The following is a 144,179-nucleotide window of genomic DNA, read 5'->3' as shown; positions in this document are numbered from 1 at the left end:
ATTTATGATCAATTTACATGAAAAGTTAAATAAAAAAGAAAGAAAACTGGATATAATTAAGTAGTGAGCTTAATTAATGAAATTATGTAAAGGAAAGAGGGTACTGGGGATACTTTTATTTAAACACAGATTCAAAAGGCTATAGCTCTAATCTTTTTTATAAGTTTCAAAACAATTGTTTTATATTTACATAAAAGTAGGAACATAAATTTTGAAGCCTTTTCATAAGGAAATATCAAACATTTTAGCAGAGAAAAAAAGGGTTACAATGATTCATCCCTAACCTGGCACAGTAACACATGTCTACAATCTCAGGTATTCAGAAGGAGATAGAAGGATTCAGTTCCAGGCAAAAATACAAGGCCTTATGTGAGAAACAAACTGAAAGCAAAAAAGGGCTCTGAGTTCAAAGCTAGTAGCCAAAAAGAAGGGAAGAAGGAAGGAAAGAGAGAGAGAGAAGAAAGAAAAGAAAGAAAGGAAGGAAGGAAGGAAAGGGGGATGGAGGGAGGGGGGAGGAACAGAGGGAAGAAAATAAGGAAGGAAGGAGGAATGGCAGAGTCTTCTTTTCTTACTGTGTTGTATTTCTCTACATATTTTACTGTACTTTCATACACACAGTTGTTTCTAGTATCTTAACAACATAATACTTTTCCCCTTATCCACAGCTTTCTTCTTCACTTTTCATTTTACCATTTCCCCCCTTCTTTTTATTATTCAAGCATTAAAACCTAAAACTGTTGTACTCATGTATTAAAATAGAACAATGACACATATTGAAACTATTCTAAGAAGAGGAGAGGGGATAAAAGAGAATGATGGAAGGGATGAATCTAACTAAGATATATTGTAAGCACTTTTGTAAATGTCACAATGTACCCTCAATATAATAATAATATGCCAATAAAAATTAAAATTTTCAAAAAACCAAATTCACATGAAAAATAAATAAAAACAACTCCAAGATTATTTTATAATCCAGCTCATTTCCTTTATAAACTTATTTGGGGAAATAGTTGATACTTACAATGGTTTTTTTCTGCATTTAAATATCTGGTTTGTGTTTGAATTGTTCATGTTGTTATTATTGTCTGTTTCCTCTCCTCTTAATGGTAGTAAAAGAGATATCCAATGTAACAGATGCATAAATCACAATGTTAAAACACAAATAATATGAAAAAGCAAGTTAATTTAACTCCTTCAAAAGGTCAAAATATATCAATAATTGAAAAAAAAGTGGCCTCAAAGAAGATTCAAATGAACAAATAAAAGAAGTAATGAAATCCATTCAAGATCTGGATCAGAAATTCAGCAACATGTATGAGAAATTCGGCAAGGAAACAGATTCTGGGGGAAAAAAAAAGAAATGTTGATAAGCTTAATAAATCAAATAAAGTCAGGTGCTAGTGGCTCCTGACTACCTGTAATCCTCGGTATTCAGGAGGCAGAGATCAGAAGGATCTTAGTCCTAAGGCAGTTTATGAGACCCCCATCTAAAAAAAAATCTGTCATAAAAAATGACTGTTGGAGTGGCTCAAGGTGTAGGCTCTGAATTCAAGCCTTAGTATAATAAAAATAAATAAATACATAAAAATATAGTAGAAAGTATAATCAGTAAGCAAGATCAAGTAGAAAACAAGCTATCGGGGCTAGAAGATAAAGTCAAGGAAATATTATACTCAAACAGCTATATTTTAAAAAATAAACATGACCACAACTTTCCAGAACTCTGGGACATGATCAAAAGACTAAATGTAAGCAATCCTTGGGTTAGTAGAAGGAGCGGAGACATAAACAAAAGGCCTAGGAAAATACATTGAGAACAATATGGAAATCCAAGTTCAGGAGGCATCAAAATAGACATCACCAGAAGAGAACTTCCCACACCAAATTATGGTCAAAATGCCAAGACTATAGAAACAAGAAAGGATATTAAAAGCTAAATGTTAACTCACAAAGGCAAATACATCAGGTTTATCTCAGATACCTTAGAAACCTTAAAAACCAGGAAAGTGTGGAGTGATATATTTCAAGCCCAAAGAATAAGTAACTGCCAACCAAGGCTATTATATCCAGAAAAAATATTATTAGAACTTGCTGTTACTTTCAAGGTAAGCATAAGCTAAAGCAATTCATGGCAACAAGCCAGCATTGCAGCCAATATTTAAAGGAATACTAAATACAGAGGAAGAAGAAAGATAGTCACAAAAATGAGAGGATGGGAAAGAATAAATTTCATGAGAGGAATGGATGAACATACGAGAATTAGGAAAGAATCAAACATGTTCAACTCACAAACCAGCAAGACCATAAGATGAACAAGGGTGAAAGAACAAAGAACAACAAAATTAATCAGTAGCGTGTCCAACAAAATCATAGGAATCAGTAAATTCCTCTCAATAAAAACCCTAAATAAACTCTCCAGTCAAAATATAATCTAGCTAATTGAACTATAAAAAGATCTAACTTTTTGCTGTCTATGAAAAACACAACTCAAAGGCAAAGACACACACACAGGTAAAAATGAAAGAAAGGAAAACAATTTATCAAGCAAGCAGAAGTTGAATGCAAGAAAGAGTAGGTATATCTGATAAAGTAGACTTTAAGCCAAAATTAGTCACAAAATTAGTCACTTCATATTAATAAAGGGAACAATCCATAAAGAAGATATAATGATTCTAGATATGCACCAAATTTCAGTAGATACAATTTCATAAAACAACACTACTAGACATAAAGGGACAGATAGTTCAGATATGATAACAGTGGGTGACTTCAACATCCCACTCTCATCAATAGATAGATCATCCAGACAAAAAAATCAACAAAATAACTTCAGTGTTAACCAGAACCACAGATCAAATGGACCTAATAGACACATACAGAATAGTCCATCTAATTGCTGTACAATGCATTCTCTGGAGTCTATGGAACTTTCTTCAAAATAGGTCACACTTATGACCATAAAGCAAGTTTTAACAAATGCAAAAACCTGAAATAATTTATTGTATCTTATTAAATCATAAGGGAATTAAATTAGAAATTAATAGCAAGAGAAACTACACAAACTACACAAAAACATGGAGAATGAGCAGTACATTTTAGAATGATCAGCTAGTCATTGAAGAAATCAGGAAGGAAATTTTTTAAATTCCTAAAATTAAAAAAAATGAAGTTATAACATACCAAAACCTATGAGATGCAGCAAAGGCAACACTAATTGCAAAGGCAATTTAAAAAAATGAAGCTATAACATACCAAAACCTATGAGATGCAGCAAAGGCAACACTAAGAGAGAAGTGTGTGTCTTTGCCTTTGAGGTAAGGGGGAGAGAGAATCAAGGACTTCAGTGGATATAGAAATCACTGAGAATTATGACAGGAATAATTACACAAAGTGGCAACCAGCCAGGAGCTTCCACAGTTAGATAACAACTCAGGCTTCTATTGAAGACAGTACTAATAGGCAGAAGAGGTGGTGTTGTCAAATAATATGATATTCTGAGCTGTGGTGATTTTGGAATGAGAGAGTGGAGAATAGTGCTATAGTGGGAATGAGGAGCAAGTGGAAAGCTTTCCCTATCAGTTGTCTTCCTGGTGGTCCCTTAATTATAGAAAACTTACCCACCGCAGAAAGAATATTGCTTCCATAGGACATCAGCAGACAGTGGAGACATAATAAAAGCAGTAAACTTATGTAAGAGAGAAAAATTAAACAAAACAAACTGGTAGAGCTGTATTTATTTGGCAATTAGTTAATAATGTTAAGGATGATTTAAAAATATTTTGCCTCCATCTTGTCCTCCATTATTATCATTGACAATCCAAGTTGCATAACTCTCATTTTCTGTCTTCAAGAGAATGAACATGGAAGTTTGAGAGAATTAACACTGGAGCAGCCACCGTTGACCAGTGAGGTTGGAAATGCTTTTGTTTCCTATGCAAATAATTTTAACATACATTCTTAAGTTAATTCAGAACTGACCATAAGGTGTGGGGAATGGTAACCAGTTATTAAGGGTATCTTTGAACATCTTTCCTTCCTTGTCGGTTCTATGATGCTCATTTCTTGTTTATGTTCCCTGGTGCCATTTCCAAATAAAGTACCTGTCTGCAAGTCTTTAAAAGAAGTCAAGCTAAGTATGTGATTGTAATATCTTTTAGCCAGTGCACATACATTTTATATTTATGTGTGCATATACCTCTATGTATAGGTGGATATAGGTCTTATGTGTCAATTTATGTTTTATTTATGAATTTTTATAGGTTTCAAACACCTAAGATAATCTGATGCATTAGAATGCAGTTTCAAATGAACATTAGGAGAACTTGATTAAACATGTGTTATAGATTTATAAGATCAAGATTAAGCAATATGCCAAATTGGGGGTTCCTCTTTGGGAAGAAAGACCACCCCTGATCTGAGGTATTGAAAATTTTGCAACAATTCTAATCACTTTTATGTAATACTTCCTTGGGAACTTATAAAAAGCCTTGATAAACAGTCCAGGAAGCTCTGGATGGGGCTCTGGGACTCAAAGTATCACAAAAGCACATCCCAACACCTCAGAAATCCTGAGAAGTCATTCTTAATTAAGCTCGGTCTTTGGTATCCTATAACATGTACACACTTCAATTAATTCCTGTCCCTTTCTTAGTTTCTTAATAGCCTACAGTCTGCAATGCCCTGGAGCATTATCATTGAGTGTCAAACTTCAATCACACAATCATGTTGCTTATTTATTCCCCAAACTGGAATATTTCTCTATATTTAACTTGCTCTCCTTTATGCATTGAAGCTCAAAATAAAGATTCCAAAATCTATGTATATTTCTGAGAGATGATAGATAGTTAAGACAGTTAAAAGGTATTTTTCTTATTAATTCATAGTGGCAAAATAGCCAAAAAGATGGGCCAAATGGGGAAAAACTCATTAACCAATTAGTCAGCATACTCACTAGTCGACATTTTGTCATAGTTTATAAAGTTGTTTTTTGTTTTGTTTTGTTTTTATGTAGTACTGGGGCTTGAACTCAGGGCCTTCACTTTGAGACACTACATCAGATCAACTTTTTGTGATAAGGTTCTTTGAGATAGGGTCTTGCAAACTATTTCCCCAGGCTGGCTGAGCTGTGATCCTCCTAATCTCTGCCTCCTGAGTAGCTAGGATTACAGGTGTCAGCCACTGGCGCCTGGCTAAAGTTTTTATCTAAGAGAGATCACCAGATGTGAAATACTAAAGCAAAGTTAATTTTTAAAGAACGCACTCTGTTTCACACACACGAACAAATTGAACCCCTTAAGGTAATCACAGAAACCAATAAACATACTATTTTGCCTTCATTATAGCTAGCATTATTTTTTAAGGACTTTACTAAATAATGTGAAAAAACTGACCACAAAACCACTGGTATCCGCCCTTATACATTCTGCTTTTTGACAATGATATTCTGTAACTTTTTACCACAAGTGGAAACAGCCCATTGTTTGTATACAGTTCTCATTTGAAACAGAAATTAACATTTAATTATATCATCATCCATTGAGAATAGTCATATGAGCAATTTACAACTAGGGAGTCCTCACTATCTGTAAAATCCTAGTGTAATCAATTAAGCTAAATGCTTCACTGAAGCTGAAAGTATTGCCCCCTAAATACTTTTCCTGATTACCTGCCAAGAGTATATACAAAGCTAAGACCTAGGCATCAGAAAGATGGCCTTAAGCAAATCAGTCTCTATGGATTTTAGGATTAAGCAGTTAACAGTGGCCATGGCATTTAATTTGTGTCATCCATTATTTTTTTTAAATTTATTGTTTTATTATTCATATGTGCATACAATGCTTGGGTCATTTCTCCCCCCTGCCCCCACCCCCTCCCTTACCACCCACTCCACCCCCTCCCTCTCCCCCCCTTGATACCCGGCAGAAACTACTTTGCCCTTATTTCTAATTTTGTTGAAGAGAGAGTATAAGCAATAATAGGAAGGAACAAGGGTTTTTGCTGGTTGAGATAAGGATAGCTATACAGGGCATTGACTCACATTGATTTCCTGTGCGTGGGTGTTACCTTCTAGGTTAATTCTTTTTGATCTAACCTTTTCTCTAGTTCCTGGTCCCCTTCTCCTATTGGCCTTAGTTGCATTTAAGGTATCTGAGGGCAACAAATTCTAACTACTTTTTTAGGTATCTTACCTATCCTCATATCTCCCTTGTGTGCACTTGCTTTTATCTTGTGATCAAAGTCCAATCCCCTTGTTGTGTTTGCCCTTGATCTAATGTCTGCATATGAGGGAGAACATACGATTTTTGGTCTTTTGGGCCAGGCTAACCTCACTCAGAATGATGTTCTTCAATTCCATCCATTTACCAGCGAATGATAACATTTTGTTCTTTTACATGGCTGCATAAAATTCCATTGTGTATAGATACCACATTGTCTTGATCCATTCGTCAGTAGTGGGACATCTTGGCTGTTTCCATAAGTTGGCTATTGTGAATAATCCTGCAATAAATATGGGTGTGCAGGTGCCTCTGGAGTAACCTGTGTCACAGTCTTTTGGGTATATCCCCAAGAGTGGTATTGCTGGATCAAATGGTAGATCAATGTTTAGCTTTTTAAGTAGCCTCCATTTTTTGTACTAGTTTACATTCCCATCAGCAGCATAAGAGGGTTCCTTTTTCCCCACATCCTCACCAACACCTGTTGTTGGTGGTGTTGCTAATGATGGCTATTCTAACAGGGTGAGGTGGACTCTTAGTGTGGTTTTAATTTGCATTTCCTTTATTGCTAGAGATGGTGAGCATTTTTTCATGTGTTTTTTGGCCATTTGAATTTCTTCTTTTGAGAAAGTTCTGTTTAGTTCACTTGCCCATTTCTTTATTGGTTCATTAGTTTTGGGAGAATTTAGTTTTTTAAGTTCCCTATATATTCTGGTTATCAGTCCTTTGTCTGATGTATAGTTGGCAAATATTTTCTCCCACTCTGTGGGTGCTCTCTTCAGTTTAGAGACCATTTCTTTTGATGAACAGAAGCTTTTTAGTCTTATGAAGTCCCATTTATCTATGCTATCTCTTAGTTGCTTTGCTGCTGAGGTTCCATTAAAAAGTTCTTACCTATACCTACTAACTCCAGAGTATTTCCTACTCTTTCCTGTATCAACTTTAGAGTTTGTGGTCTGATATTAAGATCCTTGATCCATTTTGAGTTAATCTTGGTATAGGGTGATATACATGGATCTAGTTTCAGTTTTTTGCAGACTGCTAACCAGTTTTCCCAACAGTTTTTGTTGAAGAGGCTGCTATTTCTCCATCATATATTTTTAGCTCCTTTGTCAAAGACAAGTTGGTTATAATTGTGTGGCTTCATATCTGGGTCCTCTATTCTGTTCCACTGGTCTCTATGTCTCTTTTTGTGCCAATACCATGCTGTTTTTATCATTATTGCTTTGTAATATAGTTTGAAGTCAGGTATCGTGATACCTCCAGCATTATTCTTCTGACTGAGTATTGCCTTGGCTATTCGTGGCCTCTTGTGTTTCCATATAAATTTAATGGTAGATTCTTCAATCTCTTTAATGAATGTCATTGGAATTTTGATGGGAATTGCATTAAACATGTAGATTACTTTTGGGACTATAGACATTTTTACTATGTTGATTCTCCCAATCCATGAGCATGGGAGATCTCTCCACTTTCTATAGTCTTCCTCAATCTCTTTCTTCAGAAGTGTATAGTTTTCCTTGTAGCGGTCATTCACATCTTTTTTTAGGTTTACACTTAGGTATTTGATTTTTTTTGAGGCTATTGTAAATGGAATTGTTTTCATATATTCTTTCTCAGTTTGTTCATTGTTAGTGTATAGAAATGCTAATGATTTTTCTATGTTGATTTTATATCCTGCTACCTTGCTGTAGCTATTGATGATGTCTAGAAGCTTCTGAGTAGAGTTTTTTGGGTATTTAAGGTATAGGATCATGTCATCTGCAAATAGGGATATTTTGACAGTTTCTTTACCTATTTGTATTCCTTTTATTCCTTCTTCTTGCCTAATTGCTCTGGCTAGGAATTCCAGTACTATGTTGGACAGGAGTATAGATAGTGGGCATCCTTGTGTGATTCCTGATTTTAGAGGGAATGGTTTTAGTTTTTCTCCATTAAGTATAATGCTGGCTGTAGGTTTGTCATATATAGCTTTTATAATGTTGAGGTATTTTCCTTCTATTCCTAGTTTTCTTAGAGCTTTTATCATGAAATGGTGTTGGATCTTATCAAAGGGTTTTTCTGCATCTATTGAGATGATCAAGTGGTTTTTGTCTTTGCTTCTGTTAATGTGGTTCATTACGTTTATTGATTTTCATATGTTGAACCACCCCTGCATTCCTGGAATGAAGCCTACTTGGTCGTGGTGAATAATCTTTTTGATGTGTTGTTGAATTCATTTTGCCATTATTTTGTTGAGGATTTTTGCATCAATGTTCATTAAGGAGATTGGCCTATAGTTCTCCTTTTTGGAGGTGTCTTTGCCTCCAAAAAGATAAGTGTAATACTGGCTTCCTAAAAGGTGTTGGGCAGTTTTCCTTCCCTTTCTATTTCATGGAACAGTTTAAGGAGGGTTGGTATCAGTTCTTCTTTAAAGGTCTGATAGAATTCAGCAGAGAATCCATCAGGTCCTGGACTTTTCTTTTTGGGGAGACTCTTGATTGCTGCTTCAATTTCATTTTGTATTATAGAACTCTTCAGGTGATTAATTTCCTCTTTGTTCAGTTTTGGATGATCATATTTATCTAGAAATCTGTCCATTTTTTTAAGATTTTCAAATTTATGTAAGCATAGGTTCTCGAAGTAGTCTGATGATTTCCTGGACTTCCATGTTGTTTGTTGTTATCTCCCCTTTTGCATTCATGATTCTACTAATTTGTGTTTCCTCATTTTAGTCAGATTTGCCAGGGGTCTATCGATCTTAATGTTTTTTCAAAGAACCAACTTTTTGTCTCATTACTTCTTTGTATGGTGTTTTTGGCTTCTATTTCATTGATTTCAGCTCTTATTTTTATTATTTCTCTCCTTCTACTTGTTTTGGGATTTGCTTGTTCTTGTTTTTCTAGGAATTTGAGATGCATCATTAGGTAATTGATTTGAGATCTTTCAGTCTTTTTAATATATGCACTCATGGCTATAAACTTTCCTCTCAGGACTGCCTTAGCTGTGTCCCATAGGTTCCAGTAGGTTGTATTTTCATTTCATTGACTTCCAGGAACTTTTTAATTTACTCTTTCATTTCATCAATGACCCATTGTTCATTAAGTAATGAGTTATTCAGTTTCCAGCTGTTTGCATGTTTTTTGTCTTTACTTTTGTTGTTGAGTTCTCGTTTTATTGCATCATGATAAGATAGTATGCACGGTATAATTTCTATTTTCTTATATTTGCTGAGGCTTGCTTTGTGCCCTAGGACATGATCTATTTTGGAGAATGTTCCATGGGCTGCTGAGAAAAATGTATATTGTGTAGAGGTTGGATGAAATGTTCTGTAGACATCAGCTAGGTCCATTTGATCTATTGTATATTTTAGATCTTGAATTTCTTTATTGATTTTTTTGTTTGGATGACCTATCTATTGATGATAATGTGGTGTTAAAGTCTCCAACAACCACTGTGTTGGAGTTAATATATGCTTTTAGGTCTTTCAGGCTATGTTTGATGATTTTGGGTGCATTGACATTGGGTGCATATAGGTTGATAATTATTATTTCCTTTTGGTCTATTTCCCCTTTTATTAGTATGGAATGTCCTTCTTTATCTCATTTGATCAGTGTAGGTTTGAAGTCTACTTTGTCAGAGATAAGTATTGCTACTCCTGCCTGTTTTCGGGGACCATTGGCTAGGTAAATCTTCTTCTAACCTTTCATCCTAAGCCTTTGCTTATTTCTGTTGGTGAGATGGGTCTCCTGTAAGCAACAAATTGTTGGATCTTCCTTTTTAATCCATTTCATCAAACAGTGCCTTTTGATGGGTGAATTAAGTCTGTTAACATTAAGTATTAGTACTGATAGGTATGTGGTGATTCCTGTCATTCAGTTGTCTTAGTTGTTTGAAGGTTTGATTGTGTGTACCTAAGTTGAGGTTACTCTCTACTTTCTTGCTTTTTCTTTTCCTGTAGTTTGGTGCTGCCTTTCCTTTCATGGTTATGTTGGGTTTCACTTTCTGTGTGCAGAATCCCTTGAAAAATCTTTTGTAATGGTGGCTTTGTGTTCACATATTGTTTTAGTTTCTGCTTATCATGGAAGACTTTTATTGCTCCATCTATTTTGAATGATGGTTTTGCTGGGTAGAGTATCCTGGGGTTGAAGTTATTTTCATTCAGTGCCCGGAAGTTCTCACCCCATGCTCTTCTTGCTTTTAATGTTTCTGTTGAGAAGTCTGCTGTGATTTTGATGGGTTTACCTTTGTATGTATATGTTATTTGTTTTTTCTCTCTTACAGCCTTCAATATTCTTTCCCTACTTTCTGAACTTGTTGTTTTAATGATGATATGTCATGGCGTAGTTCTATTTTGATCTGGTCTGTTTGGTGTCCTGGAGGCCTCTTGCATCTGTATGGGAATATCTTTCTCTAGATTTGGGAAATTTTCTGTTATTATTTTGTTGGATATATTACACAATCCCTTTGCTTGCAGCTCTTCTCTTTCTTTGATGCTCATGATTCTCAAGTTTGGTCTTTTGATGGAGTCAGTGAGTTCTTGCATTTTATTTTCACAGGTCTTGCATTGTTTAATTAATAGTTCTTTGGTTTTTCCTTTAATTACCATTTCATCTTCGAGTTCTGAGATTCTGTCTGCTGTTCTATTCTGCTGGATTGGTCTTCCTTTTCGTTTTGCAATTCTGTTTCATTCTTTTTTCTGAGGTTTTCCATATCCTGGGTCGTTTCCTCTTTAATGTTGTATACATTTGTCCTGAGTCATTTATCTCTTTATTAATCATGTTCTCTGTTTCACTTTGGTGTTTATACAGTGCTTCTATGGTTTCTTTATTTCTTCTGTTGCTTTTTCAAATTCTCTATTTCTGTTGTCTTGGAATTGCTTAGTGTCTCCTGTACATTTTGGCTGACCATATCCAGTATCATCTCTATAAAATTCTCATTGAGTACCTGTAGTATTTCTTCTTTTAGATTATTCTTGTTTGCTTTATTGGGTTCTTTGGCATAGTTTATCTTCATTTTGTTGGAATCTGGATCTGTGTATCTGTTTTCTTCATTTCCCTCTGGTTCCTGTACTAATTTTTTGTTGTGGGGAAACTGGTTTCCCTGTTTTCTCTATCTACCCATCATTGCCCTCAGTGTTGTTATTGTCCCTGTACTGTGTCCAATTAAGTATTTTCTGGCTTGTAATAAAAGCACTAGTGATATTTAGAATGGAAGGGTGAGAGGGGATGGAAAGCAAAAAAGTTAAAGGAAAAGGGAAAAACAAACAAGTAGAAAAAAAAAACAAAGAAACAAACAAAAAAACTTTCATAGATATAAACAGGGAGAGACAGTGTACTAATCAACCATAAGCTGAAAAGTCATTAGAGAGACAGAGAGAGGATTGAAATTAAAAAATAAAAAGGATAAAGATAAGAATAAAAATCAAAAATAAGTAAATGAAAGAAAAACAATATATAAAAAATAATAAAATAAAAAATAAATAAAAATTTTTAAAAATCTCCAAGTTCAAATGCAATGAAGTTTCAGTCTTAATAATTTTGGTGTTCATTCCTCAGCCTCCAATCCTGGAGATGGTGCCTCAGATGTTGTTCTGTAGTTGTCTTATCAAAGGGGAAAAGTAAAATAAAATAAAACCACACAAACAAAACAAACAAAAAACCCCACAAAGTGTCCCGAGTTCAAATGCAATGTGGTTTCAGTAAGTTTTTCAGCATGCAGGTGTAGTTTGGTTGTTTTCTCATCAAAGGTAGGGAGAGAGAAAAAAAAAAAGAGTCTGGAGACAGTTCTGTGAATGGCTATCTGTGGCTGTGGCTTGCCTGCCTGCTGCTGTCAGCCTGCTGTTGCTGGAGGCTTTGTTTATGCAGATCTCAGGGGTGAGCTTAGCACTCACCTAACCCCTCAAGTTTTGTTTACTTAGAGTTTTCTAGGCACCACCACCACTGTTAAAAGCTTTCCCCTTTCCAAGCATACTGGGGGAGGTGGCACTACACCCACTTTCTCAGGCTGTTGTGTTTATTTATACTTCATGTGGGAAGTGGGACTTCCCCCCTCTCCTGTGGAGTTTTCCTCCCACCCCCACTTTTACAAGCTTTCCTGCTCCTGGTTGCTGGGTGGGTGCCACCGCTCCTGTCTTCTCCAGTTGGCTTGTTTATTCTGTCGTTGAATACTTGTTGATAATCCGGAATGTGCTATGTCAGTGCTTTACAGACTTTAGTGAATATCTGAATCACCTTAAATCTTGTTAAATAGTAATACTAATTCAGTAGTCCTTGAGAAGGGTCTGAGATTCTGCATTCTTAAAAAGATCCCATGTTGCAGGTCCAAAGACCATATGTTGAATAGTAAGATAGAAACAAATCTTCTAGGATCCATAGAAGGTAGTGACCCAAAGTTACTATCTTAAAGCAGCTTACATTATCGTGAATGGAAACAGAAAAATAAATGTCAGGGAAAAGAAGTACTACAAAAAAATAAAACAGTGTAAAGGTGCATAGTGTGAAGAGAAAAAAATGGGAGTGAGAGTTGAGCTATTTTATGAGGTGCTCAGGGTCAGTTTTTCTGATGAGGGACATTTGATCTGAGATACATAAGTGCGAGGCTGAGGTGTTTGGAAGTGCAAGATAGAATACCCCAGGCAGAAACTGTCTATTTGCTTCTCTCCAACTCTCCCACCAAAGCAGAAGTATCTTCATTACTAGTTTTCACCAGTGCTAAAGGTCCTCTTCCTCTTGTGCTTGTCTTTATCACAACTTCCACACCGTGTCCAGAATGATCATCCCTAAAACACAAGTTTGATCATGTTATTCTTCTTTTAAAAGTCCCCATTGGCTTGCATGTTTCTTGGTATAAAATATAATTAAGTCTCTCTTTGTTAGGAGTGCTCCATTAGGATTCCTAATATTATCTAATACTATCATATGATCTAAATAATGCCTGGTTACGCTTATTGTGTCATTACCATTTTTTCAGATTCCTACCAAGTTTTAAAATACTCAAAAATATCTAAACCATTTTTCCTTCACCAACTTTGGCTTTTACAAGGAAAATGTAGATTACTTCAACTCTGAAAGCTTGCAATAAAAAGAATGCAAAACATTTTTATATTTCAAATTTCATTTTCTCTGAGAACCAGGTAGACAGCAAATTTAAAACTTGGTCAAATGACTGTAAATTTCCAAGACCTCTGTTTGCTATGAGAAAAATATATTACTGAGTCCAGTTTTAATCATTTAGATACCTACATCCTGTAATAACACTTTCTCATCAAATTCTAAATTTTAAGGGCTGCCATTATATATTTCCTACTTTCCTTTAAAAAGGATAGCTTCTTTTATGCTCTGCTTTTTGTATTTTTATGCCTGTTTTACTCATACTTATAGCCCTACTAGACAAAATAAAACTGTAAATGCATACATTCTTAGAATCTCATTGAGAATGAGGTAACAGGCATGCCAAATCCTACATTGAGGTCTACTTATAAATCTATAGATGCTGATCCTCATATAGAATGAGTTATTCTGCATAAGAAGTATGTACAAAGACAAAAGCTTGGGACAATTAAGGAATTCTAAGTACAATTCTTCTCCTACTTAAGTCTAATCAAGTGCTATCCACAATCACTTTGTGTAGGATCCTGGCCAAGTCAAAACAAGTTAGATTTTGATGTTGTTTAGTTTTCATAATACTTTTTATTTGAATATATGACACTAAATAAACTTTAGTAAAGCACAGGAGTTGGAAATATCTGAATTGGAATCTCAATGCTGACATGAGTCAAGTGAATCTCTCTCCACAGGAAGCTCCCACAGAATACCAAAATAAAACAAGAACACAGTAAATTTCAACTTCAGACCCACAAATATCAGTGTTCTGGTCTTGTTCCCTTCCCAAATTTTACTTTTTCCTTCTCTTTCCAATTCAAATTCCCAGAAAATTCCTGACACTATAGTTTGAACAATCTCAGCTGTTTTAAAAAATTGAGTGACAAAAATTATTTATCAGTTCTTTTATATATATATTTTTATTGACTTGGATCTGCTGGATGGTTTTTCAGCTCCATGTGGGGCAAAGAGAATGATCTGACTGTTGGTAAGGAACTGTACATCCAGGATGGTCTCAGTTGACTGGTACCTCAAATGGGCTGGATGGAACTGATAGAAATTAATTAGTCCTTTCTTTCCAGCAGGACTCAGCTTCTTACAGGGATCCTGGCTTCCAAAACAAGAAAATGGAAGCTCTCAGGTCTTATATGCTCCAGTCCTGGAACTGACATGGTGTTACTTCTGTGCATTCCATATGTCAAAGCATGCCACAGGAGAAAACGTATTAAAGAGGGAATTGATGGGAGGAACAGCCTACATGTATTAGACTAAAAGGAATCACTAGTATCCACTTTTTGAGATGACTTACCAAAACATAATTATTTTCTCCATAGGTTTATACACTTTATGCTTTATCTCTTATTGTGAAAGAGAAATTCCAAAGTTCATTTAATTAGTAGAAAATTTATTAACAGCAGAGAGTGCTTCCTGGAACCATCTAATCCAGTAATAGATAAGACAGATCCTTCATCTAAAACTAACTCAGGAATTGTTATCTATTACTCTACTCTGCATTAGTCACATATAGAACCCATGTGACTTTTACTATTATCAATTTTTAGTTCCAGGTCGGGTCAGTTGAAATAATTTATTTAGGTAATAAAGCTTTGTGCTTTATTTAGTAACACTCAGATTTATATAACTAAAATAACCAAAAATAATGTCTTTGATTTATGCAGAATATTTTCTTGTTACAACAGAGCTATTATTTCTATGCTGTGTTTCACAAGAACAGCAACATTGATTCATTTTATAGCTCTATAGAGCAGCTCAGGCATCTCTACTTCAGGCTAGGGGTGGCCTATCCTGTGCTTTACACCTGGGACAACTCAAGAGATATTTTTATGAGATAAGCAGTTATACAGAATATATTCTTCTTTTTGACATATAACAAGAACATAAAAAAGCAGGCAGAATTACACAGTTTCCTAAAACCTCTTCAGAACTACCCATATTGAATTTGCCAAAGTCACTTGACCAAACATAACAAGGTGGGACAGAACAATAAACTATACACACTACAGTACATGGCAGAGGAATGAGGTAAAGAATGACAAATAAAATTCCCATTTTCCACAGTTTTGCCCAAATCTCTTTTAGACTTTCTAATTGGAGTGGTAAATATGGCTACTGATGTCAAGTAAGGTAATGAAAATTAATTCATAATAATGATTGTAAGTCATCTAGAAAACATTGCATAAAGTTCAAGAATCTAAGTTCTTTAACAAATCAAAATGTTTTAAAACCAACATAAAAATTTATTTCTACTGAACACATCTAATTACACAATCAAATAATCATATGTTACTGGATCTAATTAAATTTCCCTCTTCCAATAACCTATGTAAGCCTATCATTCCTGTTCTCCAAAATTATTGTTCATACTTATTTTTCTACATTCACAATAAAAAACTGTAGCAAAGGAGAAGTCTAAGAAAAGTTATTTTGTCTTGTTAATTTTATTTTTAAATAAGAAAATCCTAGAAAACAAAGCATAGGCCATCAAAACTGCTCAGTATTTCCACTCAAGACAAAACAAATTTTACCATACTGAAGCTGCATTTAGTATGTTTTCTGGCATAAGCTCTTTTTCTTCTGAATTTGTAACAGGACTCAATGTTTGAAAGCTTGAAAGGGCTCAGTGGTAGAGTGCTTACCTCCACATATCTGAGACCCTGCATTCCCCAGCAATGCAACAAAAGAAAAAAAATTGAAATACCCTGTTTCACTCCAATCATAATCAATTATGCATTTTATTAACATGACTACACAATTTCAGCCCTTGAAATTAAAGCACATAGATTGAGGATAAAACACTCAGTGTATTCTCTCTTGTGTTAGTATATGCTATTCTCTTGAACTGTGTTTCTTGACATGCTCAGATAAAATGCTTTTATGTCTATGTATTTAAAAACTAGAGAAAATTGTGTGAAAACCTCTGCTAATATTGTTTCAGTTATATACCCCTTATTTGAAAAGTTATTCTCCCTTGGAAGGGTAGAAGGAACACTTAGGTACTACATGAACTGTAGGCTTTTGTAGTCATTATGCAATCATTAGCTTTCCATAAAATGTATGTCTTGCAGGAATTATCCTTTATAAATTAGACACAAATTTGCATTGCAAGTAAAAACACTAATATATTTCTACTCAAGGATATATTAGCATATTCATATTAAAATGAAATGTAAAAAGATCTGAATACATATTCACATCAAAATCATTTGAGCTTTTCTTTCATCTGGAATGTTCTTTCTTAACCTTGCCAAACACGTGAATCCTACTGTTTATGAACAAGCAACTTCTCCACCTTTGAAACTGCTGTTAATAATAGAGAATGTAAATTTGATTAAACAATGATCTCTCTTTTCCATGAATTCCTTTAGCATTTGTTGACTGTGTCTTCTCTTTGGAACTTAGCTTAAATTGGTATATGTTAGTAATTATCTGCTTTAAGTGTATCATCTCTTCCCAAGGACTATAAACTCCTGGATATTCCAACTGTTTCTATCCTCTGGACCTAACGTGATATACTCTTGAAAATAATGGAAGTCAGAGGATTTCAGTATTTATTAGTAAATTTCAAGGCTTCATTAAATTGGAAAAATGATTAATAGGGAAAAATTGCAAACATACTAGATTATTATTGTACTTTTGCTCATGCAATTTCTTCATGTAAGTTAAAGGGATAAAGATAAATAAAATATGTATTTTGGAGGGTTAGCAAGCCTTTTTCATAAGGGCCAGATATTAAATATTTTCAACTTATGGACCATGCTATCTCTATCATAGTTGTTCAACTCAGCCTTTTATAGACAATATACAAATGAGCAGAGCTGTGTTCCAATAAAATTTTATTTGCCTATACATATGGCTAGTCAGATTTGCTGCCTAGAGAAAGTGTTTTTCTTAGTAGTATGTTGTTCTAGAGTGTTGACAAGTAAACATTAAGATAAAACATATATGTTTCATTTGTACTTAGATATACTGAGTAGGACAGCAATTATATACTCTGTAGAGTCTATTTTTTCTCACAAACTTCCTTATATTCAGCAATATAAGGACATAGCCTGGCAGGTGAGCTTAATACAGGCTTTAGTATTGCAAATTTAAAAAATGTTGTGCAGTACAGGGTATCTTTTTAAAAAATATGATATTGTACCATCTATGATTTCAGTAGTAAGATTAAAGATTTATTATTTATTAAAGATTTATCACTAGATGAAATGATAAAAATAAATGGTTGCTACTTTTTCTTCAAAATGGAAACAAAGAACTATCATTTATCAATGATTCTGAGTTCATGCTAAACAGGTTTGTCATTGAGCATAATTTTTTATGAATCATACATCTAGGAAACTTCTGAACAAATGCCACTCTCACAGTTATTCCAGGAACTGGCAACACTTTTCACAAATATTTACACCCATCCTATTTCTCCTGGAAGCACACTCTAAGCGTTCAGGGTGCTTCTTTATTTCTTCCAGTTTTCCAAAAACGATTATTTATCTTTCAACATCTCTGTACAATTTGTGAAAGTACTTGGGAATTAAACTTTGACTTTTTATGTACAAGTGCTGTTCAAGAAAAGTAAGAAAATTAGATTTGTCTTTGAGAAAAGCACATCTAAGTGATTTTTGTCTACCCTGTTTTAGATGTGTGACAGTGCCATCTGCCGGTGTATTTAACACAAATGTCAGTGTCATAAAAAAGCAGTATGCTGGATATGTTATACAAGTAGATGGTGTGGAGCTAGAAAATAATATTAAACACTATTCAAAGTACATAAAGCTAATTTAACTAATTTGAATTTTCTTTTTAAGTATTCACTTACAATGTAATAAATTTATATGAGCTAAAGTTAATTTACTGTGAGTTTTTATAATAGTAACATTTTCTAATGACAAGTTGACAATTTGAGATAAAAATTATTTTATTCAAAATTTGTTTGAATTTTTCTAAAATTTATTTCTTTTACTCAGTTTTCTTAGAATAGTCAGAGCATAAATTATTTGATGTACACTTATCAGCCATACACAGGCCTTTAATGAAGTTGCATTTTATTTCCTTAGTCTGCTGATGAATGACCAATACTATTGTGAGGCTTGTGAACTGAACCCAAAACTTCCTGCATGTGAGGCGATGCTCTCCCTCTTGAGCCACATGCTGGTCCCTTTGTTTTGTATTTTGTTTTTTGAGACAAAGTCTCACTAATTTTGCCCAAATGGCCTGAACTCAAGACTCTCCTGTCTTTGCCTCCTGAATAGCTGGGATTATATGCATAACCACCACTCCATTAATTTTCTTTTTCTGAAGTTTTGTATTACTGGAACCCACCTACATGATTAATGGAAATTTAAAACTTCTTTTAACGTAAAACTTAAAAATAATCATGATGGAAGTGTTAGTGTCAGCTTACAAAAGGCTTGTAATGTATGCTATTTATGCTATGTGTTTGTGAGAGAAATAAACAGCTGCCTTAGAAAGTTGGTCTTACAGGTTCCTAGCTGTCATTAACTGATTCTTTCATTTACTCATTCTTCCAAACATCTTTTGGAGATTTTGTCCAACTATTCACACTGTTTTTCCTGGGGCAGAAAAATTAAAAATTGCAAATCAAATTCACCCAAAGGTGAAAGTGCATAGCAGGCAAAATGTAGATAAAGTGAACTTTTTGAGCATTCCTAGAATCCCCTCTAGCAATCATCAGTGTGTCTATTACCACCTTTTCATGCTGTCCCCTTGACCCTGACCACCACGAAAGCACAGGATACTTGGAGTGTTTGCTGGTTCCTTTAATGAGGTCATCAAGGTGCTTTCTCTGCACTGAAGACCAAGGTACCCTTCTGCCTCTGCCTCGCACATGGGTTTTGATAATTTTTTGCAATTCACTTTAATTGTTTGATTTCAAGTACTGTTGCTATAAGGGCCCTTAAATTCCTTTTAAGACAGTCTGAATATAAAATATAAACTTATTCAGTAAAGAAATAACTGCTGTGGGTTTTTTCTCCTATAGACCTTTTTGTGAAAAGTGATTAATATGACCAGTGACTTACTGAACTCCTGTTTAAACTTTGTATAGCTAATCCTTTTCAAAACTTTGCTTAAATCAAAATGAGTAAAATAAATATGAGCATTTTATCCACATATATTAGTGCTAACTCTTGAAGAATGTGCAATTTTTTGTGTGCCCTGGAGGCTCATGAATTTTTAAATTGTGTTTTCTAACCCAAATCAGAGCTGACTTATGGGAATTTAAAAGAGAAATGTCTAGGACAACTCTCAACTTAGTTTCTATTTGTATCACAGCCCACAAAGAAACACAAATTTCTAATACTTTTGTAAGTTTTGCTAATGTAAAACATATTTAATGTGTTTCTATAGTAAAAATATTCAACCCATTATAAAGCTTACATAGTGTACTAAAATGTAGTATTTCATCACCTGTCTGTGAGGATAAATACCTAGAAATATATTATTGACCTGTGTATACTATATTGATACAAAGTATTAATTTCCTTTTGAGGCGAAAATTCATTTTGTCCTGTGTTTTTTTATTATCAGGTGTTGGCCAGTACTGAGCGATCTGCCTGAATGGGCAAGAGGAAAAGTGACTGACTCTGCATTTGAGTTGGGACAACATTGAAGAAGTATGCATCTATTTCTTAAAACAGTTTATCTCTTTATACATTTGCTAAATGTACCTATTTTATATTTAAATAATTGTTGCTAGAGATAGTTTCATCCTGACTCAAAGTATCACACGTAAAGTTCTGAGTTTATACTTGAAGATGGCTAGCACATTCTTGACATGCAATGTAGAATCTTTTAGTGAATAAACTATTTTTAGGAGTAAATTAGTACCCTTTGAAGATGCTAGGATTATCAAAAGCTAGAAGAATGAGATTTAGTAAAAATGCACACTTATTTAGTGAGACCTGTCTGCTCATATGACAGATTATCACCTATAAGAAGATGATAACGAATTTTCTCTTGATATGTTCCTTACATTTATTTTAATTAGTGGTCATAGACTAATTCAAAGACTGAAAGACATGCTTGTTATTCTCTTAAGTGTAGTAAGTCCTACAAGAGTAGTGAATGGGAATATCCTATAGATGACCTAATATCTGAATCATAAAAATTGAGACCTTGGAAAGCACAGTAAGCACTTCCCACATCATGAAGGTGCTAGGAAACACAGAAACTCTAGTATAGGTCCATTTGCCTACCTAAGCTGAGATTAGAGTATAATTTACCAATCTGGATATTTACTTAGTATAAAAATTTAAACAGCTGGTTATAGTACTTGCTATTGTGATTATAGTTATATTAAGACTCTATTAAACTTTAAAGCAGCTTATTATGTTGTGATAAACAACCCTTAACTTTGAAATGATTTAAGTGTTTTCTGATCAAGTTCTTTGCTGCTTGAAACTGCCAGATGACCTAGGTAAAAATGTACATTAAAAACAGAAAAAAGTATCCTTAATGTGAGAGGGAGCACTTAAATAATTTTGTCTTTATAGTCGCTTTTAAAATATATTGATATAATAATTTGCCAGAATTAGAAATGTGACCATGTTAATAGATTTGAGAAAAATAATAAATATGCATGCATTTTATAAATATTTTTATTCTCTGCATCTTCTGCAGCCACAAATTAGACATTTCCTAAATTACATTTGACGCACATATGCTTTCACAATATTTGCAACCTGAGAGGAAATTGCAAAAAAAAAAAGAGTTTCAAGTAAGCATGTAGATGGCTTGAGTCACACAGTTTATGAAAAGGGATTAAGTACTTACTACTTGCTTTGAAGAAAGTTTCATTCCTGACACTACATTAGTTGGATCAGGTTTTAGGATATCCTGACAACATTGGTAGCCTGGTATTATACTTCCAATTCTTTTTTTTATAGTAATATTTTGGCTTAAGTTTGTGTTGTCATGACTTATAGTCTTGTTCACTATAAAATGTGCAATTCTTCAGACTGAGAATCTATAAATTATTGTGATATAGACAGAGCCAGAAGTAATCATTTATATGATTATTTGGAATACAGCATAACCCATGTCAGTGTATAAATGCTGAAACCATTTACAGGCAGATCAGAGAGAATTCATTATCTCAAGGCAATAAAATTTGAGATTTATTTAATATTTTCAGCTTGTATGCCCAGTTTTGTGTTAATACTTGACTGATTTTATTTATAATTTTACCTTAAATTCTACTTTAAATTCTAAAATACAAAATATTTTTGGTGTAATTTCATGTGCTGTACATTTTCTGTGCATTTTACATCTTCTAGTTTTGGCTAATGATATTACAGGCAGCAAGGTATTTTTTTTATTGTTGTGCTGGGTGGGGGTACATTGTGGCATTTACAAAAGTTCTTATAATATATCAAATATATCATACTTGAAGTCTCCCTTTCCACCATTCTCCTTTATCCCCTCATTCCTGGAACAGTTTCAACAGGTACCATTTTTTAAATTTACATGCATGTGTACACAGAATTTGCTCTACATTCACCCTTCCACACCCTTTCATCTCCTCCTCCCCCTTCCCACTGTTAGAGGGTAAAAGAAGGAAGAAAGGCGTTTTTTAACGTTAAAAATGATATAGTTGCCTAATGAGCTTGAGCACTAATTGTCATTAATTTCTGTATCAGTCAGAATTTTCCTGAAAAACAGAACCACTAAAGTGTATAGAGAGGGGTTTATTTTTAAGGAATTAGCTCATGCAGTGTGTGAACTGGCAAGTCTGAATTCATAGGGCACGTTGACAAATTGGGAACTCCAGAGTTGACTTGAAGAATAATTCTCTAGTATTTGCTCTTAGAGCCTCCGGCTAATTGGTTGAGGTCCACCAACCCCTCTTAATCTTATCAGGGTCAACTGATGGCAGATGTTAACTACATCTATAAACATCCTTCCCAGTAGCAATTAATTGTGTGTGACTAAACAACTGCCTGGTCAAATTGAGATAGAAAACTATGATTTGCAGTAAAAAATAAAATTAATTTGTCGCTTATTGACATTTATTCCTCAAACACTTTTCCAAAACCTTAGGATGGAATGACAAAATGTTCCTCAAAAAGGTGGGACTATTTTTTAAAAGTTACTACAACTTTTCATTAAACTTATTAAATGAAAATACTTACCTTAAAGAATGAATTGTTTATTAGGTTTTTGTTTGACTCTTGGTTTGAGCAGGAGTGAGAAATAAAAAGGAGAAAATTCTCGAAAACGGATTAATTAGTACAAAAGACAGCATTGAAAAAAGGCTAAAAAATACATTTTAAACAAGAGCAAAAGTAAAAGCGTTAAGAGAACAATTATTCAAAAGATATGCAAAGGAACTTCGCTGGCAGTGATTTCTAATTACAACATTCCTTACTATTTTCTTCACTACATTTTTTGTCCTAGTGTGGCAGTAGGGATTTGGGAATATTTAGTTAGGCCAAATGAACATTTGAGACATAAACGAGTTCGTTTCACGTTCTAAATAAGACTAATTCCCACAGTGGGAGGTGAAGTTCTTTGAGCCGAGCTGCATTGTGAGGGTGCAGCGGCTGGACCGCCCCCTGCGCCTGTGCGCACGCCTCCCAAGCCTCGCAGAACAAATTCACCAGCTGATCGTCGCTCAGCAGCGGGTCAGGTGGGTTTACGGTTGTCAAACACTACCAGAATGTGTCTGCCACAACCCACAACCAAGGCAGCAAACCACCAGTCTCCACTCCCTCACCTCCACCTAGCCTGCCCTTGCCCGGAATTCATTTTTTCTTATTTTTCCTTTTTTCTTAACTCCCACTGCAGCCGCCAACTAATTGAAAACGTATACCTATATATCTTCTATGGATCCTATTAATGAAAAGAACCTTGGGACTAGCTTAAAAGACTCCTTCTGAAGTGCTTCTAGAATGGGTCATAACACATGGGTACATGAAAGCAATAGCAGGAATCTTTTCTGTGTAGCTACCCTTAACTCAACTAGCAAAAATGCTTTGTCTTTCCTATTATACGTATGTCTTTTCTTCAACAAAATCAGTGATAAGGGCAGAATGGGACCTGCCTGAAACTGAGGGGGAGGGGAAAGGTGGGGGAGGGGGAGAAGATGGGGGAGGGGGACAGGGTGGAGAAATGACCCAAACAATGGATGCACATGTGAATAAATGAACAACAACAACAAAAAAATTAGGAGTTAATCACTTAGGTAATTTCCCAAATCTACAGAAGTCTATATAACTTCAGAACAAAAAAAGTTAAGTATGTAAGGTGATGATATGTTAATTAGCTTGAATCAATCATTCCCTAATATATAATATATCAAAACACTGTGGTGTACACCATAAAAATTTTTTTCATTGTCCAACTTTGCTATTTACTTATTTATTTGGTTTTATGAGACAGGGTGTCATTGTGAGGCCCAGGCTGGCCTGGAATTCATGAGCCCCTGTCTCCACTTCCCAAATGCTGGGATTACAGGCGTGTACCACAAAGCCCAGTCCACTTACCATTTTTAAAAAGTCCTTTCTGGTATTAATATTCTTGTCTCAAATTTTTCATTTTTCTTTTTAATTGACATAATAATTGTACATACCCATGAGGTACAACTTAATTCAATATATGCATACAATGCGTAGTGATCAACTCAGAGTGATTATTGGCATCTCTCTCTCATTATCATTTCTTTATATCATTATATCATTTCTTTATATTTCCTTCTACTCCTTCATAGGTAGATACATATGTCTACCATCTATCTATCTGTCTATCATCTGTCATCTAATTAAGTTGTTATGAGCCAGAGTCAACACATCCTGCTGTAGAAACTGGAGCTTACTCTCTCTATATAGCTAGACTCCCCCCCCCACCCTCCTAGCATCTAGAAACCTCTATTTTACTCTCTTCTTTTTTGAGGTCAACTGTTTTTTTGCCTTCCACATAAGTGAAAGGTGAAAGAAAGCACTGTATTTATCTTTTTGCTCCTGGCTTATTTCACTTAAAGTAATATTGTTCAGTTCCATTTGCTTTGCTGTGAATGCGCGATTCACTCACTTTTATTGATGACTAAAATATTTCACTAAGTCTGATTTTAATATTCTTAAGCAATGATGGCATGTTTGTGACTGTCAATCATTTTCCATATTTTCTTCCTCAGTGACAGAGGAAACACTCTTGAAATTGCTTAAATAACATTGACAATGAGTTTGGTGTTCTTCCATATTATTCTACCCAGATAGAAAAACTAAGATAGGCCAAATAAAAGAATGAAATTGCTGAATGGCAAAAGCAAAAGAGTAGCCAATAAGCAAGTGAAGTAACCAATAAACCAATGATGAACCAAAAAATACCCTTGCTGATCATAAAAAAGGATCAAATTAGAAAACAATAATAAAATACCATATTCTTTTACCCATATGCTGTTTAGGGCTTCAAGGGTATATTGAAACCTTCACAACTCGCAAATAGTTGGTGAGAGTATAAATAAATAACAACCTTTACAGAGAGCAATTAGTAATAAGTATCTCAATTCTTAAAATGATCCTAGTTTTAAATAATTAATTTTAATTATAGCATTTCATTTTAGTAGTGTAGTCTATAAAAGTGATCACAGAGCAAATACTTATTTATATAGATTTTCATTATAGAAGTATGCATAATTAGTCAAATACTGAAATCTACTTGAATACTGAATAAATTAACATTATCAAATACGTATTTCTTACCGTGTTAGTTGTCTTTCCTATCTGAGTATTTCCTTTCTTACATGGGTAAATGGTATTTTGGAAATGAGGAGACTTTGAAATAGAGGAAAGTGCCACAACAATGATAAAAGAATTAAAACTAGACTTTCTGATTGTCAGAAAAGGGACCTCTGGTTACAATGATGGGAATAGCTTCCAACAAAGATAGACCTTATGCTTTGACCAAGTACCTGATTTTCTATTCCTTCAAAGAAAAGGAAAAAGAAACCCATGTGCAAAACATCATGTTAAATGGCTACATCAGATTACTACTACATATATAGTTGTAAAAATAATTATTAGTATTGTAATTCATTTATCCCTTATCTTCTTTTATACTTAAGATTTTTGTTTGCTAATTATATTTAGCCTTTTGTGAAGTACAAATATGCATCCCATTATTATAAAAATACAAAAATGTGTACTTAAGGTGAATGAGGTTTATTAAAATGAAGACTTCAATATTATTAGTTCCTTGAGGGCAGAACAGGTTCTGCCTGGAAGCTGTGGGTGAGGGGGGAAGGGAGGGGCGGCCCAAATGTATACACATGTAAGTAAATGTAAAAATGATAAGATAAAATTTAAAAAAATAAAGGTTAGAAATTTTTTGTGTGTAAAATATATATACATTATTGGTTACTTAATTTGACCAAATTTTTCTTCCCTGAGCTTTAGTAGCTTACCTGTAAATAAGAAGATGGATTAAATGACTGTTACTTGTCAAAAAAAAGTGTGTCATATACGTGATATGTAACACATTTTTATATATAGTCAAAGACAGCCAGATACAGGAAAACTAGTTAGAACAGGACAAAATGAGTCCAGCATGAACTGAGCTCAGCTTCAACTTGTACTTGGCATTTTAAAGGGAGGAGCAGGAGATGGGGAGTGTGAGCAGAGGCTTAATAGGATCAGGGAAGAGAAAATTACAAAAAGCAGAAGGGTGGGGTAGGTCCCTGGGAAACTGATTTGGATTTGCCAAACAATGCCTTTGAAAGTTCAGGTTCTACCCTCCTACAGAGGTTAGGAGCCAGGGACTGTACCTTCAGATGTTAGCTGGAACACAGAGTAAATTTTGGGGGAGCTTTGTGTTTTATCAGGCAGGAACTTTTTTAAAGGGAGTTAGGGCCATCTTAGGGGTATGAACTTGAGCTCTTAGAAACTATGGTAGTGTTTATTCAAATATTTGTAGACCACAGTTGAGGCGTTACTTGGTATAAGTTTTAATAGTGCTCACTTCCTTCTAAAGTTGTCCATATTTGGATGATAATTTATGTGGCCATGGTCACCCTAACCATAAGAGAAGAAAATTATTTTAATAAAAGGGTAGCTATTGGTAATTGTGTGATAAGGGTTTGTCAATTGAACCAATTATTAGGTTATCAGAATGGTGTATTCAGTTATATGTAAATAGATATTAGACTTCATATAAGAATAGTCCTACTACTGACAGTTTCAGAAGTGAAATTACTTTGTGTGTTATGATCAATTACTCATTCCGGTTTTGGTACTAAAGAAAACAGCTCTTCCAATGCTAATTTTCTCATCTGTTAACTATCTTTTGTACTGCTTACCAGAAATGGTTTGTGTAATTTAAAATAAATTATCAAATTCATTGGGAGAGAAACTATGTAACACTATTTTACAAAAATTTGTTTCTTTTTGTTCCATCTATCTTGGTTACTTCTAATTTGTAAATTAATATGTCTCATTTGTCTGTATTTACATAGAAATTAACATTTATTCTGTATAGTCTTAAAGAAAAATTGATTTCTTTCTAGACTAAAGAGTTAACTTTGATTTTTTGAACTCCCCATGAAATTATTCATTTCATTTTAAAATATAATCTTCTGGATTTTAATACTAAATATTAATTGAATAAGGTGTAGATGTTCTTTATCCAGGGTATGCTTGCAGTAAAGGAATAATGTAGCATCAAAAATAACTATTAGAACTCAACAGACAACCCTCCTCCATTCCGCCTCCAGCAGAACCTGCTCCTCCCTCCTGTTCTCTGTTTTTGTAGAAGGAAATATATAAAAGATAATCAAAAAAACATGGCATTTTTGCTAGTTTGAGGTAAAGACAGCTATACAGGAAGATTCCTTGTGTTGTTTCCATGCACTTGTGTATTACAGCCCAAAGTGGTTCATCTCTACCTGACCTCTTCACTACTCCCTAGTCCCCTTCCCATAGTGGCCATGGCCAGTTTAAGATTACTATATTTGTTCCTATAGATTGTACCCCACCCAGCACAACAATAATAAAAAATAAATAAAAATTCAAAATTCAAAAAAAATCAATAGATAAGCAAAATAGCTGTGTGTTTCCTGATTCAGCTCATGTTGATGAAGTGTCTAAAACCAGAAAGGAGGTGGTAACAGAAATGATTCTTATTTACTTCAAAGATGTAATTAGTAAGAAAAGCATAGTAAAAGAATCATTGTTCTGGAGAGATGTGCAAACATTTTAGCAAGATTATATGATATTGATATTCTGTTTGCTTTGAGAGAGGAATTATAATTTTTTCAACAAACTCCAGCTCACCCTCCACATCCTAGATTATTTGATTGGACAGTCATATTCAGATGTTTTAAAGAACCAATATTTGAAAATGTTAGTATCATTAGGATATGGCTCTCCTGGTCATGAAGACAGGCAGGAAGCTGCCCTGCCTGATAAATGCAGACCCAGCCCACTCTGCAGCCTTTCTGATCTGGTCTAAGTTGGACCACATGCTCTCTAAGGTGTTTTCCAACTCAGTGTTAAGTGATTCCAGCAGAGCTGAGAAAGAGTGAGATTGAAACTGGAATGGTTGTTTGAGCAGTGATTGAAAACTATTATTCTAGGCCTCCTAAGACTTGTCCAGTTTCCCCACAATAATGAAATAAACTTTCCCACATCAATGGAACGAAGAGCATTTCTTGTAAGAATGATTAAGTAAGATCTTAAACTCAAGCAAGGACTATATTCTGTAAATCATTGCATTACTCTCAAAACAATTTTTACATATATATTATATATGTTTAGTAAATAACTTTAAAAATTTAATTGTATTATTTTCATTTTTGAAAACATTTTTCTTGAGAGAGAAATGTTTTGAAGAACTGATCATTTATTTAATTGATTATAGAGTATGGTTGAAATATTGTTGGGATTCATTTGCAAAAGTTTTGGGTTTTGCCACATATATTTAGGCTTGCTATATGGATATTCTACTAAGGATATGTTGCAAGAATGAAACTATTGAATTCCTAGGATAACTATAATACTAGTTATTTTCAGGTTTTTATAATTGTCACTGCTATGGTTTGGATATGGAATTGTCCCTCAAAAAGGCTTATGTGTTAAGGGCTCAGTCCCCAACTAGTGGTGCTATTTTGGAAAGAAGTAGATCATGGCTCTCTCTCTCTCTCTCTCTCTCTCTCTCTCTCTCTCTCTCTCTCCCTCCCCCAATCTCTCTCTCTCTCTCCTTCTTGACTGCTATAAGATTAAGAGTTCTTCTATGCCACATGTTCCTGCCACCTTGATGCTCAGCTCAAGTGTGTAGGGCCAAGTGAACATGGATTGAACCCTCTGAAACCATGAGCAAAATGAACTTTTTCTCATTTAAGTTGTTTATGTTGGGTATTTTGTGACAGAGATGACAAGTTTAACTAATGTAATCATTAACTTTGAGTTGTGTTTATATATTTTAACTTAATGACATGTATAGTTTCATCCAGTACATGTTCCATTATTTTCCCTTTTTATTATTCCACAGTCACCCTTCCACATCCCAGTCCAGCCTGTCATCACACCGTATCTGAGTTTGCTATTCCTTTATTCTAACCATTCCTCTTCTAATCTTACAGTCGTATTTAAATGCCTCTTATAATTTCTCCCCAAGTCAAAGAGACCTTTTTAAGGATTCTCCATAAAAAAGAATCAAAATTGGTTTATAGTGCAATGGAATTATTTATGCTCAATATTCTGACATGAAGTGAATGGAGACTGAATTCTCCTTGTATAGACAATAAGCCAGATGACAGAACAAATAAACAAATAAAAATATGAACCCATTGATGAGGCTGTCTTGGATTATTTTCCTGTTTGTTTTGCATTCCAAGTAAGGGTATTTGGTAAATCCCAGTTTCTATATTAATATTAATATTCTAATTATCAGAGAACTGAAATATAATTCATGTGTATTAAACGGACAAAATTATTGAACTCTCATATCTATTTTATCAGCATTTTAAAAAGTAAAAAACAAACAGAAGTAGTGTCTTTACAAAGTTTCAAATCTATCATAATCGTGAAAAAGAATACTTGTTTTAAAATCTCTGTGGCATATATTCTTTATCCTGATTTGTGTTCTTTTAAATGATGAGATTTTTGCCTACTTTATTAAATATTCTTATAAAATATTATTTTTAAATGCTGCATGGTATTCTGCATAGAAAAATACAAGCTGAGTACCACTTATCTGAAATGGTTAGGCCAGAAGTATTTTTAGATTTCATATGTTTTGGAACTACAGAATAATCCCATTTAAATAATGAGAGGTCTTGGTAAAGAGACCTGAATGAAAAAACAAAGTTCATTTATTTTTCATATGCAGCTTCTACATAGAGCATTAAGGTAATTTTATACACTATTTTTAGTGCACTTGAGACCCATTACATGAGGCCAAGTATGGAAATTTCCACTTGTGGTGTCATGTTGATGTTCAAAACATTTGGGGTTTTGGAACATTTTATTTTTTTTTAAAGAGAAGCATGGAGTTTTTTGCAGTTTGAGATAAAGATGGTTACACAGGGAGTTTCCTTGTGTTGTGTACATGCATATATGTGTTTTGGATTTTCACCTTAGGGATACTCATTCATTACTATCACTTATTTAAATGCTCCTCTATCATCTGACATTTAGGTGTTTCCATTTCTTACTAATAAAACAATAACTTTATGAAATTCCTAATCAGAAACATTTGTTGGCATCTCTAAATATTAATGACAAATTCTCACAAGAAAAAAAAGATGATATTAAAAATATGAGGCTTTCATACATGACTGCTATTGCTCCAAGTTGACCTGTATAAATGTCAAGCAGGTTTGTATTTCTACACAGTTTTGAGAATACCTAGTTAAACATATTATCTTTTTATTCTTTCTATCTTATGACCAATCATGTCTTATTTTTACCTTTGTTTACATTCTTTCTAGTATTAGTGTAATATTTTATTCTCAGTGATGTCATATTTTAAATGTAGGGAACCCTGAGACACCACTTACCAGCCCCAGATTTAATAATTGCTGGCTTCCTGTTTCAGCTTTAGCTCTTCTTACATTCTTTCCACTTTCTAAACAAAATAGGCATGGGGGTTATATCTCAAGTAACATTTCCCTATCCATCTATTCTCTCCTTCATCTCCAGATGTAACCACTATGCAAAATTTAATAGGCGTCTTTATTTCATTTTCATTTTTAACTCTCTACATATGTAAGATGTAAGTAACATATAGCATTTTCTTAAGGACTTTAAAATTTTACATAGTGTCATAGCACATTTCTCCATTTCTAACAGTTTTTAACTTAGCAGTACACATCTGAGATTTAGCTATGTTTTTACACTTGTCCTTCAGAGTCTGCACAAGAGTGGTTCCAGGATCCTTCTCAGAGAATAAATCTACAGATGCTCAAGCCCCTTACATAAAATGGAATATTATGTACATATAATCTATACACATCCACCCATACCTTAAATATTGTCTAAAATCACACAAATACTATGTAAATCACTGCTGCACTGTATTGTTTAGGGAAAATAGGGTTAAGACAAAGGTCTGCATGTATTCAGTACAGACACAATTATGTTTCCAATATTTTTAGTCTACAATTGGTTGACTCCATGGATGCAGAATCTGTAGATACAGAGAAACGCTTCTAATTCAGAGTAATATTCTAGTGCAATTTAATTTTCAATCCCTTACTAGTAATTTCCACTTTTTAATCTATCATAAACAGTAGTCAAAGAATCAGCATCTTTAATACACCTCTAAGAGAAACTATGCCAGAAATCTTCTAAGATGTATCTAACAGAATTCTGCATCATAAACTGTATTTATCTTTGACTTTACTGTTATTATCTAAATCTATCCAAAGTGGTTTCAGCGATTTACAACAAACATATAAATTATATCTTTGAATTTTTTTCTATGAACTAGCATTTTCAGACTTTTGAAAAGAATATAACCAGGTGTGGTGGTTCATACCTATAATCCCAGCACTTGGAAGAAGGCTGAAACAAGAGGAACCCTGTCTCAAAAAAACCCTTACATTTCATATATAGAGAGAGAGAAAGAGAGAGAGAGAGACAGAGGCAGAGAGAGACAGAGACACAGACAGAGAGAATGAAATGTTACCATGGAATTTCATTTCATGCCTGCCAGTGAAAATGAGGAAGAACATCTTAATATTTATTTGTCCATTTGGATGTTCTCTTATGTGCTCTTTGCCCAGCTGACTCTGAATGCAAATTTTTTTCTTATTTCAATGATTTGCATTCCTTATTATTTTTCTCCTCAATTGGACTTAGCTTGCTATTCTTTTATTGGCTTCTTTACAGAAGGCTTAAACCTAAGCTTTTCTTCTTTTATGCAAGTATTTAAAGCACTAAATATCCCTACAAGCACTGTTTTAGCTTTATTCTAAAAATTTGCATTTGTTTTGTTTACATTAGTATTCAGTTTGAAGTATCTTCTAACTTCTGCTGTGATTCCTGCACAGGAAAGTATCTTGCTTAATTTCCAAATAACTTATAAATTTCTTATTTTAATAATTTCTAATATAATTCTATTTTGGTCAGAAAGCATATTTTTAAAAGTTATTTTAGCCATTTACCTTTTTATGAGGTTTCCTGGTCCATCATATGTGTCTGGAAAAAAATCTCTATATACTTCAGAGTGTAGCTCAGTGGTAGAGGGAGTGCTTTCTTAGGTTGCAAGAGGCCCTGAATTTGATCCTCACCATTGCACAAAGAAAAAAATAATGCATCCTGCCTATGGAGAATTGAATTTTATAAATGTTAATTGAGTCAAATTGGCTGATGAACTTATAATTCTCTGTACTCTTGCTAATATACTTTAGGTCTACTTTGTCAACTACCGGGCAACTGGTATAGAATTGTCCAAATGTAATTGTGATTTTTTTCTATTTTTTCTTTAGTTCTGTAAAATGTTTCTACATAGATTTTCAAACTCTGCAATTAGCTATTCATGCATTTGGTTTGTATGAATTCCTGATGAATTGACCTTTTTTTGTTTATTTTGCAAACAGTAGTATTTAATTCTAGTTTTCACTTGGAAAATTGTGTGAACTAAAACAGAATAATTTAAGACAAAAATATAATCAAAATATATACAAATTTTGCAATAGAATAGCTCTTTTAATTTAGTTCCTGTATCTTAATATCTTCATGGGATTAATTTGCAGGAAAATATTACTCTGGAGAAGGTTGTTGTAAATTATAAAGAAAACCAGGCCTTCACCTTCAGATATTCCTGGCTTTATGGCTCTCAATTTCTTCAGGAAACAACATTAAACAATGCCAGAGAGGGAGAACATATGATTTTTGGTATGTTCTCCCTCATATGCAGACATTAGATCAAGGGCAAACACAACAAGGGGATTGGAATTTGAGCACATGATAAAGCGAGAGCACACAAGGGAGGGGTGAGGATAGGTAAGACACCCAAAAAACTAGATAGCATTTGTTGCCCTCAAAGCAGAAAAACTAAAGCAGATACTTTAAAGCAACTGAGGCCAATAGGAGAAGGGGACCAGGAACTAGAGAAAAGATTAGATCAAGAAGAATTAACTTAGAAGGTAGCACACATATACAGGAAAGCAATGCAAGTCAACTCCCTGTATAGCTATCCTTATCTCAACTAGCGAAAATCCTTGGTCCTTCCTAATATTGCTTTGGGGGAGAAAAGACCCAAACATTGTATGCACATATGAATAAAATAAAAATTAAAAAAAAAAAAAAAAACAATGCCAGAGAAACATTCAGGTTTGGCTGTTGTGTACAAAGACTGGAAGAAGAGAAGCAAATGGAGAAACCTGGAGTCGTTGATAACTCTTGAGTTAAAAATCTTCAGAAGCTACTTCTCTCCTGAGTAAAGCAGCCCTAAGTAGAGAGCCAACCGCCTCTTGGTGACCAGGGCCTAACAGAGGCTGGATGGGTGTCTTCAGAGAGGCTATTGTACCTACTTCTTCTTTCAATTCCTCTCATCCCAAGCAGTTATGCAACCTCCTAGGTGCTGGTTTCCTCAATATTTTAATTTTCCCGTTGTTCTTTTCTCCTTCTTGCTGTTCCAAAAAGGTGTTTCTTTTCTCACTTCTTTTTGCTTAGAAAATTCTCTTTATCTAATTTTCTTTATTTTTTGAGACAGGGTCACACTCTAACTCACACAAGTCTTGACCTCATAATCCTCCTACTTCAGCCTTCTCAGTGCTGGGATTATAGGTGTGAACTATCACACTTGGTTCCTTTCATCTGTTCTTTTAGGGTAGGTCTGCAGGCAGCAAATCCTCTTAGCTTTCCTTCCTCTGAGGATGTTTTGATTTCTTTTATTCCTAGAGGATATTTTACTAGATATGATATTACTGATTTTTAGTTTTTCTTCCAGCAGTTGAAAACTGTTGAGTTACTTCTTCCTGGTCTCCATGGCTCTAGGAAAAAAAAAATTTATATATATATATATATATATATATATATACTGCCACTTGAATTGTGTTCCCTTAAAGATAAGGTGCTGCTTATCTCGTTGCTTTCAAGACCTTTTTCTCTAATTTTCAGAAACCTGATTAAGCTGAGTCTTGGAATAGATTTCTTCAGGTTTGCCTTGATTGGGCTTGTTCACTTCTTGTGTCTACATGTTTATTCTTTTTACTGAATTTTGAAAAATTTCAGGCATTATTTCTTGAGATATTTTTAAATTCCATCTTTTACCTCTTTTTCAGGCCCACCAGTGACAGCAATATTAAATCTTTTGTTATAGTACCACACACAAATGGCTGAGATCAGATTTAGAATTATTCAAATCTCTTTTGTCTCTGTTGTTTATAATTGTTTATATTGTGTAATTTTTCCAATTTCAAGTTTAAATTTTTTTTCTTGAGCCCTCAATTTTGTTGTCTTTGTCCATTGAAGTTCTGGGTTTTAGTTCTTCTGAAATATCTTTTCCATTTCTAAAATATTTGTATCTTCTATTTTTCACTCATTTCTACTGTGTTTGTGTGTTTTGAAGCACTGTTTCTTATTGTTGCTTTAAAATCATTGTCAGATAATCCCAAATCTGTCATCTCTGTAAAAACTTCTTGATTTTATTTTTTCATTCATGTTGAAATTTTCATGGTTCTTAATGTAAGTGATTTTTTATTATGTCCTAAATATTTGGGGATTATGTTAGTTATGAGATTCTGAATATTAAAGTTTTTGTGTTAGTTGACTACCTCTGTTGATACTGCGCTAGTCCAGGAAAGGAAGCCACTGCTTAATGATGTCAAATGCATAAAATTCAGGGTTCCCCTTTTGGCTATTTTTGAAACCCAGTAGGACAATTCATTGCTGGTGGAAGAAGGTAAGTTCAAGCTCTACTGGTATCCCTGACAGCTTGGGCTGGCACTGAGAGGAGTACCTCAGTTTTCCTTCCTATATGTGGCTTCTGCTGACATCAGGGTAAAGGGAAGGACTTATGACTGCTTTGTGAAGGTGAAAATCTGAAGATTTATGTTCCTCTGACACAACCACAGGAGTAGAGAGAATGGTTTTGGAAGTTTTCTGTCTTGCTAGGCTGCCCCTTCCTCGTTTGTCAGTTAAAGAGAGCAGAATTTTCTTAGAGTTTGTGTTGTCTGTACCCAATGATGTTTCTGGATTGCCAGCTTCTCCAAGCACCGAGCCTCCAATGTTTGAGGGAAAAAAACCCAACAAAACAGATTGCCACAAGTGTATGTTTGAAGAGTATTTTGTTCCTGGCCCCTTTTTGTCTGTCTCTTTCTGTTTCTTAGCTGCCATGAGGTGAGCAGTCTCTGACACACCCTCCTGTTGCCATAATATTCTGCCTCACTTCAGGCCCAAAGGAATGGATCCAGCCTACCTTGGACTGAAATCTTTGAAACCCTCAGCCCAAATAAGTCATTCCTTCCTTTAAATTGTTTGTCAGGTGTTTGTTACAGTAAAGAAAAATTGATCAACACTATTCCTGTATGTATTTTAAAAGTTACTCAGGTGTCACAGTACCATTTATTAAAAAAACACTTTCTTGCCAGATGCTGGTGACTCACCCTCTCATCCTAGATACTTGGGAAAATAGTTTGCAAGACCCCATCTCCAAAATAACCAGAGCAAAATGGACTGAAGGTATATACATTAAGCAGTAGAGCACCTGCTTTGTCAGTGAAAAGCCCAAAGTTCAAACCCCAGTCGCACAAAACAAAAATAAATAAATAGCTCTTTCTTTCCTACTGATTTTAAAAATGTCTCCATCAAAGCCTAAATGCTCACAAGGAGACTTGTATAAATGACTTTGAAATTACTAGAATTTGACAATTTTTTATAAATATGAAATATTAAAAATTAATTGAAAAAATCTCCATTATAATGTTTTAGGCTAAAATCTTGTCTTCTGTATTTTATGTCTCAAAAGTACTACAAGTGACCTTTAATGGGTGTTGAGCACTGATTTGAATATGTTGATGAAATCACTTGGCTTGCAAGATAGTTGATAGAAAAATGAAACCTTAAACTACCAACTGTGTTTAACAGATGATGTTTTTCTGCCTAATGCATCAATATTCATTAAATTGAAGTATGTGTTCAAAGTTCAGGTATGAATAAAAATGAAATTGATTTTCTGAGTGCTTACATGTTAATCTCCATTAGGTCATCATTTCTCAATACTATTTTGATTTCTACTTTGTTCTTTAATAAAAAGAAGTAATTGAAATATTACAAAGTCCCCTTGAACTCTAACGAACTTTTGTTCTCATTGCTAGTCATTTTTAAACTAGAATTCTGTAGTTGGCTTTACAAACTTGTGTAATTTGACTAATTCTAGGAACTTGTTCTACTCCTTCTATTTTCATCCCTCTTATCTCAATTTTTCTCTTTAGATTATGGGTGTTAAGAACAAATAGAATGGATACTAGGAAAAATCATTTAAGTGACACAAACAAAATTCTTTGTATCATTTTATTTTGTGTTTCTGTGTATTTTCCGTTTACATATGTCATCTGTGAATTATGAACAATATCTCCCTTCTATATATGTCCTGTGCACCTGTTCTTATCAACCATGCCACCAGATTCTTAATGGTCTTTTAGACTCACAGGGTATGATCAATCCTCTTCAGACTTTCCAGTTCCTTTCCTTTAGTTCCCCCTCTTTCCTTCTTCTCTTTCCCCCTCAGCCTTCCAATTCATTCAATCCCTTGGAAATGTGTACAATCAATGACAAATAAGGTACATGAAATGTGCTAATTGCCAGTTGTTACATGTGCTTATTAAGTATAAATGTATTGTGTGAAATAATTGCCACGTATATTTTGTAGTCTGTAAATAATATCAATATTTTAGTCATTCATCACTTAAAACTTCTGAACTTTAATTAGAAAAATAATTGTCATAATCAATATAACACACAATGTAGTTTAAAATTACCTTACTCAATAGAAGGAAGTTATTAGATGATTCTGGGAGATTCAATTTTACGCCTGACTCCATAAAAGCTTACTTTTGGGGGGGATACACAGTTCAGTGGTAGAACACTTACTTATCAGGCACAAGACCTCCGGTCCAATCCTTAGCACCTGCAGAAACAACAATAGTAAATGCTTAAATGTTCACTTACCTGTATCTTATGCATATAAATGCCATTGGCTTTGTTGATTTTATGCATTTAATTTTATGTCTACAGTATTTCCAGGTCAGTTAATTATCTTACATTAACTATTTATGACCACTTAAAATTCAGAATTTACTAACCTAGGTTTAAAGACTTCTGTCAAGGTACTTAGCTTATACTCTTATGTTCTCTGAGAACCGTGGGAAAAACAGCTTTAACCGTAGAGAGAGTTCCTTCCTGCAATGTACAACAGAGTGTTTTTTCATTTGCAGAATCAATGTAGTATCAGGCAGGTGTGTCAGTGAGAGAAATTCTAATTTTATTTACCTTTTATTGAATCCTTCAAATTGTCTTAATTAAATGTGCAGGCTCCTGACAAGAGTAATGTAATTATATTTGTTTTATTCAGAGCTCTAAGATCTAGGCAGCAATTAATCTCATACACATATAAATACAAATGGATACACATATACATCTATATTTCATTGTTGTTTGTTGCATAAGAAAGTATTTTCTTATAAATTGTCTTAGTCTCTTTGCTCCATTTTCTCCTGCACAAGCAAACACATTCTACCTGCTCAGCATGAAAGTTCAAGAATTAAACTTGGGTTAGTCTCCATCAATTCATTCAGTTACTGCTGAAATCATTCTTATATGTGGAGAGACTAATATTTTCAAAATAAGTATAAATAAGAGTTTTTGTATGTTTCTGTAATAGTAATAATGTAAGATGTATAAAATAACCATCTTATTTTTTAACCAAAGGGAAACCATATTATATTTTAATAATTAATATACTAACAGTGTTGTGAAAATATAATATAGGGATTAACATATCACTTGTAGATCACTGAAATTACAGGGAAGTAATGTGATACAATAACATATTTCAAAGCACTTCACAAAATGAGTCACAAAGTAGGTGTTCAATAAATACCATGTTACTTTGCCTCACTGTGACCAAATACTTGAGAAAACAACTTAAAGGGAGAAATTGTGATTTTGCTCATGGTTTCAAAGTGTTCACTTTATTGTCACTTGATCCATTCACTTGACCAGAACATCATGGCAGTGGAAGTATATGATGCAGAAGTTTCTCCACTTCATTCCAGATAGGAAGCAGAGATAGGGAAACACAAGAAAGGGCCAGAGAAAGGCACAGCCCAAAATATACTCCTCCAGTGACCTACTTTGTACAGTGAGGCCACCAATAATGCCATCATACTAGAAGTCCATCAAAGGACTAATTCCTTGATTAGGTGAGAGCCCTAGGGATCCAATCACTTCTCAAAGCCCAGCAGCTGACAACTAAGTCCCCAATACATCAAGGTATGGGGAACATTTCATATTCAAACCATAATAAATGCTAAATTAATCTGATGTTTAATTCAAAAAATGGTCCTGCCTAGGGGGGAGGGCTGGTACCAGTAGGAGGGATGGGGTGGTGGGGAAAGGGGGTAGGAGGTGAATATGGTGCAAAAAAGGTGTACACACAATGTAAATGCAATAATGATACACCTGTTGTACCTATTCCATGAATCGGGGGAGGTGGGAATAAAAGGCAGCAGTGGAGGGGGTGAATTCAAGTGTGATATATTTGACACATCGTAAGAACTTTTGTAAATGCCACAATGTAACCCCACCCAGCACAACAATAAATGAAAAATAATTTTTAAATGTCTTAAGGAAAAAATTCTTAATAATTGGTCACTGAAGGGTCCTGCATGCCTACATACAGTCCAGGAACAACCCTCAGCAATAGTTTTATATAACATACCCCTAGGAATTTTTAATACACTTAGTTATACTGCCATTTATTTATTTGATTTTATCAAACCATTCATTTTTTTCCTTTTGAAGCATAAATTGGCTTACTATTTAGCTCTCTCTCTTTTTTCTTAGTGATTCAGAATGATAAAGATTTATAAGAGTTTAAGTCACTGCATCTTTTTCTCAAAAGTAGGAACAGAAACTTACTTACAAATATTTCATCTTTCCATGGCATTCTTGCATGGGAATAGAAAAGCAAACAGCATTAATTATGTTTTTAAGCATGATAATAAAAACAAAACAAAGCAAAAAACAAACACAAGAATAACCACAAATGGTGTAGACTATTTTAGAATGCATAGTCCTAACACAGAACATGGTATGTATCTGTCATTTAAAGACTTCTAAATCTTCATCATGATTTGGATTTGTGATAAGTCTTTCTTACTTTCACTTTGATGTATTTTTAACCAAAGATTTTGAATTGCACAAAAATTTCTGAATCTCTTCCATGGGCAACTGAATTGTCTTACTTAACATAGCCCAGGCCCCCTCAAAAAGAAAACAAAACAATAGGACAATCCCAAATAATCAGATGCATCCTTTGATCTCCATCAGAGGAAATGAAACACCTTTTCTCCTCCCACTTTGCACCGCTGTTTACCTTGTCTCCTTTCCACAGCCCATATGTTACATTATCTTGTGTCATGAACTAAGCCATAGCCAGATGATTGTAATTAAATAATCTCATTGCAGTAACTAGGAAAGCATTCTGCTTCTTTCATCTTTAGAGATGCCTAAATGAAAAAAGGAGTCACACTCGTTCAGCACAATATCAATTAATTCTCTGTGTTCTGCGTCCATGTTTCATTACACCATATGATATCCTTGTGTCACCCAGTAAGACTACTAAAGAGCTAATCACATTTCCTTTTTTTCCCTACATCATAAGTATAAGGAATGAAAGCCTCACTTCTCATTCAAGCTAAATAGGAAACATACCTCCCGAGAAAGATTTATGCACTATAAAACATACTTCTATGCATCATCTATTAATGATTAGTAATGAAACACAACAAAGAGGCTTTCTAATAAAATTAACTCAGGCACAGCAGTATATTGTTTGGACAAGGCTGGATCTATGTAAATGAGTGAGACAAATGACAAATCTACTCGTGAGCTGTGGTACAACAGGGATATAGCCCTTCTGGGCAAACATTATTCCTAAGTCAGTGTCTCACCTTGACGTTTATTTTTCGTAAGTTACATGCTTACCCTTTAGACAGTATTATGAGAGTATCCATCTTCAACAAGGCTGCAAGCCTTTGATAGTATCTCTTCCTTGGGCAATAAAGAACCTTAATTTCTGGATCCGAAAGAATTTAAGCAAGAATGAACCACCTAATGAATATATTCACTGCTGCCTTCATAATCAAGAAACAGCCAAACATGGCATGCATGACTGATACGTGTTTCAAATAATGTGTGCCTCTACTGTGATAAAGTCCCTTTTAAGCCATATGGCTGTATAATCTTTTCCTTAAAAAACTGCTTTGAGAAAAATTCATCATCTTTTCAAAAGTTATGAGTTGTGGGAATACTACATTTTATTGCCACTTAAGCTAACGGAATAAATTAATTTAGATTCGTATTCACTTTCTTATCCAAATGGGAGTCCTCCATCTTAATTCCTTCCTCTTCATCAATTTTTTATATCTAAAATGTCCACGACTTGTAATTAGTTCAAAGTGACTTGAATTGCAACTTGGTAGAAAACAAAAGAATAATTATATCTCTAGAACGTATTATTGAAGAGGACTGAATTATTCTTTAATGACTGTCCCTTGCTCCACAAGAAATAATGCCATACCACTCATGTAATAAAGCTGGGACCCAGAGAGGATTATATACAGGGACAGGTGCTGAAAGATACAAGGACACGACATCTTTTACAGAATTAACTCTCTGTATTTTCTCTTCAAAACTATGCAACAAACAAAAAATTTACATAGAGGGACACTAACTAGATTTAGATAGGAATCAATATCAGTTTAGCTTTGCTATATATAATAAAAGGCCATAGAATGCAGCTTTCTCATGTTTTAAATGACTCGGACTTCTACACCAGTTCTACCACTTACTGAATTACCTTTGGTAAGAATTTAATCCATCTGTGCCTCATTTTCCCAGTCAGTAAAATGGTGTCCACCTCTCAGGCTAACGTGAGGAAAAAACTGAGATAATGCATATAAAGAACACAGACCAGAGCATAAACAATTAATATTATGAAGTTTTACACATTAGTAATTGCTGACATTTATTAAAAATTGGTTATATTCCAGGGATTATTCTAAGTAAACTGTCTTAGTTATCTCTGTTTGACAGATAAGATACCTTAAAACACTGAAAGGTAATATTACTTGTCCATCATTACATACCTATTGAGGTTTAATGCTTGGTTTTCAACCCAGACATTGTGGTCCTAGACACTATCTATATGCTAAGCATACCATAGTGCTCAGAACTCAGGCAAAAATGTTGAAAAACTAAGCCAGATGCAATGGCACGCTTCTGTAAACCTAGCTACTTAGGAAAGGCAGAAAGATTATAAGTTCAAGGACAGCTTGGGTCACATAGCAAGAAACCCCTTACAGAAAAAAAAGAAAAATTAGGAAATATAAATATGAAAAAAGCTTGTATATAGGTCAATAGATGTGCATTTGCATGCTATTTCTTAACAGCATTTTTTCTGGGCTTATATTTTTCTTTTCAAAATGTGATCCCAACTATATGGGAAGTATTGGTAGGAAGATTGCTGTCTGAGGCTGACCCCAGACAAAAGAGCAAGATCGTATCTGAAAAATAACTAAAAGTAAAAAGAACTGGAAACACAGATCAAGTGATAGAGTGCTTGCTCCAAGCACTGAATTCAAAATCTCAGTGTTATAAAGAAAAAAAAGATGAAAATTAACATACTTAGTATATTTGAAAATATTCAGAAACAATTAATGAAATGATAAACACAAATTGCTAATATCAATTTGAAAAAATAGCATATTAGTAATCAATTAAAGCAGACTGACTAAAATATTATGATCTTATCAGATGAATCAATTGTAAGTATTAAGACATTATCTTAGACATTGAAAAATGTAAGAAAATTCTCAAGTTTACACTAGTGGTGCTAGTGTAGATGATATAGTAGCATCAATCACATTTTGAGAGTGTCATCATTACTTGGAAATGCCTCCACTCCTCCAGGGTAAACCCATCAATTCACAGGTGTGGGCCACCAGGAGTCATGACTGTACTTCTGAACACACCAATAGCCATGGCCAGTAACAATATTTCTCTCATAAATGTAGTCTGAGAAGCTACAAGCTAGTCTCTATTCCAACTTGAAAGTATATGGTGTGATCTAGAGATTTGTGAAGTAGCCATGGGTAGAGAATCAGCTGAGGCTGTTCTATAGAGGGAGGGGAAAAGTGAGACAGAAAATAGTAGATAGGAAAGGCAGATGCTTTGCCAAACAGCTTCCCATTTCCTGCTGTCTTTCCCTATGACCTGACTTCCATTTTGAGTGTGTGAGTTTCAGTAAATCCCTGTCTCCTGATGATAAACAAATATTTTTGTCCAACTTTTACATGATATTTAAAAGCAAAATTATAATACTACAAATTATTTGAAGAAAATGGTTATTTTTCAAGATGTTAAAAAGTTCCTAAGACTAAATTTGGTAAGCCCAGTTCTTAGAATCCAGTTTAAGAAAGGACATTGAAAACAACCCTATGAGTTCATTATAAAATGCATTTTGTAAAAAATATTTTAGGCCAGACTTGGTAACTAATGCCTGTAATCCTAGCTACTCTGGAGGTGGAGATCAGAAGGAATACAATTTGAGGCCAGCCATGGAAAAAATTTAGCAAGTGGCCATCTTAACTAATGACTAGATGTGGGAGTATGTGCCTGTCATCCCAGCTACACAGAGAGGCAGGAATAGGAGGATCATGGCTCAGGCAAGCCTGGGTACAAAGAGAGACCTGTCTCAAAAAAGAAAAAGTGGGAGGGGGCTGGTGGAATGGCTCAAGTAGTAGAACACCTGAGTTCTTCTACTTGTCAGTAGTAGAACTGAGGCATGAGACCCTGAGTTTAACCCCAGTACTCCCACAAAAACATTGGAGCCCAAAATGTTAATTGTATTATTCTTTATTAAAGTGAAAGCCAGAAAGCAGTGCAAACACCAAACAATAAAGAAATGGTTAAATTTTAATAGCTCTACAAAATTGAAAACTGTGCAATTCTTAAAATTATTTACAAATTAACAGATAATAAAACTGGTAAATAAAGAGTTTACAGTATTAAGTGATAAGACTATAATAAAAACACTTATTTCCTAGTTTTATTACATTTAAACTGTATTGCTTAGGTTTATACTTCACAGGGTAGTTATTTTAATCGAACTATTTTGTCAAATAAATTCTAAGATTTCAGTTTTTTAATTTTAAATATGTTGCAAATTAGTAAGAACATCTGTTACATTTGCTAGACAGATTTTATGGTAGCCCTTCACTATCTTTCAGCTGATACACTTACAAACACATTCCAAAGACTCAATACAACAATAGTAAAAATTGTGAAGGGCAATTTTCAATTTTTCTCACTGTAAATATCATTTAGCTTAATCTTTTAAATAAGTCACTCCTAATAAAATAATTATTTGATTTTCTTAGCATAATCTCTTTATAAGCATACTGAAAAAACTCCTTTTTATGTATTCAATGTCTGAAAATTACCAGAATGCTAATAAATACTTTTATTACTTAAACATTCTCTCATTCAAAAAGACTTAATAAGGCTTCCAATTTAATGTGGAAAAATGTCATTTTTAGTATGTATCTTTTAGGCAATATGTAATGATTTAGACAATCTTATGTTTTGAATACAAAGTGCTCCCAAAGGCTCATATGCTGCAGGATGGGTCCTCACCTGGTGGTGCTATTTTAGGATGTTGTGAAAACTTCAGGAGGTAGGTCCTGGTTGAAGGAGGATGACTATGGGTATGCCTTTGAAGTGCATCTTGTCCTCGGTCCTCCATGTTTGTTTCTCTTTGCTTCCTGGCCACCATGAAGTGAGCAGCTTCTCACTTCCAAGATGTTCTGCCTCACTTCAGGCCCAAAGCAATAGAGCCAGCTGACCATGGACTCTGAAACCATGAGTCAAAATAAATTCTTCCTTCTTTAAATTTGGGTATTTGTCAAAGCAATAAAAAAAAATAATGAACACACTCATTTATGTATGGAAATCATGGTCATTAAAAAATCTTGGTGCTGGCATTTACGTTGAGTCAATTGTGGTGTTTTTTTTCATTCTCATGTTACATCAATATATTGAGTATGAAAAGTCTGTATCAATGCTACCATACTTACCATAAACTCTGCAGTGAAATGGCCAAGATTCCAGCCTCTGGTACAGTCTAGATAGTGACAATGACATGGTACTTTACTAAGAGGTGTTGTAAGATTTGCATAACAAAACCACAGAAAGTGCTATTGAATATTGTCAGAATCTAGCTTACTGTAAGATAGTGCTTGACGAATAAATTGAAATCAAGGGAAAGAAAATCACTCATGTTTAACTTTACATTTTACTATATTTTATTCAATGTTTTTCCATTTTCCATTTATAATATAGTAAAAATTAAATCAATCATCATATTTTTTCAAAAATGTGCACTGTTGAGTTTAGTAATTGGCAATATTCATTTTCATATTCAGTCTCAATATCAACTTTGATCATTTCTTTAAAGTATGTAGTAGGCATTTCTTTTATTTCATGTTGTTTTGCATATTTAATAATTTATCAAAAATATTATACTTATAAATTTGTAATTACATTAGTAACCAAAAAACACCTAATGTTTTTCAATTCATCACAGCATTATTTCTTTGAAAGACGAAAGACGTTTTCAACGTTCTTGCTTCCTCTCTAAAAGGCCTGAATTAGAGAAGATGAATAAAGTTTCAGATTTCTCCCTTCCCCTCAGTCTATACCCACAACCAGCTTCCTACTTGGATGTGAGTCTGTTTGGGTAAGTAAGGAAGACAGTTCAGATTGATAAAGCAATACTCCTGGGAAAAGACTATTAACATTCATAAAGGGATTTCCTGGCAGTATAAATACGAGCTCACGCCTCCTGGTGCCTCAGAGCCTTCCTGATGTATATATGCAGGTAGGAGAACTCAATCAGTCCTTTGACACAGTAATATAATAAAACTGATTTGAAGAACAGCAGTTCTTATTTTTCTACTCTCTTGTGGGAATGAGTTGCCAATCTTTTACTTCGGCTGACACCTTTATTCCTCTGAATTCTGACGCTTCTGCAACCCTGCCTCTGATAATGCATCACAGTGCTGCCGAGTGTCTACCAGTCTCCAACCATGCCACCAATGTGATGTCTACAGGTACTGACTCAGGAGAGTTTCCGTATTGCTGGGCCTAGAATTTCAGAATGGATGCATTGAATCTTGTTACCTAACAATATCTTTGCTTGTTTTATTTTTCCCCTTCAACCTAATTTGTTTTAATTAAATATTAAGGATATTTAAACAGCCAAATTGCATAAGACTCTTTCAAAGTAATGTTAGCAAGGGAAATCATTTATATGATTAGTGGGTTTATTATAATAAACATCTATTTTCTACATAAGCACGTACTGTTAATCTGAAGACTATTTAATAGAAATGCTTATGGATAAAGAGCAAAAGAAATAAATATTCTAAAATAATTTAATGTTTAATAGGTATTACTTCTAATTATTAAAGATTTATTTGGTTTTTGGCTATATTTGCTACAGTCTAAAAACCAGCCCTTAACCTTTTAGTAAATACAATGGAAAAATTCATAACATCAACAGTTTGTTTTAATGAATAAAATAAATGCTTTAATAAACTTATATTTTAGCATAATATTAAACTTAGAGATCAAAGCTATAAGTAACAGAATATTTAACTCAACATATAAACTTAGTTAAATTTTATCACAATTAGGTCCTGAAACCACTAACCTACAAAAAGTTTTTAAATTTGTTTCACCTAACATTTTGAAATAAAAAATTGAACTTGGGAATTAAAATCTGTCATCACGACACAACAAAATATGTATGTTTTGCTAATATATCACTCTTTATTCAATAACAAAGTGCTTCAAAGTTGATTTATAAATGGGCAAAGCCCAGATTTGACTAACTTTCTTCTATTAAAAAGTAGTATAGTGCTCACTCTGCACAGTTTTAAATGCAGTCAGCCTCAAATTTATAAATGAAATAAAATGTTATACATTTGGAAATCAAATTTTGAGATAATGCATTTATATTAAGATTTTAAAGATTTAAGCTTTATCCTTCATTATAATTAGTTTCCAAACATATATGCAAATTTGACATCAATCTTCAGCTGAATGTAGAGATTAGACATTTGGAGATTGGCAAATCATTAAGTGTACAGTTTTTTTTTTAATGTACAAAAGATTCCTATAATTTAGTTAAAAAAGTAATATTGAACATATTCTTAAAAATAGTTTTTGGAAAATATGTAATAAAGTGCTTTAATACAAATAAAATGCTATCATTGAATATAAACAATTGCAGCATAGTCATCCATTTTAAATAATAATTGTTTTCTAGAATGGAAATAATGAAAATGATGTGTTGTTTCTTTAATCTAATATATAAAAAAGAAAATTTAGCCAGCATGATAATGATATTTAGAATTGAAGTAATGATTAGGCAAAGTAATTTAGTTGTAAGCTCAAAACTCTATTCATTTATTTAAAAAATAAATAATAAAGCATTTATCAACTTACCCTATCATTTGTCCAATTTCCTAAAATTGGAACAAACAAAATTATTTAAACCATGGAAGTAAAAAGTTTCATAATCAGTAAAATAACCTTAAGCATTTTAAATTGATTTGTAAGTTTTCTATGAAATTTTATTTATGTATACCTAATATCTAAGTAATGAATTAGAAATACCAGTTTTAATGAAAATACCTGGGTATTAAATGTGCTTAATGTTCATTTGTTTAATTTTTGAATGTTTGGTGAGATTTTTATATGTAACCATTATATTGCAAAATGCTCTTTCCACATCAGTTATAAAATGGAAATTTATGCAAATATTTAAAAAATAAAGACTTCTCTACATTTAGAAAAAAATACATTTTGCTTTTCAAAGAAACCTCATGTCTTTACTTACTAAATTATATCCCAATATTCTCAAGGGATCTTGATTGAATGTTATATAATATTTCATTTATTCACGAAGGTATGTTTATGAAAATCCATCACTATACTCAGGATATGAGGAGAAATGAGAAAATTATATATATATATATATATATATATATATATATATATGTAAACATTGACAGGTAGTCAGTAGTCTCTGTGATTATTCAACTTAGTGATTTAAAACTTGATAGAAGTTTATTAACTCAATTTCTTTTCAGAATACACATTGGTTCCATGAAGCATGTAACTATGAATAAGATTAGGCTATGTATATCATTGCTTTATGTGTATTGTTGCTCAATAATAAATGACCTTTTTTTTAAAATCAACTTTATCATTAGAATTGTTGAATCAATCCTGTGCATGCAGAAAACCTATTTCATGGTTTCAGCATTAACATAAATACATCAGACATTGTTAGGTTTTTCATAACATCCTAAATGCAGTGGGATTGTTGTGAATGTATCCAACAAGAGAATAGATGTTCTGTCATTTCCTCTTCAATGAAAGAAATTTGTTAGGAAAATAATCAAAACAACAGACTATTTAAGAGTCAAGTTTGATATTCATTCTTTCAGAAGAAAATCTTAATGGTACCATGATATATAAGAATTAAGAGACTATTGTCTAGTCAGATTGTTGCAATATCTATCTTGGATGGAACCTACAAGAATTTTGCAACTTCCAAAGAGCCAAGATCCAAACTGCTCAGTCACCTTTGTGGGCACTCATAGTCATAGCAGAGACGATTAATGAAGGTTACAGTCTTCTTTGATGACTTATGATTTCATTACTTGAGACAGACTTTTATCTATAGTGTTATCTTCTCATTAAAAATCTGCCTCTTAATGAGAAAAAAATTGGTATATAAATTTATGAATCGCATATACATGTATCTTTGAAGTGAATTGAATGTATCTTGAATACTCATACATTTTCTTACCAGTCCCGTCTATTTTGTCTTTGATCCAAACTGCTAAATGTTTGCACACATATTTCTCGGGGATGACATCGGGAAACACAGCAGCAGGACTTCATTATTCTGTTCCTTCCTGTCATTATGGAAACCAGCCATCAACCTATGGCGTGATGGCAGGTAAGAAAAATTATCTTTACACATGATATTGAGTTTGGGGAAACTTTGATGGATTTCTTGAGCCTAAGGTAGTGGTGTCCAGAGCATTACACGCAATTCTGATCTCATAACTTTGGAAATTACTGGTAAAAGCCACCACTTATTGCAACCTTCCCACATTTGTGATGCCATCAGACACCATAGGGGCTATGGCTGATTGCTCTATTTTACAAACACTGAACAGATATTAAATTTAAGTAAAGTAAAATAAAAATTGAACTGCATTTTAAGTGCTCAATAACCTCATGTGTCTAGTGGGTACCATATTAGATATCATAAATTCATAGAACATCCCCTTCATCACAGTATTTCTTTTAGATACTTAAGATAAAGATAAATTTAAGATACTGATCAAAGGGTTCAGAGTGATTTGTAAGAACTTTGCCGTAGCTATTTCAAGTGTTGCCAGCCCTTTCTGGAATCTTTACTGAGATTGAAATAAATGAAGCTATATGTTCTTCTTTTCTGGATAACCAAAGCATCACTATTTCAAGTATAATAATTAGTTTACTGATACTTAAGTAAATACATTGATAGCACAGTTTTAAAGGAAAGGAAAAGTGTGGCCTATCAGATCCACTCATGAAAAAATTCCTTGTTTCATTTAAGGGCATGGCTGTGCACAAGATTTTAATAGCTTGATAAAGTAAACAGTTTGTTGTGCATATCTTATTTCTTCATTTTTCTTTAAAGAAATGCTTTAATTTTCTATATTTATTACTGAAGCAGGAAAAGAACTCTCATGAGAGACATTAAACCAAGACTGTGTGTGAGAATGCATGTGTGTATGGGTGTGTGTGAGAGAAATTGTGGATAAAGGGATCACACAATAGGGAAATCTTTGATTTACTTATTTTTTTGGTTGGACTGGGGTTTGTACTCAGGGCTTTGCACTTGTAAAACAGGTGCTCTACACTTGGGCCACATCTCCAGTCCATTTTGCTCTCGTTATTTTTGAGATGGGGTCTCATGAACTATTTGTCCAGGCTGGCTTCAAACTGTGATTCTTCTAATCTCAGGCTCCCAACTAGCTAGGATTGGTGGCATGAGCCACCAGAATCCAGCTAAGAAATATTTTCTAATTTTCTTATATTTTGTTGTCATTCAGATAAAAAATGAAAACAAGAAACATGATTCAAGCCTATAATTTTGAGATAAAATGGAACAAATAGCTTAATTCACTAATCTTTAATTTCTCAATTTAAGACTCAATAAAACAATAAAACTTTAAAATAAAATTCTTCAGGAAAACACTAGCTCCTCTTACATTTTCCAAGCAACATTTTTTATCATTTATTTATTTATTCATATGTGTATACATTGTTTGGACCATCTCTCCCCCCTGTCCTCCACCCTTCTCCCCTTCCTCTCCTACCCCTGTGCTTCCAGGCAGAACCTGTTCTGCCCTCTTCTCCAATTTTGTTGAAGAAAAAACATAAGAGATAATAAGAAAGACATAGTATTTTTGCTTGCTTGAGATAAATAAAGATAGCTATTCAGAGAGATTCCTAGCATTGCTTCCGTGCACATGTGTATTACAACTTGAATTGGTTCATTTCCACCAGACCTCTTCACTACTTCCCAGTCACCTTCCCATAGTTGCCTCTGTCAGTTTAAGATTACTTTATTAGCTCATCTACAGTGGGCACATCACTTTCAAGTTTTAGGTTTCCTTCCCTTACACTATTCCTCCTGTATGCATTCTCCACTTAGCATGTGATCTATGTCCAATAATATTACTGCATTTGTTTTGGGTCTATAATCTGCATATGAAGGAGAACATACAATTTTTGGACTTCTGAGCCTGGCTAACTTTGCTTAAGATGATGGTCTCCAGTTCCATCCATTTACTTGCAAAATTTCATTCTTTGTGGCTGAGTAAAATCACATTGTGAATAAATACCACATTATCTTAATCCATTTGTTGGTAGTGGGGCGTCTTGGCTGTTTCCATAGCTTGGCTATTGTGAATAACACTGCAATAAACATGGGTGTGCTGGTGCCTTTGGAATAATCTGAGTCATATTCCTTTCCCTAGGAGTGGTATTGCTGGATCATATGACAGATCTATGTTTAGTTTTCTAAGAAGCGTCCATATTGTTTTCCAAATTGGTTGTATTAGTTTACATTCCCACCAGCAGTGTATGAGGGTTCCTTTTTCTCCCGCATCCTCACCAACATTTGTTGGTGGTTATATTCTTCATGATAGCTATTCTAACAGGAGAGAGGTGGAATCTTAGTGTGGTTTTGATTTGCATTTCCTTTATAGCAAAGGATGGTGAGCATTTTTCATGTGTTTTTTGGCCATTTGGATTTCTACCTTTGAAAAAATTCTGTTTAGTTCAGTTGCACACTTCTTTATTGGTTCATTGATTTGGGGGGAGTTTAGTATATTTAGCTCCCTGTATATTTTGGTTATCAGTCTGATGGATAGCCAGTGAATTTTTTCCCACTTTGTGGGTGGTCTCTTCAGTTTAGAGACCATTCCTTTTGTTGTGCAGAAGCCTTTTAATTTTATGTAGTCCCCTTTGTCCATCCTTTCTCTTAGTTGCTGGACGGCTGGAGTTCTACAGAGGAATTCTTTGCCTATACTTATTGCTTCTAAAGTATTCCCTGCTCTTTCCTGTACTAACTTCAGAGTTTTGTGTCTGGTATTAGGACTTTAATGCACTTTCAGTTGATACTAGTACAGGGTGATAGGCATGGATGCAATTTCAGTCTAGTGCAGGCAGATAACCACGTTTCCCAGCAACATTTGTTGAAGAGGCTGTCTTTTCTCCATCATAGGTTTTTGGCGCCTTTGTCAAAAATGAGGTGGGCATAGCTGTGTCCTCTATCTGTCATTCATATCCCAGTCCTCTATTCTGTTCCACTGATCTTCATATCTGTTTTTGTGCCGGTACCATGCTGTTTTTATTGCTATTGCTTTGTAATATAGTTTGAAGTCCAGTATTGTGATACCTCCAGCATTGCTCTTATTGCTCAGTATTGCCTTGCTATTCACAGAGTCTTGTGTTTCCAAATGAACTTTAGGGTAGATTATTCAATCTCTGTGATGAATGTCATTTGGATTTTGATTGGAATTGCATTGAACATGTAGATTGCTTTTGGTAGTATAGCCATTATTACTATATTGATTCTACCAATCCATGAGCGTGGAAGATCCTTCTATAATCTTCCTCAATCTCTTTCTTCAGAGGTTTGCAGTTCTCCTTGTGGAGGTCATTTATATCTGCTGTTAAATTTGCTCGTAGGTATTTGATTTTTTTTTTTGAGGCTATTGTAAATGGAATTGTTTTCATATATTCTTTTCTCAATTTGTTCATTGTTGGTATATAGAAAGGCTACTGATTTTTGTAAATTGATTTTGTATCCTGCTACATTGCTGAAGCTGTTTATGGTGTCTAGGAGTTTTGGGGTAGAGTTTTTGGGTCTTTGAGGTATAGGATCATGTTGTGTTCAAATAAGGATACTTTGACAGTTTCTTTACCTATTTGTATTCATTTTATTACTTCTTCTTGCCTTATTGCTCTGGCTAGGAATTCAGGATTATGTTGAACAGGATTGGGAAGAGTGGGCACCCTTGTCTCATTCCTGATTTTAGGGGAAATGATTTCAGTTTTTCTCCATTAAGTATGATATTGGCTATAGGTTTGTCATATATAGCCTTTACAATGTTGAGGTATATTCCTTCTATTCTTAGTTTTCTTAATGCTTCTATCATGAAGTGATGTTGAGTCTTATCAAAAGCTTTTCTGCATCTATTGAGATGATCAAGTTGTTTTGTCTTTGTTTCTATTAATGTGCTCTATTATATTTATTGATTTGCGTATGTTGAACCACCCCTGTATCCCTGGGATGAAGCTGACTTGGTCATGGTGAATGATCTTTCTGATATGTTGTTGGATTCAGTTTGCCTTTATTTTATTGAGGATTTTTGCATCTATGTTCATTAAGGAGATTGGTCCGTAGTTTTCCTTTTTGGATGTGTCTTTGTCTGGTTTTCGGATGAGTGTAACACTGGCTTCATAGAATGAGTTAGGCAGTGCTCCTTCCCTTTCTATTTCATGGAAAAGTTTAAGGAGGGTAGGTATTATTTCTTTAAAGGTCTGATAGAATTCAGCACAGTATTCATCAAGTCCTGGACTTTTCTTTTTTGGAAGACTCTTCATTGCTGCTTCAATTTCATTTCATGTTATAGATCTGCTTAGGTGGTTAATATCCTCTTGGCTAAGTTTTGGATGTTCGTAAGTATCTAGAAATTTGTCCATTTCTTCAAGATTTTCAAATTTACTGAAATATAGGTTCTCAAAGTAGTCTCTGATGATTCCCTGGATTTCTTGGTGTTTGTTTTTATCTCTTCTTTTGTATTTCTGATTTTGATGATTTGGGTCTTTTCCCTCCTCATTTTATTCAGATTTACCTGGGGTTTGTCAATCTTCTTTATTTTTTCAAAGAATCAGCATTTTGTTTTGTTGACTCTTTGTATGGTTTTTTTGGTCTCTACTTCACTAATGTTTTCCCTTATTTTTATTATTTCTCTCCTGATTTATTTGGGTTTTGCCTATTCTTGTTTTTCTAGGAGTTTGAGATGTAGAATAGGTCATTTATTTGAGATCTTTCTGTCCTTTTAATATATGCACTCATGGCTATAAACTTTCCTCTGTGGACTGCCTTTGCTGTGTCCCATAGGTTCTGGTAGGTCATGTTTTCATTTTCATTAACTTCCAGAAACCTTTTATTTTCCACTTTTATTTCATCTATGACCCACTCATCATTGAGTAATGTGTTATTTGGCTTCCAATTATTTGCATATTTTTTGCTGTTGTTTTTGTTGTTGAGTTCTAGTTTTAATGCATTGTGATAAGATAGAATGCAGGGATTATTTCTTTTTTTTTTATATTTGCTGATGCTTGCTAAGCAACATTTTGAATGAACTAGAATCCTCACTTTTTATGGTAAAATAAAGACAGATGTTCTTAATGATTATCTATGTGTATATCATGGCTTGTATTTTTAGCACTTCTTAAGAAATAAGAAAAATCAAAGATATTCTTTCTCTTTGAAGTTGATCACTTATGACCCACATACTAAATCAGTATTCTTGGATGATGAGAATAGCCCTCAGTGATGAACCACCTTCATGATAAAATAGTAAAATGTGTATTTAGCTCCTGGATGTGCAGGTGGAATTCTTTCTTTAGCTTTCACTGTCTGTTGATTTTGTAGACAAGAAATGACAAGCACAAAGCCATGTGCTACCATCTCAGGGAGGAATATTCACTCACAGTGATTTCCAGGAGCTCAGGTATACCTTTAGTCTTTCTTACCAGCACAGAGGAATACCCTCCCCATTGATTGAGTTAGTGCAAAGATAAAATCAGTCAGAGACCAGAGACCAATAATCTCTTTCCTTAATTCCTTCAGTTGGTTTTTCCTATCACCCCTCTTCCCATAAAATCAGAGGTCCACTGCTTGCTGCTGGCCTCAGAATCCTAACATCCATCCTGCCCCATGACTGAAGTCAATGGGCCATGTTCATATTGAGAGTATGCAGGTAGCTCAGGGTTTACTGGTACAAGTTCTTACAAGCAGAAACTCATCAAACTCATTCATTAAACTCTTTCTCATCACAATTAAAAAGGAATGCTCCTGACAAAGACTTTTGACAAGATTCAAACCTGGCTTAGTACAATCGTGAGCAAAACCATCTACCAAGATTAGAAGTATCATTTTAGTTTTAAAATTAAATATATTTTGTCACTGAAAGAAAAACTTGCCAAAATAGAGATTGTATTTGAATATTCCTTCATTAAAATGTACTATGCTTTATAATATGTCAGAATGTCTGTATTTTCACATATGTCCAGCATTAGCATTTGCTTCATGCCAGATTAAATCTTACAGAATCTGAATTTTCCTGCCTTCATCCCCAGAGAAGCTTTACAAATTGAGTTATACAATATAGGAATTCAGAAATAAAAGAAAAAAGGAATAACATAGAAACCAGCTTATGTTATTTGAATTTTCTGAGAGGTCTCAAGGCATTAATCAAATCAGCCACTTCCACACAATCCACAGAAGCATCTTATCAACAACAAAGACAGGTTTAGTATCATCTACTCCATAGGAAAGCGAAGCTACAGAAAGAACTATATTTCAAAGCTTGTGAAATTACTGTTTTAATATGGTTACTTTATTACCCATTCTCTAATGCTGTACTTTGAGCATTTTGTTAAATTAATCCATAGGAAGGAAAGACTTGTAGCTAATATTTTATCAGGTTGGTAGGGAAGATTTTAACCATCGGTTGAATACACGGTATCTTATGGCCCAGCTACTGCCAGACTAAAAGAATGATTCATTGGGAACAAAGAATTAGTCACACCATTAACTGATTACTAACGCTGTTCAAGTCACTCAGCTCCTCTGGGTTTTGATCTCCTCCTTTGTTAGTTTCGGTGGGTACTACAACTGTCAGTTTGAGTGGTAGCAAATTTGGACCAACTCAACTTGCTCCTCTTTTGATCTGCTCTTCAGGTAGACTTGTGGTTAAGTTCTTTCTTCTGTCTTTTACTTTTGAGAATTTAGATAATTCAGCATCCTATGGTATAAATAACAGGGAACAGAATTACAAATGCTCTTTGAAATTTCTGCTTCACACACACAAAGCAAAACCAAATATCAACAAAAATCCTGAACTCTCTGATTCCTGGGTATCTGAAATCAGAAACATCTGATCTTCAGTTTCTAAAGCAGGGTGACATTTAGAAAACAAGCTCAATGGACTGTTAATCTTCCCCTCTCCTGTGGGAACCAGCCCATCAGCCTCACAGTAATGAATGTTGAATTGAGCTTGAATATATGACATAACAGTTATACCAAGAAGTGGAGGGAGAATCCTTACATATGAAAAATTCATTATAAACTGAGAGAGAAAAAAAGAAATAAAAAGAAGCTTATGTTTGAGAATTAACCAAGATGTTAAAAATTTATTCCTCTTGATGAGTAGATAGTAAAAGGATTATCTTGGATCACATCTTTCCAGTGGGTTTTTAAAAAATTTTTGCTCTTTGTATCTTTTCTTTTGTCCTATTTTTTCAAACCTTCTTTCCCAACCTCTTGTCCTTCTTTCCTCCCTTTGCTCTCCTCCCCTCCCCTCCCCTCTCCTTCTAGATGACCACTTTCCTAGAGTATCTATAATGTATAAATACTTTAAATTTTTATGGAAATAGGTATTACACCCTTCTAATATTTTTTAAAATAATTATAATATTTTTGTTTGAAAGCATGTGTTGAATTTAGCCAAATGTGTTTAAATGTAGGAATAACTTGTCAAGGAACTCATCTGATTTATCTGAGTACAGAGTGTTTAGAAAATGAACTTGGTAATTGTTTGAGCACTGGAGGAAAGTTATTTATTTTCTCTTTACCTAAGCTTCCTAAATTGCAAGTTGTGGGGAAATATACATATCCTTCCTAACTTATTTGTTTATGTACAGAGCATGACAAATGGGAAATGAGCACAATGTCACACAGAGGATTTATAATCATTTGTCATTATTATTGGCAAGAGAAGTTGAAAATAATGATCAAGCCAGCTATTAGAATCTTACTCAGATGTTATTAAAAGATATGTAACAACTTAACTAGATAACTTTGCTTTGTAAAGGTAGTGTGCATTTTTTCAAAACAAAAATTCTTTCAAATCTTTTTCATACTTGTTAAGCAGTCAAACTTATTTTATGCTATCTTGTTTAATCTCTCACTTGTATGTTCACTTTTCATTAGAAAAATAATACACTATTGGAATGAGGTGCAATTTATAATTATTTTCATATAAACAATATAATCCGATAATTTGCTGACTTTCACTAGTTTTGCTCATTACATATTGATATAGTAATGAAATATTTATATACATTATTAATTATGTCACTGATTTGTGAATGTATTTATGGATTTATTTATGTATTTATAGGTAGCATGAACTCTTGATATATTTTTTCAGTAAGTTTCCAGGAATAACTATTGGATATATCCTATAAAAGTTGTTTTTAAATATTTATTTATACTTTTAAAAATAATTAATTACTTAATATTTTTATACTAAAGTATCTTGAATATGCCTGTTATCTACTATAAATTGAAGTGAAATCTTTGTCAATAAAAATAGTAATATGTGAATGAAGAAAAATGAGAGAAAATATGTTAGGATTTGCCTTGCATGCCATCCTCTCACCTATGATCCTGAGGTGAGAAAGACTTTTTTTTCTTAATAAAGAATGGAATCTGAAAGCACTTAAGATCTCAGAATATTTCTTTTTTGTGACTTATAATTTAACAAACTGAAGTCAATACTTCATCATTTATGAATGATTGATTATCTTTCAAATATGAAATTGTATCCTCCCATACCATTTATTTTTGCTTTGCTTTAAACAATTCCATTAGACTGTATACTTTTCAAGAAATCCTGTTGCTGACATTTTAATAGAACTTTTAAAGTTACTTTTTATTAGGCTATTGACTCTTCAGATGTATTTAACTATATTAATGTATTTTAAGTTCTCATAATTGTTTTTACTTGCCATTATTAAATTTAACAAAAATGTTTATTTCCCAACTGAAGATAACTACTGATAAAACAGTGGGACATTTTAATACTGAAAGATGAGTTTCCTGACCATAGGAAAATTTGCAGGCATAGCCCATAGTCCAAACACTTAGTGCCTTGATTTTAGCAAATGCTACAAGATCTCTGGAAACAGAGATCAATACATACATTCTTGTTAGAGTTGAATCTCAGATTCCCAAGAGTGGGTGTTTTTTAAGACAAAGTGTAATGGGAATCTTACACTTCTGAAAGAATTATAAAATACTTTTGCTTTAATTATTTGCAATCGCTTGTTTTTTTCCATTGCCATTATCTTTGTTTCTTTCTTATCTGGAGAAGGTAGAAGATAAACAAGCTCATTCCTACTAACCTACTCTGACTCCTCTTTTGCAAGACTTAATGTAAGGTAACCATTAAGAATTAAGACTGGCTTTAGAGAAAAATGGACTCTACCAAGAAAAATCCTTGCTTATACAGAAATAAAGGATAATTACCAATGGCCTTTCCTCTTTTTGTTTACCATAGGCAGTTTAGCCCCTTGTCTTTACAAGTTTCCTGACCATACCCTGAGCCACGGGTTTCCTTCCTTACATCAGCCTCTCCTGGCTGAGGACCCCACAGCCCTGGAATTCAAACAGGAACTCAGGCGGAAAAACAAATTGGTGGAAGAACCAATAGACATGGATTCTCCAGAGATCCGAGAACTTGAAAAGTTTGCCAACGAATTTAAAGTGAGAAGAATTAAGTTAGGTATGTGTTTGTTAAGAGCAATGGGGCAAACAACTTAGTTTGCAAATCCTCACTCTATCTTGTGAAATCTCTTACATTGTTCAAATGTAAGTATTCAAAACTCAAGATACTTCTCATTCTACATCTTTACCATGGATTTAATTCAGTCATATTATGAAAGCTTACCAAAAAACCTTTTATTTCCTTACAAATTCTTAATAGGCTAAAAACCAAGCTTTTAAATGAATGGTTTTTAAAAAACTTACCTATCTCAAGATTAGTTTTTAAATGTCCTTTTATGTGTATTATATTTGGCCTTTTGAATAGATCATGTATTCATATTATTCAAAAGTTTGAAAGAATATGTGACGTTACACCTTTTACTTATCTTTCCAGATTACCAATGTTGTTCAGTTTATTGCATATCTTTCCAAAGATGTGCTATGCATATTTAACCAAATACATGGGTTTTGTTATTTGTTTGTTTACTTATTTATTAGCATATTACAGTTATACCGAGGGTTCATTGTGACATTTACAAAAATGCTTACAGTATATCTTAGATTCACCCCCTTCATCTTTCTCCTTTATCCCCTCTCCTCCTCTTCTTAGAGCAGTTTCAACAGGTCTCATTGTTCCGTTTTCATAAGTGAATCGTACTTCTACCATATTTGTCCTCCTTCACCCTTTCCTTATGCCCTCCCTCCCTCCCTCCCACTGGTACCACTCCCAGAACAGGACTTGTTTTACCTTCTTGTCCTTTACTTTAAAAAAAAAAACAAAAAACTTTCCTTTGTTTATGATGGTCATACAGGGAGTTTCACTGTGACATTTCCACATAGATATGTATTACGCTCCAAATTGGTTCATCCCCTCCATTATTCTCCTTTCTATGTTCTTTTACACGGATGCATTCCAGGGCTTTCTGTGTTTCTAGCACTCCTTTTCTTGTAGACTCTATAGCCTTGATTTTATGAATACAATTCATTTTTAATCAGTCCTCTTGGGTGGTTTCTAATCTTTCAGTGATAAAACAATGCCAAATGAGTTTATGTCATTTTGCACTTAAATAAGCATATGTGTAGGAAATATGTTAGAAGCAAAATTACTGATCAAAGATTACGTGTATTTATATTTTTGATAAATGCTGTTAAACTGGTCTCTGTAGGAGTGGTACCAAATTTTACTACCACTGTGAGTGCCTCTTCCTTTACTCTCACGTTTTATGCACAGTATGTATTGATCTTTAGTTTATTGATTTCTTCTTGTTTTCTCGTTTATGATGTATCTCCAGGACTTAGAATGGTGACTAGAATATAAAATAAACAAAGGTTGAAGCAAAAAATATATACTATTTAATCTTTTGGATATATGAAATGAGACAAATCAAAGTGGCACCTCATTTTAGTTTCATTTAAAATTGTTATATAGTTTCATTTAAAATTATTATATATTCATGTAAAACATAGGTAAGGGGTATTCTTTCATGTATTCAACAGTCATTCATATTTCCTTTTCTGTGAACTGTCTATTTAGAGTCATTGCTCATTTCCTATTGAAAATAGGAAACAGGATAGTTAATATAAGATAACTAAAAATTAACTGTGGTTGAAATTCATGTAGAATATTTTTAAAAAGCATGGGTTAAAATGATAGTTCAAATTTCTGAACTTGTGGAATGAACTATACATAATTTTACAGTGGTATTATTGATGATTTTATAGTGGTATTATTGATGACTATCATAGGTAATCACTTTATACATTACATTTAGGTATCTAGCCTTAGGCCCTAAAATAACATGTAGTTACTACATGTAATAAACAAAGTGGTAGGCATTTTTATTACACTCATTTGCAGTTTTCTATTTATATTGCTGTGAATGTCTCAAGTTATATGTTGATGGCTTATTTCAACTTATACTCTAGGGTCAATCAAGAAGGATCTTTTTCCTTGAGATAGAAGTATTACCAAATAATGCAGTAAATGTGCTTAGAGGTGTGCATAAAATGTGTGATCATAGCCTCATTAAAAACATGTTTTTAGGGAAAGTAAGTGTAATTCTCAGTTTTATTTGGTACCTTTCAACAATATAGTTGAAATTTTTACTCTTACTTTTGAAATAAAAAAACTGACATATCGCCATATATTATTGTTGACATAGTAAATATTTTGAGCACATATCACTCGATATTTAATAATCATGATAAAAGAGTAAGGATTTTACAGCTTCTTATAAGTGTTTACACAATACCCATCCAACTTGATTAAATATCATTATGTTCCCATTTGAATTTTTTTGACTTCTAGAAAATATAGAAGAAATATTTTTGATATACTAGATAATCCTAACCTGAATATTACTAAATAATTCTAAATTGCTAAAAAAAAATACAGTTTTAATTAAAAAACAGTAACGGATAAAGACATATTTGTCTGCTAAAGGACCCAAACTGATGTTCCCTGAAAAGCTAGCACTAAGGATCCTTCTTGCCCTTTCACAGGATACACCCAGACAAACGTTGGCGAAGCCCTAGCAGCTGTACATGGCTCTGAATTCAGTCAAACGACTATCTGCCGTTTTGAAAACCTGCAGCTCAGCTTTAAAAATGCGTGCAAACTAAAAGCAATACTATCCAAGTGGTTGGAGGAAGCTGAGCAAGTAGGAGGTAATAAAGTAAATCTCTGAAGACTGTGGTGTGGACTATGGTTTAGCCTAAAAGTAACCACTTCAATTGATAGGATTACAGCTAAAGTGAGAGGTCTGAGGAGTATCCTCCCCGCACCCCGGCTTTTTATCTCTGAGATGAAAAATAAATATCTTGCTGGACCATACTAGAAGAAGAAAAGATAGTCAATGAAATGCAAGTGTGGAAATAAATACACTGAGGGGAGAGGAAGGTGTATAAGGAACGCTTTCTAGGTAACAACATCAGCATTAAGTGGTGAAGTATTTTTTAATACAACCTCATGCATTTGTCTCTGTGCTGTACTGGAAAAACTATACATAAATCACTTTTACAACCTAGTGTTAGAGTACACAGAGCATCTCTCAACACCAGCTTCCAAATTAATAACACAAGCAATTGCTGGGTGAGAAATTTAACAAAATAAAATTACCTACTCATACCAACGTCAAGGCTGGGTAAGGGGCATAGTTTGACAGCATTTACAAGTGTTCTTAACAAAAGTGAAGTGTGATGACTTGTAGAAAATTATCCTTGCAAGGTTAATGTTTATTTCTATACTAACAGTTTTCTATGGAGTTTAAAATGCTCAAGATTGAAAAAATTTAAAATAGAAATGCATAGTGATTTATTTTAAATTATTCTATAAACAAAATTTTGAAATAAAATATGGTAGCTTAAAAATATTTTCTGTATGCTATAATCTATCTTTTCCACATTACAGCTTTGTACAATGAAAAAGTGGGAGCAAATGAAAGGAAAAGAAAGCGGAGGACAACAATAAGGTATTCTGTTGGGATGTGAAATTTACAGAGATATTTTACAAATGGAACCAGCATTTGAGTATAACATAGGTACAACTTTAAAATATAAATGTGAGGTGAATAGAGTTAACTGAAGAAACAAAATAGTCAAGTCAAACAAGACAAGTTAAGCCAGGTAAGGTGGTATATGCTTGTAATCCCAACACTTTGAAGGCAGAGACCAGGAGGCAGGAACATTGCAAGTTTGAGGTCAGCCAGTACTCCATAGTGAGAACCTGTCTTAAAAAAAAAAAGAAAAAAGAAAAGAAATTCATTTAAAACTTAACAGTGAGAAATGAAGAGCTAGTAATTTTAATTTTTAACATTTGGTAGAAAAGTATGTATTATTTAACTTAAAAGTACTTTGGCTTCAGAAGTTTTGGTTAAAAACTTACTTCCACTTAAGCCACACCCTCAGCCCTTTTTGCTTTAGTTATTTTTCAGATAGGGGCTTGCATTTTTTGCCAACAGGGATCCTTCTATCTCTATCTCCCAAGTAGCTGGGATTACAGACATGAGCCATTGTGCCTAGCCCCAAATAATCACTTCTAACAGAGTGGCCACTTCTGCTGTTCTTTTAGATATAAGCTCTTACCCAGCCAATGTGCTATTTATCTTACTGAAAGTAACAAACTTATCACCAGTATGAGTCTCTTAACGTCCAAACTGATCTCTTGCATTCCAACCCAGAAAAACTAGTGCTGATCTTTTCATAGTTTCTGTGAACTTCACATAGGAAATGCAAAAGATGGTTTTGTTTTGGTTAGTTGTCCACTAGACATTTCATCTACTGTAAATAACCCAAAGAATTTGGGAGGGGAGGGAGCATGCGTTTAGAAAGGTCTACAGAAGTGTTAATTTCCTTTTTCAAGAACTTTGTGCCCTCTTGTGGCACAAAGTGAAATGAACATAGAAAGCATGGGTCCCCTATTTTTTTTTCCTGTGACTTTGGTAATATTACCTGAAATAAGCATCTGTTTAACAAAGTGTATATTTGTCTTTTGCAACTCTTTTCAGAATCCCTAAGTTCCTTTTTCATGCTAATACTTAGGAAATTAAAGTTACTTTTGTTCTGCCAAAAACTTCACTTAAAATAATATAATCTCACCCTCACCTGCACCCCAGTATTGCAGCTAAAGATGCCCTGGAGAGACACTTTGGGGAACAGAATAAACCTTCCTCTCAAGAGATCATGCGAATGGCTGAAGAACTGAATCTTGAGAAAGAAGTAGTCAGAGTTTGGTTTTGCAACCGAAGGCAGAGAGAAAAACGGGTGAAAACGAGTCTGAACCAAAGTCTGTATTCTGTCTCTAAAGAGCATCTTGAGTGCAGATAAGATTCCCTGCGGTGTACTAACCATTTGTGCCCTACTTTTAGTTACTTAGTTGGCTTCAGAAATATTTTATACCAATAACTTCTGCAGCTTTTCTGTTCTACTTTAAAAAAATTCCAAGTCCCATTGTCATTTTAAGTCAAACACAAAACAGTGAGCCCCGCCCCCAGAGTTGAGTGTGTACAAGCCCTTTAAAGTCAGCTTATTAGCTTTTTAATTGTTTAATCAGTGAAGTCACATATTTAAGGATATAAACCAGGGAAGATCCAATTAGAACATTCATTAAGCAACACTCTGTACACCACCAGTCCAATACTTTGTTTGGACTAAAATTTTTTAACTTAACAATAAGAGGCAACTTAGAATTTTATTATTGCCTCCAAGCATAAACCTCAATAAGAATTTACACCTTTGAAGAATTGATACCTTTGAAGTGTTTCAAAAGAGATTTGAGGAAACACTTACATAGGATCTTTTCATTCTTCCCAAACATTCGCTTTTTGATACTTAGCTATAGAAAATATGGAGGCCCAGGTGTAGTTCAGTAATTGAGCATGTGTCTAGCATGAATTGGGCCCTGAGTTCAATCTCCAGCACCTATGGAGAGCTCCAAAACAGTTTGTGAGCTGCATTAAGGCAGGGAAGGGATCAGGCTGGTTTGCTGTTATTTCCCTAGCACTTGGTAAAGTATTTGCTCACAGTAAGCATTCAATCTTTGTTAAATGAATAGACGACTATATCATTAACAATTACCATGAACGTGATTAGGGTGCTGCCTAATCTAAAAATGTAATCTATTTTTGAAATTTCACAAACCAGAAAATCATCTGGGGTCCTAAAAATTTTTGACTATTGGTATTGTAATTTAAAATACATTATCAATAAAAGTTTGATAGTGTTGAGCTTTTCAATTCTGAGAACTGTATCTCAGAGGATATTTATTTAATTATTTATAAGATTGAGCTTCGATACTCTCAAGTAGAAGCAAATTGTGATATAAATCTAGAATTGTGATTTTTTTTTATGTTTTGAATGTAAATCTGTTGGCAATGTTCATCTAATTTTATATTAAAAAAGTGAAAAGTAGACCAAATCTTATTAAGAATGCTTATTAATGTACTGCTCAGTCTTTTTTGTATTAGACACTTAGTATTAGACAGGTCATAATCTATACATATCATATATAGATATGCAGTCACCGTCAACTTTGATATACTTCTAATAAATTTAGACATGTTACTGACAAAGGACAGTTTTCAGTGGCCTGAAGATACCAGCTCAAGTTCACATTTAGCATCTAACAACAGTTAGCTTCAATATTTTATTCAATTATTCAGCCATGCAGTGCAAGTTTCTTCTCTAGATAACTCAGCATTTGTTTACCTGTTTAAAACACGTATTAATTGAGGAGGGGAATCTTTACTTTGCAAAAGGCAGGATCAGTAAACACACATATATGTTCACACATATAGGCAAAATTGCATGTATGCACTTTGAAAACCATAAGTAGAAGCTAAATGTAATGGAACATAAATGTAGATCACTGAATTTGCATTTTAAACATGACTCTGCTGGTATTACTTAATAAGCAATTGTAATAAATAAACAAATCTACATATATGCTTAGATCATAATCACAGTTTCACCCATAAGGTTATTCTTTTCAAGCTTAGATACAACTGGCATTCCATAAAAGGAATTATCTTGAATGAGCACTTAATGCTGAAATAACAATTCTTTACTCACTTATTTGTTCCTAGGTTAGTTGCAAATGTACTGGTATTTACTATTAGATCTCTTGTATTAAGTTTTAAGACTATTTTCTAACTATATTAATATTTTATTAAATATTAACCTCTGAAAATTAGAAAAGGGTTCATTTTTAGCATCCTAAACTGTAATGAAGCAAATGGCAAATGCAACTTGTTGTAGTATTCACATGTTCATAATTCAGTGAATAAACATCATAGACTGACTTTAGCCATGTAATCTTTCCATTGTATGTCCTTGTGAGCTCTTTGGTGGTTTGCAGGAAATAGGGTCACCCATTAGGATGGAAATATCTTATAGTCATTTATTCTGATCGATACATTAGCCTTTACCCAGCGGTTTACAGACTCATTTACATAACTTACCTTTCCATCTTTAATGGTAAAAAGGATCTGTAGTTAAATATTTTCAGTGTTAAGGGAGGAATATGTGCTTTCAAGTTCTTAGGGGTAATTGGGTATGTGTCTCAAATCAGACTTCAGAATCCTTAGGCTTCTTTTAAAGCAACTTCTTTAAGGAACTAAAGTTAGAAGAATCCTTTTAAGTCCTTTTGTAACCTTAGTTTCTACAAAAACAAAATTAGAAAAGTGACCTTTTTCTGCAGCAGACAAAAGTTTTTGTGCAGCGTAGTCAAAGAGAATCAAAGGTCAAAGTCCTTAAAGGTTCTTTTTAGACCTTTAAGGACTAAGTGTTTTAACATGAGAATGTCCACATAAATCAAGTCCACTTGTATCAGGCAAAGCATGGGAATTGGGGTTGTAGGAACAGCATATTTGGCTAAAGGGATGCTTTAAGTTTCTAGGGCATACAATTGCAAATAATAAAATATACATTACTGTTCAAGTCAAATAGCGTTTTGTTTACAGACTGCTAGCTTCTTCTCTCTGGTCTATCAGGTCCTAACCTTGAGTCCTTTCCCACTAGCCCCTGTCATAACCTGGTACATCTGGCTTTTGTTTTTTTTTGTTTTTTTGGTTTTTTTTTTTGCAGTACTGGGGTTTGAACTCAGGGCCTACATCTTGAGCCACTCCACCTGCCCTTTTTTTTCTGAAGGTTTTTTTGAGATAGGGTCTTGCAAACTGCTTGCCAGGGCTGGCTTCAAACCATGATCCTCCTGATCCCTGCGTCCTGAGTAGCTAGAATTACAGGCGTAAGCCACCGGCAACTGGCCTGGTACATCCCTTAAAGCATAAAGTACAGTCTGTGTAACATCATCTGAGAAATGGCTATTTCATCTTCCCTAATGACAAGGTGTTATCATTATTGTATTGACATCTTTGTATCATGTTTTACTTCTCTAGTACTCTGAAATTTCCCCCATCCAGTACTTTCACATCTGATAACAAAATGTGAGATCGGGCCACATCCCTTTCAGCATCAGAGATACTGGTATATTATTCTGCTGTTTCTATTGGCAAGAGTGCTGGTTAAATACAAATGATAAAGACATTCCATGATCATAAAAGGGAAGTTAGGGAGAACAGGTTTAAAAAAAATATTGCCTGTAGCGAGCTTTCTCAAGAGCTCCGTTCCTAATGAACTTAACTGGGGGCAACTGGAGATGCGAAAAGGCTAACTGATGAGAAGACAAGACATGCATAAAGTTGGGATCAGGTGCGCTGGGCACTTGGATGGAGACGCACAACAGCCGCATTACTTTTCTCTATTATTCTCTTCTTTTACTTTGCTTTTTTTCTTCTCTATTCTTTAAGACCTTACTTCTAAAGTCTTTAAAACCTTACTTCTTGCTTGTTTCTAGTCTTTAAAGTCTCTTTCCTTAGACTCACTCTGTCCCACATATTCCTTAATCTCTCTTAAAGTCTCAGCCTTCAGACTTGCACTGTCCCATGTTTTCTCTTAAAGTCTCAGTGCTCAGACTTGCAAACAACACCAGCCACATCTAAAAACTGCATTAGTATAACTCTTAAAATCTTGTACTGTCCCATGTTATCTTTAGCTTTTCTTTAGCTTAGCTTTTTTAATGCCTATGTATAAAGTTTTCAGTGCAGACAGATGCTCTGGTGGGTAGTAACACACAACAGCCAGTAGCAGCGGCATCAGCCTCACAAGCAGCCCGCAGCCAGCCAATCAAAAACCCCCATCCTCCTTCAGCAAGTCTTTTATATGCAGTGGTAAACAGGGAGGGGCATGACATTGTAACAAAAGAAAACTGCTCTCTACTTCTCTGTGCTGCATTTTTCCTCTTGCTGTCTTCTATGGCTTGGGACTGTGCCAAACTCAGCCTTTACGTCATTGAGCACAACTGTGCTTATGTCAAGCTCTCATAGTCTTCTCATAATCTGCTCCCCACAATTGCCATTATGCTTAGTCTATAAAAATCCTTATTTCCTATTCTATAAAAGAGTCCAAAAGGAACTCTTAGTAAATGATAGAGTAACACTACAAACTTACAACTGTAAAACTACCACCAAAAGCACTTATAAATGTAGCCAAATCAGAATGAATCTACTCTCTCTTTTGGGTCCAAAAGTCTTCTGTGGTATCCAGACTCAACTAAAATGAAAGCAATCACTAAGAATTACAGGTTTAAAATTAAATTTGAAAATGTTTAGTCTTTGGGAACTCCAGGAAAGGAATTATCAGACCAATTTGATGTGAAACACTGCTGCTTAGGCTTACTAAATTCATAAACATCAGTATCAATTTTTAATTCTTAAACATATCATTTTTCTTGTTAAAAATAAGTAGCAGAGTTATGTAACTTTCTTCCCAAAAAATAAAAATGATTCTTTTAAAAGTTATCAAATATGCATAAAACTTCTAATTTTAGAAGACGGGTCAAAAACAGAGTAAAAGAGATGAGAGGAAAAAAGGACAAGAGTAATAAATCTTTATTTTTTTTTTACAAAATAATTTTAAAAGCAAAAGTCCCCACATATAGACAAGAAAGTAATAAGGTTAGATGGCATTATCATGTACATCCAAGAATCAAAACATGTTCTGGGACAACATGCCACAGTACAGTAAAACGTGTGACTCACCATTGTACAGGGAAATTATAAATTATGTACTGAAAACTATCAATAATGAAACCTATCTTTGACTACAAAACAGACTATGGATTCTAAGTTAGATGGCTTAGCTTTTTGTTCTTCCACCTATCCACATTAACACATACACTAGTCCTAAAATGATGACTTCGTTAGCATGAATCCAAAATGTTCATCATTCCAAATTATCCAGGTTACACATATCTGAACTCCTCCAGAATTTTTCTGGTAGGATGTATCAGAATTCATATATTACCATATAATTTTTCAAAACTAACCTAATTCTAAATGCTATCTCTAACTCTATGGCATCTTTCATTTTCTCTTCCTCTCTATACATAAAATACCATAGCAACTTTAGCTTAAAAAATTCTTCTAACACAGTAATACATATTTACTCAGTAATTTCTGACAAAGTTGTGGTTTATTTATGGAAAAAAAAAGGTAAGTTTTTATTTTTGAAATTCAGATTAAGTATTATCACAGTAGTAATACCAAATTAAGAATAATGGCTTCAATTTAGAGGGTTTAAAATGAACAGGAACACAATTCAAAATTGAACAGAGATCATAATAATTTGTTTTATTACAATAAAATGTTACTAGTTCAAAGGTTTTTTTTGTTTTCATTTAGCTTTTGGTAATCATATTTAATTTACTTTATAAGTTTTATAAGAGAGTCTGGTTAACATTATAAGATGCCTCAAGTTTAGTTTAAAATGTAATTTGCTTCGAGCCAATTAAAATAATTTAAACATGTGCACAGTATGTTTGTGTTATTTAAGGCAGGTGTCAAGCACATTTTGAAAGGTAATAAACTTACCAACTAAAATGTTGTCCCAAGGGAAAAAAGTAGAAGAAAAGAAAAGCTCACGACAGTTTTAAGACAGATGTTTAAATAGCACTCTTCTTTTAGCTCATTTAAAAATAATTTGGCAGCTGAACCACCTATAGTTATAACACATAACTGTATACAAAGAATAAGCAACAGATACAGAATTAATGATATACTTTTAATATTTTTATAGGTCTCTTTAAGTTGGTGCCTAGTGGCATTTAACAAGAATTTTGTAATTGGTGTAAAAGATTTACAACATAAACTAATATTAAGTAATGAATAAATTTTTCTATGCCATGCAGAAAAGAAGTCAACTTTTTACACATCACTCCTAAATAGTTCTAATTAAAATCCAAACGGTTCCCATTTTTGCATCATTGTCATTCTTTGGCAAAAGATTCAAAATAGCCATGGGTTAGGAAACAGATGTTCACTCATGGTCTTCATTTTTGTAAAATAAATGTGTTTTGCAAAAGGAATCTGCACTGTATTTGCTTTATATTAAATAACTGTAAATAAGCAAAAATATTATGGATTTTGTTGACTAATCGACTCCTAGAGCTTTGAGTTGCCTTTCAATTTCTTCATCGGAGATTGTAGCCTTTGAAGTAGAGGCAGATGGTAAGCTTCGGGCAGCTGACGGGGCTTTAGCCATCTATATTACACAAAAAAGAGGAAAAACAATGTGTATTAGTAAACATTTGGGGTACCCAGGATGTACTGCAAAGTAATTTACTTCAGAAACAAATATAAAAACCTGCAAGTAACACTAAAGGACAACTTAAAACAATGACATGATAAGTGGAAGAAACTACTGTCATCTAAGAAAAGAGGATGGCAATACCTTTCCAGAAATTTCAATTCCAATCTCATCAAGAACTTGATTTACAATATCCTGGCTTTCTTCCTCATCATCAGAGCCGTCGAAGATGTCGTCCAGCGTGTCATTTACTGGGTATGGCGAGAGGGGTAGAACAAAACAGTTACTTTCACATAGATTTCAGGTTAGATTCATAGTTTAGAAGTGAATCAAACCATGTACACATATTTTTAGTATTATAGAAGGCAAATATAGGTGAATAAACAAACTACAAAAATTACTTTCTAATGTCAGTGAAATATACTGATAAATACATTTCTGAACCATTAAATTTGGAATAATGTCATTTTAACACAAACTAACCTATAATAAAGCATATCTACTCTGAAGTTTTAAATGAAATTATATCTTTGCGGTAGAAAAAGCTCAGTAGTATGTATGCCCTGTATGCACAAGGGCCTGGGATAAATCTCAGCACTGCAATAAAAATAAATGATAAATACATATATATTTAATGAACAAAACCTATATGACATTGAAAGCTACATGCTTAGTTTTTGTTTTGTTTTGTTTTTTTGATTCCACAAATTGTATCCATTGAGCTGGTAGCTACTAAACTTAACCAGGAAAAAAAATGTAAGAATCAAATATCTTGTTAATATTTAGGAGACCATTTACTCTTTATTATTTTCATACTTCTTAAATTTGTACTCAAGATCCAGGTAGAATATTTTAGTAAAGTCTAAGGTTCAATATTTATTAAATTTTCCCCCAAAATTATGCCCGACTTAATCTTGCAAGATTTTTACTTCTATAATTCTTCCCTTCTCCATCCAAAGTATTTATTGAAAGCCTTCTGAATAGAGGACATCATGGTGAGTTAGAGGGAAGGAATTTTTGAAGCCCAAGATTATTTATCTCTGAAACTGGGTACCTGTCTAATATACAGTTCAAATACAATTGAAAGACAGATGAAGAAAAATAAAGACATTTGGTGGTTTATTCTTGTGTAGAAAACAAACCAAAATAAAAATAAAACTGTAATAAATGGAGAGATGTATGTTTACAATGTTTCAGAGGAATGAGGTTACAATCAGCGAGAAGTAATGTGAGAAAGTCCTGGAATGCATAATATTTGATCAAACAGATACAGACAAGGTGAGGCAATAGGGACACAGATAAGGAAGAATAAGTTCTTCTGCTTGGTTGTTATTCAAGTTGCATAAATGGAAAATACTAAGAGATAAAAACTAAAAAGCAATCAGCCTATACCAATAGCACCTCTGAATACTTAGGGAAAATGACAGGGGAAGAAAAACAGGTAACCTAGTGTGATCTCCTTGTAATCAGTAAAAGACGAAATTATCTGTTACTAAAGCAGTCCTTGTCTATAAAATGCTCTTAGCATGTCCTGGTTTAGTAATGCTATAGTTAAACGATGATCTGTGGGCTAATGAGCCACGACTCCCTGGGTATATAAGGTAGGCAACTATCTGAAGAATGAGTACATTGGAGATATTTCACACTTCAGTATTTCCTTCCACATAAGACAATAAAAAACTTTATCGGACACATCTGGTATTCTGACCACATTTCTTGTGCTTAAGACAGGTGTCCCAATCATCTCCCTGCTTTGCCAGTGCATCTTAGTTACTTGAAGCCTTGACATTATAATCACTTGACATTGGTTATGGTATCTGATCTGTGCATAATTTGAATATTAAATTTTTGTTACTTTAGTAGTATAAAGTAAATTTGAACAAGACTAAAAAGCTTATAGACTAAAAAAAGAAATGAAGAACATCATCTCTGAAGAAATAAAGTTAATATTAAGACAATTATTAGAATCTAACTTTCTTCGCATAGTACCCATGCAACTTTGGGGAAACTTATTTTACCTCTCTGCAGCTCCTATTTTCATTGGCAAAATAAAAAGCCTTGACCAAAAAACTGTCTTTGGGGTGTTACATCTTGATTAGCAGGAAGTCACTGAAAGAATCTGGTCAGCACACTGCAGAGGTAAGCTCTTGGAAAATTAACTCAGCACTGAGTTACTTGGATGACAGTGAAGTGAGGAGGGAGGTGGGGAATATAGGTCAGAGTTGTAAGGGTATGAATGAAGAAGAGCTGCAGAAAGGATGAATGAAAGGGATAGATGAGAACAACCTGCAAATGTAATGAGGAATTAGCAGAGAAGAAAACTTTCAGAAAAAGCATAACAAAACTAATCAAAGATAATAATGAAGATTTCCTTAAAGACCTTGTTTCCAAACTTGAATGTGAATAAATTTTGGAACAAAGGCACACTACCAATTCTAATTGGAAAAAGATAGGCTCAACCAAAAGTAACTCTTATTATTTCAGACTGACTTAAAAGGTACTAAAAGACACCTTGGAAAAACTGATAGATATGATAGCTATATGGTTAACTAAGGGCTTACTGATTGTTATCATTATAGTTTAGTGGAAAAGCTAATTCCACTAGGACCTGCTTGCATCTGTGTCTTCACTGGAAATCACATAAACATGACAAACACTATGATCAATATATAAATGACGATTCTCTCAGTCATTAAAAATTTACTGACAATGTCTCAAGGGTCTTGAAAAAGTCGTTTTTTTCAAAGACAAGACATGAAGTGTAAACTAAACAACTTTTGGAACTGTCAAAGATAGCACATACGTTATCACTACACCTTGAAGCAAAATAGATACTCTAAAATATTAGAATCATAATGAACACAGTAATCCTCGCAATTTAAATAGGTATTATTTTATACACTAAATACTGTTAAAACTAAAATGCTAGCAGATACACACGGCCAAACTAGCATATTCCTACATAGCTGTAAAAAAGCTAAAAAAAAATACCTTTGCAAAACAATGATGCAAACTTTTAATATGTAAGTAATCATTCGGTATTGACCTGGGTGTTACTCATCCATTACTGGTGAAGTAAGTATCAGTATGATCTTTCTGAAAGGATTTGGTAGTATAAATTAAAAGCCTTATAAAGCTTATTTTAAACTCTAATAAGATTTAAGATATAAGACAACACAATACATATTTTTTAAAGGACATGGGGCATACGTCTGTAATCCCAGCTGCATGGGAGGCATAGGTAGGAAACTCACAGTGCAAGGCGAAAAGTACAAGACCCTATCTGAAAAATTTAGCAAAAGAGAACTAGGGACATGATTCAAGTGGTAAAGTGTCTACCTAGCAAGAATATGGCCCTGAGTTCAAACCCCTGTACTGCCGATACATATATATATCTCAAATACACTGAAAATTTTAAAACAATGCTAGGACTATGCTAGGATTACCATACTCATTGTTCCAGTATTTTATTTTACAGTATCCATTTTTCTTCTAGTGATAATATATGTGCTATCTTTGATAGCTCTAAAAGTTGTTTACTTTGTACTTTATGTCTTTATTTTGAAAAATATGATTTTTCAAGGTGCTTGAAAAAATTGTTACTAAATTTTTAATGACTGATGAATTATCACTTATATAATAACCAATGTAAGAATGGCTTAATAAATTAGGGCATATAATTAATATGTGATACTAAAACTTTTTTTAAAAAAGGCTTCAGAGAAGACTTAAGGTCATGCACACATGTTTATGTTATACTATTATGTTTTTGAAAAGTAGGATAAGATTTATGATTGTACATGTTAACATGAACTCACTTTTATAACTATGGGAAAATATACGAAAGAAATACACATTTACAGTAACAATATTTAGATGATGTTAGGACAGATGAATGATATATGTTCTGTTTCTTTTTATTCTCTGTTTTTCTACCACATGTAGTTAGTTTTCACACAAAAAGAAGAAAACTAAATATTAAATGACATTCTGAGAGAGGAATGGCAAAAGGAAGACCTCTATTAACTCTACCTCCAAAACAAACAGATCTTCAATATAATTCTGAATCTACTTAATTTATACAAAGAAGATTTATTTAATTCACAATAACTAATCAATAAAGTTAAGACTATTAAGGCCAATATGCAATATAAATATGGCATAACATATTTTATATTTTTCCCTCAGGTAAATAATAAAAGAACTTTGAGCCTTCAACATTGACAATATAAAAATATCTTGAAAGTTATGACAAAAAATGTCTGTCTATAAGGTTGCTTTAACAGTTCTTATTTCGTTGTTTGTACCTTCATAAATGAGAATGCCAGATGGCTAGTAAATGAATTTGGCTGATTCAAAAATGAGAAAACTGCACATTTCATTACAACATCTTAAACTTACTCATTTCTTCAGTCATTTCCATCTTCATGTTTTCCTTCTGGAAATTCTGCATTGTCTGCAATGTTTTTTGTGGATCCATCTTCTTGTTAACTGCCTGCATTGTCTTTAAATATACAAAAAGATTCATGTTAGCTATGTAATTATGAAAATTTTACTATGGAATAAATCTAGAGGGAAAACATCTAATGTAGACAGGCATTATCTGTCAGGATGCATACCATCCTGTCATAATACAACATAGAATAGTAAATAAAATAGAAAAAATGAAATTTTTACTTAGAAACCATCTGCCTAACATCTATATAATAAAGTCTGATATGAAAAACCTCATCTGAATAGCAGGCAAAATATTATGTAGTAAAAAACATTATCAACATAAAAGTCATTGCTATTCAAATGAGAAAATCAATTTTACCTGTTATATGGCAAGTAGATAATGTCTAAATTAAAAAGAAATTTTAATTTAATTGTTGATTTCATTAATATTTTGATGTATAAATGAGAAAATCTTAGAGGACATACTAGCACACATGCTTAAGACTATTACTACAGTTTAAAGAAATAAATTGTTTCCCAAAAATATGCGAAAAGAATTGTTATACATGTATATATTTAGTTGAAAGGTTTCTGTTGATTAATAAGGTAAAAAAAATACATATATGTGATGTATTCTATGCATACTATGCATTCTATATGCATGTATGTGTGTATTATATAGTTAATTTGGTACACTAAAAGATAATGTACAGCAGAAAACATACTGGTTTCAAATATAGAAAAGAAACAGTCTTGTATATAACAAAACAGTATTTCCATGAATGCTGCTGCACTACCCAACTCCCCCCCCGCCCCCCAACACCTACCTCTCCAGTGCCTTTCCATTGCTATTTGTGTTGAAAGCAAATTCTATAATTTGTCTGAGACCTAACATCAGCTAAAATCTGCTTAACAGGACAGTCTCATTTGCCACCAATGCCCACCAGGCACACTGGTCTTCCACTTACATATGCCAGTCCCTCACCTGAAGTGCTCACTCCACTTGCTTTCACAATTAGCAATTCAGATTTCAGTTTATATACAGCTTTCTTAAGGAAATAGACTCTGACGCCAAAGAGGAGAACATGCATCTTTGTTAAATCCTACTCAGTATTAATGAAAAATTACATTTGTTGATTTAAATTGTATTATCTTAATTGCAATTTACTTTATTGTGTGAATAATACTAACAACAAAAATGATGAGGATGACAGAGTAGCTAATGCCTCTACAGTTATACTGTAAGCCAAACTCTGTTCTGGTATTAGTGATGACATTTAAAACTGATAAAAACTTTTCGTGCTAGGTAGTACCGTTTTCCCCATATTGCTAATGGAGACTGGAGGCACAGAAAGGCAACACAGCAACTGACTGAACTGAAAACTGAGCCCAATCAGAGCTCATGTTCATAACCACTATACACACTGCCTCTTACACAGACTGCAAGCTCCATGACGCTTAGGCTCCAGTCTGGTTTTACTTTCTATTTCATTACCAATTACTTGTTATAGTTTCCACTCAAAGGGCCTAAACAAGTATTTGCTGAGTTAACACATTTTTAAGAAATTTAATTGAGAATTCCAAGTCAGACCTCTACATGGCAAGACCATATCAGGTAACCTTCCTTAGCCTGTCAATTTCACAAAACTGCAAGATGAGCAATCTCTACTCAACACCACAGCACTTCCCCAGCCCAGCTAAGTGATCATCACATATCTTTCCCCCAAATCCATCTGTAAGACCAAAGAAAAGTTTTGCCCTTAATTGTATACTTTTCACTGTAAAGGACTACAATCCATCAAGAGTAAGTTAACTGAGAAAAAATTTATTCTGAAATTTATTTTTTAAAGAATGTATGTAATGTGTTACTATACTTTTTGTACTTTAATGTTTTCTGTAGTCTAAAAAGCAATTATAATTGATCATCATTTGTGGACTGCATACTTGTGAATTTGCCTACTTGCTAAATTTATCTGTTATCTCAAATCAATCCTAGCAGTGCTTTAATTTTCACTAGTGACATAAGCACAGCCTACCAAGCATTTAAGTCAAACACAGAGAAGATTTGACTTCTTATCTCAGGTTCAATATGATAAACAGGAGTCCTTTTTGCAGTCTATTTAGTGTTGTTTAATGGTGTTTTCAAATACTTTCCTCTGTGGCTTTTATTCCTTTACCCTTCACATGCACACTTTCCTCTCCCTACATGTAACACCTAGTGATATTGTTATCAAAAGACTTCTGCAAAGTCTTTTGGATCACCCAATCGAAAGATTTGTGTAGCTCTGCAAAGCTTACCACAGACTGATGTACAATGGTTACATTCCTAAACAGACACATCTTACACACACTCCCAACCTCTTTTGAATTACTCACAAAATATGATATATATCAAGGAATTCATTATTTATTAAATGATTGCAAGGCTCGCAGTCCTTTAAACTCAACAATAAAATACTAATTATATCTATAAACAGTAAGTTAAACATAAGTTCCTGAAAAATGTCAATCAGCAAATCTTTTTGACAATATTCATATCTTTCCAAACATTTATAAAAGCAAATCAAGAGGAAATTATTTCTCAAAAGTAGTTAGAAATGACAGCTTAACAAAAATGAGAAGTCCAAAAATCTTCTGACCATTTATTGGACAAAACAAATACTATTTTAAGTAAATTTTGTAAACTTGGACGTATCCAAGGAAAATGTAAGTATCCTTACTTTATATTAAAACATATCAATAAAAAATCTAGAATTCTGAATTATCTATTATTATAACTCATGTTACTAAGAAGATTCTGCATCAAATATATGCTAAAAGGTTTTTTTTTAAATCTGATTTAAATCTACCACTTGAGCCATCCTCCCAGGCTTTTGGTTTTGTTTTGTTTTTTCAGTAATTTTTCAGGTAGAGTCCTGTGTTTTTTTACAAGGGGCTGGTGTCGGAATCCAATCCCCTTACCTATGGCTTCCCATAGGTAGGATCACAGGCACATATCACTACACCTGGTTTTAGTGAGATGGGGGGGTCTCACTAAATTTGTGCCTGGGCTGGCCTCCAACTGTAATCCTCTTGATCTTCTCTTCCTGAATAGCTAGAATTACAGGTGTGAGCCACCACAACCAAAAATATTTAAATATGTCTGATAAAGTTATAAATGTATGCCATAACGGTTCCAGCTTACCTTTGCTGTAGTAGACATTGCTCCAGCCATCTTCATCTGGGAATTCATCACTTTTGTTTGTGTGGACATAGAAGTCACTTTTGAACTTACAGCAAAAGTTCTTGTCTTCTGTTTCCGTAGGTGTACAAGCTGTTTGGCTAGAACTCTGCAAGCATCTTTATTACCAATCTTGGCCATCTTCTTAATTTCTAATTCCTAAGAAAGGAAATAAAAAGAGGAGAATAAAATCATTGAGGATGGTCCTCAGTGATTACTTCAGAAGAACAGACCTTATAGGCACAACATGTCCCTTCTCCCCTAAAGAGCAGAGACTGACATAAAGTCATAGAAAGAAAGACTAATTTGAGAGAGGGAGTAACACATGTTCACATGGGAAAGAAAAACTCATACCTTCATCCATGAATATAATACAAGTCTACAAAACAGTATGTCCACAGGACTCAGAAGAAAATTTTTGAAGAGTTTCCAAAAGTAGGTAGAAAAATCCAAGAGTTAGTGACACAAAAAAAATTAAGATGAGGTGACAGATTTAATGCTAGTAATACAGATAATTATGTTAAATGAAATGGTATCTTACACCTCAATTAAAAAGCAAAATATCAGATTAGATTTTTTAAAAAGTAAACCAACTTTAAATATAAAAGCAAGGCTGGATTAAAACTGAAAAAGTGCACACTATATATTTATCTCAATTTGTAAGTCTGGAGTGGCTATATTAAAATCAGATCAAACAAACTTCAAAACAAGGAATATTATAAGCAAAAATAAAGAAACCAATGTATAAAGACCTAAGGATAATCCTAAATGTGTACACACCTCATTAACAGTGATTCAAAATATATTAAGCACAACTGACAGAATTGAAAGGAGAAATAAACAAATACATAATTAGCATGCGAGAAATCAACAACTCCTCCTTTAAAGATACTGCTGTAATTGTTACAAAAACAGTGGTTCCCCTCTTCACAGAGATGTTCCAAGATTCCCAGTGATGCTTGAAACTGGGGACAGCACCAAACCCTATACATGTTTCTTTCTACACACACATACCTATCATAAGCTTTTACCTTTTCATTCAGGAAGGCACTTTATGGTTTCTCTTTGGCATATGTGAACTGCCAGTATCACTACTTTTATTTACACTTTAGGCCCATCACTAAGTAATAGAAGGAACACTTGAATATAAGCAACATAACACTGCGACAACTGATTTGCTAATACAGAAAGCTACTTACTAAGTGACTAACAGACAAGTAGTTTATACAGTGCAGATACAATGGAAGACACAATTCATTTCCCAGGTGGGATGGAGTTAGACAGGATAAGATTTCAGCAAACCACTCAGAACAGTGTGCAATTTAAAATTTATGAATTGTTTGTTTCTGAAATTTTCCATAAAATATTTTCAGACCACGCTGACCAAGGGCAACTGAAACCATAGACATACAGTGAAACCATGAATAAGGGAGGTACTACTACAGACTAAAGATCCGTAATGGTACAGAAAACTTAAACAACACTATCACCAATTTGATTTAACTGACATTCATAAGAAACTCTATCATCAATAACAGAATACACATTCTTTGTAAGTATGCACTTACAATGCATACTTATAAAGATATCCATATTGTGCATTGGAAAATAGGGCCCAATAAATTTAAGAAGACTGAAATTATACAAAGTGCATTTTCTCACCACAGTGAAAGGAAACTAGAAATCAACAATGGAAATATGGAAGCAAAATGACAAGCAGAAGCTTAAAAACATGCTTCTAAGTAAGTCGTGGGATAAAAAGACATAAGAGGAAATGAGATAAATTGAACTCAGTAAAATGAAAATGCAACATATCAAAATTTGTAAGCTGCAATTAAAACTGTTAAGGAGTTTATAGCATTAATGCTTATATTAGAAAAATGAGTACCTCGTAAGCTTCAACATAAAGTAGAAATACGAGTAAATGAAACACAAAGAAAGCAAAATGAAGGAAATTATATAGACAAGCCAAGAAATGTACAAACTAGGAAAGAAAACTCAATACAGAAAATCAGTAAAAGCAAAAGCTGTTTTTTTTTTCTTTTTAACAAAAGATAAATTGATAAACCACTAGCTATACTTGTGAAGAAAAAGCATAAAACAGAGAGAGAACACATAAATTATAAATATAAGAATCCAAAGAAGGGCACCACTTCTTATCTTAAGACATTAAAAAGTACTAAGGGAATATTACATATAGTAATATGTCATTACGTTTTAAAATTTAGTGAGAATTGACAAATTACTTCACATAACCAATATAACACATCTGGCAGATAATCCACTATATATCTATTTTTTTAAAAAAGAATTTATACTTTAAAAGTATGTCCACAGCCTGGTGCCAGTGGCTCACGCCTGTAATCCTAGCTACTCAGGAGGCAGAGATCAGGAGGCTCGTGATTTGAAGTCACCCCAGACAAATAGTTTGCGACATCCTATCTCAAAACTATCACAAAAAAAAGGCTGGTGGAGTGGCCCAAGTGGTAGGCCCTGAGTTCAGACCCCAGTACTACAAAACAAAGAAAAAAAAGTCTGTCCATAAAGGAAATTTCCCTCGTAGATGATTTTACTGAAGAATTCTATCAGACGTTTAAGGAAGTAAAACACGATATACAAACACTCCAGGAGAAGAAAGTAAAGGACACCTGTCAGATTATACTATGAGGCCAGTATTATTACTGACAGTAAAATCAGATAAAAAATACTGTAGGAAAAGAAACTAAAAATATATTTCACCAACATGGATACAATATATTCTTAACAGAATTTCAAAAAATTAGAAATACATTTTAAAATGCATCTTTACCAAATGGGGTGTATCCCAGGAGGAAAGGTTATTTTAATTTTTGAAAATCACCATTAACCTCAAAAAATTATGCTGAGAGAAGCCATATAAAGAGTTTATATAAAACTCCATTTTTATAAAATTCTAGAAACATAATCTCATCTAGTAACAGATCTACATTTGCCTCACTAAGAAAAGAAGACAGTAAGGGAAGGGTAGGAGGACTTTAAAAGGAAGAAGGGAACATTTGGGATGATGGCCAGGTTATTACTTTCACTGTGGCAATGGTCTCAGGGTTTATACTGATAACAAAACACATCAAATTGCATACTTTAAATACGTACAGTTTACTGCATGTTAATTACACTGAACAAAACTGCCTTTATTCCAAAAAAAGGGTCTGAGGCAATATACATTTAAAACTACAGCATAAACAGTATGTAAAGATGAAACAGATAAGCCTATAAAAAACTACTATCACAAAAGAATCATCTTTAAAATGTAAAGTAATACATCTAGGAGTTAATGAATTTTTAAAAATAAATCTCTCTTTATTTTCCATAACTATTTTATCTTTGGGGTCAACTAAGAAGAAGGTAGTTCTGTTTTGAGAAATAGTTCTTCCTAGTCATTCATGATTTTAAGAAACTGAGGAATAATTTGATTCTATGTCAGCAGAATACACAGAATTCTGGGGAGGAAAAAGTCAGCAGAATGACACAATAAAGGTAAGCAGAAAATGCAGGAAAGCACCGAATGGCATTTCTTAGTCAAGTAAGTTACCACCTACCCACATGTCTTTCTTCAGTTAACTCACTATTCCAACACTAATTTCGAAGGTTTCCGGAAAGTTAAACCTAAATTTAATGTTCTACTTACCAGCTGTTTCTCTTGTTTCTCTAAAGCTGCTCGATCTCTGATGATAGCCCTCTGTGTACCTCGTAACTCTCGATTCTGTTCTTTTATTACATCTAAGAGAATCACAAAAGAAACCTAAATTTATGCGTGAAAAATTTTCTTATCAGTTACAATGCTAGACTAAGAGACTATAATAAAAAAAGAAAAATTGGTCAAATATTAAAACATATTAAGTACTGATTATTTAAAGAAGTGCAAATATGCTGTAGTTTGAGGTTTAACCACAAGTATATAAGTTAAATCACAATAAACTGTTCTGTTAAAGAACTAATTAGTATACAATTTTACATGGCACATACATATATATATCACACACACACCCTTTTTGTCTCTCCTTACTCCATTAGCACATGAATTTAAGAAAGAAAGACAGGTTATATATTTTATTAACTCTTTTTTTTAACTTTCACAGTAAGTCAGACCTTCCAAATTAATTAAATATGGATTTTAATTATATCTCTGCCACTTGATTATTATATAATTGTATCTTGGAAGAGTTAGGTAACACTTTAAACCTAGTTTCTTATTCATAAAATAGGAATTGATTTAAGGAGTATATAATATATAAAGTGTCTTGATAGGTTATAAGTGTCCATTCAATCATTATCTTTCTAATTAATCTAAATTCATTTGAGTTATTCTGTAGTCCCACCTTTTGAAAAATTGATTACTCAAGGCTTGATAGACTGCAATTTAAGTTAGTCATTACTAAAGAGTGATGTCTTGAAAAGATCATAAATTTTAATTTTGACAACACTGATCTCATATCACCAGGAATCTTGAGTGCTTTACATGTACTGCATATGTATTGTTCATAATAATGTTATAGAGTTAAGTCTTATATATAACAAAATTGAATGTTAAGAAAGTTAAGTTGCCAAAGTCACACAGGTAGCAAGCAGTAATACCAGAGTTGGACGCAAGCATTCTATTTCTTGAACAAGTGATCTTAACCACTATACTAGAGCAACTTTTTAAAAAAGAGGTAGATTAAAAACAGTAACAACAGAAAGACCAGTCTCATCATCAAATGGTACTAGAGAAACTGTACAAAAGTTAATTCTAAAAAGATCAATGACCCTAACATAAGAGCTAACACCATAAAACTCTCAGAAGAGTTGCTGGGCGCTGGTGGCGCACACCTGCAATCCTAGCTACTTGAGAGGCAGAGACCAGGAGGACTGAGGTTCAAAGCCAACGTGGACAAACAGTTTGGGAGACCCCATCTCGAAAATACCCAACACACACACACACACACACACACACACACACAAACACACAAAGGCAAGGTGGAGTGGCTCAAGGTGTAGGCCCTGAGTTCAAGCCCCAGCACAGAAAAAAAGAAAAAGAAAAAGCTCTCAGAAGGATACATGGGAGTGAATTTTCATGACCTGGGAGTGAGCAGCGCATTCTTAGATATGACATCAAAAGTTCAAGAAACAAAAGAAAAATACACATAAACTGCACTTCATAAAATTCAAAAGTTTGGGGCATAAAAGGACATTGTCAAGTGAAAAGAAGTCTAAACAATGGGAGAAAATACATGCAATCTATATATTCAGTAAGTCTAGTACCCAAAATATATAAATAGAAATTCTAATTCAAGAAGAAGAGACAGCTCAATTTTAAAAGTTCAAACGGGTTGAATAGATATTTCTCCAAAGATACAAAAGAACCAGTAGAAGCACGTTAAAAAGACATTGAACATCTTTAGTCATTAGGGAAATGAAATAGTGCTCACATCCACCAGCACAGCAATAAAAAAAAAACAATGGAAAACATCTGATGCAGATGAAGGAGCGTAGAGTCCTTGCAAATGGCTGGTAGGAATGTAAAATGATTCAACCACTGTTTAATTCCTCATTAAACATAAAATTATGGTATGACCCAAAAGTTCCACTCCTACATTTTACCCAAAAGAATTGAAACAGTAACCCTCAAAAGCACAGGAAACTAAAGCAAAAATAGACAAATGGCATTATATCAAACTAAAAAGCTTCTGCACAGCAAAAGAAACAATCAACAGAATAAAGAAGACAACCGACAGAATGGTACTAAGTATTTGCAAGAAACTCCAAAACCTCAATAGCTTACACACACTTACACACACTTACACACAAACACACACACACACACACACACACACACACACACACAATTAAAAATGGACAAAAATAGATCTGCATTGACATTTCTCAAAAGAACACATGCAAATGGCCAAAAGGTACATGAAAAAATGTCACCATCACTAATCATCAACAAAATGCACATTTCAACCAGAATGAGGTTATCAACTCACCCCAGTAAAAATGGCTACTATCAAAAAGACTAACCACTGACAAGGATATGGAAATCAGGGAAGGCTTATACACTGTTGGTGGGAATGTAAATTAGTACAGCCATTATGGAAAACAGTATGGAAGTTCCTCAAAGATTAAACATAGAACATATGATCCAGCAATACCACTACTGGGTATATATTCAAAAGGAAATGAAATCAGTGTATCAAAGAAATATCTGCATTCCATGTTCACTACAGCATTATTCACAATAGCCAAGAAATAGAAACAATCTCAGTGCCCATTAACTGAGAATGGATAAAGAAACTGTGATACACATACACAATGGAATACTATTCAGTCATGCAAAAAAATGAAATCTTTCATTTATGGATGGAATCAGAGCTCATTAAGTAAAACAAGCCAGGCATAGAAGACAAGTACTTCATGATCTCACTCATATGTGAAATCTAAAAAAAGTTGTTCTCGTAGAAGTTGAGAGTAGTAAGGTATTTACCAGAGGATGGAAGTGTGGGGGGTAGGAGAAGATGGGGAAAGGGTGATCCGTGTGTACCATACCACATTTGGGTGGGAGCAAGAAGTTTTGGTGTGCTACCGCACAGAAGGACAACTGTAGAAAAGAATCCTGAATCATACATTTCAAAAAGCTAAAAAGAAAGGATTTTGAGAGCTTTCACCATAAAGAAAGGAATCGTGTTTGAGGAGATAATTAACCTGATTTAAACACTACACGTTGTATACATGTATCAAAAGATCACAAGGTGCTCCATTATTATGAATGATTCTTATGTTTAGGTGTCAGTTACAAATAAATTTTTAAAAAATGCCACAGGATGGGGCTGAATACCAAAAAGACCAAACATGTAACTCTCAGCCCTTAGAACTCAGGGGTGGGGGATTCTGGAGCCTGGATTATGAAAACTTCTAAGAAATTCAGACCTCCTAATTGATGGACACATTGATATGCTGGGAAGAACGTATCTCCTCCACCTAGGGATCTCTTGTATTTCACTGCCCTGAGTGATAACCTTTACAATAAGCCAAGAGGAGTAAATAAAACATTTCCCTGATTTCTGAGAGTTGTCCTTGAAAATTATTCTCCTTAAAGAGTGAACTTAGGAACACCTGGTCAGGAAGAAGTACCTGTAGCAACCTGGGATACATGAGTGGCACACAAACTGGGGCAGCCCCTGAGATAGAGCCCTTACCCTACAACTTGGATAATTAGTATCAGAATTAAAATGTATTGTTGGTGTCTAAGAATTAGAAAGATCAGACTTGCCACAGCCATCTTTACTGAAAAAAAATTACAAAAATCTAATATGGATTTTAATTTTTAAAAAGTTTGATTTTGCTTTTAATTTTATGTATCTATATGTGCATTAACTGTCACTGTATATCATAACAGGAAAAATAAAGAAAATTAACTACAACACATTCCACAGCCTCACAGTTGCTCATAGACCTATTAATATTTAAACAGTTCTAAGCTATAAACTCAGAGCATCTAATGTTACATACTAAAACATAATCATAACACTTTAAAACATTATAGTAAGCAGGAAAAGACAGTAAAACATCTTTTCCCATGAGATAATAAGAATAGCCTCTAACACAAATTACTATTGAATTTTTCTTAAGCAATCTAAGCACACACTTAATAATTTGGTTTTTTAGATAATTCAGAATGAATAACATGAAAAAGATGGAAACCCTTCAATTTTTTTTAAGGCAAAGTTTATTTCTAGTAGATTTACTTTTTAGTATATCTGATTTTATTCCAAGACTACAAATTCTTCTAAGGGCAAGAAATACATATGATAAGAAAAAAAGACATTCTGAGCTAGCTTAAATTTTAATTACAGTGGTAGAGGGTAGTAGAGAGAAACTAAAGATTACTTCACATTCCAGAATGCATGTTAAAACCTTAAATCTCATCAAAAACTCCTTAGGCCCCACTCATCCTCCTTACACCACCAACCACTTCAAAAGCAACAATTACTTCTTATGGACTGTCCTACTATCTCATAGCTTTCCCCAGCTCACACTATCCCACCCCTACTGTAGAAAGCCAATGTACGAGCAATGGAAACAATTATGCTTTCCTTCCCCAAACTTTCAGTTTGCTCTAGGTGCAGTGGACCCCTCTACTTTTCCTCTTTCTACCTTAGTCCCTTTCCTATTGTGGTTTCAACCCATATAAAAATTCTACATTCATTCTTAATAATCTTTCTTTAGATTTACGAACACAAAACATCTGGTAATTGTCAGGTAATATCAGAATATTTAACTTCTCTTTGTTCTTTAATCCTGTGCATCAACTAACACAAAACATATAAAGCCTTCTTTGTTTGTTTTTAAGACAGGGTCTCCCTACAGTTTTTACTAAGGTTGGCTTCAAATTAACAATTCTGTCTCCTTTTCCCAGTAGTTTGGACTGTAGAAATGAATCACTATGTCTAGCAATAAGTCTGTTTAAACAAAACACATGAAAGAATCCCAGGAAGTCAAGGTAAACTGCAGTGTTCCTACCATACTCTGGATACAGAGACCTCACCCAGCATGTAGTCTTCCTGCTTTTTATCTCAGTTCACTTCTTTCCCTCCTTATAAATCCCAAGATGGAGCTGTGAAGACAACTGCCTATCATCTGAGGGCCAGCCCTTGAATAAACCTGATTTCTTCCCACCAACTGTACTGGTTTCTGAAAGGTAAGCAGCCCAGACCTAGGTCCAATAACATGCTTTCCCCTACTTTCAACCTGAGTAAAGACAATGACAAAAGTATGTGCAGGGTACTATGGACATCTAGGACATGTTGTGAAGCACTTCACAATAGGTGGTAATAGGAAATTTTCAAATTGAAAATGTCAAAAATGTGTGGATCTAATAGGGCATAGCTCCCCCTGTGACAATTCATTCAGTGAGGTAACAGAGGTCTAGAGGCCACAATCCACCCACTAGCCTCTCTTGGTGGGTGCCAAGCATAACAATAGATAAGGCACCCAGGCAGCTCCATGTTGGTCATTAAATGCCTATCTTAAGCATTTTAGGTACTTTCTAACAATAAATACATGTGCCTTCACCAGTGACAGAACAGACTTAAATTCTGAACTTTAAAAGATACAGACTGAAAGGGTCTTTCTGAGGTCTTTGGTTCTACGCCAATTAGGTTTTGTTTGTTTATAGGGACAAAAAGAGTCTCTCAGGTAGTCCAGCCTAGCTCACTAGAATTCTCTACTCAGATTTGAGATCAAGCCTCAACTTGAATTGTGACTTATTTCCATGTAGTACATTACTTTGCATACAATTTGCACATTTGAGGATTAAAACAAAAAGTAATTATCGACTGTAAATATGAACATTCATTAATCTGGGATAACACACAGTTTGAAGTACCTTTTTGGGGACAAAGGAGGGGCCTGCCTCAGGAACAGTTCATGATTGCTGCCTCAGGAGTGTGAAGGACACGTTTCATTCTGCCCCACTGGACAGCCTCCGCTCTCCATGTTTCTCAAATTGCTCTCTGATTTACTAGAAGGTCACAAGGGACTTTTTAATTTAATAAACCATATTCTCTACTTTTAAGCTATTTCTTTGGGAATTTTTATTTGTTCTTTTAAGATACTGGGTTTGAACTCAAGGCCTTGCACTTGCTGCCAAGTGCCACTAGATCCATGCCCTTGATCTTTTTTGCTTTTATTTTTCCAATAGGGTCTTCAGTTTATACCAGAGCAGGCCTGGGCCAGGAACCCTAACCTTAATCCTATTTGAACCCTAATCCTAATCCTATTTTTGCTTTGAGTTTTATGAGGATGCCACGCCCAGCTTTATTGGTTGAAATGGGATCTTATTACCTGCACTGGCCTCAAACCACAAATTTCCTAATCTCCACCTCCCAAGTGCTAGGATTACAGGCATGAGCTACCACGCCTGGCCAAAAAAAAATCATTTTATCATTGCAATTTCATTGTCTCTATTAGTTATCCTAATTCTAACTTATACATTCTTTAAGATAGAAAACTAAAATGTTCCTAAATCTTGCTTTATGGGAAGACTGTACTTTAGACTTCATCTGTAGGCACTGTGGCACTAGTATTAACATTAGACAAAACCCTAATTATAACTACTGATAGAAGAAAAGCACTAGGCGGATGTAAGTGCAGTTAACTAGGCATGATAGAGCTCACCAATACACAATAAAGTGGAAACCCTTCTTGGGTTGTCAGGAGAAAGAAAAAAACTGCAAAAAAAAAATGCTATATGAAAGAAAGAAACATAAGAAACATAAAAGGTCAGTATCTAAAACCTACTGGCTCTAATACTAGAATTATTCAGAGGCAGATAGAAAATAACAGTGAGAGAATGAGTGACAAGGAATCAGAATTTGATATGCAAACCAAATTCGTTTCTTGGGCTGTAGAAATGGTATCACAGAGACTCAAGAGGATCACATCTATTTAACCAGCAAGTTTTAATACCTCATAAAAATAAAGACAAAAAACAATTATGGGAAACAGGGCATTGAAAGATAATGCCAAAAGCTTCACTCTGCATTTGGTCAAGGGACACAAACAACTTAATAGGTTAGGGGAGTAAGTAAGGGTAATGGAGAGATGAACACAACCAAAGTATGTAATATAAATGTATGAAAATGCCATAATGAAGCCCCTTGTTTTGTATAATTAATACATGCTGATTTTAAAAAAAGGGTTGGAGATGAGCAACAGCAGTGCTTGCTTAGAAGAAAGAGGTAGAACACTAAAGAGAAAAGGGGAGGGTTGAGTCTTATGGCAGCAGAAAAGGGCAAAAAATTTTTTTTCTCCTCAATAGGTGTCAAGTCATTTAAGCTCTGAGGAATTTATCCAAACAAATATATTATTAGTATTAAAATGTCAGTGTTTTCAAGAGCTGAAGAAAAGTTTTGAGATAGTATGTGTCAGCCAATCTTTGGTCTCATCTGGTCTTATCTATCAGGATGGGGATGGAGAACTACAGAGGGAAGAAAGTTCCCACAGAAACATCTACTCTAAAAATATGGAGAATTTTGCTTAGAAAAATGTTCCAAAGAGCCTACCATGCTCATGAAGCCCACATTCCACTATTTTTTTTTTGATGTGCCAAGAATGTAAAGGCAAACAAAGAGTGAAATGTGAGTTTTAAAACATTCAAAATGAGCTGGGCACTGGAGGCTCACAGTTTGAAGAGAGCCTGGGGCAAACAGTATGTGAGACTCCATCTCCAAAATATTCATCATGAAAAAGGACAATCAGAGTGGCTTAAGCAGTAAGAGGAACTGCCTCGCAAGCATGAGGCCCTAAGTTTAAACCCTAGTGCCACCAAAAAAGTAAAAAAAATTCAAAGTAATAAGCACTAAGGGAACAAAAAACATTCCAGGGAACATCTGAACACCACAGATGTCACCATGGGAATGTATTTTATTCTGGAAAAGGGAGGGAATGGTTCTGAAGGGGAGTTGGTTCACAGAGATGGTAGACTTTTTTTCTCCTCTTAATATACTAGACAAGTGGTACCACTTTTGACCTCTTGACAGGAAATTTCTTTAATTTTATTTAAACTGCACATACTCTGAGCCCTGAACAACTAGCATTTATGGATATTATACCAAAAAGGCAAAGACCAAGAAGCCTGATTCCTTCCCTGTACGTAAGTTTTCTCAAATTGCTCAAAACTTACAGCAAGGATCACAGTAAGTGGCAATAATGTGGATGTAAACTTTAGTAAGCTCTGGATACTAGAAATACTACTTTTGGTTAGTAATTGCTATTATTTTAGGGTGGCAGTCTCTAAATTACGAACTACTACAGAGATACTTTCCTATACACTGAAGACTCTGAAACCATTATTGATTATAGGAAAGACTTATAATGAGCATAATCCAACTTTAGAAATACAGAATTTATTTTGGTCCTGGTGAATGAAGTCCGAATGCAGATACTAAACAACAGGAATGCAAGAAGTGCAGTATCAACACAGACTGAGGTGACATCAGGGAAGACTTCCTAGACATGGAAAAAACTGAGATAGTTCAGGTTAGCTACAGGACAGCAACAGAATCTGGACATAAAAGGCATTATAAGTATAAATGTCAGTATAAGAAAAAGAATGATACACAGTATACTGATGAATAGCAGAACATTACTGCCTTTTTGTCTAGTTGTACCTCTGGACATTTTAGTGTCCTGCATGATTAAAGAACTTACACTTAATCTTATTGGTGTCAGAGACTCAGTGAAGAGGTTTACATCGAGTATAAGCAACAGAGTCACACTTGGGTTGCAGGTAAAGTAACTGCACAACCAAGTTAGTAGATGAAGCTGCAGGAAAGAAAAGTAGAAAGGTGATGCAGTAAAGTGCAGATAAATAGGTTCTGAATTAGAGCAAGTGGTTGCAGGCACATAGAATATTGTAGGTGGCAAAAAAAAAAAGCAGGATTTGGCAATTAGTGAGTTGGTAATTACTTGAAGGCAAAAGGCAAAAATCAAGTTCTCTCAATAATTGAAAGAAAGAAAAAAAAAAACCCAGGAAGGAACTGATCTTTAAAAAGATGATGAATTATGTTTAGATCTCTAATTTGAAGTGCTTTGGGTATCTATATGAAGATATGCAGGAAAGTGTTGCATATATTGGTCTTAACAGCAAAAATAAACATTTAGAGATACAAATTTGGGCTATATTAGCACTTAGATTATAACTAAAATAAAGAGTAGACAGTAGATCACACAGGAATATAATACAGTTAGAACAGTGGTAGCCCAAGATGTAACCAGGAAAAACTAACATTTAAGGGGAAGGTTTAACAAAGAAAGAAAAGGAAAACATGAAAAGGACTGGCCACAGAAATCTGAAGAAAATTAAGTACTAAGTTATCGAGATCAAAAGAGAATTTGAAAGAAGAAATTGTTGTAAGAATCCAATAGAAAAGAGTCCAGGAGACAACCACTGGTCATTACATTTGATGATCTAAAGCAAGAACTAATAAATTGCTGAGGATTAGAAATAAGATGAAAATAAAATACATCACTACTCCTTCAAGAGGTGTAGATAAAGAGCGATGCTTCCTATGAAATGGTGGGGTCCAAGGAAGTTCGGGAAAATAAGGCTATTTCCAGTTCTCCATTACTGAAATTAAAATTTCATTACTAATTCCAAGATACAGGAGTCTGGTTTATATACAAAAGGTAAATAACGAGTTGAAAGTTCCATGGACTTAAAAAGATTACCAAATTAAACTGTGGCATGGCATTGATCTCTATAAGAAAATAATAATGATGGTAATATTTAAAGGGACAAGGTCCCAACTCTGCCACTTAGCAGCTTTAAGATCTTGGGCAAGTTACTTAGTTCCTTTCCTCTCAGTTTTCTGTTCTGTAAAATGGGAACAATCATACTGCTTATTTCAAAGGTTTTATGAGAATTGAGTAAGATACAGCATGCAGAATTCTTAGCATGGTACTGGCTTAGAGAGGTCCTCAAATTTGTCATTATAAGAATATCAGCTGGATACTGGTGGCTCACTCCTGTAATCCTAGTTACGTGGAATTTGAGATTAGGGAGGATCACAGTTCAAGGGTACCCTGGGAAGATGGTTCACAAGACTCCATCTCCAAAATAACTAAAGCAAAATGGTTTATTTCAAGCAGTACAGCAACTGCCTTGCAAATTCAAATCTCAGTACCACCAAAAAAATGAATATCAGCTAACAGTTATGCAGTGCTTAAAGAACTCATTTTTAGTTAGGCACAGTCCTAGTACCCTGGAGGCTCAAGGAGGAGGATCATACATTTCATGTCAACCTTGGCTATATAGCAAGTTCTAAGACAGCCTAGACTAAATTGTGAAACCCTATCTCCAAAAGAACAGAATAAATCAACACAAAACAAAAAAGCTTCTTTTTTTTTTTTTTTTTTTTAGTACTAAGGCCAAACCTGCCTCACATAAGCACTCTTAACTTCTGAGCACTTGAACCCCTTCGCTTTTTGAACAGGCACCCAGAGTTGGCCTTTTATGACAAATCCTAATGATATGCTGACTTACAGGTTCATAATTATCTTCAATAAATAGGTCACTATTAGTTCACTAAGATGGAAAAAACACTGTAGATAAACATATTATTCTATATATACATATATATGTATATATATTACAAATCAGTAAAAAGAAAACCAAATACATTAAATTGTAATTTCAAATTGGAAAGAACCCTTCTCTTCAATGGCGTTGAGATACACCTCTCATTAATTTCTGCAGCAAAGTATACACTGAGGAGACTTGTTCATCTTTGTGTCAAAATGAATTAAACATAACTCCGAATGGTAATAAGAGCTGTAATATTGTCTTCCTTTTGAATTTACATGTGCAGTCGTCTTTAATGATACAGTATATAACTCTTTCAGCCAATCCAAAGACAAAAAGATTCAATTATTCTCCAGATCCATAAGCAGTTACATATTTCTCTTATATATCAGAATTTTATCAGAATATATAAAAAAGTCAGTATACAATAAAAGATCTTATCATCAATAATCAACATGCTCAACAATCTGAGAGAAAGCATAAAAATACATTAATTTCACAATATACAGTCTCATTACCGCTAAGAAAAGTGCTATCACTTTTTAAAAGAAAACAAGATTTAAAAAAGGCCTCCTTTTCCTAAAACAAGGAGTAAATAACATTAGTAAGGCTCTCTCTTAAAATAATGAAAATGCAGATCTATAATTAAGAAATGAGTAAATTCTTTGAGTTGATATAATAACTTAAGGAAAATTTTAAGTATGTAGCTTAGTAGTACTCACAGTGGCCAAATTTACATTCAGAAATTTCACAAATAAATCTTTAATCCACTGGCATAATTCTTAGCAAATGTCCATAAAACTTTTTTGTTTACAAGTAAGTCTATTCAAAACACTGTCTTGTTAGGATTACATCAACTGCAAATGTATAGTCAAAAACCTTCACTGCACACCTTCATTGTCTTTTTTTTTCCTCTCTCCTCTACACTTCAAGTATAATAGTCACTAGATCAACAAAAGCATCAGGAAACACAAGGCAGAGATTTATGTCTGAAAATATCTAAGATATTAAGCAATTAAAACTAGGATGTTTGGATTTTGTTGGTAAAAAATTAATTCAACTTGTAACATCAAAATAAGAGAGATGAAACTATTTTTTCTGTCTAGCAAATTTTCACTACATAAAACTTATCAAGAAAAATTCCTATTATACAAAACTCAAGCAATAAGAAAATAAACCTTTTTCCCCCTCTCAAATACTGAATTGCACAATTCTGATACAGAAGCACTGAAAAATATAAAGTACCATGCTAAAGATTAAACAGCATTCTCATAATTATGACATAATTATATTAGTGTCATTATGTGCTAAAATGAAAGACAGAGTAGCAGGGTAAAAATGGTGTCTTTGTTATCCTCCCCAAAATAATTTTACTGGCATTAGAACAGACAACACAAAGGAATGAAGGAGTTACCCCCCTAGTCAGGACTAGCACTGTGTTTGTACCAATCACTGTCTAGCTCAGGGTTAGACCCTTACAAAGAAGTGATTCTTTGGTTGAACCAGCAAAAACCTAGACTCAACATGTAATGGAACACGATTTCTAAATAACTTGAATGAATTTAATACCTGGTAGCAGTCATGTATAAATACATATTATATGCACTGCATATTAAGATCACAAAACTTGCACATTCACTTTTTCCCCTCTTAACACTGAGCTCAATGTCTGAAACAATGCAGATGTTTTTAAAATGTGAACTTCTATGCAGATGATAGATACTGCATCCGTTATTTTACTTTGCAGAAGATAATAAGGGAGAAAACTAAATCCCAGACAGTTCTCTTGAATTTCTATTATTATCATCATTGTTATTATTACTGGAGTCAGTCAATAAACACTTGCTTCACATCTCTTCTGATTGGGTGTTCCTAAATGGATAACCAGCCCAAACCCAAGTTAATTTTGTAAGTGGAGTCCTCTCTCCCGCCCCCTGCCCTTCGCTCCCGTCCCCAACCCACACAGGTGTCCTTTTCTGATGCCTGGAAGTTGTACATCTCCAAACTGAAGGAGCAACAAGACAAACAGGAAACCAACAAGAAATTCATCAAATCACAAAGTCTATGACACCCCAGGGCCAGCAGTACCCTAGTGCCCTGCCTTCTCAAAATGCTGAGAAGCCACCTAAAGAAAACACGGGGGCGAGGGGAGCAGCCTGACTGCCCAGGTGAGCCGTGGTGTGACTTGTCAGGAGAGATGGAGGCAGAGGAGTGACGCAGCCAGGGCGGTCACCTGTGGGGCCACTTGGTCCAATCTCGCCCCCGGGGACAGCAGTCAGAACCGCACCCGGACGCCCCCGAAAAACGCCTGGAAACGCAGAAATGGGCCCTGTACGCCCGGCCTGGAACTCACCGTCCACGGTTTTCTTCTTGAAGAGAGACGCCATGGTCAGGGACCGCGCCCGGGCGGCCCGGCTCGGCCCGGTCCGGCCCGAGGCTGGGAAAGGACGGGAGGGAAAAAGAGGGCTCGGGGTGGCGGAACCGCTGGTAGCAGGGAGAGGGCAAGGTCTCCAGGCAGGACCCGCGTCTCCGAGAGGACACCGCAGCCGCGTCGCCCGAGCTCAGGTGACCGGGAACTAAGACACTTTTTGGAGAAGTCACTTCTGGGCGGCGCCTGCGCATTCTGCACCTGCGCCTGCGCACTGCGCGCCTGAAGTCGTCGCCGCTGCCCTCACTTCCTCGGCTGCCCTCACTTCCAGGTCTGCGGGTTCCTCCAGCTCGCGGGTGCGGCGCGGAGACCCAGGACACCCGGGCTGGCCGGGTGGACAGCGTGGGACCCGGCAGCCCGGCGTCTGTGCGCCGGTTCTGTGCCGATTTAGGGCACCAACAAGCTTCGCTTAGCGCTTTCCTTCTTGCCTACTGAGAAGGTGGAATTAGGGGTCTCCAGGGTCCTCGGAAAAGTGTGGGTCGTCCCTCAACCGCCTGGCCCCACTCTGAGTTGCTGTCAGTATTGGTGCTTTCTTCCGCCGGTGGGATGCCACAATCAGTGTTCTGTAGTAAGACTCTGATGTTCACGTCCTCTTCTGCAGTGACTTGCTCAGCTCCAACCCCTCCCCACTCCCTTCCCGCGCAGACCCGGGGGACCCCATGGGTCACCTGCAGCCCTGGAACCCCGGGCGCCGTCCACCCGCTAGGGGTCTCTGGGGTCCTGTTCAGGGCTGAGGATGGCGGGAAGGAAAGGCATGAAGCCAGTTTCTCAGTGCAACACTTTTTGGCTGGAAGCATGAATAAAATGTCTCCAGTGCTATTTCTTGATTTCTTGCAATTGCCCAGGAAAAATTCATGACTATACAGTAAACCTATTAGAATACTACACAGCTGTATTATGGTATTTCACATAATAAAAATCTTCATATCATATTAAAGGAAAAGCATAATGAATATTTCAGGAATCCCTGCACGTTTGATGTAAATATGGAAAACACCACCGTGTGTACATATTTAACATACACACTGCTGATTACCGTATAATTTCATTATTTAATAGAATCTTGATTTTGCTTTTAATATACTTTACTCCCAATCTACTGCTTAACAACACTGCCTTTTATAGGATAAAAGTAATAGGTGGCTCTCGGGGTGTAGTTTATGGTAGAGATAATTCTTTTGTGTCAGGCCCTGGGTTCAATCCCCAGTACTAAATAACAGTAATAATAAAAATAATAATAATAATAACAACAACCATTGTATCTTTTATAGATACGACTTCTGATATGAAAGATACTCCAATAATGTTAGTATTATCATTCACTTCTGGATCTATGAATCATGTGTTAAGACTTTTAAATATTAACTGGATCATCAGGCTTGCCTTCCACATGTTTTTCAGCTTCATAAGCTATCAAAGCTCTCATAGCCCCTGACAGTCCTGCTACTGATGCAGAAAAAACTTAGCAAAGTGTTTGTTGAACAAAACTTTCTCAGAATGACAGTAATATGCAACGTATAATTGTCTTGTCCCTCCTCCAGTTATTTAGACATTGTGGAGAGATGAAGTAAGGAAACAGGGGAAAACCTAACAGAGGACACACTTTCTGCACCCACAGAGTAAGCTCTAGGGCAAAAAGGGGGGTTGCCCAGGCTGCCTGTTGTAATGAATGGTATAGAGCTGTGCTTGAATGCATGAGAGGCAAGCTGTTATGTGTGCAGGAATCACACTCCTCCCCGCTGCAGTCACCCTTGTTTTATTACTCCTATACGATCCCCCCCACTGACCCAATTGTAACAGTTGGGAAAATGCCAAAATACTTAGCAGCAACCATATGGAAGACCTTCCAAAAGTGCACAGCAGGAGCTAAAGACAGGGCTTGTTCATTACAATAAAGATAAAATCGAAATATGTACCATTTAAACTCAGCACTCTGATAGCTTGATGTTCTCATAGTTTGAGGCAGCCTGATATGCAGTTGATATGCATCAATCTGGCCAACATCCATTCTGATTTGTTGGTGACCAGACTTTACCCATACATACATATTTTGTATATGAAGGGCATGATATATTGAAATATAGCTGAGAATTGGGATACTAAGAAACAGTAAACTTAAGCATAATGCTCTTCTTCATTTATTTAAAACCACCATTGTCACATATAAACACACATAATATAAGCCTAAAGAAAATATTTTTAGTTTTATCCTTTTTAAATCTCCAGAAAACAGTGAACTATTAGTTCTTATGGTCATATCTTCCTCAAAATTGCTCAGACAGTGGAAGATTTATTTTATACCTAATGACACATGCCATCCTATATATTGGTAACATACTAGTGAAGAAACAAATACAGTCCCTCTCCTCTTTTACTTACCTTCCTACCAGCTTTTCATATTTTCTCACTCAATTGTCCATGACAGAGAAGCAAGCTTTGATTTAGTATTAGAAAAGAGCTTTTAAAACCAGAGCTATTTTAAAATGGGATGAGTGCTATGGAAGGCAGTGAGTTCATCATAGCTGAAGTACTGAAAAATAGGTTGTTGTAGGCAAGATTCCTTTAAAAAATCAAAGCCTTGATTAGAATATTTCTAAGTTTCCTTTAAAATCTTACATTGTATTGTGAATATAATGTAGCTTAGGCTAAATATATTTATGTGTGCCCTTTCACATCCCATAGATGATTTCACCAAATCTTGGTTTTACCTTAAAACTATGGTGAAGTCAAAAAAAATTAGTATTTCCATTTGAAATCATCCCCCATCATCTCTGCTCTGAATTTTAACCATGTTCTTGTTTCCCGTCTCCCATCCTTACTTTTTCCATTCTTGTCTCCACATAGAAGAATGATCCTCACAAATGAATTGGACCGTATTATTCTATTTTTCAAAAAGAGATCAACATAGTCTCAATACTTATGTCTATAACACATACACTCATACACACAGTATCTATGCTAATGATTAAATTTTTTGTATCATTCATTAAATGTCAAATATTTCATCATCCAGGTGGCCCTCCTGATTTTTTCCTCTGTGTTATCTGTCACCAAAGTAGAGCACAATTTTTAGATGTGATTTAAGGATTATGTAATCTATTAAATCTCTCGTTCTGTGCATTGCAATTCTGATAACATACTCTGAGATTGCACTAGCAGTTTTGACCATGTTGTTCTTTGAGTCACATCAAACTTTTAGTTAAGTAAAACTTCTTGCACTTTTCTAAACATGAATTTCTACTCAGTCTTCCCCATTCTATACTTGATTGATGGATAATTTTAATCCAAATATAGAACTTTTCATGCATCAGCTGGAGTCACCCATTCATATTTTGTACTCCCTCTTCCATTCTTCTGGCTTTTAAAAGTACGTCACATGGTGGTGGAAAGTGGTAATTATGAACACAGACTGCTGAGATCCATAACCAATTTTGCAACTGTCTATCTATTAAACCTGGGGCAAGGCACTAAAACTCTTCATGTTTGTTTTATCACACCTGTGATAGGGATACCATTGGTGCTACTTTCATATAGCTGTTGCAAAGATTAAATCAGTTAATGTATGTGAAACAGTAAAGTAGTACCTAGCACATAATGTCTTAGTCTCTTCTGCTTTAAAAAATACCATAGACTGTGTAATTTACAAACAATAGAATTTTATGCTCCATAGGTACAGAGACTGGGAAGTCCAAGATCAAGACACTGGCATATTCTGTATCTGGTGAGGGCTGCTCTCTGCTTCCAAAATGGCCCCTTGTTACTACATTGTACAGAAAAGAGGAATGTTCTATTTTCACATAGGTACAGACAAAGGAAAAAAAATGGAGGCCTCTCCCTTAAACTTCTTTTACAAGGACACCACTACTTTTTATGGGGACTCTCACCTCATGACTTAATCACCTCCTGAAGCCCCATCTTTTAATATTACCACATTGGTGATCAAATTTTAACATGTGAAATTTTGGAGGACAAATTCAGATTTTAGCATATAATGAACATTAATAAGGAATACCTTAGACTGGGTAATTATTAAATAAGATTTGTCGATCATAATTGTAGATATTGGGAAGTTCAACGTGAGGTTCCAGCAGGTTTCATGTCTGGTGACAGCCTGTACCTCATAGAGATCACCTCCTCTGTTTCTTCCCATCACTGGGGCAGCAAACAAACTCCTTCAACTTCTTCATAAAATGCCACTAACCCCATCCATGAGGGTAAAGCCCTCATAACCTCCCCCAAAGCTCCACCTCTTAACATTGTTGCATTGTAAATTATGTTTCAACATAGACACAAACATTCAGATCATAAGATCAACAGAGAATGAAATAGCTTCTCCAAGTTACATAATAAATGAGGTTAGGTGTTCAGTTGGAGTTTGTGAAGACAGACTATTTCCTTTCTTTTGTTTTTCCAAATCACAATATGACAATCAGCCCACAGACTGTTTGCTAATCAGTAACTTGATTATCTCCAGAACAGACTCCTTTAATGTGTTTACACATCACAAGTAATGACGTAGGTTGTATGTCAATCTCCTTATGACTGACTGTATCTAGGAAGGTTATGTGTGCTTAGGAGGAAGGCCAGTGAAGAGTGTGAACCTGTCTAAAGCTGTTACCTCCAACTTTCACTCACAGAGGCATACAATGCTTGATTTTCCAGAAGCATTAACTAACAGAAGACTCTGCTTAGCTTTCTTTCCTGATTCTATCACTTTTCAGTAGTTCAACACCATACCTGAATGCCTTTCTTTCAACTTCTCCAAATCTGGAGCAAGTAGACAGCACTTACTTCACCTGACTGAAGGACAACACTTCAGTAAGGTTATTTTAAACACATGTATTATTTTACACATCTCAGGTCAAATAATACATGCTATATTTTCTCATTTCAGTAAATGTTTTGACATTTGGGATTTTTTCCATTATTTCTGAATTCATACTTGCACAGTTCTTGTTTCTTTCTTTGTCACATCTTGTTTTTAAAAACATTTGCCATAAAGAATGACTCAGACTATTGAGACATTTAGTCAATGAAAAGCTAAATGAGTACCCTAAATGTGTATGGCTGCACATCATTGGTTTTATAGTCTAAAAGACTTCATGTGTTACTTGGTATATGTAACAACATGATCCTTCTTGAAAAATAAACTAAACTTTGCCCTGAATTCCTCTCAGTGTTAATAGGAGTTGCACATGAGTAAATCAAAACAGTATTTGTGCCCCCTGGCACAACAGAGCATATGTATATATTTGCTCTTCAATTCAGTAAGGATTCTAGAGTGCAGAATTACTATCATTCAAAACAGAAATGAACTTAAACATGGGGGTAATGGATTTGATTCTTCAATAAAATAAAAACATAATAGCTATCTCACTTTGTATTTTAAATGAATAGAAATTAAGAGAGGCTCCGGATGTTAGATCTTGGTAAATTAGTAAGTCTGAATAATTTACTAAAAAAGACACTCTTTTTTTCTACACAAATAAAGTGACCTTTTTATAATGATACCCATTTCAAGCTACATTTAAGTGGCCTTCTCTTCATTGCTTTATTCAGTCATGTAACAAATCCTTATGGAGAAACTACTACATAGTGCTAGTTAGGCCCTCTGAGGAACACAAAAATAAGCTAGACATGGATTCTATTCAAAGCAAGTTAAAAGTCCAATAAAGTTATTGCAGATACATCAATAATAAAATTATAAGCTATAAAATTTAGCCATACAACTTTGGGTCACTAAAAAAAACTATGTAATTATTGAATCATGTGTGCAAATTTTGTAAGGAAATTTTTTCATAGGATATAATTAATTTACTATATTTGCAAATATATCCTGATTTTTTAAATGTCCTCTTAATCTTTTTCTCATATATACAAGGAAATGTATCAGAAGCTCAAAGATACTAAAATCATGAAAAATTCAAGCAATTGTTTGAAAATAATTTTAGATAATTTTGATACAAAATTATTTCTACTTTGTGGGAATTGCGATTTAGTCTACAAATCATTGTAAAATGTAATAAAAACTAGAATAAGAATATTACTTTTATATGGTCAAATTTTAAGATAATCATTTATAAACAAAAACCTGAGCATTCAATTTTTTTAAAACTTCTTGATCTGTAGTTATACCCAGTTGTGGTATTATTTCTACCTGACACTAACTTTTGAGAGGTTGTTGTGATAACACAATCAATAATCCAATTTAGTGATGACCCATTCTATGTATGGTTTGAAGAGATATAAGTAAAGGAGTATAAGGAAGTATTAACATAGGGTCTTTATCAGATTAAGAAGAATCTATTTGGATAAAAACAAATAACCCAAGAAGCAAAATAACTTATATTGAGAACACTAAATTTGAGCCATGTGCCAGGGGCTCACACCTATAATCCTAGCTAATTGGGAGTCTGAGATCAGAGGATTGATGTTTGAGACCAACCCCAGGTAAACAAATCATGAACCATCTCAACCAATAGCTGGGTGCAGGTGGTACTTGCCTTTTAACCCAAGCTATGTGGGAGGCTGTGATCAGGAGAATAGCAGTTCCAGGCCAAGCCAGGCAAAACAATTTGCAAGACCCTATCTCCCAACAAGGGCAAGAAGCACAAAATAGCAGTATTGTGGTTCAGGCCAGCTGGGACAAAAAGTGAGACCTTATCTCTAAAATAATTAGGGCAAAAAGGGCTCAAGGTATGTCTCTAGTGGTACAGTAACTATCTCACAAGCACAAAGACCTGAGTTTAAACCTCGGTACCAGCAATAAAGAAAAATAATAGAAGACTAAATTTGTAGTTTCGAATAGCAAGTTGAATCTTTATGAATTAAAGTAATTTTTTTTTTTTACAACAGCACTGCATTTGAAGATGTGGAGAATCTCAAGAACAACTGTGAATTTATTTCCGAGAAGATACTATGAATAAGGAGGCCATTCATGGTTTGGATATGAAGAACCCCCCAAAAGGCTCATGTGTTAAAGACTTAGTCCCCAGCTGGTGGATCCAATCATTGAAAAGTGATGGATCATGTGGGCTCTAATATAATCAATAGATTAATCCACTGATGAATTCACAATTTGATCGCATTATTGAAAGGTGATGAAAACTTTCAGAAGTTGGGCCTCATTTGAGGAAGTAGGTCTCTGGGGGCATGTCCTTGTTGGTTGTATGTTTTCCTAGGCCCCTCTCCATCTCTGCCTCCCGGACCATGAGATGAACATCTCTGCTACACCATGCTCTTTTACCATAATGTGCTACCTTACCATAGGCCCACACATGGAGCCAGCCAACCACAGATTACAGCATCTGAAACTGAGCCAAAATAAATTCTTTCTCCTTGTAAAATTGTTTCTCTTAGGTATTTGTCACTAGTGGAAATATAACAAATCCAGAGACTATTCAGAACTTTTTTCCTTACTTCTCTCTTAAGGTTCTCTACCAGAAGGAGTCTCGATTAGTATCTTATTGCTACTGTACTAAATTACTACAAACTTGGAGACTTATAAAATCCCATAGTTATTATTTTATAGCTCTGAAGGCCAGAAGAAAGAAATGGGTCTCACTGAGCTAAAAAATCAAGGTTACATCAGGGAAAATTCTGCAGCGAATTGGTTTCTTTTTATACATCAAGAGGCCACTTAATTCTTTGGCTCTTTGACCCTTTCTCTATCTTCAAAGCCAGTAGTATAACATCTTCAAATCTTCTTCTAACTCCTTGCACATTTAAGTACCTTTGTGATTACATTGGACCCACTCACATATTCCAGGATACCCTCCTTAAAGTCAGCTAATCAACAATCTTAATTCTGTCTATAACCTTAATTCCCCCTCGCCATGTACCATATATTCACAGTATCCAGATAGCCAGACATTAACATTTTTGAGGGACACAGCCGGCCTAACATAGGAAATATTAAGTTTTTAAATAGAGTATAAGTTCATTGGCCTTGCATAATGTTCTTTGTACTGCTTCAGTTGTAAATTGCCTATCCAAGAGTACCTAACACTTTCCCTTATGGTTATAAAGGGCATCATTGACCTTATTGACATGAATATGCCATTCTTTGCTACTCTGCATGACAGTTAGACATGTTCAAAATGTTAACCAGTGGCTTACATTTGACAGACATACTCTAAATGCTTTCTCAGATCAGCCCTGTGAAAATTCTAGGAAAAGGAGTAAACAACATCAAAACAAATACTGGCATGGAATTTTTTACTGGAACTGACTTTGTTTAATTCTTCCATCTAAATTCTGTCTTTCAGACATAAAACATATTATTTAATAGATGTTTTATTTAACTTAGGACTCTAGATGCATTCATAGTATTGACCATCAACATATTGCAAAGGCTGGAATGGCTATTTTCTCTTTTATCTATCATCTATATCTGGCTCATAAGAATCTAATAAATATGTTCTATTAAAGTCAAAAATATCAAATAAAATTTTACCTTGTAAGTAAAATACATCTCAAAAAGGAATATGTGGATAGTACCCAATTTTTATTGCAAGAAAATGAACTAAGAGAACTAGATGAAAATTCTCAAGAATTTATTTATTCACTTACACTAAAATTTTAGATGTTAAGGATATCATGGGGGTCATGTTAGAAGCCCTTCATTTTATAAATAAATAAATCAGGATCCATCAAAAAGAATTGCCAAACCTCAGAGTTTCCCAGCAAAATAGGAACCCACATGATCCCACTGTTAAGCCAGTGCTTGTCCTGGGCTATAGGTGTATCTTAATAAGAAAACAGAAAATAAAGAAGCGGAGAGAAGATCTGGAAAACTGTCTCAGAAATCTACAAGGGTTGACATTTTTGGCATCTGAACAAATAACAGGATGTTTCATCACCTTAAATGCTCACGTAGCTCACTGAGGCTGGTTGCTTATCAGAAACCAGTTCTTTGGGCACTGTTCTCATTGTATTGAGTACATTTGAACTAAGAATTTTTTTCTAATACATTCTTTCTGCCACTCAATGTATAGAAGAGCATCATAATATTTTTATAAAAATATTCTGTTTTTAATGAAGGCAAACTATTATTTAAGTCTAAGACTATTATTTAAGTCTGCCTATAAAGCCTAATTGGGCAGAGATGGGATCATTCCCTGAGAAGAATGAAGTGGAAATGGCATTGGGATCATGAATACTGGAATTTTGAAGGCTGACATGTAACCTATTGCAGCAACTAAAAAGTCATGAGGGCAAGTCTCATGAAGAAGGCATGATGTACACATTTATCAAGAGAATCATTCAAATTCTAAGTCATTAAGACTAAATTCTCACAGTCCCTTCTACTTACATCTGAGCTTATCTTGTTCAGGGTGGTGAGGTAGGGATTGGGAAAAGTACTACTATTACTGTGACATATTCTCCATTGAAGAAGAAAATAAGACATAAAAATTAAAAGGCATATACTTCAACTTAATTAAAATTGTGAAAATATTCTCTATCAGCCAGAGTATGGTTTTTTAATGTAAAACAAATTACAACACATTTTATTTCAAAAGAATGCTGAATGATTAGAAAGCTTTTCCAAAAATAGGATCGGAACTGTTTGTAGGATAAAAAGTGATATAAATGCAATATGTAATATGGTTAGTCTTGGGCATGCAGTAATATATGAAATTAAAAGTAAGAGCATATTCTTTTTCTATATTTGCACATAACCCATCATATAGGAAAGCAGATCTAAGTCCAAGGTTGTATTACCAAGGGAGGTTGGGGACTCTCTCCTTGGGGATAATAAATATAGTTTTCCATCTGCCTGAAACTGTTTAGGTGAAACATGCCTGAAGTCAGGGGCTGGATCAAATGATCTCTGGGGGTCTCTTCCAGCCTTCTGAGTCTTTGAGAGAAATTTCTAATCAGCATGTTAATGAGTACTTTAAATTTGTATTCTGGTTTCCTTGAAGATAATTACCAGAAACACTAACTGGAAAACAGCATTTCTATATGCCTTTTTAAAAGAACAAGAAGAAAGAAAGAGGGTGGTGGTGGTGCTGAAGGATTCTGCCTGAAAAGAAAAAAAAAAAGAGGTAATAAAATGTGACCTACTTGATAAAAGAGAAGGCAATTACAAGGGAGAGTGGTATGGTTCAGTGGACTTCCTAACGTCTGAGAAAGTCCAAGGCTACTGATTCTATTTCCTGTTCTTATGATGTCTTGCTGTGTGACCCAGGGTGAGTCACTTGACCTTAGTTTCCTCATCTGAAAACACAAGAGCCCTGGAGTTGTGCCTGATTACCTGACTAATATCAAACTACCAGAACTGAATGAAAAATAGAATTTCATTTTTGGCTTCATCAATGCTATAGCAATGACAGATGGTAATCATGTGAATTTGGTTAGCACTTGCTTCATTACCTAACAGAAAAAAAATGTTTGATTGACATGGATGTTAAACTAAACTTTGAAAACCCTTCAGGAAATCTTGATTTTCCATATTCTATAGTTAAGTGTACCAAAGATTTATTTTGATTTTTGCATTATTGAAAATCAATTGTTATATTATTTATCTTACATGTTCAATTTAACTAGTGACTCCAAAATTGTCCCTGGAAGAAAAGGAATGGGAAAATACATACATTTTTTCCCTTTGTCCTTAGGTTTTAAAGGGAGAAAAGCCTTTCCATTAGTAGTGATATACAGCTTTTTTTATAAATATGAATGAGAATGTATCAATCTAAACTAGGCTTCTCCTCTGTCCTTTTTCTTTACCACTTATGAAAAAGTGTGATTTGAATCTCTATGTGTTTCTTGGCACAAAATGTGTTTTGTGCTGGATGAATAAGTTGGAAAGTTTTGAAACTTGGCAATAAGGTTAGATGCTTAGCTCCATGCTACTCTCAAGAATATACACTCTTTTCTTTCATAGATCACCATTTGATTTATTAAATCTGCCCAACATAAGAAATCAAAAAAGAAAGGAATTAAACTTATGAGTAACATGGAAGAAAATACATTCTAAAAACAGCTAAATTTATGTTTGTGGCTTAGAAAAAAAGCCAATAACAAATCATAAAAAAAAACTACGATGATATGAAAATTAATTGACATTATGTCTGTGGCCAAGCTTGGAAACTAAGACATCTTTATAAGCATGAGATCTGTATTACTAATAACCATTATCTTTGTTTTAAAACACTGCATATTCCCATTAAAGTGAAAGATCCAAACCCATACTGAAAAGTAATTGGCATTTTGATTTGAAATTGAAATTATATGCATCCTTTTGTTCATGAGCATTAAAGAGAGGGCAGGGATATCAGAAAATACTGCTCTACATGAGGTTTGGGGAATCATAAATTCTCATTCCAACTCTACTATTCAGATTTTAGATGACATTATACCTTAGTCTCACCATCTGTACAGTATGAATAATCATATTTTGCTAACTCACAGGTGTGTTGTAAAGAATAGGCAATAAAAAGTAACTCTGAACATACAAATGGTCTCAGAACCAAGACAAAAAGGGAAACAAATGGTTAAGAGATACAAAATAAATAGGTTGATTTTCAAATGTAACTATGTGAAACAGAAACATTTTTAAATTGAAAACAGAAACATTTTAACAGCGTTTACTTGCCTAAAATTTCATATGATTTAATTTTATCCATATTCCAAAATCTGTGAGAGAACAAAGAAGAAAAGCATATCTGACTCTATATTCTGTTTTGATATCTCTTACATGAGGGATCGCTGATGGTAGATTCTCGTTGTAAGTTTCTGCAAGATTTGAGCAACAACTTTGGGTGAAGAGTAAACAATATGGCAACTATAAGGACTTAAGGAATTTCTTTTCTCTTGGTTTTGACCTTCATTAACTGGCATGGGTAAAATGCTCAGAGAGCCTTTGTGTCTTTCCTTTATAAATTTCAAATTCTGAGGACATCAAATCTTTATACCCAGTGTAGGTCAAATATTCAAGGGTTTAGAGTAGAAGGTTCAGGGTACCTGTAATCACTAAGAATCAACTTTTCCCTTTAAATAGATGATTCCCAGAAATAGAAAAAAATCATTGTGGATCAAAAAATCACTCTGGTGACTTCTAAAAGCATATTACTAAATGTTAGTAATCCGTTGGCATATTGAAGAAAAATAGCAAGCTCACTCTTTTATTGTGCTTGAAGGACATTTCCTACCATCTACTGATAAGCACCTTTTTACCTTAATCCTTTGCCTTTCATGAAAAAAAAATCAGAGTTTGACAATGCAGAGTTGTAAAGTTATGTATTTCCAAATTCTTTGTACAGCATTCTGGGATAATGTTACTATCAACATTATCCCTTCCTTTTGCCACCCCCTAGCTTCTTCCTTTTGTACAGTTTGAACTTATAGAAAAATAAAATAAATGGCATAACTAAGCAGTTTCAATGTCCAGGTTTAGTGTTAGCAAAATAAGAAGGAAAGAGAATTTCAAGGATGGATAGTCAAAACTGTTAAAATCATGCACAGTGGGTGGAAAGTATGAAGCAGAGAAAAGGCCATTTTATTTTTTGATTATCATTTGTGACATTTAGAAATGTAGTTTCATTCTGGTATGGGCAGAAGGTCAAAAGTCATCGAACTAAAGAGCAAGTGACATTGCTAAAAGAAGTCGAAGTAGCAAGTATAGTACACACTTCTAAATTTGAGATTGAAATCCAACAGCATAGATCATTTCTAAGACACTTGAAGTACAAACTCTCCCTTACACCTCACAACTTATGGTACTGTGCCATAATTCCAGGAATACACTTTACTTTGTGGACCTAAACATTCATAGCTTATGGAGAAAGATGAGAAACCTTGCTAGGTTTTTTTCAGGGTTCCCTCTAATACATCTACTATCAACTTTGAATGCATGCTTGGAAGTACTTTTTTTTTTTAATCCTTCTCATTCTCCTCACCCTCAAAAAATCAAAGACAGTAGTATATGTTGCAGTCAAAAAGTAGTACTGTTAATTTGAGGTTGTATCCTGTGCTCAATTTGGAATCGTTTAGAGCATTCCGTTTCTTTAGAATGTAACATCCAAAAGACAAACATCTCTATGAGTGTCAATTATTTTAAAGGAAGCGAACAAAAGAAACAGAGCTGTATATCCCTGGTGGATATATTTCCAGCAACATAAAACTCTCAGTGCAGATGCAGCAGTGAAAGATGGTAGTGTCATCTGAAGTTTACCCACATCATAGTTACCTGGGGTCTGAGACTATTGATACAAATTTGTCAAGCACAGAGCAAGAAAAGGGAAAAGGAATATCTTTGCCTCTAAGATGTAAGCAAAGAAAAAGAATCCATCCACAAAAGATGATCTTTATGACGAGTAGACACGTGCATTTAAGTTGCCTATGCGTAACCTTTTAAGTTAAATAGGAAACCAAAGTTGCCTTTTGAGAAAGAAGTAAATAGAGGAATTGTGAGTCTAGAAATAGAGAAGTTTTAAAATGGTCATTGTGCTGAACTCCCTAGGAATCAACAATATTTTGCTGTTATCAGACACAGTTTTTCTAACATTTTAATAACTGAGAGGAACTTAAAATCACTGCTGGCTGAATTTTGAAGTAATTGCCATTTCCAGTACGTGTGGGAACTCTATCATGTGTATTCATATTGTCACTTAAGTTGAGTTATGTGCATTGCTGAAAATGTCATAAAAAAGATTACCCTCTGATTCAGCATTGAAGCAATATGTTACTTTGTACTCATAATGGCATGGAAACAAAGAAGTAGGGCATGGGTTTGATATTAATGAGGCAAATATTCATCAGAGGAGGGATGAAACACAATTCCATAATTCTTGAAAAGAACAGCCAAAGCTTGAATGAGATCCACACATATAAGATAGTCATGTGTTTATTCCTGAGCAGTTTATTAAATGATTGGCTTTCATATACCAGGAGATGCAAGACTACATTAATGAACTTTCAAAGTAATGATAAACTTGTGTGACTAATTCAATTATAGCACAGGATTATCATTAAAGTGTTTGACAGTCATTTTTCGAAAACCTTACAGCTAATTTAATAATAGCCTTTTAACTTTCAGCAATATGTGACTCAATTGAGAAAAACAATAAACACAATTTTGACAAAATAGGATAAGCCTATAAATCTTAGAATTATTTGACATCTATCACAATTAACCTGTCAAAGCCACAGGCAACCCAAAGATGATGGTCATGAACTTGAAGGAAGAAAGACAATAGTATCACAATACAGCTGATGTGTGCCAAACCCCAAACACTCTGTGCTGAATTTTTAACCTCAAAATCCTTCTGAAGAATACTTTCCCCAAATTTACACATGCATGAACACACACACACACACACAAACACACACAGATGCACTCATACTTTTACACACACTCGCAAAAGGAATGATAATGACTGAAAAGATGGAAAAATTATTTATTATCTGAAATAGACACTGAAGATCCCTTCATTTGTGTCAATATTTAACTTTTTGATTTTAATTATTTTGTGAACATCAATAAATGTGTTCAAAAATAAACTTACCAAAAACTACATCATTTTTATTAACATTAGTATAAGTAAACAAATGTAACTTCACAATTTTCAATCCACCAACCTTTTTAAGGATCATTCAAGAAAGGGCATGAGTCCTTATCAAAAGAAAACTGTCTCTTGATACATCTACTTGGGTGTCAGGCATCAAAACCTACAGAATGGGAATCAGAGACTAAAACTAAACTTAGGTGTGAGGTGGACAGGAAATTCTTGTTTTATTTTTTAAATTTTTCTATAAATTTAAAATTATTATAAAATAGAAGTTTATTTATTAAAAATCTTGAGGAAAAATACTGAACACACAATAATCATAGTGCATCAGCACTACAGTACATTGCAGCACAGAGTACATTAATTGGTAGGAAAATAGTCAGTGATGAGTGAGTCAAAAGTAGATGCAAAAGATGGGGCTTCTCCCTGTATAGCTATCCTTATCTCAACCAGCAAAAACCCTTGTTCCTTCCTATTATTGCTTATACTCTCTCTACAACAAAATTAGAAATAAGGGCAAAATAGTTTCTGCTGGGTATTGAGGGGGTGGGGGGGAGAGGGAGGGGGCGGAGTGGGTGGTAAGGGAGGGGGTGGGGGCAGGGGGAGAAATGACCCAAGCCTTGTATGCACATATAAATAATAAAAGAAAAAAAAAGATGGGGCTTCTCAATGTGAATTGAAAGTCTCATTGAAATGCAGACTTAGAAAAGATACATACAAAATTATGCTTAAAATTTTTGCTATATCTAAGTAAGGCTAAAAGATTTATTTCTATAAATATAAAGTTTTTTAAAATGTAAGTTTTAGGAAATCATTATGTCATAGCTTAATTGGAAGATTTTTTTTCCTTTTCAGTAGGACATAAAATAATGATACTTCTGAGAATTAGGTTAATTGAAGTACTGCAAAAGGAATTTTATGCTGATATTTGCAAAATGTGTTTTTTTTATATTTGTCTTCACTGATTCATCAATTTGTGCATCTCATAATAAGTAGCAACTTTGTTCTAGGAATTCTACTAAAACTAGGAATAAAAAGATTAATGAGACAAAAATGTGTACTTAAAGCATTCATAGTCTAGTTGGGAACAAAAATTGAAATAAATAACCATAAGGTCACAAGAATTGTAGTAATGTCATAAATGAAATACTATTATTGGAGCATTTATAAGGTATTCAGACATTTCCTGGGAGATCCTAAGACTTAACAGGATATCTATCAGGGACCAAATTACACATAAGAGTTCATCAGACAAAGAAAAAGGAGATATTTTGTTCATAGGAAATAGCACATGCAACGTGACCTGGAATATTCAACAAATAATGTGAAGTCCAAAGTGACAGAAACACAAGTAGCAGAGGAATTTAGAGAATAAGCTGAAACCAGATTTTAAGGATCTTGTTTGCAGTGATGAGCAGGTTCTTTTAATGGGAATCACTATGGATTTTTCCCAGCATTGGAAACACATTATTTTGTTTTTTATTGTGGTAGCATACACATAACATGCAGTTTATCACTTAAAGCTTACAGCTCAGTGACATTAAGTACTCATGTGGTGCCGACTTTCAGTTTTTGAAAAGATAATTTGTTGTGGAAGAGCAGCTAGAAGTGCAAGACCAATAGAAGATGAACTGAATATTTCAGTTGAGTTAAGATAGGTCAAAATTAGAACAAGAGACCATAATAGCTAGAAACAATTAGGATAAAATTTGTAGGAGGAAGATTATTTGGGGGGAATACAAATGAGTTCTATTGCAGACATGTCATATTGGATACGTATATGAGACACCTGTGTGAAGCCCTCTAGAACACAACTGAATATAGTTTGGAGCTCAGGGAAGAATTGGAACTAGAGTCATTAGCTTTGTTGAAGTGAACTGTCTTAAGGAACATGCAAGAAAGTGCAGAAAATGGAGACAAGAATGGAACCTTGCTGAGACCCAGAATTTTAGACTTTGCTATCACTAAGAAATCAACAAAGGACACAATTAAAAAATTAGCACAGAAAAGAGCTAATAGAGACACACGTTGCAGACATCTGATAAGTATGTGAAATGGAAGAGCATCTAACATTAGCTATTATTATTAGAATGGGATGAAAACTTATATGCAGTTCACTGGTTTTGACAAGTAGGAGGTCATTGGTTATTGCTAACTTTAGCAAAGGAGATTCCAAGGATTGGTTTCGAGCAGAAGAGGGATTATAGTGGTCTGATTTAAAATAGTAGAAAATATAAAACTGAATAAGAATAATGATAGATAATATTTATGGAGCACTTATACTATGTCAAGCATTGTGTCAAGTATTTTATCATATTATGTCATTTAATTCCATTACTCACTTTGCACAGTAGGCCATCAGCATTTTATAGAATAGGAAATTCAGATTTAGAAGGCATATCACCTATCTAAGGATATAGTGTTCTATCTGTTCTGTAAATATACTTTCTACAAGCCAGGTTTCTCTCACTCTATATACTGTTAACCAGGAGCAAATGGAAATTCAGGATATGAATAAAAGTAAGTATAATGTATTCTTTTAAGAAGTTTAACCATAAGTAAAGGAAGGGAGGGATGGGACATAAATCTGTTTGTAGAGGAGTTAGTAATACTGAGGTAAGGTATGGTGCTGCTGTTGTTATTTATTGGGGAGAATAGAATTGCTTTAGATTGATTGAAAAAGACTTGAACTGTTTTAATTAGAAAATAAAACATAGTACTAAAATGCAAAAGAGAAAAAGGATAATTAGTGGAATGAGATCACAAAGAAGGAAAGAAAGTAAAGTTTCCAGTTCATGGGCCAAAGAGTTTGCTCTCTGAGTATATGAACAATCTGATCTCAGACACAAAGAAACAAAAGGAGCAAAGAATGTGTGACATTGTATACAGATGATTGATCCTGGTAAAGAAGTTATGTAATTTTTTGACCAATGCATCTTTGCCTATCGCATAGGATAAGATTGAGGATTTGAAGAGTATAGTAAATATTTGAAACAAATGTTTGAGGAATTGAGAAAGAAACCGATTATGATAGCTAGCTCCTAAATAGTGCATTTTAAGTTAGAAGTCATAACTTTATGTGAATGCCAAGGGACATTGTCATGTGATTCACTCTTCCCAGTGTGTGACATTGACATTGATAGTAAAAGAAGATTGGAGACAGTGCTTATATTGACCCATAAACAACAATTGGTTCTGAGAATGTAGTAGAAAGATGAGAAAGGGAAAGAATTCAGGAAAGTGTTGGAAATGCCATTACAGTGAATTCAAAACAGAGCTGCTAAACAACATAGTGTTGATTATTGAATTACTAGCTGAGGTCACAGAACCGTTGTGGAGAGGAACAGACTGAGAAGAATGCAATTACATGTGGTTTTAAGAACACCAAAGTCTCAGTTGAAGCCTCTGAGAGTTGGCTAGTTTGAGTAGTCCACCTTGAAAGAATTTTGATGAAGGAAGAGGAACAAGAAATTCCCAAGTAAGAATCATGCCTGGTAAAACTAATAGGGGTTTTAAATATTTTGAAGTTTTACTTCTGGTGGAGTAATTTTTGACACAGAAAAGTAATTCTTAACAACACAATTTCAGCAAAACAGAAATTCCTAGGCCTATCTTTTGAATTCATTTTAACATTAATCCCTTTTCTCACTACTCTTGTTCCTTTTTGACTCCCAGGAAGTTAATGTGGATACCTACTTCTACACTGCATTTAGAAGCTTGCAACACCCTTAAGGTTAAATCTTAGATGTATGAGGCCATCAACATTACTGTTTTCCTCAAGGGTTAGTTTTGTGTTCATGATCAGTCAACCCATGATTGGCAATCAGTTTTTTGTTGTTGTCGTTTTTGTTTGGTGGCATTGGAGTTTGAACTTAGAGCTTTGTGCTTGCAAACCAGGTGCTCTACCACTTGAGTAACACCTCTACTCCATTTTGCTCTCTTTATTTTGGATATGGGGACTTGAGAACTATTTTCCCTGGCTGGTCTCAAACTTTGATACTCTGAATCTCAGTCTCCCACATAGCTAGGATTACAGGTGTGAGCCACTGGTTGCCCAGAGGCAATCAGTTCTGAGTTAAGATTTTCAAGTTTTTTTGTATCTTTATTACTAAGACCATAGTTAAGAATTTGCATAGTATCAATTTGGATAATGTACTCTCTTGGCATTTATATGACATTTTGTTATTTCATCTCTTCTGAATCTTCTTGACCTCTACCTTTAATTGTCACAAGACTTAAATAAAAATCTCACTTCAATGACAAAGCCCAAAGTTGGAACATAAACACATATCCAAGCTTACTACTACTGCTCTACTACTGTGTTAGATAAAGCTCTATAATAAGGCAAGGGATTTCTTACTCTGTTGAATCTGATTTACTTTTTTTTGTCTCAATCAAGAAATATAGAACTAGTTAAACACTGAAATCTATATGTAAACAGGTAAGCTGTAAATTTCCTTCAGAGATAATATACATTATGATACATTCCTAATATGTAGGAAGATGGATACTTCCTATGCTTCCTGACCCAGTTCTAATGTCTCTTATGTAATCTTTCCCCATTTGCCCACAGTTAATTACTTCCTGGTCTGTGTTCTTAAAGAACTCTGCTCACATTTGTCGCTTAACACATTGCGTTGTGCAATCTTTTTATGTGTCTGACTCTTTCTTTAGACTTTGACTTGCTTAAGAGTTAGGCTGTCTTACTAATCTTTACTACAAATGCAGTAAATGTATGACATAATGGATTCTATGTACTTCAAAACAAGTTTTCAAACATTGCTGCTACAGTAGAAAATATATAAGGAAAAGTGCACAAATCTTAAGTGTATAACTTGACAAATCACAAAGTATATTCACCCTGAGTCATAAAATGGCCCAATCTCAATCACTTCTCACTCTGAAGAATCCCTCAGACCGATTCTCTTGGGCCCCACAGATTAACTATGCCCTCCTGTAAACCTTAAGGAACAACTTCCTAACTTTTTATACCAAAAACTAGTTTTGTAGTAAATAATAAACTATTTTACATAGTTTTTGGATAGCATGTATTTTTGATTAAATGATTTTACAACTTCACTTTTTCTCTTAGTGACATATTATGTACTCATGGATGAAAATAGAAAAATGAGACATGCCAAAACTATTCCAGAAATGAAGAGGGGAGGGGCGGGAGGGATAAAGGAAAATGATGGAGGGGATGAATTCAACTGTGATACTTTGTAAGAATTTTGTAAATGTCACAATGTCCCTAGTACAGCAATAATATAATAAAAAACTGAACTGAAAAATTCAAAACAGAATAATTTTACTATTTTTCTTTCTCCTTTTATTTTATCACTTTTACATTTACTTACATGTGTACACATTGTTTGTGCTATTTACCCTCTCCTCCTGCATCCCCCCCATTCTGCCTTCTCCAATTTTGTTGAAGGGAAAATATAGGAGATAATAAGAAAGACGTATTGTTTTTGCTACTTTGAGATAAAGATAGCTATACAGAGAGATTCTTAGCATTGCTTCCATGCACATGTGTATTACAACTCACATTAGTTCATCTCTGCCAGACTTCTTCACTACTTCCTGGTCACCTTCCCATGGTGGTTTCTACTAGTTTAAGATTACTATATTCACTCCTCTACAGGGAGCACATCAACCACATTCAAGTTTTAGGTTTCCTATCCTTTCCCTATTTCTCCCATGCATGTTCTTAGTGTGTGACCTATGTCCAATAATATTACTGCATTTGTCAAACCACAGAATAATTTTAAATTAGCACACTAATGAACATCTCAAAATGTGTTGATAATGCTTGTATAGTATGAGCACACAATGAAGATATGAGTGATAAATTAAAAAGGAACTGACAATTACTTATTTGTCCAGGAACATAAGGAGCAGATATTTTTACTTATCTTAACTAGCATGCAATTTTTAAGCTAGAAATTTAATGGTTGTTAAGAGACTGACAAATTTATGGGTTAAAGCCTCACCCTCCAGTGTGATAGTGTTAGATAATAGTTAGCCATGAGTGATGGGTGAGGCCAGTTAGCTAGATGAGGAGACAGGGAAATCTTTTTTTAATATTAAAACGGCCAGACTCAGATGTTGAAATAAGAAAGTAAAAACTAAAAAGCCAGTGTAGATGGCTCTTTTAGATCTCCTCTTACATGCTAGGTTACAAGAATGAGGGCTCCCTGCATCTGCCCTTCCTCTTTGAGCTGTTAACAAGCTGCAGAGCACCTTGAGTGAGGAGAGGGAAAGTTATGTCTGGCAAAGGGGAGTTCTAAAGCACACTTAGTGTTCTGTGTTTTGAGTAGGTCTGGATGACATCTCCTTGTTTTATCACCCATCTCTCAGCCAACCAGATCCATTATCTTAATGATTTGAAGTTGCTAAAAATGACCATGTGTATTTGCCTAGTATGAGACTAGAGATTAGGACCACCATTTTGAATCTTTATTCCCATTTCTTGTGTTGGGAGCAGGAAATGTTTCTCTCTTTGTTCCCATTTATCTCTACTTTTATACTGTTATACTAAATTTCTTTTCTAATAAACTCATTTTTACTATGTTTTTGCATCTTGTCTGAATTTTTCTCTTGCCAGAAGCAAGGACCAACGTATATACCAGTGGTAAGCTTTCCAGTAGCAATAGTACTTTCCATATGCCAAACCAAGCAAACCAAGATAACAGCATTTATAAATTTGCATGATATTCAGATCAGAGTTTTTCATGTACTTATCATAGTATTTCCCTGAAGGTATATAGGTATATAGAAGCTTAGCTCTATCTTACCACAACTTATATATGTATTACTTTGTTAAATCAAATTGTACAACTGAGAGTTCAATGACATTTCTCTTTTCAAATGTTAATGATATGACTATAAAAATTTCAAATTTTCATTAGGCCTTTTATTAACAACAGAGATTCTAAATGAAGATACTTTGCCCCGTCTTCCCTACTCCCTCTAGGGACCATTTTTTGTTATCGCTCATGGTGTGCATGTGGGGTGGGGTGGGTGGGTGGGGTGGGGTGGGGGGCACTAATGAAACCTATTGAGTAGAAGCCAGGGATGCTGCTAAGTATCTTACAAGGCACGGGACAGCTTCTCACCACAGCCCCAAATGTCAGTAGTGCCAATGCTGAAAAAGGAATAAAGGAATTTCCATAGAAAATGTCATGTTAATTTTTTATATTATTTTTGGATTTTGTGATGCCTAAGCTATAAAAAACTGTTGAATGACATGTTCATTTTTGTTTGCTTTGCTATGCATTTTAAATTGCAAGGGGATCAATTTAAGGGCAATTAAAATTGGAATGCCTGAAGAAGTTCAGGAAGTAAGAATGTTCAAACATCACCTCTGGTACATTCTGTCTTCTAAGTTTCAAAGAAGGAGCTTCCTTGGTTTACACGTGCCTTAGACTATACTTAGTACTAGGTCAATAGTATTATTTGCAATAATAATTATGAATATTCTAAATCATCAGGATACACTCCACTTCTTATTAATACTGCTTATTAATGCTGCTTAATTTTTTCCCCTAAACTATGATATCATGGTCTGAATTATATTTGCATTTCCTATCAATCAAAATAGCAACATGTAAAAACACCTTTTCTAGCATAAAGGTTACTAGATAGCTTATTTTCTAGAGCATGAGTCATAGGATATTCTATACTTGAATGCTGGGTTTGGCTTTTAAAAAATGGTTACATATAAACAGTGATTCTTTACATGACTTTGCCGAAGGTAAAACTCCATCCAACAGTGTCACTTTAATAGAAAAATACTGCTGTTTACTTATCATGATTTACAATAAGGCATGAATATTGGTAAAGAAGGAGAGGAGGAGACAGGCAAAGAAAGAGCAGCAAAGGAGACAGATTACACCAGGGCTTTATATATTATCACCCTGAAGTCAGTAGGGAAGGCTGCTAAATGCTCTTACAACTGTAATAGCCTATCTCATGTTAATTCTAGCCTGAAGCTTCCCGACACTTCTTATTCAGAGATAATGGGGGCAAAACTACTTTTTTTTCCTGGTTGAACAGCAGATTTTTTTTCCTAAGGACGTCAAATAAATTAAGCAGCCTTTGCAAACAGCAACACAAAAGCCTTTTGCTTTATAGGAATTCCCAGTAATAACATGCAAGAGTTATTACCCTTGATACTTAGTGGATTTTTTAATGGCTAGCAATAATCATTTTGATTGAATATTGGCTTATAATAGGCTTGTAAAGGAATTTAAGCACCCTTAACTGCTTTCAACCTTAGCTTCATATGCCTAGGGAAAAATCCTTGAAACAATACATCTTGGAGTCATTAACATGGAAATATTTTGTAAAAATGAAAGTTAATACCTATTGACCTCAAAAGTGAAGACAATTAAAATTGACTAGTTATATTAATTTTTAATAGTTCAATATATTATTGATCCTCTTCTTTGAAAGAATAAAATTATTTTTTGACAAATTACAATTTGTTTTCTCTGCACATTTATCTCTTTTTTGAAAAGATATTTCATTATTATTATAATTCTTGATATACAAATAAACTGAAATTTTGTGCACTGAATCTCTAATCTAATATTTCAGATGTCTTCACCAGCTTGGAAAAATATGGAGATAATTATTCAAAGAAGCCAGAGTCATCTCAAATATTGGAAAGCTAGGTTTTTAAGTATTATTTTTTTTGGTATTTTTGTCTCCTCAGTGAGAATGCTTAGAGGCTATACTCTACTTTACTAGACTTTGTGAGTAAAAAAATAAATACTCTAGAGGCTAACTACCAAAAAATATGTGAGGTGATTCCACTCTGAGGCAACAGAATCCACACAAACGCAGCTTCCACTGTATGAATGGAACGCAAGAGAAGCAAGTCTGACAGTCTTGATTGGACTCTGAAGAATTATGAAAAATGATTTATTTCTTACTTGTTGTTTTATCACTTCCTATCATTCAGGGCAGGATAGTACCAGTAATTGAAAAACACACTAGTTAAGACCCTGGAGTCTTGTTGCCCAAAGGGCGTGGTAACACAAAGCTATGGGGAAGATGGTTATAAATCCAGATGTCTGCATCAGCTACTCCTTTGCTATTTTGAAGCTATTGCTGGTAAAAAATGATGCACTGCTTTAGATTGCCAAGGGATTACCATTATCATTATTTTAAGTCACTATAAAGATGACTTCAAACTACTCTGGCTTTTCTCTCATGTATATTATAGTATTTCTTCATCAGTTGGTGATTTTTGTTCTATTATTTATGTGGAATATTGAAATGTTTTTCCCACATGGAGAGTCTGTTGTCTTCTTGAGTATCAGTACATAAATTTTATTAAGGCAGGAAACCATAGAATAGCCCTTTGTTTAGGAGTTAGTGAATTAATAGAGATACTCATGAATTCTCACACATTGAAACAAACTACTTGATTGAAACAATGATAAAACCAAATTGACTAAGAACCAATTAGACATATTTTTAGAGTATATTCTTCTTTTTGAGATGGGATGTCACTATGTAGCTCAGCCTGTCCTGCCCAGGCTGGTCATGAATTTTCAGTCTTCTTGATTTAGTCTCTCAAGTGCTGAGACTAAAGGCATGTACCTCATGCCCATTTTAGGGTATACTTCTGAACTTTCACATACCAACTGACAGCAATAAATATAATGCATATGCTGAGTGATACACTCATTCAGCACTGGACTGCATAAGTTGAGTGTTCTAATATACTCAACCCAATATTGGTTATATCACTTCCTTTACTGATCACAATGGCAACAATTATGATTGACTTCTGGGGCTAATGGCAGGGTCTATCTCCTTAAAATACAACCAGTGGAGTAGGAGAAATTGCTCATGGTATAAATCAAGCATGTGGCTTTAAGATAATTAGTATTACCATTTAAGCAGGCATTTGAACATAACAGTAAATTCCAGATTATCCACAACATTCATATTAATGAGTGATCATCTGTCTTAACATTTCCTTACTCAACAGGCTTGCTTCTTTTACCCCTTCCTAGTGGCATTTTTCTGCCACTCTTTAACTATCTTGGGACTACAAACCTCCCTTCTCCCCACTACTTACCTGCTACAATGATATCTCAGGCCAGACTCTTTGCTGACACCTGCACTAATAGCAGGGTAGATTTTCTACTGTTCTTAATTATCTCTCCCTCAGCTCACTCCCATTAGCTTGGATAATTGACTGTATGTATAACACTTATAAGCAGAACAATGTGCTCTAGAAAAAATAAAGGAGAGAAAAAAGTGAATCTTTAGTTTATATAAAATTAGCTGTGTGTACTGTCAGGCATTTTATAGCATCTGGAGTTTTGGGAGGAGCATCTGCTTTTCCTTTGTTGGAGAAAGCCATTAAGAATTTGGAATGAGATTTGTCAAAATATAGCGGAAGTGTTTCATATATTTTTTAATTGAAAAGGCACTCAAGAAAGAGAGTTTCAATGAGAAAAAGTTATTTTCTTTGGAGAGGACTGAAAGTAGTAACTTCTGATGTGAACTGATGAAGAACAAAAAGATTGTCTATGAGTTACAGAGCTGCTAGGGAGCCTAAAGAAAGTGAAGACATGTATTCAGGAAAACGGATCATCAATACAGAAGTTACGGAAGAGGTACAAGATCTTCCCTATATTCTTGGACTCAACCCTATCCATTTCAGCTCTTATTTTTATTCCTCTAACATAGTTAGCTATTCCCATTGTGTGGGTAGCAAAATCAAGTTTTGAACAGATATAATAATGCCTCCTACTTGACAACTGAGAAGACTGGAATTTAAAACAAGGGACAATGAAGCTTGGAGATGGACTGTGATCCAGCATGCCCTTTGTACCATTTAAACTTTCAATCATCATAACCCAAAGTAGCATTGCTTTAAGAGAAAACAAGTAACAAGAAATAGACAGTAACAAGTAACAAGTAACAAGAAATGAAATTATCAATACAAACCTACATTACCTTAAATACATAAGTAGTTGATGTAATGGATCAGAAGAACGAGAATAAATATTTTTGATTTACTTGTCAGAACACTTCTTTAAAAGCTGAGACATTTAAGGAATCCTTAAACAAACTGGGGAATTGTTTTCTTGTTACATAACAATAAATCATTTTCTCTTTCTGTTAGATTAAATTCAAACTCCTTTTTCATACTTCCATATCATTTTAACAATAAAAATAAAAATTATTCTATACTTGTCATTAAGAACACTTTAGATGACTAGTAAGACTGCCTGCTCTATTATTCCTGAGGTTCCAGGGAAAGAAAGGCAGGATTTTGTTACCATACAACTTTGATGGACTGACCTATAAAAATGACTGTATATTTAAAAATAGAAAGTATACTTTGAAGTGATTTATTAATTGAGATCATGTGAAACATAGTTGCTTGAAGCTCTTTAAAAATTCAAATTTCATCTTTGTTCAATGTTCGTGCTGGTAGAAGTGTTTAAAGCAAAAAGGTTTGCATTTGTGTTTCTGCTGACTTGCACATTTCACACAACAGGAGTTGTTAATAAGGCCTGGTCATGATTAGCGCAATTTGCAGTGTTAGCTGTTTTTTGAAAGTAGTACTGAATTTGAAATTAATTACAGACTATTTTGGATTCATTAATGTCTGCGGAGGATTTTACGTCTATTTGTTTTTAATTGAGTAGAGGGGACAAATTTTTTTTAAATGCCTCTTTCTCTCAAAATGCAGGGATAAAGTAGTACAGTCCCCACCTGAAACAGTGATAATACGAGCAGCAAAAACAATAGAATCATATGACTTACCAGTGAGAGAATTAGATATTTATCGTATTTGCTATTTGTATGTTCCAAAGCATGGAATAAGAGGGGCAATGCTAAAATAATCAAATGACCAAAACATTTATATTTTGGAATTTCATTTATATTTGTTAAAAGGGGCTCAAGTTCAAAGTATTCCACATAATCAAATAATTTATTAGGTTTGTGAGGTTAACTGCTTACAGCTAAGCTACTTGTAGCTTAATTGCTTCTCATACTACAGTAGAAATGTCTTTCTGGTCCCTATCCCCAAAGCAGGAAACCCAGCCTGAGGCACTGAGAGTGCTGCACAGGAAACAGTAGGTAGCATAATTCAGCCATGTCAAATTAATGTTGCTATCCTGGGAAAATAGATAGCATAATGAAGGAAGAATAAGGACATTTAGGGGAGAGAGTCCTTCAGTAGGACATCCTTTCTAGTTCCTATATATGTGCAGAAAACAGTGATTTGTTTCCCATTAAAAATAATACTCTAGGAATTAAAATGAAGAGAACAGATACATTTTAGATTCATCTGTTCATTCTTCTTTTTAAATATCTAGATGCTAAGTTTCCAAATATGTGGGGAGAGGAGCATTATATAAGGCAATTTTGTATTGAATGTATTTTTATGTGTGGAATTCAATGAATAAATCTCCTTGTAAGCCAAGTTCATGACTGCTCTTTGCTCTTGCAGTCTGAAATCATCCTCACTCTTGCTAGATGATAGATTGTCAGCAGAGAAAAACAGCAGGTTTGTGTTCACAATGATAGATAATGGGTTGAATGAAAGTATGTTCCTGAACTTGGTTGAACAGCTAGCCTCATCTCTTGAGACATTTAAAAATATACTGGATAAAGAAAAAGAAAATGCCCTTCAGGGAAAATCATTTTCTCTATGCATAGATAATCTGTCTTTTCAAGATTTTGCTTCATATGAAAAGTGGAACGAATGGTGTACCAGGAAAAGTATGAGAAATTTTCTTTAAATTCATAAAAGGAGAGCCGACAACTATGAAGTGAAAAGATGGTCTGTCCTCTCAACACTGGGCATGGGGACATAAGCCCTGGGCTCTGTTTTACCCGCTATCCACCTGGCATGCTCAATATGGTTCTGTAGCTACTATTTTAGAATTCAGAAAGAAAAAATTGGGACTAGAGGTAACTTATGCCAAAGGCTACAAAATAATCTCAGACAGTAAGTAGGGAGCATTTCCCTTTTCTATAACTTAAGAAGTCAAATTGTGATGATGATGTATGTGGAAATAATCTTGATTTGTTCAACAAAATACACGAAGTACTGATACGTGAGAGCTCTTGAATCACTATTGAAAAAACACTTAAAGGAACAGTTCTCAAACTAAGTTCATATGATTGATACAATTAAAAAATTATGTTATTCAAGTATTAGTGTATTAACTATATTTCAGAAACAATCTTGGCCTTAGAGTAGTGGTGATTTAAAAAAAAAAAAGATGGAAAGTCATCTTCCATTATTTGTTTTAATCAGCAATAGCAAATGAGATATGACCTGTTCCACATATTTGGATTTCTTAATGTCTTGTAAATAGGTTGTTGTTCATATTATAATAGATTGGAGTCATTGCCTGGGGTGGGGAGACTGAATTATAATTAAAATGTTGCCAGAGGACTTATCAGAGAATATTTTCCCAGATTCTTAAGTTCCTTTAACCAGAGAGTTCATTGTGTTTTATAAACATTTATTTGTTTTCATTGAAGACACTTCTCACAGGCTTTGATGTTTTATTTCCTTTTCTGAGAGATGCACTAGAGCATTTAACATGATCTGTTCAAATATATAAAGTATCTGTGGTTAAGGTAAGGTTAGTTCTGTATTACAAGGAAGAACCAATAGTATAAATGTATGACATTGGAATATTGTATATAAACGTATCCTCTGTTGTCAGGGCAAGAAATTTTGCATTTAAAAAACTTCTGGTAGTATCTTTTCCTGATCTCCAAGCCTGCTGTTACTTCTTTCTTATTTTCCGCAATTTTAAGTCCAGTTTCTTTGCCAGGGGTGAGAATTTATCTAGGTCAAGGGTCACCTTACCATTCCACACCCCTTTCCCATTACGTATCCCCAGGGGTTCTCAGAGATGGAAGAAATAGGAAGGGGCTAATTGATAGGCACAAAAGTAATCCAGTGAGGACGCCCTCTGGATGTGATTGTTTGCTAGTGCATCCCCACTGCCTGTGGTGAGTAATGCTGTCTTCAAACAGTCCATTCCACTTAAGGTCTCTCCTCCAGACCCCTAGACACCCAGAGGCCTCCTGCTCTATTGGGAGTCTCATCAACCTACTGAGCATTCATCTATCTTAACATTTTAAAAGGGCTTCAAGTTGAACATGGTGCCCATCTTACCCATACATCAGAAAGACCCACTTTTCTTTTGCCATTGGTAGAATTGTTTCCAGAGTTAGTCTCTTACTTCTGTCATTCAGACTATTCCCTATGGAGTTTTAAAGGTATAGTTCTGGTACCAGTTTCTTTTCTTAACACATAGTGAGGGCTAAGTGTTTCCCTTAGAGACGACGCCACTCAACTTATATCAAGAGGGAAGAGCCACCCTTTGTTTTCTAGTGAGGTGTGTGTGTGTGTGTGTGTGTGTTTGTCCAGGGGCAGAGGGAGGGTATACACTAAAGCACTTCAAAAGTTTCATTACAGCCTTATCTGAAATGAGAGTGGTAAGTTAAGAGTTGCAAATCTGGTTTTGCCACTCTCTTAGCAGCTCTCTACAGAAAGTATACTACTTCATTTTGGAATTTGGCCAGAATCAGCACCTATCGTTTTATTCTAGGACTGTAACTGGCTAGCTGAACATACTATAAAATCTTTTTACATGGTTGTATGGGTTTGGATTTTTATCCTGAAGGATATGAAGAGGCATAGTTTAATTTCAGGTAGATGAATGAAATAAACACTATGTTTTAGAGAGTACATTCTAGAAGCAGTAGAGAAAATGAGCCTAATTTTAGGGAGCTATGTGAGGACACAGTTGAAATCACCTAAGTATTGTCTAATTGGCAAAACCTGTGAGGAATGGTGAGGTACACTTAAACTTCGAGACCAAAAAGAATTAAAATTTGTATGGGTTGACTGGTTTTTATATTCAAGGAATAAATGAAAGAGATATCAAGGAGATTTCTATGTTTCTGACTTAACTAACAAAACAAAAAGAGGTACCATTAATAGAAATGAAATAATAAGGGAGGGAGTAAGCAAAAATCCTATTTGATGTATGGTGAAGACAAATACATGCTTATAAACACATATGCATGAATCTACACTCACATTTACTATATATTGTGTAAATTCTAATCAACTAATTTTTTTTCTGCCACTTTTATAAAGATCTAAGTTAAAGGACTTTCATAAATAATCCCAGGAATCAAGTGATCACCACTGATCAGGCAGGATTCTGGTGCTCACAACAGGGAAGTAAATAATAAATATGTTTTGTACATAGTACTGGAAGTGACTAGAGCCCTCTTTATTGTAATTTATACACTTTTGGGTAAATATTCTAGGGACATAGTAACGTTATAATCATTATTATCTTGGAGTTTGAGAGGGGCTCTCAACTCACACTGGGGCTCTAATAGAGAATTTTTAAATGAGCACAAAATTGTTCTCTATTGCAATGGCTACTCCTATTCAATTAATTTAAAGTAAAGAAACAACAGGAATTTAGCTTGTTGACATGTAATCAAGAGGCTTTAGTCTGAAATTTTTGTGAATCAATAATCAAATATTTCAGCTGAGCCATGACTAAAATAATTTGACTTTTTTTAGGCCAACTGAATTGGCTGTAATTTTCATGCTTCCATCTTCTTGTTAATATATAGACAAGAGCTCACGGACACAAATAAATAAGTCAGTAATTGTCAGTTTGTTAATCAGAAGGCACATGTTACATTGTACTTAAATTGGGACTCATTTCAGTTAAACAAGTATATTCTAAGCAGGGTGTGGTGTTCATGCCTGTAAACCGGAGGATTAAAGTTGGAGGACAACCCAGCTAAGACTCCATCTCAGCTAAGAAAGTTGGGCATGGCAGTGTGCACCTGTTATCCCAGGTATGTGGAAGGATTGCTGCCTAGGGAAAAAATGTGAGACCCTGTATGAAAAATAACTGGGGCCTGGCTACAATGGTAAAGCATTTGCCTACCAAGTGTGAAGCCCTTAGCTTAAACCCTGGTACTGCCTCCCAAAAATTTATATGGGTATAGATACATATATTATATATATTTGCATGTTATAAGTTACCCAAAGTGGTTATAGTAGGTTGTATAAATGACCATAATTCATTGCAGCTTGATGAAAGAATGGTCCAGTTTCCCTTCTTTTCCGCAAATGTCAGCTGACCAAAAACCAGATGTATGCTAGGCTTTCCAGAAGTCCAGGACACAGCCACTTCATCAGCTGATTGCAAATAAGTAAGCCCACAAATTTAGCTAAGATCTACCAAGCTGGCCAAAATTCACAGAATCACTTTGCTAACTTGTAGATTTTTAAGCAAAGATTAAAACTTGTTGTTTTAAGCCCTAAATTTTGGACTTGTTTGTAATATAAGAAACAATGATTGAGATATGAACTGTTTCTAATAAATGCTTGCCAAGATTACTTTGTCTAAATCTACTTTCTGAGATACTTACTAAATTGTCTGACTGTGGATATTTAAATCATATCTGTATGAGTCAATGTCTAAGAATAGAATTTCATAGACTGAGTAATTTATACATAATGGAAATTTATTTCTCATGGTTTTGGAGACTGAAAATTCCAAGATCCAAGAACTGTCTTCTGTTTGCCATTTTGCTGTGTCATCCCATGGTGGAAGGAGGAGGAGAGAGAGAGAAGTAAAAAGGGGTAGACTCTTCTTTTATTAAACATCAATCTTACCACAAGAGCATTAATGTATTCACTCTGTCCCAGTGGCCAGACTAATCACCTCTCATTAGACCCTACCTTTCAACACTTGTATTGGTGATTAAGTTTCTAAAACAGTCTTTTCGTGAGATACATTCAAATCATAGCAGACTAACTACATTGCATAGTGATAATTATTATTATTATTTTTTTTTTTTAGCAGTACTAGGATTTGAACTCTGGGCCTCATGCTTGTTAAGCAGGCACGCTATCACTTGAGCCCCTCTACCAGCACAGAATAATTACAAAGTGCCAGATATCATATCAACAAAACTCCCAGATTTTGTTCACAATAGCAACATTTTATTTATACTTTACTTATATTTACTATAACTTATGTCCATACAATATAACTGATTGGGGCATTATCTAACAGAATTGTAGAAAGATTGTTTAACTATTAAAGAATATTAGTGGTGTCAGTATTTTAAAAACAGAAAAAATATAGCTTCCTTCTATGTTCGTTTTACATTTTAGAACTTATTTAAAAGTAGAGTTAATCATTTTTGTCCACATTATACTATATTTTGTTGATAGTTGTAGCTACATGCTAAAGTTTTTCATCTCCAAATTAACTATAGTCATATTAAGGTTAATGAAAAACCTTTCTCTCACTCTCTCTCTCTCTCTTTCTTTATATATATATATATACATATATATATATATATATGTATATATATACATTTTAAAAAGGAGTAGGCCAACATGTAAAGAATAATAGGACCACTGTTTGGTCTTATGTTCTACTGCCTGCCCATCATTAGTGGTTTAGAGTTTAGAGTTAGCTAATTTCTATAGGAATCAACAAAGAGCACACTGTGACTAATTATCTAATATATACCTCCAGGGTTTTAGTTTTAGTCTCTTGTTTAATTAAAAATATTCACATGCAGAACAAGATCTTAGCTTTGGAAGATATTTTTGGTACATTAACTAATAAGCACAGTTTGTTATTATATAAATTGACATGTCTCATTTGGAGTCCTTCCAAAATGCCAGTGGTCAGTATTAAAAAATAAAAAGGATATATTACCTTTTAATGGAAACATTATGTTTATTCATGATAACATTGTGGACAGATATATTTAATTTATTATATTATGACATTATTAATATCTAATAAAATTCCTTTTGAAGGAATAATATGAAAGCAATAAGGATTTTATTATTAATTACCATAAACATATTGGGTATATTTCACAATTTTAAGGCTAAAATGAGCAAAGATAAGATAAAGCATAATGTATATATTATTCCACAGTAATGTATATATTAATTCCACAGCCACGTAAAATTTGCTGTATAGTAGACACTAAAATAGTGATTATGATTAGCTCATTTAATCCTAATAACAATCCTAGAGGTAGTACTATGATGTTCATGCTACAGATGTAGAATCTGAGACAAAGAGAAAAATTAAGTAATTAGGTAAAGAAACTTGCCCAAGGTTATATGGCTAATAAACCTTGCATCTGGAGTTTAACCTAGGAAGTCTGACTTTATCATCCATTTTTTAGTGATTATTCTATAAAGTATGTTTACTTCCTGAGTTCACCACACTGTGGGTATTGTTAAATATTCATATTCCAGAAAAGGACATTCTTTTTCTTAAACCATGAGGTAATTTCCCTAGAATGGGCTAGTTTAGCAATTCTATGTCATCTTTTATATGATAGTGCACTCACATAGTTCAAATTTGTTTTTACCATATTTAAAGAGCTAAAAGGCTGCTTAGATATTAGATGAAGGCTTGAAATGTCTTTCAGACTTCCAAATGTTTAGTTTATCCAATGTTAGATACAGAAAAATTCTTTAATACTTGAGTCATTTAATTTTTCTGTTTTCCATAGCATATAATGTGTATGCATATGCATATTTATTTAAGATTGTTTCAGAGCACTAAAAAAAGCATTCCAGATACTCAATATTCTCGTTGCCTAAAACTCAGAGTGAAGCAACAGATGGAGGGGAGGACACAGGGAGTCGCCAGGGGTTCTAGCTGATTATCCTGTTCTACCCTATGCACCAGCATGGTATGTAAATTGTCAGTTGTATATTATATTCATCACTAATGTCATCCTTTATCTGCAGGCTATTTTCAGAAGCTAGATATTTGTCCAAACTATTAACCACTTCATTTAGTCCAAAGTGAAAAGGGGGCTTTTATGAATAGAAATGTATGGAGGTGGCAAATTCATAATTTAGTAATGCATCATGAATCCTTAACTTTCTCATTTAAATATTCCACTTTGTGGGCAAGTATGGGCTCTCTTTCAAAAAGTCTCACCATAAAATATTATCTCCAGGAAATAAAAAATTATTCTAATGTGGCATAGCACCAAGGTATTATTTCTCAGTCAACTTTTAGCTGTATTTTTCCTCAGGGCAATATTTCCTGCTGTCATTATAAAACATTTTGACAGAACATAATTTCTATAACACTAAATGCTGTAAGGTACTTTTTAAAAAGATAAACTCAAGTTCATTGTGGTAAATCAAATTGGCTCTTACGAACATAAGAAATTATGTATAGTAAAAGTAAATATTACTAATATCTAGACAAAATGATATAATTTCAGCTATAACATGATTCTTGCAATTATCTATTAGAAATTCATCCACATTTTGTATGCTAATGTGGAAAGTGTAGCAAGAAGATAGCTAAAATGATAAATTCAGGAATCATTTAGAAACTGATTATTTTTGAAGTCAAGAGTATTAAATTAAATATCAAAAAAAGAAGTGCTAAGGAATATCAAGTATTTTGGTAGTAAGTATTTAAAAGACACAATCAGATAAAAGTATGAATTTGGTTGCACAGTAACAGTGAGTGGAGGAAACATGTCTGTTTTGCTGTGACATAGGAACAGCCTCATATGTTCACACTTTTTTCCCATGACTTCTGTAGTTACCTGTACCTTTGAGATGAGACTGAAGATGAAAGAGGGTGAGGTTTGCTTACCTTTAGGGAATTATGCATCACAAATATTCAGAAAAGTAAAATGGATTATTAATGTTTCATAACATGCATTTCTTTTCCTGGCATTATTTGTATGGTATACATGGATCAGTGCCATGGTATATATGAAATCAAGGGGATTCACTCTGAGGGTTTGTGACCTTAAGGTCTGTGAGAAGAGGCAACAAAGTAATATCAATTTTTCTTGAATTTAATAAATAATTTCTGCCTGGTAGCAAGGGGGCCGGGGGGAGAGGAAGGGGGTGGGGAGAAAGGGTGGGGATGGTGGAAGGGGGGAGAAATGACCCAAACATTGTATGCACATGTGAATAAAATAAATTTAAAAAAGGGAAAAAAAAAGAAATCAGTATGAGGAGGAAAGATCACAAAAGGGCCTATTCACCTTATTTATACATTACTTAATGCATACATGTATCAAAATAGTACATGAAGCCTCATCAATATGCACGCTTTTTAAAAATTTCATTTTGTGGATGTTTATGTACATTAGAGGAATTTTTGAATATGCATACAGTTAATTCCTTGATAAATTTTCAGAATAAATTATTAAACCATCAGGTATTTCTTCATTTGCTATTCTTCAAATATGCTTTAAATACTCCAAGATGTGCTTTGTTCTTCTTCTTCTTTTCTTTTGTGTGTGAATAAAGTAATTTTGAACTGGCTGAGCCACTATGGGAAGGGGACTAGGAAGTAGTGAAGAGGTCTGGTGGAGATGAACCAATTCAGATTGTGATACACTTGTGCATGAAAACAACATAAGGAATCTCTCTGTACAGCTATCTTTATCTCAAGCTAGCAAAAACGCTATGTTTTTCTTATTATCTCCTATGCTTTCTCTTGAACAAAATTGGAGAACAAGAGGGTGGAACAGGTTCTGCCCAGTAAGGGGGGAGTGGGGCGATGTGGCCTAAACAATGTATACACATGTGAGTAAATGTAAAAATGGTAAAAGAAAAAAAAAACACTTTTATATTTTTATGTATCTATTAAAATAATTTTTAAAAAGAAAATAAAATGGGGAGATATCCAAATCACTGTGATCAAAATAAGTGTAAGTTAAAACATGATGATGTATTATTTTTTGTCTATCAAAATGGACAGACTTGTAATATGATATATTAAAATCATAGGTATGGTGTAGTGCAATGGTTCTTATACAATAATCATCACCAACAATCTTTCAGAGCCCACATGGTTAAGATAGTGACTAGGGTACAGAAGCAGACAGTGTGAGCTCTGTAAATAAAAAATCTTGCTGAGATGCTAGGGCCACACTTGGCAGAAATAAAGCACCAAGATGAATCAAAACTTCAACACCCTGAACCCCAGCTTGTACAAAGCTTCTCCACACCACATTACACTGAGAAAACAGGAGGGCTTCTGCACCACCATAAGCCAGCTCCAAACCTGTTTGGGAGACATTTGGCACACTAAACAGGTGAGTTCCAAGCACCATGTGGTTTTGCCCCAGCCACTCCTGGGATAAACCAGCACAACCCCCCCTGGGCAGACTGACCCCCCCTGCCCTTCAAACAAACAAACAAACCAAAACCCTGAATAATAAACAAGGAACTAAAAACTGACACACAGCAGAGGGGATGGGGTGCTGTAAGCACACCAGAGAAGCGGGGGAAAGCAAGGAGCTGATCTCCATGCAAACTTTCAGTAAACAAAGGCTGGAAAGGCAGAAGGGCTGACAGCAGGAGGGTGATAAGCTACTGCCTGAAATAGGGCAGGTAGCAATTCACAAAGATCATCTACTGAGCCAGTGAGCAACATCCAAAGTCAAATGACACTGCAAAATTGAAAAATATTCAGCAAACCATCACAACACACTGACAGCAGGGGGCCAGCTCACAGATCACTGACCTTGCTTCGGAAAAGGAGATGAGGCAAAGAAACAAGCCCCCAGTAAACCAACTCAGAGAAACCCAACTCCAAAGCAGGACAGGTGGTGGGCTACAGAGCTGATCTCTGGAACCTGGGGACAACATACAAACTTAAACTGCCAAACCTTGCTGAGGCAGGAGCTGACTAAGCAGCTGCCACTGAAAGAAGAAAAACTGGTGAGACTCCCCAACCACCTGTCGAGACTAAAACAGAGCTTCTGCTTTAATACCAACACCAGGACTGGATGCTAAAGGAGTAACACCAGAATGATTAAGACTGAAATTCTATTGTTTCTGAACCTGGAGTTTTTTTGTATGTTTGTTTGTTTTGTCTCTTGTTTGTTTGTTTGTGTTTGTTTGTTTATCTCTCCCTGTTGATTTCTTTGGGTTTTTTGTTTTGTTTTGTTAGTTTAACTATTGTGAGTTAGTTAATACTAAATTACACCCGGACAACGGACAGAAATAACATACATACACTAAGCTAAAACTACAATGCACCCACAAAACGAAATTAACCAAAGGAAAGAAAACAGGTAACTGAAACCACCCAAGAGCCTATCTAGAACACAGTTACACAATACCAAGTGGAGTGATGGGAAGATGAAAAAGGGATGGAAACCATTCTACCCACAAAAGTAATTTAATACAGAATTAAGAGGATTAAGAAAATGGATACCCAGTTCCAGACTCCAACAAAACAAAGATAAACAACACCAAGGAGCCCAATGATGCCCACAAGAACACCCTCAAAGAAAAAATCCTGCAAATAATCACTAAGAATTTCATGGAGATGTTACTAGACATGGTCAACCAAAATGTCCAAGAGGCACTCAAGAAATTCCAAGACACCAAACATAAAGAATATGAGAAGACACAGAAACAAATGAATGAACTCATAGAGCCTGAAATAAACACCAAAGTGAAACAGAGAATGCTATAAATAGAGAGATAAATGAATTAAAGATGAAAACTGGCAATATTAAAGAGGAAGTGACCCATGATATGGAAAACCTCAGAAAAAAGAATGACAAATTAATGCAAAACACAATGGAAGACCACTCTAGCAGACTAGAACAAGTGGAAGACAGAATCTCAGAACTTGAAGATAAAATGCAAGTTAAAGGAAAAACTGAAGGGCTATTAGTCAACTACTCAAGACCTGTGAAAGGAATATGCAAGAACTCACTGACTCCATTAAAAGACCAAATCTGAGATTCATGGGCATTGAAGAAGGAGAGGAGGTGCAAGCAAAAAGGATTGGTGATATATTCAACAAAACAATAACAGAAAATTTCCCAAATCTAGAGAAAACTATGCTCATTCAGGTATAGGAAGCCTCCAGGACACCAGACAGACATGACCAAAATAGAACTACCTCACTACATATTATCATTATAACAACAAGCACAGAGAAGAGAGAAAGAATATTGAAGGCTGTAAGAGAGAAAAAACAAGTAACATACAAAGGTAAATCCATCAAAATTACAGATTTCTCAACAGAAACCTTAGAAGCAAGAAAAGCATGGAGTGAGGTATTTGGGCACTGAATGAAAATAATTTTAATCCTAGGATACTGTACCCAGAAAAACTATCATTCAAAATTGATGGAGCAATAAAAGTCTTCCATGATAAGCAGAAAGTAAAACAATATATGACCACCAAGCCACCACTACAAAAGATTCTTCAAGTAATTTTGTACACAGAAAATGAAAGCAAACAAAACTATGAGAGGAAAGGCAGTACCAAATCACAGGAGAAGAAAAGACAAGAAATCAAAGAGTAAAATTGATTCCGCTGCACATAATCAAACCCTTAAACAACAAAAACAACTAAATGACAGGAATTACCACATACCTATCAATATTAACACTGAATGTTATCAGACTTAACTCCCTTGTCAAGGACACCATTTCGAAAACTGGATTAAAAAGGAAGATCTAACCATCTGTTGTTTACAAGAGGCCCATCTCATTGACAGAAACAAGCACTGGCTTAGGATGAAAGACTGGAAGAAGATTTACTAAGCCAATGGTCCCCTATAACAGGCAGGAGCAGCAATACTCATCTCGGACAAAGTAGACTTCAAACTTACATTAATCAAACAAAATAAAAAAGAACAGTCCATACTAATAAAAGTTGAAATACACCAAAAGGAAGTAATAATTATCAACCAAATGCACCCAACATCAGTGCACCAAATTTCATCAAACATACCCTGAAGGACCTCAAAGCATATATACACTACAACAGAGTGGTAGTGGGAGACTTTAATACCCCCCTTATCACCAAAGAAAAATCAACAAAGAAATTCTAGAACTAAATCACACCATAGATAACAAATGGACCAGGCTAATGTCTACAGAATATTTCATCCAAATTCTGCACAATATACTTTCTTCTCAGCAGCCCATGGAACCTTTTCCAAAATTGATCATATCTTAGGGCAGAAAAATAGCCTCAGCAAATATAAGAAAATAGAAATAATCCCATGGACTCTATCTGATAACAATGCATTAAAACTAAAACTCAACAACAAATAAAACAGTAGAAAACATGCAAAAAATTAGAAGCTCAATGATCAATGAGTCATTGCTGAAATAAAAGTGGAAAATAAAAGGTTCCTGGAAGTTAATGAAAATGAAAACATGACCTACCAGAATCTATGGGACACAGCAAAGGCAGTCCTAAGAGGAAAGTTTATAGCCATGAGTGCATATATTAAAAGGACAGAAAGATCTCAAATCAATGACCTAATGCTACATCTCAAATTCCCAGAAAAACATGAACAAGCAAATCCCAAAACAAGTAGAAGGGAGAAATAATAAAAATAAGGGCCAAAATTAATGAAATAGAAACAAAAGAAACCATACAAAGAATCAACGAAACAAAAAGCTGGTTCTTTGAAACAATAAAGAAGATTGACAGACCCCTGGCCAACCTGATTAAAACGAGGAGAGAAAAAACCCAAATCAGTAAAATCAGAAATGAAAATGGGGAGATAACAACAAACACCATGTAAATCCAGGAAATCAACAGAGACTACTTTGAGAACCTATATCCCAATAAATTTGAAAATCTTGAAGAAATGTACAGATTTCTAGATACTTATGACAATCCAAAATTGAACCAAGAGGATATTATTCACTTGAATAGATCTGTAACACAAAATGAAATTAAAGCAGTAATAAAGAGTCTACCAAAAAAGAAAGTCCAGGACCTGATGGATTTACTGCTGAATTCTATCAGACCTTTAAAGAACAACTAATACCAACTCTCCTTAAACTTTTCCATGAAATAGAAAGGGAAGGAAAACTGCCTCACTCATTTTATGAAGCCAGCATTACACTCATCACAAAACCATAAAAAGACACCTCCAAAAAGGAGAACTATAGGTCAATCTCCTTAATGAACATCAATGCAAAATCCTCAATAAAATATGGCAAACCAAATCCAACAATATATTAGATCATTCTCTACAGCCAAGTCGGCTTCATCCCAGGAATGCAGGGGTGGGTCAACATATGCAAATCAATAAATGTAATCTAGCACAAAAGCCACTTGATCATCTCAATAGATGTAGAAAAAGCCTTCAACAAGATCCAACACCACTTCATGATAAAAGCTCTATGAAAACTAGGAATAGAAAAAGTACTTCCACATTGTAAAGGGTATCTATGACAAGCCTATAGCCAACATCATACTTAATGGAGAAGAACTAAAACCATTTCCTCTAAAATCAGGAACTAGACAAGGATGCCCACTATCCCCACTTCTATTCAACATAGTACTGGAACTCCCTTAGGCAAGAAGAAGAAATCAGAGGAATACAAATAGGTAAAGAAACTGTCAAAATATCCCTATTTGCAGATGACATGATCCTATATTTTAAACACCCAAAAAACTCTGCCCAAAAACTCCTAGACACCATAAACAGCTACAGCAAGGTGGCAGAATACAAAATCAACTTACAAAAATCATTAGCTCTTCTATACACCAACAATGAACAAATTGAGAAAAAATATATGGAAACAATTCCATTTACAATAGCCTAAAAAAAAAAATTAAATACCTAGGAGTAAACTTAACACAGGATGTGAATGACCTCTTTAAGGATAACTACAAACCCCTGAAGAAAGAGATTGAGGAAGACTATAGAAGGTGGAGAGATCTCCCATGCTCATGGATTGGTAGAATCAACATAGTAAAAATGGCTATACACCAAAAGCAATCTACATGTTCAATGCAATTCCCATCAAAATCCCAATGACATTCTTCACAGAGACTGAAAAATCAACCCTAAAGTTCATTTGGAAACACAAGAGACTGTGAAAAGCCAAGGCAATACTCAGCAAAAAGAGCAATGCTGGAGGTATCAAAATACCTGACTTCAAACTATATTACAAAGCAATAGCAATAAAAACAGCATGGTGCTGACACAAAAACAGACATGAAGACCAGTGGAACAGAATAGAGGACCCAGATATGAATCCACACAACTATCCCCACCTTATTTTTGACAAAGGTGCCAAAAATATATTATGGAGAAAAGACAGCCTCTTCAATAAATGTTGCTGGGAAAAGTGGTTATCTGCCTGCAAAAAACTGAAACAAGATCCATGTTTATCACCCTGTACTAGTATCAACTCAAAATGGATCAAGAACCTTAATATCAGACCTGAAACTCTGAAGTTAGCACAGGAAAGAGCAGGGAATACTCTGGAAGTAATAGGTACAGGCGAAGACTTCCTCAGTAGAACCCCAGCAGCTCAGCAACTAAGAAAAAGGATGGACAAAGGGGACTAAATAAAATTAAAAAGTTTCTGCACAACAAAAGAAATGGCCTCTAAACTGAAGAGACCACCCACAAAGTGGGAGAAAATATTTGCCAGCTACACATCAGACAAAAGACTGATAAACTCAAAAAACTAAATTCTCCCAAAATTAATGAACCAATAAAGAAATGGGCAACTAAACTAAACAGAACTTTCTCAAAAGAAGAAAATCAAATGGCAAAAAAGCACATGAAAAATGCTCACTGTCTCTGGCCATAAAGGAAATGCAAATCAAAACTACACTAAGATTCCACCTCACCCCTGCTGGAATAGGCATCATCAAAAACACCACCACCAACAGGTGTTGGCGAGGACTGGGGACAAAAAGAACCCTCATATACTGCTGGTGGGAATGCAAGCTGATGCAACCACTCTGGAAAACAATATGGAGGCTTCTCCTAACTAAACACAGACCTGCCATATGATCCAGCAATCCCACTCCTAGGGATATACACAAAGGAATGAGACACAGGTTATTCCATAGGCACCTGCACACCCATGTTTATTGCAGCACTATTCACAGTAGCCAAGTTATGGAAACAGCCAAGATGCCCCACTACTGACAAATGGATTAAGAAAATGTGGTATTTACACACAATGTTGTTTTACTCAGCCATGAAGAAGAATGAAATTTTATCATTCTCAAGTAAATGGATGGAACTGGAGAACATCATCCTGAGCGAGGTTAGCCAAGCTCAGAAGACTAAAAATAGTATGTTCTCCCTCATATGCAGACTTTAGACATTAGCGTGGGGCACACGCTAATGGGAGAGCACATATGGGAGGAATAGGGAAGGGTAGGAAACCCAAAACTTGAAAGTATTTGATTTCTCCACTGCAGAGGAGCTAATACAGTGACCTTAAAATGACAGAGGTCAATATGGGAAGGTGACCGGGAAGTAGTGAAGAGGTCAGGTAGAGATGAATCAATTCAGGTTGTAATATACTTGTGCATGGAAGCAATGCTAGGAATCTCTCTATATAGCGATCTTTATCTCAACTAGCAAATATGCTATATCTTTCTTATTATTGATTATGTCTACTCTTCAACGGAATTGTAGAAAAGGGCAGAACAGGTTCTGCCTGGAAGTGGAGGGGGCAGGGAGGCAGGGGGGAGAAATGGCCCAAACAATGTATGCACATATGAATAAATGAATAAAAAATAAGAGTCTACATGGTTAAAGTGTACACATAATGATACCATGACACCATTTACATTTTTTGGTCTCAACCTTCCTTTCACAAACAAACTATAGAATTTTCTTTTTCTGAGCTTATCTAACTTACAATGGGTCAATACTGATAACTAATAAGATGTGTTTCACATTCACATGTTTTTCTAGCTTTGATTTCAAATATGGTATATGTAGATAGTAGTAACTTAGAGAAAAGTTCTCTGGGATTCTTAACAGATTTTAAGCATTAGAAGTGTACAAAAATGATTGAGAGCTGATATATAACATAGTTGTAATGACCAAACAGACAATCTACTTGACTTGAATCAGGAAGGTTAAAACAAATTGTGTCCCTGATCATGTACTTCCACGTACAGCAGTAAAATGTAAAGTTATCATGGAATGTAGATTAAATATTATTTGCAATAATAAACATTAAAATCCTAAGGCAGTAATACTGGAATTATTCCCGAAAGGGAAATATTTTAATGAATGCAACTAAATACAGAGAAATTAAACTTTCTTAATTATATGAAAGCTAAATATTCACTGATTTAATTAATAGTTTACAGGTAATAATAGTCTTAAAACAATTATGCCCCAGTAAAATGATTGTGATAGAATTATGTAGTGGTTAAAAGCATGCCCTATGCAGGCAAGGCACAGGGAACTTGTCACATCTCAAATAGTTGTTATTTTGTCACTTTTTAAAGTGTCTTTTTGTACCTGCCAATGGGGCACTACAGTGGTACTACCTAATAGGATTGTCTCATTAAATGAAATGCTTCCTGAAGGATTTAGTATGAAGCTTGGTATATTGATCAATAAATGTTAGCTATTTAAATATCTCTACAAAATACTGGAAAGTATACTTTAAAATATTCATTCATTTAAGAAATGCTCATCACACAAAAATCATGCATGATGGTGCACACCTATAATGCTAGCTACATGGGAAGTGTAGGTAGGAGGATCATCACATTCTGAGGAGAGCCCTGGACAAAACACTCCAGATCTTATTTGAACAATAATGTACTGTACATTGTTCTAGGCAGTTTGATTAGATCCATGAAAAAAATAAACTACTGTTTTGAAACATACATTAAAGATGAGATGGTTTTCTTTGGATAGTTGGGTTATAATTTTTCCTATCAATATTATCATATTTTTCCAATTTTTGTACAGTGAGAAGTATTAATTTTAGTAGAAACTGGGGATACATTAAACATAAAAAAAGGTGTTGGCCATCTTTTTCCTTCTTTTGTTTTTGTGGTACTGGGAACCAAAGCCAGAACCTCATCCATGCTAAGCAAATGCTATACCACTTGATCTACACCCCAAGTCCTTTTGTTGTTTTTTTTTTTTGAGACAGGATCTCACTACCATTTTTGCCTAGGCTAGCTTTGAGCGCCTTCTGCCTCTGCCTCCTGAGAAGCTGGGATTATAGGCATGTTGCACCATGCCCACCTAATCTTTGCATTTTTTAATTAGAAAACTTAAATTTGTGATGAGGGCATATGAATTATTTTCAAAATATTTTTTCTAAGAATTATGATTAACAATAATACAATGCCTAACTAGTCTTTTTTTAAATTTTGTGCTAGGAATTGTGTGAGCTACATACCCAATCCTGTCTAATCTTTTAAACATATAAAACCAGTGGAATTAATATAATGTATGATACCAGGAAAATAAAATTTAGAGGTAGGTATATATATGTTCATTGACTAAAAGTCATATAACTAATTAAATAGGTAACAAGGTGTTTGAAGATTTTCTATAAACATTTTCAATATTTATAAGATATGGGAAATGTTTATACCTGCTAAAAAATTGACAAGCATATTATTTAAAAATTCTGAAAGTACCAAGGTAGAAAGATACTTATATCTTTCTTTTATATTATACTGCCTTCTAAATGGGGGGGGGGAAGAAAAGGCAAGAAACAGCTTAAGTATTAAAAACTAGGGAAAAACTAAATTGTAGGAAAGCCATAAAACAATCAATGTAGCTGTTTAGGCCCTGGGCTCCAGCGCCAGCACCACAGAAAACAGCAGCAATAAAAAATAAACCTCAGAGATGCTGAGGGATGTTTCTAATGATGGGGGAATGCTGGTGATATAATATTAAATAGAAACTTAGGCCGCAACTTCGTATAAAAATTGGACCGCCACCAAACACCACACTCAATTATCTGCCCTTGGCCCTGTGCTTGGAAAGACAACCTGGGTGTTCCCGCCCAGGAGTCTCTGTTGTATCCTGACTTAGCTTCTTTTGGATATATGCACAGGAGCGGTATCACTGGATCATGTGGCAGTTCTAGCTTTCTGAAGAATCTCCATACTGCTTTCCCTAATAGTTGTAATAATTTTCATTCCCACCAACAGTGTATAAGCATTCCTGTTTCACCACATCTTCATCAGCATTTGTTGTTGTTTTTAGGGCCACCTTTCTAAAAGACTTGTCTGCTCCTGTCCTTGTATCACTGCCCTGCCTAACAGCCTGCAAAGATCTTAATTATATCCTGGATAATGTTCATGTAATAAACAAAGCTCTTTGTAACTTTTCCCCAGCTTAATTTCCTAGCTTTAGGGTCATCCTTCCCCTACCTGCAAATCATTTTGCTTTCCTAAACAGGTCATATCCTTTCACATTTCCATGCTTTCATCCCAATTATTACCTCTTCTGGAATGTGTCAACATCTATTGAACTTAATTCGTACCATCTCAATGTTAAAAATTCAGATTAAAAACTCTCTCTTCCATTAATGCTTTGCCTGACACTTTCTAAGAAGAATGCAGAACACATATTCTTTCTCTAAGCTCCCAGAATACTACTGTCCTAATATAGTGTTTTTACTGTGGAATTATGACTGTTTAGCAATCTTTTTCACAGTACATTGAAGCCTTTTTGTTCTTAGAACTTGGAAGAGTATCTAGCACTATGAAGGTACTCATTAGAAGATGCTCTTGCCTTCATAAACATTTCCCCTTTCTCAGCACAATTTATGTTCTGGGTTTCTTCCTCTGGGAGAAAACACTTCCATGGGAATATACCAAGAGTGTAGATACATGGTTAAAACAAGAGCTTCCTTTAAGTACACAGTACTGCTTGGGAAGGGAGGTAGCTGAAATTCTCCATAGTGGTAAGGGACTGAGGGCACCCAAGAGACTACGCTTTTCTGTTGCTTGCATTAAGAATCTGATCACCTGGTTGCCATTTCCACAAAGGATTGTTATATAAACTGTTAAATTGGTATTACTTAAAATCAGCCCATGAATCTTTAGGCACGTGGAAAACAAATTTCAGTGGTCAAATGTACACAGGAAATACTGGAGATTATATTACCTTCTTGGAGAATGATAATACATGTATTTGTAAAAAGTGTTCAAAAGTCCTTTAGGGAACAAACATTTAATACCACTTAGCTCAAGATTTCCCTTCTAATTCAAAAATATACAGTATAAAAACAGTATCTATGAATATTTTAGAAACTAGTGCTCTAAAGTATCACAAAAAATTGCCTTATTCCCCAAACACAGGTAGTGCTTTGCAGATTTCCAAAATTTTCTCACAGTACTCATGGAAAAATATTATATCCTCAAAACCTATGTTATATGCTAGAAAGAGTCAAATTTTCCTTTCAAAGATTTGTTGTAAGGACTGATTTTTTTTTTAATTTTTGGAAACTGCTCAGCACAGCATGCAGAAAGGACTCAAAAACCTTATTCATTACAATTATGTGTATTATTATTAAACCTTATAATTTGCCACACCAGCATAACATTGTTTTAATGGTCATCAAAACTTTTTGATGGTAATATTTGAATTACTCATTCATCTATGAACAATTTATACATTGGTTTTATGGAAATATCAGAACTTGACATTTTATCATTAAAATGCATTATCTTTAAAGTTAATTAGCTTTTGAAGGCTTTTCCTATAATATTTCAAACAAGAAAAGAATTATGACTCTCACTACTCTTATTCCTTACAGCCCTGGAAGTTTTAGTAAGAGCAATTAGACAGCAGAAACAAATAAAAGGCATATAAAAAGGAAGGGAGGAAGTCAAATCACCCTATTTGCATATGAGATGATTTCACATATAGAAATCTAAACACCTCACTAAATGATAAACAAATTCAGTGAAGTTTTAGGATACAAAATTAACATAGTAAAAGCAGCAGCAACTTTATACTAATAATGTAATTGCTGAGGAAGAAATCATGAAAGTAATCCCATTCATGGCCTCTACCAAAAAAGAAAAATGCCTAGGAATAAGTGTAATCAAGGAAGTAAAAGAAAGAACTTTACAATGAAAATTTTAGTTTTTTTTTTTCATTTTTCTTTTATTATTCATATGTGCATACAAGGCTTGGGTCATTTCACCCCCTGCCCCCACCCCCTCCCTTACCACCCACTCCGCCCCCTCCCTCTCCCCCTCTCAATACCCAGCAGAAACTATTTTGCCCTTATTTCTAATTTTGTTGTAGAGAGAGTATAAGCAATAATAGGAAGGATCAAGGGTTTTTGCTGGTTGAGATAAGGATAGCTATACAGGGCATTGACTCACATTGATTTCCTGTGCGTGGGTGTTACCTTCTAGGTTAATTCTTTTTGATCTAACCTTTTCTCTAGTACCTGGTCCCCTTTTCCTATTGGCCTCAGTTGCTTTTAAGGTATCTGCTTTAGTTTCTCTGCGTTAAGGGCAACAAATGCTAGCTAGTTTTTTAGGTGTCTTACCTATCCTCACCCCTTACTTGTGTGCTCTCGCTTTTATCATGTGCTCATAGTCCAATCCCCTTGTTGTGTTTGCCCTTGATCTAATGTCCACATATGAGGGAGAACATACGATTTTTGGTCTTTTGGGCCAGGCTAACCTCACTCAGAATGATGTTCTCCAATTCCATCCATTTACTAGCGAATGATAACATTTTGTTCTTCTTTACAATGAAAATTTTAAAACTTTGAAGAAGGAAATCAAACAGGAGGCAAAAAATGGACAGACCTTCCAAATTCATGGATTAGAAGAATTAATATTGTTAAAATGTCCATGCTACCCAAAGTGATTTACAGATTCAATGTGATTCCCATGCCAATGGCATTTTTCATAGAACTAGAAAAAAAATCTTAAAATTCATATAGAAGCAAATAAGACTCCTTAATATCCCAAACAACCATGAGCAAAGAAGACAAAGTTGGAGGGATTACACTACCTGACTTCAAAAATACAACAAGGCTATAATAATTAAAACAGCATGGTATGGCATAAAAACAGGCACACAGATCAAAGGAGCAGAAGAGAGAACCCTGAAATAACCTCATTCATTTATAGCCAACTCATTCTCCACAAAGTCACCAAAAACATAGATTGATTAAATGACAGCTTCTTCAATAAATGCTGCTGGGAAAACTGGACATTCAGATGTAAAAAGATGGAAACTTTATCCTTATTTCTCACTCTGCCAGAAAAAAAACAATGTGAGGGCTGAAACTATAAAATTCCTAAGGAAAACATTCAGGAAACACTTAAAACATTGGTATGACCAATAATTTTTTGGATAAGTCTCCAAAACCACACGAAACAAAAGCAAACATAGACAAATGTGATTATACCAAACCAAGAAACTTCTGCACAGCAAAGGAAGCAATCGACAGTGAAGAGACACCCACAGAATGGGAAAAAAATGAAAACTATGCTTCTGAAAAAGGATTTATATCCCACATGCATAAGGAATTTAATAACAACAAAAATCCCATTAAAAACAAGCACGTTGTATTAATAGAGACTTCTCAAAAGAAGAAATTCAAATGATCAAGAGAAATGCTCAACTTCATCAGCCTTCAAGGAAATGCCAATCAATTCCAGCTAGAATGGCTGGTATGAACAGAGTAATAAACAAATGTTGTCAATGCATGTGGAGAAAATTTATATTCTTGGTGGGAATATAAATTAGTAGAGACATTATAGAGAATAGTAAGGCGGTTCCTCAAATCCAGCTATCCCACTTCTATATCAATATCCAAAGGAAATGATATCAGTATATCAAACATATGCCTACATGGCCATATTTATTTCAGCTCTATTCACAATAATTAAGACATAGAATCAATGAGATGTCCATGAGAAGAAGAATGGACAAAGAAAATGTGGAATATATATAACGGATTACTATTCAGCAATAAAAGAATGATATCCTATAATTTGCACCAAAATGGATGGAAATGGAGGACATTATATTATGTGAAATAAGCAAGACACAGAAAGACAAATACTGCATGTTCTCTCTTACATATGGATATTTAAAAAATGTTGATTGGAATGTAGAATAGTGATTCCTAGAGGCTAAGAAGGGGTGAGGTTAGAGAGAGATTGGAAAACAAGTACAAACACATAATTACATAGAAGTAAAATGCTCCAAACATTTGCAGCACAGTTCTAGGATTCCATAGTTCACAATGACCCATTACATATTTCATGAATAACTAGAAAAGATGAGATCAAATGTTACATCATCATATCCTATAAATTTGTAGTAGTAAAATAAGTAAATGATGTGCTTTATAATTTATAAAGTTACATCTTATAAGTGAAACTAAGGGAAATTATGTTATATAGTTTTATAACTATAGTTTATAGATTAAAGTTTAAATATATAAAAATAAATCATTGACAAGATTGGGCATGATAGCTCACACTTGTAATTTCAACTACTCAGGAGGCAGAAGAAGCATGTCTGAGGTTGGTCCCAGGCAAAAATGTGAGACCTTATCTAAAAAAAAAAAGACAGCAACAAAAAGGGCTGGGGAGCATGGCTTGAATGGTAGAGCATTTTTCTGTCAAGCACAAGGCCCTGAGTTCAAACCCCAGTACTGTTAAATAAATAAAAAAGAAAAAACACAGACAAGTTCCCTTAAGTTCTGAAAAAGGATAATAGAAGAATATAGACTAGGAAGTTCCTAATAAGTAATAAAATGCCATCATTAAACACTTCACAGAAAAGAAAATGAATTAGTAGATGTGTATATAGAAACATCATGATTGCCACTAGTGATGAGCACAGCACAATTTTTTCATAATAATTTTTTAGTCAGATAATAAAATCTAAAATCAAAAGTATGCTCTTTGCTTATAAGAATGGGTAGGAATTTTTAACTAACAAATTTTAAATTGATAGGCACCTTTGGTAAAGAAATTTAGTTTTGTGTTTAAAAATTCAAAAAACTGGAGGCTCCTCAAAAAACTAAAAACGGAACTGCCATATAATCCAGAAATTCCACTCCTAGGGATATACCCAAATTAAAGTAATTTAGGTTACAATAAAGATACCTGCACACCCATGTTTATTGAAGTACTGTTCACAATAACTAAGGCATAGAAACAACCAAGATGCCCCACAACTGATGAATGGATTAAAAAATGTGGTATTTATATACAATGGAATTTTATTCATCCTTAAAGAAGAATGAAATTTTGTTATTCGCAGGTAAATGGATGGAACTGGAGAACATAATCTTTTTAAAATTTGTTGTGTTGGGTGGAGGTACACTGTGGCATTTACAAAAGTTCCTACAATATATCAAATACATTATACTTGAATTCACCCCTTCCACCATTCTCCTTTACCTTCCCCCCCCATTCCTGGAATAGCTTGAACAGGTATCAGTTTCCCATTTATATACACGTGTACACAGTCTGGAGAACATCATCTTAAGTGCAGAAAGTCAAAGGCTGAGTGTTTTCTATCATATGTGGAATATAGGCCCAATACAAATACAAACAATATTATGAAAAACAGGTTACACTAAGAGGAGGTCACTAACTGGAGAGGGAGGGTAAAAAAAAAGGAAGTCAAGAAGGTGAATATGGTTAATGTATTTTCTATACAAGAATGAAAATAGAATTTTTAAACCTGTTGAAATCACCATAAGAAAGGGACTAAGATAGGAAAAAAAATAGAGGGAATGAAGCATATATGGAACTGTCACAATGAAACTTCCTTATCACAACAAAAAGGTCTTTTTTCAAAAATGGAGAACAGGGAGATAAAACAGGTCCTGTCTGGGGGCTGGCATCAGTGGGAGTGGGGAGGGTACAGGGAAAAGGTGTAGGATGGTGAATATGGTATAAAAATGGAAAAATGAGACCTGTTGAAACTCTTCTAGGAAGGCAGGGAAGGTTGAATAAGGAGAATGATGGGATAGTGAATTCAACTATAATATATTGTAAAAACTTTGGTAAATGTCACAATGTACCCCCAATACAACAATAATAAAAAAGATTATAAAAAATTGAAAATGATAAAAACCCAAAAAAGTTTAGTCCCTTTACTCACTAGTCTGTTTTTACAATTCCTTGCTTGAGAAGGAAAAAAAAATTTTAATACATACATACTAAACATGTGAATGAAAGATGTTTATTTTAGAGAGCTAAATGCATGGTGTCTTTGTCAAATGACAAGAGAATATCCTCTTTTGCTTATTTTAATTTGTCATTATTACAAATTAATACTCAAATCACTTAATTTTCCTAATGAATCTAGAATGAAAATATGATTATATTTTAATTTCATATATTTTAAATTGTAAATAAATTTCAATCTAAGGGTTATTTTATTATGCACTGAGTTTCTTTTTGTGACATATTTTAATATTCAGATTTACATTTATAAACTATACTATGAGTCCATTGCTGTATGACAGGGAACAGAGTTTCTCTTATTTATCATTAAATCCTCTGTTCCTAGCCAAGTGGTTGGTCTGGAGAAAGCATGTAATATATGTTTGCTGGCTAGTGTCTGAAGAAACAACTTCTAAATATTAATCTCTTCCATTTGAAAATTTTGCTTTCTATTCTCTATAAGGATGTATTTTTTTGTATATTACATTGGTTCTTTCTGCTTAAATATGCAGACCCTAAGGGATTATTTCCACCTAATTTTATTCAGATGGTTTCAATCTTAAAAACAAACACAATCTTTCAAGTCATCTACCGTTACTAATTTTTGGCCATTTTCCATATTTCCTTTTCTTTGTGCTAACTTCTGGGATATTTTGTGGCCTATGTTTCTTAAAGCTAAGACAGAGTTTTGGTGACAGAATGAAGTATTAAGAGGGATTTCAGAAATTCAGTAATCTAAATTTATAGAAGTAATAATTATCAAATAATTTGCTCAGAGTCACACAAAGAGCTTGTGGCAGGCTCTGAGACGAGAAACTGGATCTAAATG

The 144,179-nt window shown here is 34.4% G+C and overlaps 2 protein-coding genes across 3 annotated transcripts; one reads left to right on the top strand and one right to left on the bottom strand.

Annotated features, from left to right (window-relative positions):
- The first annotated feature begins 45,028 nt into the window (after window positions 1-45,028).
- Window positions 45,029-62,305, top strand: Pou1f1 (POU class 1 homeobox 1). Of its 2 annotated transcripts, none has more exons than XM_020172637.2 (6): window positions 45,029-45,170; window positions 48,023-48,094; window positions 57,276-57,500; window positions 59,984-60,148; window positions 60,891-60,951; window positions 62,095-62,305. In XM_020172637.2, the coding sequence occupies exons 1-6, from the start codon at window positions 45,029-45,031 to the stop codon at window positions 62,303-62,305; spliced, it is 876 nt and encodes a 291-aa protein (XP_020028226.1). The 2 variants fall into 2 exon arrangements, with proteins under 2 accessions (XP_020028226.1, XP_020028225.1); XM_020172636.1 differs by having other exon boundaries at window positions 47,945-48,094.
- Window positions 62,306-66,908: 4,603 nt separating this feature from the next.
- Window positions 66,909-92,906, bottom strand: Chmp2b (charged multivesicular body protein 2B). The gene is made up of 6 exons (XM_020172638.2): window positions 92,732-92,906; window positions 79,945-80,036; window positions 76,242-76,436; window positions 73,022-73,124; window positions 68,765-68,871; window positions 66,909-68,575 (listed from the first exon to the last, which is right to left on the bottom strand). Exons 1-6 carry the CDS (start codon window positions 92,763-92,765, stop codon window positions 68,465-68,467), a joined length of 642 nt encoding a protein of 213 aa, XP_020028227.1. The 5' UTR covers window positions 92,766-92,906; the 3' UTR covers window positions 66,909-68,464.
- Between the last annotated feature and the right edge of the window lie 51,273 nt (window positions 92,907-144,179).

Source organism: Castor canadensis, chromosome 5 (genome assembly GCF_047511655.1).
Source record: "Castor canadensis chromosome 5, mCasCan1.hap1v2, whole genome shotgun sequence".
NCBI lineage: Eukaryota > Metazoa > Chordata > Mammalia > Rodentia > Castoridae > Castor > Castor canadensis.
Note: the sequence above shows the minus strand (reverse complement) of the source record. Positions and strands in the feature narration are given on the sequence as shown.

Coding starts and splice junctions, on each gene's coding strand:
- Pou1f1 (XM_020172636.1), top strand. CDS start 45,029: ATGAGTTGCCAATCTTTTACTTCGGCTGACACCTTTATTCCTCTGAAT. Junction 57,501..59,983: donor AGTGAGAAGAATTAAGTTAG/GTATGTGTTTGT, acceptor GCCCTTTCACAG/GATACACCCAGACAAACGTT. Junction 60,149..60,890: donor GGAAGCTGAGCAAGTAGGAG/GTAATAAAGTAA, acceptor TCCACATTACAG/CTTTGTACAATGAAAAAGTG.
- Chmp2b (XM_020172638.2), bottom strand. CDS start 92,765: ATGGCGTCTCTCTTCAAGAAGAAAACCGTGGACG. Junction 68,872..73,021: donor GGAAATGACTGAAGAAATGA/GTAAGTTTAAGA, acceptor CGCCATACCCAG/TAAATGACACGCTGGACGAC. Junction 68,576..68,764: donor GAATTGAAATTTCTGGAAAG/GTATTGCCATCC, acceptor TGTGTAATATAG/ATGGCTAAAGCCCCGTCAGC.